The sequence below is a fragment of the Pezoporus wallicus genome, unplaced genomic scaffold (genome assembly GCF_028554395.1).
Source record: "Pezoporus wallicus isolate ANWC-B61680 ecotype Strahan unplaced genomic scaffold, APGP_CSIRO_Pwel_v1 contig_161, whole genome shotgun sequence".
NCBI classification, from domain to species: Eukaryota; Metazoa; Chordata; class Aves; order Psittaciformes; family Psittacidae; genus Pezoporus; species Pezoporus wallicus.
Genome location: NW_026642654.1, coordinates 2261785 through 2405963, shown reverse-complemented (window position 1 = coordinate 2405963; position 144179 = coordinate 2261785). Strand labels below are relative to the sequence as shown.

Below are 144179 nucleotides of genomic sequence, written 5' to 3'. Positions count from 1 at the left end.
ACTGGCCCAGATGCATTACTGTGGATTTTGTTGTAGTAGGAGTCTCAGAATAAGTCCTTTTCTATGATCCAGTCAAAATGTTGATCCCATCTGTTTGCTGGCAGAGCTGGAACATAGACTAAAACTAGCTCTTCCCAGATGTCAGCAGAGAGTTGCTATATATTTATGGATCTTATGCTTGAGAAATGTTATGCCAAGAACACCCCCACTTGGTCAAGGAAAGAAATGGAATCAGAGGAAGATTACCACATCTGAAACACATTGCACAATAAACTACTATTCTGTGCTTAGTTTTGGAAAGCTGCTGTCTGTGAAAGTCAGCATGAGTCAAATTCCACAGGTCATGGAGAGAGAAAATAAAGTTATAAATGACAACTTTTAGCATTTTGACATTGTCCGTTGAAAATTGTCACACAATCTGCATACTTCAGATTGCAGTGGAAATACTCAAGATAGCTTGCTTGGCACTATCAATATCAGCAGTAAGGTCTTTACAACATCAGCCTAAGTACAAACTAGCTTAATTTGTTGCTCCTGAGGAAAACCAGTTTTCTTGAACGATAATCACAGAGCTAAATAAATTCCTGTGCTCATAGGAACTATACCAAACTGTTCACACTTACTACTGAATTCTTTACATATAGCTGTTTATGTTGACATTTTTGAATTCACAATTAAATTTTATTGCAAGAATCTAACAAAAAGCACAATATCCATAAACTGTTTAAATCTCATCAAAATTCCCCCTAGATTTTCAGTGTTATTTGGTCAGATCCCATTGGGAAGTTAAAGCCAACAGCCTGTTATACAGTTCAAAGAACTGAAAAAGTAATGTAAATGGAGCATATGACCAGAACCACAATCTCATGAAGGGTCTTATAATGATTTTTCTACCACTCCTCTCAAAAGAACTTTTAACTTACAGCTGGGTAAAATAAGGGTGTTTCTACCCTGTCACCTGGGAAATGAGCCCAGGCACATTCACTGAAAGAATGTTGTGAATTTTGGTACATGCTTCGGTTTTGGAGGGTTTGGTTTTTCTTTTTTTTTGTTATTTTGGTTTGGTTTTGTTTCATTTTTTGCTCTGTTTTGGTTTGGTTTTGTTTTGTTTGGATTTTTTTTCTTTGTTTTGGGGGGGGGGGGGGTGTTAAATCTGTTTCATTTAGCAAGAAGATTTGTCCAGTGTTGAACACTCACAAAGCAGCCATGCACAAAATAATATCAACACAGACATTTTTCCTGCAGTCACTCAACTTCTCAAGAAGTGCAGGAAAGAAAATCAAGAAGGCCTATTTTATTTACTGTAGACAATCAACTTATAATCATCCCTAATTAGGCTTCCAACAAGATGTTTGGTTCCAGTCCAGAAGTTCTTCATTAGTCCATACAGCCATTGATTTCAAGGGGAGTTTTATCTGAGTCATGATTTTGAATGAGGTCATGAAGAGTGAGCCTGGAGGAAGAAAACAGCCTCACCCTTGTGCAGGTGTGTGGGTGAAGTTGCAAGGAGCTTCTCCAAGATCTGTAATCTTTTTCGGTCCCCTGTAGGGAAAAAGCTGGCTTTTTAGTGGGCTACTACAGGAATTTAGAAGCATTCAGATACTGATAAATGTGCTTCAGAAGAGGAGAAAGATCCCAGGAAAAGCAAAAAACAGTGTAGGGAAAAGGAATTCACAATAAAGCTCAGGAACAGAAAAGCTTCAGAAATACGAAATGAGAGTTTGAACTTGACACTGGCTTTCTGTGGAAAGTTAAAAACACTTGTGGCAGGAGACTGGAAGGAAAATGTGAGCAGGATGTGAAGAGTAGTGAGGCTCAAGGGGGAATCAGAGGTCAAACCAGCTGCCTGGGAGGGGGCTCTGGGAGGTCTCTGGCCAAACCTCCTGCTCGGACACAAAAAAGAAACTTGGCCTGAGAACTGGTGGGTCTGTAAAAGTGCAGACAATGAAATAAGAAGAAGGAATTACTTTACATAAAGAATGGGGTGACATGCCGTGCTGCTGTGGGACGATGAGGACTGAGGTGCTGTAAAAGGCATACAGTCCCCCTGCCAAATTTAAAGCCTTATAGTATGTGGGTAATTAGATTACTTAAAGTAAATCACCTCTGTAACATCAACAAAATCATATACTTTTCTTAAAACTGACGTATCAGTTTTCTGAAACGGGTGAGGAATTTTCGACAAAATTTTCCATGCACATGCACAGAATTCTACGTGAATGCTTGACTTAAAAATAACAGCCCAGAAAATAGGAAAAAAATTAAACAACTGAAAATAGATTCCTGTATGCAGCAATGACTTTAACCTTAATAAGATACAGATCTCCCTCTAAGACTTTAAAAAATATGAATTGAAAGATTTCACAGACTGTGCATGTAACAGTAGGTAGATGATGAAGTCCAGTAAATGCAATTGTAGTAATCAATAAGTATGCACTGGCTTTGTAATTACCTTCCTATTAAAGCCAAATTAGCTAAGGTTTATTTCAGGCATTTGTTATAATTTAAAAGGATTGCCAATAATTCATCTCTTATTGAAAAAAAAATTACTCCTTATTGGAAAGGCCATAAAGCAAACCTGAAAATCTTTATCCATGGAATTGGACTCACAGCACATAGTGTCATCAGTAAAACACCTCACGGACTGCTCAGTGCTGCTGTGCAGAACTGAGGACTATTAGAAGTAGTAGGTATTGATCATTTTCTGTCCTGACACACTCTAACACATGTTTTGATATTGGTATTGCTCTTGGATTGTGTCTCACCTCCTTTAGGACATGTCAGTTCAGCACCCAGCTGACCTATCTGACATTCCTGGAATACCTTCAGTCAAGCCCCATGAGCTGATATCCATAAAAAGCCACTTTAGCTGACAGAAAGGGTACAACACCCTGGGTTTAAATGCCTAGGTTTTAAAATTTGCTTGGTAAAACTTATTTTTGCCTGGGCCACCCAGCTCTGTTGTTCTTTCATCCTGCAAGGAGCAGCTTGCAACTTCCCCTCCAGGCATCACAAGTCTGGGGGGGGGAAGGTAGTGGTTGAATCTCTCACAAACCAAATGTTAACTCTCACAAACCACCGGTGGGGGAAGAGTCTGCTTTTGCACATATCCTTCTTACGTATTCTGTGCATGCTACAGTTTCTCTCCTGTGTAGCCCAGGCAGTTTTCTCAGGGCTATGTGATTTACATTCTGCATAGGTCTGTGTGGATCCACACCTCTCAGCAGGAATGATTTTTACAGATTTACTGTACCAGCCAGAGGCCATGGTGGGGTCTGAGGTTTTTTCTTACGTAGATTCACAACAGTATCAAGGACAGAATATCCCCCAGCTACGGCAGGCTTAAACTCCTGGGAAAATCACACCTTTCCAAGGTGGAAGGTACCCTGCAAGGCACAATCCCTGACAAAAATGTTTTAAAAGGATCTAAAGAAAACTGAGGGCTCTGCCACATGATCAAGTTATTGAATATTAATGAGTGACTATGCATCAGCTGAACCACAGAGCTCCTGCATACTTAATGGTAGCCCACTGGTACTGCCAAGGATAACATAGAAGTATTACCTTTTCACTGAGGTCTGGTGTGACTCAGTTTAACTACATTTGCTACAAACTAAAAGCACACACACAGAGCCAGCTGCCGCCACTCAGCTGACATATGGTAAGTTACGAATCTATGGTCACAGGGGATAGAGAGAAATCAGTAGTCAGGTTCATCAAAGTTGCTCATGCACTTCTGAAATGCCATGTCAAATGTCACTATGGTAGAAAAAGTACTAGCAAGTATCTCCTGATTCAGAAAAGACGTCTTTCAACTGTCAGGAGAAAAACTGCAGTGATACCCTGAGCACTACTTTGACTCTGCCTGTACAGTGGCTCTGCTCCTAAACCCTCCTTCCACCCTAAGAGTTTGCACCTCACCCAAAAGACCTTGTTTTTCACCAGAACAAATTTGCATGGCTACCATACTCTATATCAGAGGATGAAGAGATGGATTGCAGACCAGTGCAGATGCATCTCAGTAAGATGTCTCAATCTGATCTTCTCCTAGCCTGTATACAGCACAGCTTATCTTGTAAATAATACATTTTTAAGCTTATGCACACAAACAAGCCTTGTGTGTTACTGAGAAAAGTGGCCTTTCTGGATTATGGAGGTGTTTGGGTTTTGTTTTTTTTTTTTTTGTCTGTTTGTGGGTTTGGGGATTTTTTTGTTGCTGTTGGGTTTTTATTTCGCTGCTGCAGAAAATGCACATCCACAAGAAGTGTTTTTCTTTTAGATAATACCAGTCGATGGCAAGGCACTAAGAACACTAGTAGGCAGTTGGTATTTTAGACCATCTTGGGGCAGAAGCCACTGAACACTCTTAATATGATATTGCCAAGGAAGTCAAGTAAATATGCTATGCTATAGTGATCATCAAAAGTTTATGAACACAAAGGCTAGGTCAGGAGAGGTTTCTATGGGCCATCAGGTGTTGCAGAGTGAGACATGCTGAACTGTTGCTTGCAAAATTCCTTTTCTGAAATACATTCTTCAAGTGTGGCACTTCAACATGGCTTGCAGTTGTTTATATTTGTTCCTATTTTAATATGGTAGGGCTGATTTAATCAATTCGTCCTCAATATTCTAAGGGAATTAAGTATTCTTATTCTGCACCCAAGAGAGATAAAATCTCATCTTGAGCTTAATTCAAGCTAGCAGCATGCAAATACAACCATGTGGTGCATGTGTGTCTGTGATGACTGCACATCTAGACCTCCTGTGCACTAATCCCAAAAGGTTACTTGGTAGTGTTAGTCTACACTTAGATTGCAGTGTAGAAATCTCTTTGCAAGACCATTCTTCCCTACTTCTGTAAAACCTGAGGTAAAAGAAAAAAAAATCATATTCCTTTATTATACATGAATATGCACCAGTAGCATTCTGTCAACCTTGATGATGTTTTCCCGTTAAAATATGCATTTTCCAATGGCTTCTAAATGGACATTCTAAGGTGGGATTTCAAAAAGTATGTCATTAAGTGAATTTTGTACCAACCAAAGTCACTGGAAAAGCTCCATAAAGAGTAGAGTTTGGCAAAGATAGAAGATTTTCAGAACAACGACAAAAAAAATCAATCCAAAGAATCACTAAGCAAGAACTCCTTCACCATTGTTATTGCAACAGGCGCTCACTAAGCAAGACAGGACCACTCAGTTTTTACTGGTGAAGAAATAATATTGCGAGGCTGATGCTAATGCGAAAAAAAAACATTTGCTTCTTTTCATACCATTTGAATTGCAGTCCTGTTACCATAATGTATTGATGACATGCAGGAGTAATATCCATTGAAAACATGATTTTATTTCCAGAACTCTTAGTCCTCTGAGGACTTTCTGCCCTTCCATTTAAGATAGCTCAAGACCTTACATGAAGGCATGATTTTTGCAAATAGCGTTTGCTTTTTGTACATGCTTATACCAAAGGACCTTTTTTTCAGCCTCACTTTCTGTCCCCTGTTCATGTGTGTTTCTTGGAGCATACAAGAGCCCTGCAATTGCTGTGCAATGGTCACGCCTGACAAGCGTTTCACTGTTTTACTACCTTCATTGTGTAAAAACTCTTCCTTGTTTCAGATCTGAATTTTCCCTCCTTTAGTTTAAAACCATTACCCCTCGTCCTATCACTACATGCCCTACTAAAAGGTCTGTCCCCATCTTTCTTACAAGGCCCCTTTAAGTTTTGAAAGGCCTCAATAAGGTCTCCCTGGAGCCTTTTCTCCTCCAGGCTGAACAAGCCCAACTCTCTCAGCCTGTCTTCATAGGAGAGGTGTTCCAGCCCCTTGATCATCTTTCTAGCCTCCTCTGGACTCATTCAAATAGGTCCATGTCCTTCTTATATTGGGGGGTCCCAGAGCTGAATGCAGCACCACAGGTGGGGTCTCCTGAGACCAGAGTAGAGGGGCAAAATCACTTCCCTCAACCTCCTGGCTGTGCTCCTTTTGATGCAGACCAGGATGCAATTGGCTTTCTGTCCTGTGAGTGCATACTGCCAGCTCATATTCAGATTGTCATCCACCAGCATCCCCAAGTTCTCTTCTGCACGGCTGCTCTCAAACCCTTCATCCCCCAGTCTGCACTGATACTGGGGGCTGCCCTGAACAAGCTGTAGGACCTTGCACTTAGCCTTGTTGAACCTCATGAGGTTCAAATGGGCCCTCTTCTCAAGCTTGTCCATTTCCCTCTGGATGACATCCTGTTCCTCAGGTGTGTCAAATTCACCACTCAGCTTGGTGTCATCTGAAAACTTGCTGAGGATGCACTCAATCTGTCTATGTCATCAATCAAGATGCTAAACAGCAGTGGTCCCAGTACAGACAGCTGGGGGACACCACTTGTCACCACTCTTGGTGCTTCTTAAACAGGTTGCCTATGTACAAATCGCAGCTGGGAGAAGATGCTCTTGCAGAATCAAAGATGCCTCCAGCAGACTCAAGAGCTAACTGAACTTCAGTGTTCAGACACAGGTCCTGATGCTTCAGTAGTACATGCATAATAGATCATTTTCAATTTTATCATCTGCTTGACAGGTAAGAAAAAGCTAGTACATTGGTATGTATCTGTAATGTAGCTAATGGTAAAAATCTTCATCTGCTGAGAAGTTAAGAAGCAAGAAAAAGCCCTGAACTGGTTACCAAGACACAGGTTAGCATTTATGCAACTACAGCTTCTCCATAACACTGAGCTTTGATTCACCAAAGTTTGAGAGATTATTTCTATTCTTTAATTAAGATTCCCAAGATAAAGTTACCGAGCTCTTAAACATCAGGTAAGGAGGGAAATTGCAAGCCCTAGGAGAAAAAGATGCTGCGAGGCAGAGTGGGTTTTTCTTTTCTTAAATAAGCATGATAAGAGTGTTTAGTAAAAGTAATAAATGTAAAGAGGGAAATAAACATAAAGAGGGAAACTACATGGGTCATGTAGTAAGGCCATGACATTCATTTCTCAGCTATTCCTGCTAAGAAAGGGACCATTTGCTGTAGGTGTAGAGAGTTAAAAGCTGCCCCCTCCTAACCTTGCAGGAAGCCATATGCAGCTTTTCACAGCCCATAATTTCACCTACCCCACAGGAGGTGGGGGCTGTGGGCGCATGTGAGTGAGTCCCCAGAGCCCTGTTCCTGATGGGAAAAAGATTAGGGCGGCTTGCAAAGGGATGGAGCGACACGATAGGGAAGATAACTCAGTGAAGCGCTGCCCCAAAATGATTTCTTACTGAATTGCCGGCGCGTTGGCTTGACAGCCCCCCAGTTCACTGGGATTAACATCAAGGCTCCGGCGCGGGAGCGGTTCCAGACTGACCGGCGAGAGAGACAATAGACAAAGCTGAGCTCTTTCATCTCGGGGCCGCTGGAGCTGAGCCCTGACAGGTGATGGATGAGCAGAAACCGGCACGACTTCCCCGCGTCCTCCGCAACACTGCGCGGTTTAAGGCCCGGCACACTGCGGTCATTATCCCACCCCTCGGCCCCAGCCGGCCCTGAACCCCCTCTCCCCAGGGCCGCTGCGCCCTCAACCCGCTGTCCGCGACGGGGCCGGGGGGTGCGCGCTGGCCTGCTCGGCGCCGCTGCGCGATCGCGGCCGCCGGTGTTGCAGCACCACCTACGGCCCAAGCCGGGGGACGCGCTTATGGAGGGGACAGACGGACACCGACGGGGCGCTGCGTGGCGCTGCGAGCGGTCCGTGTTCATTACCCCGCCGCGCTTCGCTGCCATGCTCGGACCTCCATCACTTCAGGTGCTCTGTGCTTCATGATCGTCACTGCCACCCGACATGACCATGGAGTGTATCCCTTGGGGCTCCTGCAGGGAGACACTTACACAGGAACTAGAGCGTGAGCAGTGGATTCCTCCTGGACCACTGAATTCAGCCTTCCGCATGTCTTGCTTGCCTTTGCATGATTTTGGTCTGTGCCTATGACGCTTGTCCAAAACCACATAAACGATTCAACTTGGTTTTAGTCTAGTTGCTTCTACATGAGGAAATGCTCATCACATACCTTTTCATGAGCTTGTTTAGCTCTCCAGTGATACAAACATTCAACTCTATGATTCAACCGCTCCCCTCAATATCATCTAAATTCCAAGATGCTCTGAAATATCTAAACTCCTCTTGGATATGTGATTCAAACTTATCGTTTATAACATAGGGGAAAAACAAAAGCAGCTTTAATACTTCTGGTAGCACAACGGTGGTGCTACTTTGTAAGCTAAAACAAAAGATCTTTTACCAGAAAGAAGGAAATTCCCTGCAGATTCACACAGATTTTTTTTTTTCACTCACTTTCTATTTTATTTCAGATAAAGAGATGAGAAGGATCATGAAGGATTAAGTTCAAATATTATAAAAGAGATAATAATGTCATTAATTGGGCTTGGGGGGGGGATAAGGACTGGATGAAGAATGGGTGATCTTTAAAAAGAGATTAATTTAATGAAGGGTTATGTGTACAAAATTTAGAATGCTTACATTGCCATTAAAACTGGTGTAGACATACCACATCAATGGCCTTTTTCAAGCATCAGCATAAGGGTGTGTTTTCTCTGCAAATGCAGTTACTTAGCATAGCTAATTTAGGGGAGGAGAGTATGCTTCCAGGATAAATCACAGAGAGGACTAAACTTAATGCGCACATATGGTGGAGTCATTGCACCTGTAGATGATGATGCAGAGACAAAAAGAAGCTTGGGGAAGCAACAAAAAACTGCCTGAGCTTGCTCCTGATAGACTTTGATTGATGTGTATTCCCTACCTTACTAGTCAATACACAAAATCCAATACCTCAGTAAAACACAGCAAAACTGATTAATACAGAGGCCTCTGAGTTACAGTGTTACACAGCTGACAGGTTTATAAATTCAGACTTCAGGTAAGCAATGAAGAATGCATGCCAATAAGCTGAATAATAAAATGAATGAGAAAGCATTAATATAAATGACAGGAAGATGGACTGGAAAAGCAACAAGACAGAACTGTTGAGGTGAACTGCTGCAGCTTTCAAAGGTACAATGGTAACCTTGATTGTCAGCTTTTGGATTGTTTTGTTTCTTAAGAGTGTCAATTTCCTGACCTCACAAAACACACAGACTTGTTCTGACTAATTTCATGAAGCACTTCTATTGCTGATGAACAGATTTTCTTTAGATTTTGTCAGCACATAAACAGGTCATTTGAAAAGCAATGCAGTATAGCCATTTTAGGCAGTGACGCTTCTATTTTAAATTATGAAAATTTGGATTTGATACAAAGTTAGAGAGACCTTAAAAAAATTCAAGTCTGGTTGGCATCGCATACCAAATGTTACCCTTTGCATCAAACAATCTTGATGCAAGCCATATGAATTTCTCTAAAAAAAAAAAAAAAACAAAACCAAACAAAAAAAGACCAAACCCAATTCTTCTATTTCTATAACTTACAAAAGATGACAGCAGATTGCCAGTAAGGTTCGTGCCTGTTCCCAAACTATTTCTGGAATTTCCACCATGCTGTTTGATGAATTTGGTTGATGCAAATACTCTTTTCTGCTCAGTTTAAGACACAAACTGGTGGTATTTATGAAAATTTTCCTGAGATACTTTACAGAAAGTGAGAGTGGTTCTAATCTCAATGATAAATGGCTTAAGCAGTTTGTAATTTACTGCGATTAACAGATCGTTTTGAGACTCAGGCAAGGTTCCTTAACTGTTTCCCTACAGGTTCCCTCCCACACCTCCCTTTAGCTTGCTCACTTCCTTGCGCTGTGATTTCTGCATTCCTGAGACCAGCTTTAACAAGGGTGTAGGGCGGTGGAGCATAACTGTTTGCAAGCACATAAGGTTTGCTTTGAAATCACAGGTGATCTGCACATTTCTAGCAGGCAGAACCTCCACTTGTGTAGAGCTGCTGGATTCAGTGCAAAGAATTTGGCTTGGATGACTGAATACAGCTGAACAGAAGTCCTGGGAATACCTCTCTTCACCGTGACTCACAGAGGCACTGCTGGGCAGAGTCTAAATCTTACATTACAATTAAGAACCTGCTTGGTTTGTCATACATGATTTTTGATTAAATTTTATTTTTAAGCTTTTTCATTAAATTTGATTAAATTTTTGATTATTAGTCATACATGATTAAAATCATACCGTTCTGATGATTTTAATGAAACTATTCACATAGGGGAACTGTGCAACATTTATCCCTTTCCTAAGGAACATTACCGTATTATATAACATTGTGCCATTAATGTTTGCCTATTTGAATTGACAAGAATTAGCTGTGTCATAATATTTATTTAAAATTGCCCTGACAATATGTTTCCATAAATTACAGTATCTAATCTTTCTATATATAGTCCCTGTCCATGTGTTGAGGCTTCAACTTGTTTCCTACTGTTCTCACTAATGAAAAACATTGCTATGAGCAGTTTTCTATACACATATATTAATTTTGGATTACTGAGATTGCCTAATGAGATTATAATTCTCTGTTAATTATTTCTGATGGAGAATACACAGCACAGAATTTGGAAAACATCTTTATATTATGATGAAACCAATTTCCAGTAGGTTTTGTCAGAAATATTTCCAAGAAAGCCTTCACAGTTCTGCAAGACATTATCCTGCATAATACCGGTAAAGTGAATTAGTTCAGGTTGCTGCTGACAGCAAAAAACTTTCAATTGTTTCACCCTATCAGGCTCCCACACTTGGAAATTATTACAAGCAATAGCTAGGAACAAGAAAATGAACACAGGAAAAAGCAGAGAGAGAACTTTCTTTTCTCCAAATACTCTTGGCATCTTGAGATGATCATCTTATACTGGATCCTAACTCATTCATCTGGGTGAAATTGCTTCCAGTGGAGCATCTCTTAATGAAGTGGTAAAAATTTTCGATTAATTCCAATTTTTAGGGCACTTCTGGATTATGTTTTATTATGCAGCACTGGAACAATAGGGATTTAAAAGGGAAGGTGAGTTTTCTCCAACTATTTTTGAAATAAGATGTTGTATACCAGTGTGCTTTACTAACTGATGTTCACATGCAGGAGTTCAGCTGTTTGAAGGGAAGGTGGACTTTGCTAGATTTTGGTTTAATTTTCAATTTCATTTTCAGTGAGCCTCTTATTTTTGCTGGTTCCTGTTTGAGGTGCTGCAGCTCTGGTAAGCTTGATACAAATATTTTCTTAAGGTGAATATGGATGCAAGTTACATGTTCTTATAACTGCTAGGAAATCAGTGAAGATGCTGCACCTTTTACCACCAGCAGTGTTCTGCTGATTATGGTAAACAGTGTTCTGCTGATTATGGTAAACAGCAGTGCAATAAGGAAGTGTATACTAAAGCTCTGACTAGCATTAAATGAAAATAAATTTGGCCCTTTCCTACTCAATGTCTGCACTAAAAAGAGCCAAAGCATGAAGTCAAAAAATGTTAACTGATCATTCTTTGGTTATGTTAAACCCTTGGAACAGATGATCTCTCGAGATCCCTTCCCATCCTATCAATTCTGTGAAATTTAAGAAGTTGTGTGGCTCAAGAGGAATGGAGGACCTGAAGAGCTGCCATGATGTCCCTTGTATACGTATGTTGGAGGTTTTACTTAATGCCAGATCTGTTCGGGTGAGATGGACTGAAAACTCATTAGCAGCTAGAGCTCTGAAGTGAACTTCTGGAGCACATCTCCTGGTTTAGTATCAGGGGAAAGGAGATGCTTCATATGCTCCAAGACAGCTCCGCCACATGGGCAAGAGAGTTGCTTCAGAAACTCCATTCCTCTGATCTAAATTATAAAACTAATGCAGACACATCCAGATACATTGCTTAATTATTGCAAGAGGGCCTGCTGCATATGGAGGCAAACTCTGCCATGTCACTAACCCTCATCTTAGACCCAGCTGTGGGCTATTGTGTTTGCAGAAAAAGCCACAACCATCCTGCCCTTACCACACACACAGATCTCAGATGCAAGAGAAGAGGTAGTAAATGCAACTCACATTTCCTCAACCTAATCTGCAGACTGGGTATTAAGGAAGTGAAAAATACATGTCAGATGACCTCAGGTTATGCCTATGCTTGAAAACAACACTTGACAAAGATCATAGCTTGGCTCACACCCACATACCTCAGCTCTCTTCCCTCCAAAACCAGGGTCTCCTCAGGTAAATGCCTTGCATCGTGTAGTGAAGTTGCACATATTTCTTATCCATTTCCTGCCTTTTTTTGTTGCTGTTTTTTTTTTGGGGGGGGGGGTATGTTTTGGGGTGTTTGTTTTTTTTTTTTGTTTACTCTAATTTTTTTAATTTTAGAATTGAGTAAAAACTTCCATCAGAGAGAGGTAAATCCTCTCTCTTCAAAACAGTGGCACTATTACACTCCTACAGCTCTTTTTTATGGTAATCATGAAATCATGAAATGGTTTGGGACCTTAAAGATTATCTAGATCCAACCCCTCTGCCTTGAGCAGGGGGAATGACAAAACTATCTGAATTTGTTGTATGCCCTGACAAAGATGCTGAAATGATACTCTGTTTGGGAATTCAGTGCAGATTACCCATCACTTATTTTATCATTCTTACTCTGAGGACTAGACCTGAGAGCATGTAAGCACACCTCAAGACTTCAGCACCTAATACTTGGCCTCAGAGACTAATGCACCTAAAATCTTCCACACTTAGCACAAAACTAGTACAATTAAACCTCATACTGCAGATTCTGTATATCTGCAAATTGCTTTTTTTTCATGGCACTGAAGAAGATCCTGCTGATGCCAGGGATCCCAGTCATCAGTGCTTCTAGTGATGGCAGTTCTGTAGGTGCTGTGGCCTCACTGTTAGGCAAAAATTGCCTTCAGTTCTCAGCTTACACTGAAATCTTTCCTGTCTTCTACTATTTTTTCCTTCTTTTTTTTTTAAGTGTTACCACGCTGAAAATAGGAGCCTGTATTTCTACATAGACAATGTAGTTAAACACAGTTCAAAGTATAAACTGCCAGTATTTTGACTCAGAATGCAGTGATTGGAAGGCCACATCATCTTCTTGGATAAATTAGAGTTGCTCATTAAATAAAGATATTCTAATTTGTGTCAACTCAGGAGATGTTTTAACATGATGGGAAGAAGTTGTTCCTAAAAAATTAGACACAGAATCCTTGAAGATGGATGGAATAAATTCCTTGCATTTGGTTCAGACAATTTCTTAATTTAAAATCTCTACTTCTATGAAACTCTTGTCGATGGACAATCAAATGTTACACCCAGCACTTGTCCATATTAGGAGCATTAATTCCACATAGGAGTGAAATCTTAAGAACTACCTCTTTAGTCTAACACCTGGATGTTCAAGGGGAAGTATTTATTATAAATTCATTTGTCTATTAGAGACCTTACAGACTATCAACTTGTCATGAGCATGGCTGCATAGACAAACACACCTATAAAAATGAAAAAAAACCCCAAACCCTACAAAAAAAAACATCCACTACCTAAAACTCCAGGTTAATCCAAAATAATTCACTTCAATTAATCTCATAAAGGAAAAACATACTTACAGTCTACCTTTACAGACAGTACTAATGTGGGAAGGACTGAGAATGCAACAGAAAGCCTTGGGTACAGCTTGCTCGTGAAACATGGTCCCATTTTCCCCAGGCTATTCTTTCCCTCAGACACAATCATTGACATAGCAGTTGAAAATAATGTGACCAAAAAACCCCAAAGGATTAATTTTCAATGCATACTGTAGACTGTGAAGTGATATGACATGTGGCTCAGACCAAAGAACAGGGTGGAAATGCATGAACAGAGCTAGGGGCAGGTGGGGATGATGCCCTTTCAGCCACAGACATTGTAAAGGGACCATGCAATTGCACCCAATAATACACTGAAGGCCAGAAATGGCATTCAAAATAATCTTGGCAAATGGGAAATTCACTGAAAATAGGATTAAATAGGGTAGGAGTGAAGTACTGTACTTAAGTAATATAAATGGCCATTGCAGGTGTATTGCAAAATTGCAAGCTTATTTCTATGCTGACTCTTAGAGAGCACCATCTTGATCCTGTACCTCTATCCTACCTATGTGAATTTTGGGTTGCTGCTCCAGTTTGGTTATGACTAAGTGTCCTGGGTTCAGCAGTAGCAGTCATGTATCAGGGCAAACCAGAGAGATGGCTGTTCTACAAGTCAGGGAACCGATACTCAGCCTGCTGCAAACGCCTACTACAGATAACATCTGTAGTAATCCTTGTGTCCTACAACTGTTTCACCTACAGCCTCCGGTTTCTGCCTTTTCACACAAGGCAGGAGACAAAAAAAAAATCTGTCCTCACAAGTGTAAATCCCAACATACATAACATGGGTAGAAGGCATATGTCTCTCATGTTGCACAGCCACAGCTCAACCCAACACTGAGGTCCTTCCTCAGTCTTCAAATAATCCTTACTCAGGTGGCAACTTTATGGAAGGGCTCACCTCACCAGAGACCTCAGTTGCATTCCCTAGATAGCATTCTTTCTTATATCTCGGCTTCATATTAATTGGTTTTCACAGACAGGCACCACAAAGATGTACTGTGCTTTTCATACTCCAACAGGGTACAAGGCCTATAGGGTTTCCTATATTGCTCTTGTACCTTCCCACTATGAATGGAACAAGATTATGCAAAGCTAACATGTGAGATTTCTTTTCTTAGGCTTTTACGAGAGGGATAATTTCTTTTCCTAGCATTTAGATTAAAGGAAAGCTTTTTTTTTTTTTTTTTTTTTTCCCTAGAATTACCTTCTGATGTCATTTAAACTAATGGAATTACACTAGAATATAAACAATTTGCAAAAGAAGAGACTCAGGCTCCTAAGCCATGTTTACATAGGCGTCTGAGTGAGGAAAGAAACCCTTTTTCTGAGCTGCACACACATCATTCTCCATGGAGTGTGGTTTGTATAAAGCTGTTATTGTTTCCTCTTCCAACTCACTCAGAGGCCTTTTTGTGTTTTTGCTGCTTCCCCCTCCCCAGTCCAATACACAGCCTATTTTTATCTCTTTATTCTTACTGCTGCTGTGTCCTGCTTCCTTCTTTGGCCTCTTTCAGGATTTAGCAGAGTTCGGACTCAGCACAGGAACAGTATCTCTCTCTGAAACCAGCCTGCACTTTACAGGAACACAGTTAACATCAGCCCAGTTAGGGGCCAGGACCTTCTCTGAACAGATCCTGAGACCCTCGGCTTCTGGCAGCAAAGTGAACCGCAGGGTGGGGAAGTCCACGGCTCAGCATTTAGCCTATGTCAGCCATAAATCACACCCCCCTGGTTTTACTCTACAGGTATATATAAAAAACAAAAGAAGAAAGCACAAAATGTGTAATACTGGTTTAAGTTTGCTTCAAAACATCGTTCTGAAGAGCTTATGCTAAAAAGAGAGAAGGGTTTTTCTTTTGGCAGGTAAGATCAAGGAGTTATACAACTGACATAAAGAACCACTCACAAACTTCAGTTCTTGCTTGGCACCCATGGTTATTATATCCATCACAGTAACTATTTTTTCTTTTGTTCTTTTCTTACTTATTTTGACTATCTGCTGATAATAATTATATAGCAGGCATAAGTGAGTGAGAGTAACATTTTGCCCACATTCACTTATGCTACGCTTCACCTTTCTCAGATTATATTAATTATAATAAATGGCTTTAGCAAACCACTCTTACAGTCAAAGGAAGAAAAACAAATGCAATTTCTGACTCCAGTATTCTTATGCAAGCCCTGTTAACCCACTGATTAAATGATCTAGCCTTGCATAATTATTCCTGCTATAAGAACTGGCAAACAAAGGCAAAAACGTGGCTTTCCCAGTGAAAAAAACAGTGCCAGGATATCTTACCCACTAGTTTCTATCGAAGCTTTAAAAACATTATTGTTAGAATGTTAGTATTTTGCCTTAATGTTCACAAAATTCAACCAGGATAAATTCTTGTATATGAAATCAATTATGGTGTTTCAGCAGGGGATGAGAGATGATATGTAAATCCCTCATATTTTAGATTGCATGGCAGATTCTGCATTTCACCAGCTGGCTAGTTTTATATAATACCATTTAATAAAAAGGAATGGTGGCCTTCTATGATGGGGCTACAGAACTGATGGACACGGATAGAGCAGTTAATGTCATCTACCTGGACTTGTGCAAAGCATTCGACACTGTCCCACATGACATCCTTGTCTCTAAATTGGAGAGACATCAATTTGATGGATGGACCACTCGGTGGATAAAGAACTGGCTGGATGGCCGCACACAAAGAGTTGTGGTCAATGGCTCAATGTCCGGCTGCAGACCAGTAACGAGTGGTGTCCCTCAGGGATCGGTGTTGGGACCGGTCTTGTTTAACATCTTTGTTGCTGACATGGACAGTGGGATTGAGTGCGCCCTCAGCAAGTTTGCCAATGACACCAAGCTGTGCGGTTCAGCTGATACGCTGGAGGGAAGGAATGCCATCCAGAGGGACCTTGACATGCTTGTGAGGTGGGCTGATGCCAACCTCATGAAGTTTAACCATGCCAAGTGCAAGGTCCTACACCTGGGTCCGAACAATCCCAGGCACAGCTACAGGTTGGGCAGAGAAGAGATTCAGAGAAGCCCAAGGAGAAGGACTTGGGGGTATTGGTTGATAAGAAAATGAACATGGGCCGGCTTCAGTGTGCGCTTGCAGCCCAGAAAGCCAGCCGTATCCTGGGCTGCATCAAAAGGAGCATGACCAGCAGGTTGAAGGAGGTGATCCTGACCCTTTACTCTGCTCTTGTGAGACCTCACCTGGAGTATTGTGTGCAGTTCTGGTGTCCTCAACATAAAAAGGACATAGAACTATTGGAACAAGTCCAGAGAAGGGCCACGAGGTTGATCATGGGACTGGAGCACCTCCCATATGAAGACAGGCTGAGGAAGTTAGGGCTGTTCAGCCTGGAGAAGAGAAGGCTGCGTGGAGACCTCATAGCAGCCTTCCAGTATCTAAAGGGGGCCTATAGGGATGCTGGGGAGGGACTCTTCATTAGAGACTGTAGCGATAGGACAAGGGGTAATGGGTTCAAACTTAAACAGGGGAAGTTTAGATTGGATATATGGAGGAAATTTTTTCCTGTTAGGGTGGTGAGACACTGGAATAGGTTGCCCAGGGAGGCAATGATTCTATGATTCTATGTTTTCCTTAAAGCATATGAATATGTTCTGGTGTTTGTTTAAAGGACTAACTACACAAAAGGTATAATGGAATACAAACAAATTGACTGATGAACCATATTTTTTTCTCCACTCAACATCTCTGTCTTCTTGAACCACAGTTACCTGGATTACAATTCAAAGTGCCTACATAAAAATGTTGTAGCACTACTAATAAATTGAACTGGTCTAGTTTCTGGGCAGTGGGTTGACAGGTATGGTTTGGCTATACCCATATCCTTACTCTTTCTCTGTCTTCAGAACTGCATTGTTACACCTGACACAGCAAAGACCTGAGCTGTAGGTGGACCTTCTTGGGTACTGGGGTATGGGGTGCTACTGAAGCATGCCAGGCATCAAGAAACTCGGAACTCACACCCATGCTGTGGCCCCATACAGTTGCACAGTGTCTGTGTTCACGGAAGGGCTTTTATTCACCTTGTAACAGATTTATCTAGACCATATTTCTTTAGCTACTTATAGGCAATCTGTGCAATCTCCGTGGGGTAGTATTAGAAATGCATGGAGGAAAATTGCTGCTTCTCCCCTGCTACTTCTTCCACTGTATTAAGGAAACTATACTGCTTTGACATGGTCTGACATGTCCCGTTTTCTAACTGGGCTCTTACTTTTAATTCCTGAATTTTAAACTCAGGCACTTGTGTCACTTCTCCTACATGTAAGTACAGTCTGTGCTAAGCCAGCTCACCAAATACCTTATGATGAAGTTCATCAGGCCCAATCTACTCCAAACACTTAGCTAAGGCTGGGGCACTGAAGCACAAACTCAGTTATTTAAGGACATTACTTGCAGCACATCTACTACTTGCTATAGGGAAATAGTGAAAAAACACTAGCTGACAGACCAAGCAGCAAGTAACACTGCAAAGGTTTCAATTATGAGGGTTGTTTTCTTGTACCAGTATTATGTGCCATTGAAAGCCTTTCTTTTCCCCCACCATTTTAATGATTCCACAGATTCTTTCTCTAAAAGTATCTCCACTACTATCAATCTAGAGTAGAGTAACTCCACTAAGTCAGTGCAGTAGTACCTACAGGAGACAATTTCTGTTTTTAAGTGTTCCAAAGAGCTGAATTCCTTTGCAATACCTCTTGGTTTCACTGACAAGTTCTAGATCCTAAACATTGCCAGTCCTCCTGTCCCTAGTTGTTTGTATTCACCTCTGACGTTCTGATTTCACTGTTTAAAGGGCAAGGAAAGTTTACTGAATGGAAGGACCTTGGAGTCTACAATATCAAACAGCAAAGTGACCTCAAAGGAAAACATATTTCATTAATAAGAAAAAAAGAGTTTCCTTGCAAATCCAGCTTGTTTTACCCACCCAGATCTGTCTTTTTGCTGCCTCTGTGGTAACACATGTTTTATATGAATCTATATTAAGATGAATTTCAACCTACAAATAACTAGATACAGCAATGCAGTAGGAGGGAATTCCTACAAGATGATGTAAAGTTTTTTAAGCAGTAAAATTAAAAATAGCACATACAATCTGACCAGTAGATTTGGATCTGAACCAAGGCAACACATTTGGGAAACATTATCAAGTTTATCAGCGGTAACATATTAGAGAAAATCTGCTTCTGTTTATAAGCCATTTATTATTCATTTTTGACATTTCCCTTTTTTCTTCAACTTTTTTTACCCCTAAGCAAATACATGTTAGACTTAACTGAAACATGAGATAACAGACCGGTCTTTTATTTCCCTATAAGACAAAAGCAGATCTGACTGGAAGAAAAAAATAAATACTATGAAATACAAGTACAGAAAAAAAAAAAAAGTTTCCAAAGTACCACTGGTAATAAAGGAGAAATCCGCCTTGCAATGAAAACCAAGAAAAATTAAAATACCTAATAAGATTAAACTAAGGGCCAAATTCGGTCCTTCCCTATGCTGTCTTGCATTTCATGATGTATAAATAGCACATTACGGACTTGTGTCTCATGCAACATACCGTATCTGTGATAAAAAGCTATTTTTTACACCTAGGACACCTGTATTAATAGTGTTGCACCAGCAGAGACTTTTTTGCCCATGGTTGTCAGAATCTCTGCATGTCAGAACAGTTGAGAGTAACTAAGTCTAGCTCAGGGAAAAATATAAATAATTAAAGCAAATTCAGTCTTGGTAAATGACCCAGTCCTATAACTTCACTCAACAATTCTAACTCCTATAATCACAATAAGCTTTAAATGAAAAAGAGCCATAACTTTACTTGCTTTTAATCTGTCATTGAAATTAAGGTCATCATTAAAAGTCAGTTTAAACCTAGTCCAAAGTCAGCCAAGATTTATGCAGTCTTTACTGAATACAGTTCAAGTTAAAACTCAACAAATTTGAATTCTTTCATGTTAGCTGTTTGCCCATCAGTAGTTTGTAATTTTCTTCAGTGGATTCAAATCCAAAATATCAACATGTCTTTGAAAGCTGTTATTGAACAGTGGTTTGTTCTGATGCTGAAAGCTGTTATGGAACAGTGGTTTGTTCTGATGCTGAGACCTCCAGCTGAGGTGAAGGTTTATTACACTTTGCTTGGATGAGCAAAACTTTTGGAGTGGTTTCAAGAGCAGATTTTCCCTTTGTGCGTTCTAGAATCCACACTTGGACACCATCCTATCAGCAAACATTCTTCGTATCTATCTCAAAAGAAGGCAAACAATAACAGGCCTAAAACAGTGAAGACATTTATTTTATAAGGCAAGGAGACACTTAGAATATAATAAGCATATATTAGTGTTTATTATTTTACTAAATGCTGCAATTTTGTAAGCAAAATTTTTTAGGATCTTTGTGATAATACAGCTCTGGTTTTATCAGTTGTATATTGCTGCTGATGTAAATGCTTTGGAGTACCTATTGAATATTTCCAATTGAACAATTATTCATGGTAATAAAAAATAGCTTTGAAGATTCCTGTAATTACAACAGATTCACGCTCAGATATTACTATGGAAATTTAGTATAACTCTGCCGTGGCAGAGCACAAACCTCATGTTTGGTAAATGTAAGGTAACATGCTTTAAAACATGGTATTTAGAGGGCATTTATTCAAAGTGGATACAGATGGAAGAGACCAGAGAGAGCAAGTCAAAAGAGTTCCTAGTAACCCAGTAAGGTTGAACTGCTGAACCCTGTTGTGGAAATTAGCATCGCTAGTGATGCTGTCAGGTAGCTGAGTGCTACTAGACAGAAAAGATGATTTATTAGTGCACACGAAGGAAAAGTTACAACTTGTAGGACTGAAGGAGTTTTGTTTGGGGTTTTTTGTTTGTTGACAATTTGAAGGCTAATGTCTTGAACAGGCTTTGAATTTGATCTTCAGAGATAAACTACATGGAACAAAACCTGAGTCATTTATATTGCTGGATGTGTTGCCTCTATTGCTGTTGCAGAAATCCCAGTACAGGATAGCACAAGACATTGCTCAAAGCAAAAAAACCTGCAGGTGCTGGGAACACTTAGATTCTTAGTGATAGGTGTAAGAGTTGTCCAAGGTAATAACCCAGGATCTCCACCATGGAGAGACAGAGGCATTTTGGGGACTGATTCAGGCCCCCCTGACACAGAAGTTGAAGAAAGAATGAGGGTTTTTTTAGCAGTAGGTCTGTCTGTCTATACTCTCTGGAGGACTGCACATAGGACATATGGCTTTTTCAAGTGATGTCCCTTGAAATGTCAAGTGAAAATTAAGGTTAGAACACCTGCTACCTGTATTTTCTAGATGTCTGTGGTAGGCAGGACTTAAAAGTCTCTGATTTGCACAGTGTATTACGTCAATATCAACAAAGCTGTGAACAGAGAATTCATCTGCTTCAAGCAGAGGAAAAAATATATGTTCTGATTTTGAGGAGAAATGCTAAAAACAAATAAAAAATAATGCCATTTAAAGGAAGGGGAGAGAATGTCACTTTTGCAACTCTGATACCAGTACTCTGACCATGAATTTCTTTCTTTGTGCTTTCAAGATCAGTGAGGTAAATGACCCGTCAGTGCAAAGTCTTGAATGCATCCTTCATTTTTATGCTTCTTGACCCATGAAGTCAATAAAGGATGTCTCAGCAAGTTCTTTCAGCAGAAGCTTCTAATACAATTGTGATACAATTGAATGAATGCCCCAGGAGAAATGAACTTTCCAAATAGACACAAAATCCTAGACTGACTTTCCACTAGGCCAAATCCCTGCTATTTCAGGGCCTTTTGTTTTACACAGGAATGCCCCACTACTACCTGGCATGAAGATAACTGAATTAAATTGAAGCCTGTGCTTCTCAGAGCTAAAAACCACAAATGTTTGCTTGTTAGTCTTTACTAGATGATTTTTATTAAATATGGCATTTCAAATTGTTCTTGGGGTCAGAGAGGACAGACTTTTTACTTTCGGAAGTATGAAAGAACTGAAGAATTTCAAACTTTCCAACATGAACAGTGATCAGCAGCTTGGGTACCTGTGTCAAACTCCATCAAAACTGTTGTCTTCTCTCAGCTCAGTTACACCACACCTCTTGATTCAAAGTACTTGCATATTCAGGTAGCATCTGTAACAGTAAAACCCCAGTTCCTATTTAGGAAATATATATAATGAGGACTACTGATACTTGTTTGAAAAATAATCTCAGATGTAATACTTTTCAACAAAATAACTGAAACTAATTTTCAGATAGCATGTATTTGAGTACTTTTTCTGACTTCATTTAACCTACACTGGATTGTGTTATTTAAAAATCTGGCCAATTAGATCATGAATGACAAAAATAAAGAAAAAAAAAGAGGACCTATTTCCATATCACAAAGTAATTATAGTTTTGTAACATACAATTAGAATAGTGGGTCTCAACGTGAATATGAAACCACTGAACAAAAGGAATCTTCATTAGTTTTTTAAGCCTCCAAATTTAATACAGGAAATGCCACTTTGACAGACTGTGCAAAACAAATGTGACATTCATCCTGTAGTTTTAAAGCACAGCTGTAAATAATTGGCTAAGTCAGTGGTTACAAATAATCTTTCATTGTACAAACATCATATATGCTACTATGAACATATACCTGAGTATGTGGAATCCAAAATAGATCAGAATAAATATGTACATATCATCTGATCCACATTAACAAAACCCCCTGCAAAATCCTTTAATTAGGTTGGCTAGATAATACAACTGTTCTTCCTCCAAGTTTTCATAGAGATGCAATACCTGTTTCAGTCTTATACTGATATATTCAGTATCTCAGTAATGGGGACCATGTATACCTGTTTGGTGAAGTTCAATTAAGAAACCTAATTCAAGTCCAATGTAATTAATCTGGTTTGGGAAGGTTTCTATTAAAATGCTGCATGCTATTGAAGCCTGAGTTTAATAGTTAAAGTACCTATAATTAATCACACCCTTGTATGCAGTACAAAAAGAAAGCTATGAAATGGATTTTAACATTGTTTTTCCCAGACACCCTAAACTAAATCAAGCACAAAAAAATCATGGAACTAGCATATTTCACACTCAGACATTTCTTTATTATGAGTTTATTAAAGACACAAATATGAACTGCACAGAAAATTCTAATGGGAGAAAAAATCCAATAAAACTATACCATTCAATTTAGAAATATATCTGAAACTGTCAAATATTAATTACTGTTGAAAAATAATACCACTTTTTTTCAATAACCTTCTCAGAAATATAACCAAAATGAGGTTCAGTTCCCATCTCTCTGAATCTACTGGGAAGACTCCATTAACAAGAGGAGAAGGCAGACGGAGGCTGCATACAGGTGAGCCAAAGTAAGCCACCTTGCATTGTCTCACACCAAAGCACCAAAGAGCAGAGGTTACAGTCTGAGGTGGGCCCTCAGGCAGCAACACTGCACAGTGCTCTACTGCTGCCACAGAAAGGGAGGTAAGGAAGAGTCTTTAAGCTTCCTCCTACCATGGCATCCTAAGATTGGGTCTGTACAGAGACAGGGTTCTTCATTTTGGGCAATTTCCTGATCAAAGCACTTCAGAAGTTCCCTGTCTATCTAACATGATCTGACCTTCAGATATTGCCATGTCCCACACCCCACAGGACAGCGTAGTTTCTGAACTGCATGGTGACTGCACGTCATGTTTCCTGCTTTGTCCTCTTTTCATTATGATCTAAACGAGATGAGGTTGAGCACCTTCCACTGCCCTCTTTCAACTTCTTTTGTGTGTCCAGAGGGAACTGACAAACTCTTTCCCAATTTTCAAGCCAGTAAGAGAAAAGCTGTTTGACACACCACTAAAATCCATGGAAAATGTCTTTAAATCCTAGGATTTCACTAAAGTGGGTGCTGAATCAGAATGAGAACAATCATGAGCTGTAACAGCAATTTTGATCCAAGCCACATACAAATATTCTAACCTTTAAGTTTTGTTAGCAATTTTAAACTGTCAACACGTATGCCAAATTCTCACACCCAAGTCTACATATTTAATCATCAACAGCCGAAACATCCAAGACAAGGGAGTTACATTAATGCCAGCTGGATACCAAATTGAGATCTGTTGAAAAATCATGATATATCTGCCTTTTGAACTAGGGATTAGTGCTTGGTTGGCCTATTTAAGTATATACTTACTGATTTTCTAGAACACCTTCTTCACTGTTCAGTTTTAATTTCAAAGCAGTCAAGCAAAAGAGATCCCTGCAAGATCATCATATTATGTCATTGATCTGCACTAGCAGAAGACTCAATTTGCTCAGTAATAAGTAACCTAGGTCAAAGGCCATGACTGATAAAAGACAAAGGGTATCGTTTACACTCATGTCAATCAGAAACAGCTTCAGTGGAATAAACTGAACTAAATTCACTTCAAATCAGTGTGAAAGAATTTTGTGTTTGCAGAATTTGGATTATGTGGCAGTGAGGAATTCACCTTTATTAGTCTGTAGCAGGAAGCATTACAGACTACTAAATTAAAATACTAGATCTGCTATATTGGCTTTTTAACCAAAATGGGGATTATTCTCTTATTGGCAAATCAAATTCATGTCACGGTTTAAGTTCACTGGCTTCCACTGCACTATCTAATCTACTTCATGGTGTGAATTCATAGATTCTGTGATTTTGCATTAGATAAGAGAACGGTACTTAGTGTCCTACTTCTTAAAGAAAAAAAGACAAACCCAAACCCCCCAAATGCAACTATTTGCAACAATTAGCAAACTTTGGATATGCAAGATTTTTTATTTCTTGATTTTTGATGTTCGTAGTATCATGCACTTCTAATAGTCCTAAAACACGTGCAATTTTAAAAGCATATTCCTACCTACAAGATGCTATACAGGAATAATTTAATTTGGTAATTTAATTTGCCTTGTTTGGGGACCTGGTTGGAAGAATTGCATGGCATACAGCCCTAGAGAGAAGCCCAGGAGAGCTGTCTTATTTTCAAGGAGCATCTCCTCCGAGCTCAAGAAGAGTCCCTTCTGATAAGCACAAACCAAAGAAAGATGGCAAGAGGCCTGCATAGATGAAAACAGAGGTCCTGACTAAGCTTAAACAAAATGTTGCAATTCAGAAGGATCTCAGACCAAGAACTAAATGATTCTCTACTGGTTTTGGCCAAAACCAGATGCAGCATGAAAAAATTATGCAGTATTTCCCAAATGTGCATCCACTTAACTGGCACTGTATTTTTGTAGGAATATGCTGATTCCATTAAACTTCTCCAGAAGTAAATGAGGAGGGTGAAGAGAGATCACTTTGTATGAGGAATTTATGTCCTACTTTGTTTAATTCGGGGTAAATAAAAGAATGCAAACCATCTTATATACTACTTACACTTCAATTTAAATCTTCTTCTGTGAAATACAACACAAAAAGCAATACAGATGAGACTTTTTGTTGCTTTGTAAATTTTAGTAGACATGGAAAACATCAGATAGTTTATCTGAGTGATGTTACCAGTAAATATAATCTTAGTAACTATCCTTCGTGACAGCCACTTAGGAGCAGCAGAGAGTCATAAAATTATGTCATTAAGTCATAAATTATGTCTCAAACCCATTCATTTGTTTGCAGCAGCAAATTCTAGTCTTTCAATTTCATACCATACTGAAACAATATTTTCTTCCACCACGAAACAAGCAAATCTTTAGGTCTATTCTGACCCAAACTAGTCACAGCCATTTATGCACACTCTGAAATGCTGACATTAAGAGGTTTAAACATTGATCATATTACAAATATGTATTCTTACATAATGATGAGTCAAGAAGAAACACTAATAAAATGGAGATCAGTAACTTTGACCATTAGTCTATATAGCTCTTCTTCCTAGAGCAATTAATTTGCACTTATTTTGAAGGTTCAATGAATCATCCTCTGACAACCTTATTGATTATAAATACCTGAGATGGCCACTACAGCCTAGTATGACTGATATGAAGATATAAAAATCACAGAAGGGATTCATGGCCTCTACTCTGTAAAGAGCATCAACGATTTCCCCTGGTCAAGACGACAGACAAGTACAGAATCATCAGAAAAAAGCCAGGAATTACATGATGTGAGGTTATATTGTTGCGGCATAAACTGGATACATAAAGCTGAGCCTACTATATATCAGATCCAAAACTTTAAATGAAATATTTCTCAACCTGTTTATGTTGATTTTAAATATAGACAGCCTCAATACTTAATGTACCAAACTTTTTATTATTTCAAACAAACTTCTGTACAAAAACGTCGGAGCAGGCAAAGAAACTCAGTAACTTTGACTCAGTAACTTCGGCTAACAGCACATGATAACTCACAGAATGCTTTAAGATTTACATTTTTATTATACAAGTGACAAATGGCTTTCTTCTGGGCTACTTGAAGACTTCACTGTTTGACAAATAATTGCAGGTAAGCATGTATTAACTTCAGTTACCAAAGCTCAATAGAATGAACTGTCATCCACCTATATTTACCTAACTGTAAATGACTATGAACAAAGCAGGCTTCTCCCCAATATATATTTTTAAATGTCCCCCCATTAAAAATGGAGCTTGTAAACAGTGGATTTACTACCATGAAAAAGCAGTGTAACCACTGCTTCCAGACAAAACCCCCCAAAACCTGGTGTGATTTCTAATTCTGTTCCTGACAACAACATAGTGATCTGCTGCTACAGCTGCAGAAGTGACACGAATGTTGGAGTTGCAGTGCTGTTCAGTATCACAACACATATTAACATTGGCACCTAAGGGTTCTGATCAGGCTTGAGAAACCTCATAGTGGGACTTCTGCTCAGAAATAAACTCTAAGGTAATACTGTTTAAGGACTGAGTTCAATGACTCAATCTGTCACATCACAGACAAGTTTCAGCAGACCAAATGCATCTTCAAAGTTTTAAGGTAATGTTTTTAGAAGTGATATATGCATGGAAATTCCAGTGAGAGCACACAAACCCTGAACTACATACACAGGAATAAGCAAATAAACCTCTGAAACTGTGCACAAGCACTGGAGTTTTCACACATACATGCAAGCAAAGTACACAAAACCAAACACGTTTTCAGAACGTGACCTCTCCAAGAATATTTACAGCAATGGCAGACCACCCAGAAGACACACTGAACAGAGCATGAGCACTCTGCTGCTTTTGGCAAAGTATTTCTATTTCATTTATGGAAAAATTACTAAAAAGTAAGAACAAACAACTTGGCAAAGTAATTCAAATCCTTGAATTACCAATCACATCTAACTGAAAACCAATGGAGAGCTGTCAGCTGACAAATATTTCTGTGTTAACTCTGAATCATCTAATGAATAATACTATCAAGGAACTTGATGACGTTCCTTAGACCAGCTCAGCTCTTAAAACTTATTTATATCATCCCCATTCTAACACCAATTTGACTCCAGGGAAGTTTGCTGCTACAGAAGAGTATTCCGCTTTATACCAGTTTGTATCAGCAAAAGGATTACTTACTAAGTAGACCTGTTTGAGACATAATGTTCACCATTGTATATATACACTGATAAACCATTCCTAGTTAAGTCAAGGCATTAGTATTTTCTCTTTCATTTCTAAATCTAATACAATTATACAGAATTTGCAAAATTTAGGAACAGTCTTAGAACACTTCCTCTGTTTATTTATACTGAACCTGAAAAAGGATATTAATTTCTTCAATTATTGAAAGGTACAAGTTATACTTAATAAAAAAGGAAAAATGACCTCTTTGCAATATGTTTTTTGATGCCAGCCAGCATATAAGCCTTAAAATTAGGTGGATCTCCACTTTTTACAGGAAAGACAACGTATCTTATGAGAGTGATGAACATTTAGGTATTCTCCTATTCATAAACTGACTAAAAACCTGTGCACGTTCTTAAAACATACCCCATGAATTTTACTTTCCTTTACGTTAAATTTCTCTGTTTTTCAAGTTGATTTTCTGTGTTGTCTTTGACATTTCTCTTTATTTGATTTCCACTTTGTCTTCACTACTACTTACTTTGCTAATAGAGAGGTGTTTAAGGATTAAAATGCACAGATAAACTGTAGTAGTTGACGTATCTAAGTAAAAAAGTATTCTAAAAGTCAAAAATAAAGGCTAGCATAAAAACTTAGGCTGTGCTATATAAAGTCAGTCAGGTTATGAATAGATTCATATATTTTAGCAATGTGAAGGAAATGGTTATGTAAATACACACAAGTATTAACATCAAACTGTATTAAATTATGTAAACATACACATCTTCTGTGATCAATACAAACATCTACTTGTCTCAGGACACTACTGCAGCATAGCTCGAATTTGTTTTGAAGTAGATTCGTCATTCAGGTGTTTCGTAGTGAACCTAGAAATAACAAGTTAAAACATTTTATAAAATGAACAGGGATTAGAAAAGTCTGAAAACTTCAGTACCTATTTTTGAAATCAATGTATTTCAATTACACAAAAGAAAAACTTACATGTTCCTCTCATCACTGATCACTGGAATTAATAATGGTTAATAGTCTGGTGTTCTTTATCTTCTATATATCCCTTGCAGTAAATTATTCCCTGTTACTAGGTGGAGAACTGTGTCTAAATCCTGCCTAAATGCTGTTTTCCATCCATCTCTGACATTATCATCGTTCTGGGTTGAAATGATCTTTTTTTCCCTCCAGTTAGAAGTCTCAAAAGAAGTAAGATCATGGAAGTACATAAGAAATAGGGTAAATATGAAAGGATTTAGTAATCTAGACTGAATTTTGGCATAGTGTATAAACCTAATTTTAAGCAGCTTTCTTAAATGTCCTGGGAGGACTGGAAAGCTTTAGCGGGGGGGGGGTTATATTTAAGCCGAAGCATTCTCCACTGCTTATGTTTGTAGGCCGATTGATTACCACATAAGCTCAAAACACACCTGATACCTGCAGGATTTAACTCCACATCAATTTTAATTCAAAAACATAGTAAGCAAATATGAAGGTGCAGTTCTCACTCTATTCAAGAATTCAACAGCTAGAGAATTCAGCACAGCTCTGAAAAACCTGGAACTAAGACTTCTGTATCAGCTGAAGAAAAGTCACACCATTGCGTCTTCCTTCCCAAGATAGCACCTTAAACACCTAGCTACAGGATTGGGATTGCTTTTTTCTCTAATTTCAAAAAACAAACAAACAGGGTCATATTAAAAGGGAAAGAGAAAAGGGTATTATCAAGAATCTGAGAAATAAATTATATACTTCTAAAATGTTCTAGTTGCTTGGGTATTTTATATAACAAAGCATACTTACCTTTTTAGATAAGCTTCAGGCAATAAAGCAAGCTTTAAGTGTCTCTCAAGAAGGACATTATGAGTTCCGTTACTAATAGTGATTGCTTATCAAAGTGAAATGAAATAAACATATTTTCTTAATAAATCAAGCTTCTAAGGTGAAAAGTCTTAAATATAAAGAGATCTGGAAAAAAAGTAAATTGGAATATGCTATGGCTGAATCAAACAATTATTCCATACGTACCTGAGAGCATTCAGAAGCCCTTCCACAGTGTCGGGTGGCTGTTCCTTTAAAACTTTTATGCATCCCTTCATCTGGGAACAGAAGCATGCCACTATTGAACAATAATATATGAATAGCACTAGCTGAAAATAAAGAAACATTTCACCATACACAGGCAGGTTTTTTCACTATTGAATATTAATGCTGCTTTGTATGATACAATAAAATCATAGCTTACTAAAAATTAAGTTAAAATGCTAACTTTTGAGAAAACATAATCTACTTTAACGAGCATTTGTAGATAATAAACATATATTTTATCTTTAACATAATTTCTCCATTTCCAACTTAAATTATCAAGAACAGCTGATATAAGCTAAAAAAAAAAAAAGCAAGCAAGTTCCATGTCATTATTGTTGGCAACTATCAAAGAGATGTTTTAACTTTGACTTTTATATATACACTTGCACACAAGAAGGAATTTTCAGTATTCAGTTTTCAGCTGTAAACCTAACTGGTGATAACTTACGATTTTTTTCATAACTAATGGTTATGAATTTAATCTGAGATAAAAGTCCATGATGTTGATTTTAAACACCACATTGAATGAATATCTTTGTGGAGACTGTACAACAGGCTGAAACTTTGTCCAAATTTGTAGAAATGAAGCAGAAAAACAAGACGTAGAACTCCCTGTCTAGTCAATACAGAGAAATAAGAAATTCCTTTATCCTGTCCAGAATACACTTTCATATATAATGAGTCACACTCCAGAAGTACCTATTCTCTTTCCATTGCTAAGAAGATATCTAATAGCTAATGAGAAATTAGTCTAGATGAATTCCATCTTACTTAAAAGTCTCATTTTCCAAGTCACATTACAGTGCTAAATCTAAAAGCCAGTACGTTCTTTGCAGCTGAAGAGCAACTTGCCTTATAATGGAAGTGGATGATGAAATACATAACTGAAGTCAGGGACTGTTAATTTGCCAATAAAAATTACGTGGAAAATGCAGCTCAGCCTCCTGCACAATGGCCAGCCTAACAGTCCCTGATCCCTGTTCTGTTGGCTCATATCTACCTGGAAGACAAAACCAACTCTGCAACTAATGGAACAGATGAAATTCTCAGGTAGCAGCACATGTTTTGAAGATTTTTTCAAGACTATATTCACATCACTCGGAACAGGTTTACATGCCCCATCAGACCAGACCAACTCAAAGGGGGTAAAAATTCAAACCATTCTTTTCTGGTTTTGTTAGAATCAGAATCCCTAAAACAGTCAAAAAAGAGAAGTTTTAAATGGAGTCTCCAGTCCTGAAAGAGTAAGGAAAGGGCAATTTGTTCCACTGTTCCTGAAATTCACTTGAAACAGCCCCCAAGAAGTGACTAGTTTGGAGAAAAAAATTGTTTTTCACAATAAAACAAACTGATCAGCTAAAATATTAAAAGAATTTTTATTAGGAAAGAATCACTAAACTATTGAGGTGAATTAAGATTTCGAATCAGTAATCATTTTTAAAAACTGATTCATACATCTCCTGCCTTCCATCTGCACCTAGCTAACTTTCCTGTAAGGTTACAGGGTTTTAGGATAAATGTGAGAAACAAAGTACACACATTATATACTTGGTCCTATCAAAATTTTACTTGTGCTGTCCCTGTAGGCAAGAGATTGAATTAGCACTCAGGAAGTCTGCATTCAATTCCCAGGCTCTGTCTGCTGCATGACTGAGCAAATCAATTCACCTCTTTGTGACATATCTTTCCCTCTGTAAAACAGAGTCAAAGAGGAGATGCGGTAAAATACTGGTATCTTCAGATGAAAAATGGTAACAAAGACTGAATGTCATAACATAGGTATATAACTTATTTTCTTTTGAAGTAGGCTTTCTTGTAAAGGGAAAGAGTGCATCTTGTTTTTCATAACAGCTTATTTCTGCTAAAAGATGAGCTTTTGGTTTCTAAAAACACATAGCAAAGATCAGAATACTTTTTGTGTGTGCTTGCAATATCTGAAATTAAATAATAAGGTTGATTTCCCTGTGACTGCTTATGCCAAAGCTAAACCTGAAGGCTCATTATCAACATTACAACAGTAACATTTCAGTTCTCTTACTTCAGATTTCAGCCAAACAAAGACAATGTTGAGTATCTGCTTATTTACGGCAGAAATACTGTCACAGATGAGCATTTCAGCATAAATAAATTACGTAATTAATAAAAAATTATGACCGTAGCACTTACTCCAGGGTAGGTGTATAATACAAAATAATACACAATTATTTTAGTGTAACCATATAGCTGGCAGGAAAACAGAGATAACAGAAAAACAAGTATCTGTGTCTGGAAGAAAATAAAAATAAAAATAAAAAACAAAACAAAACCAAAAAAACCCTGATGTTTATTTTCATTTCAAACTAGCTGATATATATATATATATGCAGGTGAAGATAAATTCCAAATTTTGCTACTCAAAAGTAATTAAAATGATTTATACAAAGCCATAAGCTTGTGTTTAAGAAGAGCTGTAGACTAATTTTCTCACATCTACAGAGTATTACAGAAAAGTCATTCTTACATCGATCTTTGACGTCTTTGAGAAAGCTCCCACAGGATGAACGTGGTCATACAGAATAATAACTCCCACCATTACTCGCATGCAGAACATAAGGGTCTCTTCACTGGTGAATCTACTCCTGTACTCTCTGGAAAACAGAACATAAAAAAGAAATAGTCTTGACTTTGTACTGAACAATTCTACAAATTAAGACTATGAGCACAAGAAATCTGAACTAGAATTATATTTTAAGGTTGAAGATGCATCTTAGTAAGACTTTAAAAATCTCTGAATTGCGTAAATCCTAGTAAATCTAGAAGAATGGTTAGAAAGAAAGCAAATGAAGATATGTAAACCTCTTCCGATACCCCTTTCACAGTTCAGATCCTCACTTCACCAAGATGTCTGAGATGGCTTCACAGAAGATTTCCACAATTCATGACACATGATGGAGACTGATCGTACTTCTGTTTAACATCAGAAACACAACATACTGGGACCTTAAAGGAAAGCTACTCTTTTTGCTCAAAGTCCTACTTTGATGTGGTTTAGTGGGATCTTATTTCAGCAGCTAGCAAATTCAGGACTTCATCTTGGTGGATCATAGTCATTGATCTCTTTCTAAGTCTAAAAGCAGCTTCAACAATCCAGGTTCACTGAGAATCTGAAATGCAGAGGCCTATGAAACACAACTGTACTGAATTAATTCTAAGGAGTTTTCCTTTGACTTTTCAGTTCCAAAATAAGAATACAGATGGCTCACTGTTAAAAGACCCTTGTGGCTCTAATCCCTGAAACCACCATCAGGAAACAAAAACATTACGTACAGTAGAAAAAAACAGAAATCCTAAAACCCAGAAAATATGACACTTTTTCTAATGAATATTTAGAATATATAATACATAAATTTGTCTACTGTCATTCACTGATTTTCAATATAACACTTGATTGTTTCACTTAAATGTATCATTAAAATACTAAAATCTGTCCTGTACTACCTTTCAGTTTAGAATAACTTCAACTTTTATTCTTACACAGCATCATAACATGAAGAGATTTAAAGGCTACAGACATTTTGATATTGAAAATGCCTGACTAGCCCACAACTAGAACTGAATATCAGATAACCTTCTGGTACATGACTCACAACTTTGTTTCTCTACTTTTGCAAAAAAATGAGCTGACACATAAGGTTACTCTCCAGTTACTAGGATGTCCTGGGATTGAGAGATGAGTCCTACCACCTATATACACTTTTCCAGAACTTTCATAAACAAACACAGTAACCTCAGGAATTCTGTCCTTTATATGGCACCATGAACAAACAATTCAAAGACAAGATTACCTTGACTATCTCGTATGTGTTTTCTACTTAAGTAAACATCTAACCTAAAAAACACTTGACTAAATGCATAGCTAAACAATAGCAAGCCCACTGGTCCTACCTACACTATTAGACGCAAACACAATTGTACAGTTTCTATACAGATGAACTTCCTCATATCCAGAATAAGATGGCTGCATCCAAACAAATGATCTTTGAAATAGGCTATGTGTATCATTTGTAAAAGCACTACTTGAAAAAGCCAAAATCTTTCCCCTATGCATGCTAGTAAGTGAGCGGCATAGGCAAACAAGAAACAGCAGGCAGCCTAAGGCCCTGTTAGAGAAGACACAGACACTGAAGCCTATTACACAATTTTAGCCTTTTGTTGAAAGGCAGGCTGACCATGTTAAGCTCCCCCTGAGAAAACTGAATTCATTAAAATAATAATACATTAAAATTTATTAAAAATATTATAAGGAGGTTAAAATAGGAGGCAAGGCTTTCTAATACACTTTTATATACAAAGCTTTGCATATAAATGTATATACATGCTATACAATGCTTTGTATATAAAGTTGCTAGCAGCTTAAGGCATACATAAAGGAATTCATTTGGAAGAAACTGTGTTTATCCCAGATGGCTACGTAAAATACAATACAAAATTCTCTCACGCAAGAAGAATAAGATTTAATGTAAAACTTACGGTGTTTCCAACATGACTTTACAAACACTAGCCATAGTACTTAGACAGTCCGTCGTATTTTCAATTGGCAATGTTTTGTTCTAGAAGGGTAAAAACCAGCAAAAGTTCAATAAAAGGTCTTGTAAAATTAAAATCAAGCATGTCTGTGATAGACCTTTTCTACCCCATTACTTACTTCTGATACAAAATGTGTAGTTGCATTACTCAGTGTTTTCAGCATTGGTGTGGCTTCTGCATAAAACAGGGACATTCTATTGGCCATTTCATTGTTTACTTCATTCTCAATGTCTAGCTGGTGAAAAACATGAGAAAAAATAGTCAGCAAAACTCTTGATAGTAGCAGGAAAAAGACACAGTACATGCTCATGTCAGCAAGCAGATTGTTGCATGAATAGTTCAACTCGATTTGCTTCATGTGAACTGCTGATTAACTCTCAGTGTGAAGGACAGAACATGACATCTAGCAAATCAAAAGAAAGAATACTACCACAAACAGTATAAATGCACACTGACAAAATACCTCAGTGTGAGCAGCAGATCAGGTTTTATTTACTTACATGCATGTTGTTTATTCTGTTGCGACTTATTGTTCGTCTGTAGTAACTGAAGTCATTCTGAATTGCTGGGTTTCTCATCTTTGTGAAAGAAAAACAGGAAATAATCAGTTTCAGTCCAAAATACATAGAAAAAAACATCATGTATTACAAGATTTTATTAACCTTAAGTTCATCAAAACGAAGAGTAAAATGTAAGATTTCTGCAAACTCTTTCGCTAGAGCTTGTTCCCGTTCCAGGTGTTGAGTTGGAGTATAAGGTGGGCATGTCAACGACTCCAATAAGCTCTGCAGGGCTTTCTCTGAATAAAAATCAGAAGCACAAATTCTATTCAGTCCAGATTATGACACATTTTAAATATCTAAATATATGTTATTTGAAGGGAATGAACCCTCCAAACATGCAGAACCCTAATGGAAATGCTTTTTCTTACTATTCTGAGAAATATTAGTCAGATACCTGACTGTTCAGGCTCTCTGCCATTTCCTCTCCATTTTCTAGCAGTGAGCTCTTTTCTCCTTTTTATCACCCTTTATCTGGGTTCTCTATCAAAAATTCTAGAGAAAGAATTTTTACTGCATTCAGATAGTCAAATCTTTCATCTTTCCCAATTAGCCATCAACTCAGTATAGAGGTTATTCTGGCATCTCTGTTACTAAAAGTGTACTCTTAGGCACTGATAGCAATGTAATTCGGCTCCCGCAGCTATAATTACTAGCATAACTCAAAAAATGAAAGACTTAATAAGCAGAATGTTGTAGAAGAATTTCCTTGCACTGGGAGCTCTCCCACTTCATACATACATATTGCATACTGGTTCTCTTCCAGAGTCCTAATTTAAGGAGTAATTACACCATGTTTTGGGTTTGTAGGGATGAAAAAGTCAGTGTAAAACTTTGGGTTTTCACTGTGTGAGAGAGTTTATTAATACCCTTTCTCCCTGAGATAGTTACCCCATTATCCCTGGTTTTAAAATATCTCAAAGTATTATTGTTTTACATTCCTTTTAAAACTCTGAAGTACCCAAATTACAAAAAAATAAATTCCATCTGTACAGTATGGAACAGTGAAACACAGAGAGAGTGACATGCACCAGAGAAAAACCTGACACAATTTTATTGCATTCTTTGCTTGTACTGTAATTAGAGAATACAGACTTATTTTAAGTGTCAAACAAACAAACGACGGTAATTTTGAAATCAAATTAAGATTAAAAATATGCCTTGGTAAATTTAATTGCACTTAAATGTCTGTCCATATTAAACAAATAATAATAACTACCCTTTAAAAGGCTGTGGAAAAAGAAGCTTCCTATTTCTTTATATATAAAGCAACCTAATAGACATACTAAACCAGGACTCACCTAATCTGAGTGAAAACTCATAGAAGCGCTTCAGCCTTACAACCAGGGGACATACTGAATTCCATGCCTTTTCTTGCAACTGGATATCATTGGGGTTTTGTATTGCCTGAAATGAAAATATTACTGTTAAGAACTGTGGTATATAAATAACAAGCAAAAGGTGGTTTGGGATTTTTTAACCATATCATTTTAGAAAGTAAGCATTAAAAAACATAGAACAATGATAAGAAATTACACTGCACAGGAATAGGAAATTACTAAGTTCAACAATTACTATGCTTTCCATCTTTCCTTTTCCCCATAATGCACTGATTTAAGATTATTCATTCCAATACACCACTATATACAGAAATATGTTTTAACATATTCTTTTGGGAGCAAAACTACTGTAGAAGCATCAGGTAACACCTTTTGTCTGATTGCAGAAATAGCCTTTTGTCCTGGGTTCAGCAGTAGCAGTCATGTTTCTCCTTCGTGGTAGCTGGTGCAGTGCTGTGTTTTGACTTTCAGCCTGGGAACAGTGCTGGTGATACCGATGTTTTTGGTTGTTGCTAAGTGATGTTTACCCTGACCAAGGACTTTGTGAGACTCATGCTCTGCCAGGGAGGAGGGGAAGCTGTGCGGAAGCAGAGACGGGGCGCCTGACCCAGGCTAGCCAAAGAGGTATTCCATACCACAGCACGTCATGCCTGGGGTGGGGGGTAACTGGGAGTTACCCGGAAGGACACGGGCTTCTGGGTGGGACTTGTTTCTTGGCCGGTGGTATTGTATTCTCTTCCCTTGTTATTTTCTCTTATCATTGTTGTCGTTGGTAGTAGCGGTGGTGATCTGTGTTGTACATTGGTTGCTGAACTGTTCTTGTCTCAACCCATGGGAGTTGCACTCTTCTGATCCTCCCCTCCGTTCCTCTGGGAGCGGGGAAGGGGAGAGCCCCGGGGCGGGGGGAGGGGGGGGGGGGGGGGCGTTGATTGCTCTCAGCCCGGCACCACTCACTGGGAGTGAGTGAACAAGCTGTCCGGCTAGGGTTTAAACCATGAGTTCTTTTGGCGCCCAGCGTGGGGCACGAGGTGTTGAGATAACGACAGATCTGACCGGATTCATAGTCATTCGTCACAATGCTGATTTATTGGCTCTCAAGGTTGTTCCTCTTGATCTCACAGTTTCAGTATATCATATCTTACTTCCATTTGGTATTTGCTGTATTAGTGTTTTTCAAGTGTGGGGCTTGGGCTAAGGTTCTTGTCTCATTGTACTTTATGGTAATGACTTGTAATACAATAGAATCATTGATCATGAAACTGATCTGGCTTATGTTCCCAATGTGGTCACCACCTTTATACTTTGGGAGGAATATAATAGAAGTGCTTAGCAATTACACATCTTTTTTCTCCTTCTCAGGTGCTCAACCTGTGAAGGAGACATCCTTTTACCCTCCCAGTCGTCCCCCCAGACCATTTATATTTGAGAGTTTTGAAGTTTTTGAATGGCCTTTTAATGCTGTTGAGACTTGTTTGCTGATCGTGATGGGAATCACCATGCTAACACGCATACAGAGTGTGTTTTGCCTACGACTGATTTCAAGAGTTAAGCAGAGTCAGGTTTGGGTCTTGTCTGGGGTCAAGAGATGGACAAATCACGGCAATGTGCTGGAGCTTGGCCTATGCTTACAGGGCCTTGTTCAACACTATTCAGCACCTTCAAAAGGAAAAGAATGTCAGCGGATCTGAGGGCAAAGCAACAGTCAGCGCAGCTACCCCAGCTCCAGGCACAGCAGCTTCACCACCCCCAGCGACAAGTACAGTCGCTACTCAAACTTTGGCTGCAATGAACAGCGCAGCTACCCCAGTGGCAAGTACAGCAGCTGCTCAAACTTCAACTGCAACAGACAGCGCGGCTACCCCAGCTCCAAGCACAGCAGCTGCACCACCCCCAGCAACAAGTACAGCTTGCTACTCAAACCACAGTGATAATCACTGCAGCCAAACCAGAGGACCACTTTGTAGCAATATCGGTTGCCCCTGTACGCAAGAGAACAAGCAAAAGAGAGGCAAGAAGAGTGAAGCGAGATGAAGAAACAATGAATTCACCACCCGGTCCAGCACCTGATCAGGAGTCATCATCACATGATGAAGAAGAAGAGGTAACTTCTCGACCTCAGAACTCAACCGAGCTACGGAATATGCGAAAAGATTTTACCCGTCAACCAGGGGAGCACATCATCACCTGGTTACTCCGATGCTGGGACAATGGGGCTGATGGTCACGAACTAGAAGGTACAGAAGCCAAGCAGCTGGGATCACTTGCTAGAGAAGGGGGAATTGACAAAGCAATTGCAAGAGAGAAAAAGTCCCTCAGCCTTTGGAGGCGGCTCTTGGTAGCTGTGAAAGAAAGGTTTCCATACAAGGATGATGTTATGAGTCGTTCGGCCAAGTGGACTACTACAGACAAAAGCATCCAGTCTCTGAGGGAATCAGCCATCGTAGAGATGATCTATCACATCAAGCCGAATAACGGGGATACACGCATAGATCCAGATGAAGTCCAGTGTACAAGACGCATGTGGCGAAAACTTACACGGAATGCACCGTCATCATATGCCCATTCATTGGCAACAGTAACCTGGAATGACATAGTACCACCAACAGTGGATGAAATGGTTCATAAACTCCGAGAGTTCGAAGACAATCTCACCCCTTCCATCATCTCAGCTGCAGAAAAACTGTCCCAGGACCTCAAACAATTGAGGGACGATCTATCTGATTTATCCAGCTCCTCACATGTAACAACACACGTCTCAGCTATTAACAAAAGGTGTCCTATTGTTCGAGAGAGGAGATACAGGAGGTATACACCACGGGGTACCCTATGGTTTTACTGGCAGGATCACGGAGAAGACATGACAAAGTGGGATGGAAAACCTACTTCAGCTTTGGAGGAATGGGTGAGTGAACTGAAGAGGGGAGCAAGGGCCAAGACTGATCGTCCCATGAGAGCTACAGCTTCAGTCGCTGGTGAGCAGTTTCCCAGATGGAGTGGAAGAGCTGATTTTACTCCAGCTCCTGTGATAATGAATAATCCCTTTCACCACGACATAAGTGTCCAACGCTGTGATGACCATTAGAGGGGCCCTGCCTCCAGCCAGGTGGAGGTAGGGGACAATCGAATTTACTGGACTGTGTGGATCAGATGGCCTGGCACATCACTCCCACAGAAGTATAAGGCTCTAGTAGATACCGGTGCACAGTGTACCCTGATGCCATCAAGCTGTCAAGGGGTGGAACCCATCTGTATTTCTGGAGTGACAGGAGGATCCCAAGAGTTGACTGTGCTGGAGGCTGAAATCAGCCTGACTGGGAGGGAATGGCAAAAGCACCCTATTGTGACTGGTCCAGAAGGCTCCATGCATCCTTGGCATAGACTACCTCAAGAGAGGGTACTTCAAAGACCCAAAAGGGTACCGGTGGGCTTTTGGTATTGCTGCTTTGGAGACTGAGGAAATTGAGCAGCTGTTCACCTTGCCTGGTCTCTCAGAAGATCCCTCTGCTGTGGGGTTGCTGAAAGTTGAAGAACAACAAGTGCCAATTGCGACCACAACAGTGCACTGGCGGCAATATCGCACCAACCGAGACTCCCTGATTCCCATCCATCAGTTGATCCGTAGACTGGAGAGTCAGGGGGTGATCAGCAGGACCCGCTCACCCTTCAGTAGCCCCATATGGCCAGTGCGAAAGTCTAATGGAGAATGGAGACTAAGAGTAGACTATCGTGGCCTGAATGAAGTCACACCACCATTGAGTGCTGCCGTACCGGACATGCTAGAACTTCAGTATGAACTAGAGTCAAAGGCAGCCAAGTGGTATGCCACGATTGATATTGCCAATGTATTTTTCTCAATTCCTTTGGCAGCGGAGTGCAGGCCACAGTTTGCTTTTACTTGGAGGGGTGTCCAGTTCACTTGGAACCGACTGCCCCAGGGGTGGAAACATTTGCCATGGACTGATCCAGACTGCACTGGAACAGGGGCAAGCTCCAGAACACCTGCAATACATTGATGACATTATTGTGTGGGGCGATACAGCGGAAGAAGCCTTTGAGAAAGGGAGGAAAATAATCCAAATCCTGCTGAAAGCTGGTTTTGCCATAAAACGGAGTAAGGTCAAGGGACCTGCACAGGAGATTCAGTTTTGGGGAATAAAATGGCAAGATGGAGGTAGACAGATCCCCACAGATGTGATCAACAAGATAACAGCAACGTCTCCACCAACTAATAAGAAAGAAACGCAAGCTTTCTTGGGTGCTGTGGGGTTCTGGAGAATGCACATCCCAAATTACAGTTCGATTGTAAGCCCTCTCTATCATGTGACCCGGAAGAAGAATGATTTTAAATGGGGCCCTGAGCAGCAACAAGCCTTTGAGCAAATTAAATGCGAGATAGTTCACGCAGTAGCCCTTGGACCAGTCCGGACCGGGCCAGATGTAAAAAATGTACTGAACACTGCAGCTGGGGAGAACGGTCCTACCGGGAGCCTCTGGCAGAAAGCTCCAGGGGAGACTCGAGGTCGACTCCTCGGCTTTTGGAGTCGGGGATATAAAGGATCTGAGACCAGCTATATCCCAACTGAGAAAGAGATACTGGCAGCCTATGAAGGGGTTCGAGCTGCTTCGGAAGTGATTGGCACTGAAGCACAGCTCCTCCTGACACCCCGGTTGCCTGTGCTGGGCTGGATGTTCAAAGGCAGGGTCTCCTCTACACATCATGCAACTGATGCTACATGGAGTAAATGGGCTGCACTAATTACACAACGAACTCGAATAGGAAATCCCAGTCGTCCAGGCATTCTAGAAGTCATCATGGACTGGCCAGAGGGCAAAGATTTTGGAATGTCACCAGAGGAGGAGGTGGTGCGCGCTGAAGAGGCCCCACCATATAATAAACTGTCAGAAAGTGAAAAGCAGTATGCCTTGTTTACTGATGGCTCTTGCCGTATTGTGGGAAAGCATCGGAGATGGAAGGCAGCTGCATGGAGTCCTGGACGACAAGTTGCAGAAACTGCTGAAGGAGAGGGTGAATCGAGTCAATTTGCCGAGGTGAAAGCCATCCAGCTGGCCCTGGACATTGCTGAACGAGAAAAGTGGCCAGTACTTTACCTCTATACTGACTCATGGATGGTGGCAAATGCCCTGTGGGGGTGGTTGAAGCAATGGAAGCAGAGCAACTGGCAACGCAGAGGTAAACCCATCTGGGCTGCTGCACTGTGCAAAGATATCAGGGTGCAGAACCTGGTGGTGAAGGTACGTCATGTAGATGCCCATGTACCCAAGAGTCGGGCCACTGAGGAACACCAGAACAACCAACAAGTGGATAAAGCGGCTAAGACTGAAGTGGCTCAGATGGACTTAGATTGGCAACATAAAGGTGAATTATTTTTGGCCCGGTGGGCCCATGACACTTCAGGCCATCAGGGCAGAGATGCAACATATAGATGGGCTCGTGACCGAGGGGTGGACTTAACAATGGACACTATTGCCCAGGTTATTCATGAGTGTGAAACATGTGCTGCAATTAAACAAGCCAAGCGGTTGAAGCCTCTTTGGTATGGAGGACGATGGTTGAAGTATAAATATGGGGAGGCCTGGCAGATTGACTATATCACACTGCCACCAACCCGCCAAGGCAAGCGCCATGTGCTTACCATGGTGGAAGCAACCACCGGGTGGCTGGAAACATACGCTGTGCCCCATGCCACTGCCCGGAACACTATCCTGGGCCTTGAGAAACAGATTTTGTGGCGACACAGCACCCCAGAGAGAATTTAGTCAGAAAATGGGACTCGTTTCTGGAATAACCTTATAGATATTTGGGCCAAAGACCATGGCGTTGAGTGGGTATATCACATCCCCTACCATGCACCAGCCTCTGGGAAAATCGAACAGTACAATGGGCTGTAAAAACTACACTGAGAGCAATGGGTGGGGGAACTTTCAAGCACTGGGACACACACTTACCAAAGGCCACCTGGCTGGTCAACACCAGAGCATCTGCCAACAGGGCTGGCCCAGACCAGTCAGAACTTTTACATATTGTAGAGGGGGACAAAGTTCCCTTGGTGCATATGAAGAATTTGCTGGGGAAGACAGTCTGAGTTATTCCTGCTTCAGGTAAAGGCAAACCCACTCGTGGGATTGCTTTTGCTCAGGGACCTGGATATACTTGGTGGGTAATGTGGGAAGATGGGGAAGTCCGATGTATACCTCAAGGGGATTTGATTTTAGGGGAAAACAGCCAGTGAACTTAATTGTATGCTGTTGCCTGCTGTGTAATACTTTTATAGCTCATCAGCTAGACGTCTCCAGGTCACCAGCGACTAGCCCTGACTTCCCTCCAACTATCATCCCAACAGAGAATGAACTTTGATAGAACCGGATGAGTTCCACAGTAAAGGAACGACCAGCATCAGCAGGCAACAATCCAATACTGCACACAGCCTTTCCTGCCCTGAAAGATTGTTACAAGAGGTGGAACCTGACATCATGGATCGAATGGACTCAGCAGCATTATAGGGATTGGTCCATGCACTAAGAAAATGATCTTTTTCTCTTGGTCTGTGTGTATATGGATGTATATATGTGGGAGAGCGATGGTGTACTGAAAATGTGGGATCTGAGCATGACGTGAATGGTATGGAATAAGGGGTGGATAATGTCCTGGGTTCAGCAGTAGCAGTCATGTTTCTCCTTTGTGGTAGCTGGTGCAGTGCTGTGTTTTGACTTCCAGCCTGGGAACAGTGCTGGTGATACCGATGTTTTTGGTTGTTGCTAAGTGATGTTTACCCTGACCAAGGACTTTGTGGGGCTCATGCTCTGCCAGGGAGGAGGGGAGGCTGTGAGGAAGCAAGAGATGGGGCGCCTGACCCAGGCTAGCCAAAGAGGTATTCCATACCACAGCACGTCATGCCCAGGGTGGGGGGTAACTGGGAGTTACCCAGAAGGACACGGGCTTCCGGGTGGGACTTGTTTCTTGGCCGGTGTTATTTTCTCTTATCATTGTTGTCGTTGGTAGTAGCGGTGGTGATTTGTGTTGTACATTGGTTGCTGGACTGTTCTTGTCTCAACCCGTAGGAGTTGCACTGGGAGTGAGTGAACAAGCTGTCTGGCTAGGGTTTAAACCATGACAGTTCTTTTATAAAGGGTTTTATGCTTTTGAAATCTTCAACACATTCAGGTTCTCAAGCAACCAACACGTTAACAGTAACTGTGAAGCTGATGCAGAAAAATGTTTGGTTAGCTGAGAAAAAACATAGAATCATAGAGCAGTCTGGGTTAAAAGGGACCTTAAAGAACATCTGGCTCCAAGACCAGGATGCTCAAAGCCTCACCCAACATGGCCTTGAATATTTAAAATTTAAGTTAAAAGTTCAAAATTGTACTTTTGGACCAGTTTCACAGAGTAAGATGCCTGTAAAGTGTATGTAAGGTTATAATTTACTGTGGTTCATTATTTCACTTACACAGAATACTATTTTCAACTGCTTCTATAGTGTATTTGACATCTGAATATTTTCTTCCACGTCCTCAACTCTGACTTCTACCATGAGATATATGAAATGAGGCATATGAAACAGTGCTATTAAAAGTGGAAAATTATAGTAATTACTAACAGTAAGCTTAAGAAGCAAAAAGAAGTAAAAAAATAAAAAAATAATTAGGTCTTTGTATTCAATGGTACACATAACCTATATTTTCTGAGTTTTCAGATAGACTTGAGAGACGGGCCCATGTGAAGCTCATGAAGTTCAACAAGGAGGTGATTCCCTCCATCTACTCTGCTCTCCTGAGACTACACCTGCAGTACTGCATTCAGCTCTGGGGCCCAAAAGAGGGATGTGGACCTGTTTAAGTGGGTCAAGAGTAGACCACGAAGACGATCAGAGGTTGGAGCACCTCTCCTGTGAAGAAAGGCTGAGACAGTTGGGGTTGTTCAGCCTAGAGAAGAGAAGGTTCCAGCGAGATCTTAGAGCAGCCTTCAAGCACCACAAGGGGCCAACAAGAAAGTGGAGAGGGAGTTTTTATGAGTGCATGTATTGATAGAACAAAGGCTACTGCCTATAGGTTGTAAGAGGGTGGATTTAGCTTAGATATAAGAAGGCAATTCTTCACTAGGAGGGTGGTGAGGCATAGGAACAGGATCTGCTGGGAAGCTGTGGTTGACCCATCCCTGGCAGTGTTACAGGCCAGGTTGGAAGAAGCTTTGAGAAACTTCTGCTAGTGAAAGGTGTCCCTGCCGATGGCAGGGGACTGGAACTAGATGAGCTTTAATGTCCTCTCCAACCTAAACCATTCTATGATTCTAAATCATAACATTTCATAGAACGTGCTTGGGGATTTTTCGCTTGATTTTGCTTCCAAAGAACTGTCATTAACAAACATACATCTCTAATTTCTTGTCCAGCTCCTTTGTACGCCTGAAGGTCTGCAAGCATACTTTCCGAGTCCTGTAAAACTGCACTGATCTGATTCCATACCTCCCTTTCTCCATCCGTGGGCTGTGCATCTAAGAAATAGAAAAGCAAAATGTACAAAGTCAAAAGGTAGCTTCAATGCAAATGGCAAGATTACTCAGTTCCACTTAACATTATACCCAGCTTGACTATGTGTAACTCCATTTTGATGTGTTTTTATAAACGATACAATTATACTGCACTGCTAGTCTGCTAACTTTCAAGTTTCTGCTTTCTACGGTTTTTGTATACTCTGCTTCATAATGACTCTTCTCAAAACGCAGCATTTTAAAGTGAGGCAGTATCATAAAGCAATGTTACTTGGAAATAGATAATGCATCAATCCTTTAGTAAAAACGTTCTTCTTTCATGAGCTCTACAGCTCAATTACAAAGAGTTGTTCACTTCTCTTGCAGCTTGGGGATAAAATCAGCTTTTCAGAGGATAGAGCAGGGGGATATTATGCCACTTTGACTTTCCTCCAGGCTTCCTTAACAACAGTAATTTATTTCTCCTTTTGTATAACACAGATACAGTATTGTTAAAAATAAACATTTTTCTTATGTCAGAGATCATTCCTGTTACAAAAATAAATCCAGCTCTGTCAATGATCAGTTTTCAGGGAGGGAGTGACCTACAGACCTTTATTGTTCAGAGAAATGACATTTGGAAGTAGATCAATTTTCCCATTCAAATCCCATCCAATGGGATTTCCACAGCAGTGTCACACCAGAGAGTGATGTTGTCCCTAGAACATCAACATGCTAGACATCTTTTACCTTCTCTTGCTTTAAAACATCAAGACAACTGGCACTGACTGAAGACTGGATGACCTACATATAGACCTGTAATCAGTATTTGTAGAAACAATCGTTGTCCTGGAAGATTACTATAAAGACACTTTTTTTTCTTTCCCTTTAAATGTGTATTTGCATGTAAAAGATAGAACTTTAATTATTATGGAAGAAAAAAGTACTTTGAAGGTGCATCTTAGGACTTAAGGGCTACTTGTCTGAATTAAAGGCAATGAAATACCTTCAGTGCTAAACACACCGATTAAGGGCTACTGTATACATCTCAACATTAAAAGACAAGAAATTTTAGAAGTACTTTTTCTATTTAATCTTCTCACTGTCATCAAGAAATAAGACACAATTTTCCACCCACCTATCATAACTGTGTTCATTTACCCACCCCCCCTTAGAAAGAAATAAATCACTTCACTTTTGAGTGTATGGAAAGAGCAGCTTTCTCTCCATGACATTTCAGGTTAGAATAATTTGTTTAAATGTCTCAAGTTATCTAGGGACCTTGCATGAATGAGACATACGGGTGAGATTTACATGTCCATGGCTCTGAAGAAACTAACACTTAAAATCTTTCTTATATTCCTACGTCACAGTGAGTCCCATGAGATTGGGCACACAAAACAATCTGATTTCACTTTTGTTTCACTATGGAAGTTTTCTCTAATCTTGTTTAAAAGACAGAACAAGTGAAAGCAAAAGTAAGCCAAGCTTACTCAGCTGGGTTTTACATCCAAAATACTTTACATAACTACAAAAAACAAAAGGCAAGGGAAAGTAGCACCAAAGGGAAAAACTGTCCCTAACAGGAAAATCCCAGCTGGGACACAGCTGTTGAACCAACCTATTAGCCAGTTTAAGTTTACAGTGTTACTGACTGGTTCTTTCCCCAAGCTGCAAGAAATCTCATTCGTACACAGTAAGGGATCTGTCACCTTGTGATAAACAAAACAGTAAATACTTCTGAATTTAATGGAGAAAGCAATCTTGCTAAGCAGTTACACGCCATTCAACAACAGAGTGAGGGAAGCCAGGTGTCACCTATAAATCAGTATCTGTATTTTAATAGTTAAATATAAGTTAAATAAAGTAACATTTTCAGTGAATATTAAGACATAAAAGAGTAAGTTACTTATCAGTACAGTTCATAAGTGTAAAATTTGCATTTACATCACCTGAAGCAGGGGTTGGTTAACAAGGTGCTTCTAAGGCACTTTTTACAATTTATTTACTTTAAAAAATGTTAGCCTCTAACAAAAAATTTAACACTATAGCCAGCTCAGCATTTTGGAACTTAAAAATTACTTTTATTAACACCCCTATTGTTAGTCTTTTTAAAAATTTCCCAGTTCTATAAGTTGGGGAAGGTTGAGAATTTGAAACCCACTAAGCTTTCTGTAGGATCTCAGCACGTGGGGAAGTACGAGTAGGAGGAAGGTAGGTGGGTGGAAAAGGGAAAAAAAAGGAAGGGAGAGGAAGAGGGTTGCAAAAGCTACAGAGCAACAGGCTTAGCTTGCACTTGCAGAAGCAGTTTATATTAATGCTGAAAGTGCTGAAAGTGTTTAGCTTACAAATAAGGATTGGGAGGATGATTCAGGCTTTTAAAAAAAACCCATGCATCTTACTTATGAAATATATGTTATGCAAACAGATGTTCTGATAAGATCACGGCCGTGTTTCAAAAGGGATATATACAAAGATCTCGCCAGAAATGGTCAGCTAAAATACCTGTAATCAATCACTTTGAAAAAGATCTCATTTTGCTGTCAACAACAATAATAGTAATTGCAGCAACAACAACTAAAAAGAATATAGATTTCTTCATGACAGCTTTTGGCTTTTAAAACTGGTTTTCTATTCCAAAAATACGAAAACCTGTTCTGAGTAAAAAAATGCCATTCGTGAATCACAGCATGGAATCAGTGCTTGGCTGTGCCCTCCTCTTACCCCATACCCCATAGAACCAGCATGCATTTAGGCAATTTGAGCCAATTTATAAATAAAACCACAGGCACTGACTAATCCACATTGAATGCAAGCCCTCTCAATAATAAGTTATCAAAATCACCAGACTTACTGCATTTCATGAGCTTTGAGTACTAATGATTAGCATTCAGAGTACACTGTCTTTAATAAGACAAATGGGAAACCCTTTCACCTTTGCCTAAATCTTTCTAAAGCAAATCCTAAACCTGACAACTAAATGAATCCTCTATCAAATTAATTCAAGAGTCAGACCGTGCTTGACTCCACCATATACATTACATATACATTCTACCAGGAAATTTTCACTTAGAAAGCAAAAATTTTATCTCTGGGGAGGAATGCAATTTCATTGGCTCCATCGGAAATAATCAGGATATGACAATTCATCCATTCCATGAACAAATGCTCTCTTTCCTCTTATGGTCTATTCCATGTTTTGGATGGGGTTTCAGACTTTCATTAAAAGAAGGTGGAACGTTGGACCCGTCACAATCCATTTCTGGATGCATTAAGTATTTCAGGTGTCTGGTGGGGTATGAATGTGCAATCATCGATCCTGTTTAGACAAATACCTGTACTTTGTTTTGTTTTCTCCCCTTCAAAAAAAAAAAAACAACAAACCCTAATAGTTTTCTGAACAGTTTTGAGTTTTCGTTCTTCACCAAATGAAGAATTCAAAGAAACAGAAACTGCAATGAAGGTAATACATTAATACTCACAGGACAAGATTAAATATAAGAAGCATATGAAGCTTTTATCAATGCAAAATCAAGTATAATATCCAAATAATTAATGTGTATGAAAAGGTAAGACAGTGCTAAAAATCGCATCTAATCTACACACCCTTTCTGCATCTGAAATGCAGACCAGATGCATAGAATGTTTTTCTCCCCTCAGGCAAACTGTGCAGATTAGGATTCCCATGGAAGCTGGTTAGTGCTTTCATTTCTGTGAATGTGGAATCATATTTGTCAAAAAAACATCATACCCTCCTGGCCTCGACAGCCTAGCAGAGGAAGAATGAATAAAACAAGATGCTTTCCAGGCTCCACTTTCAGCTCTTCTTCTATCCACTGCTGAAGGTGGCTAATAATTCCACTAGTCACTGACTAGTTATGAGAGCAGTAAGTCTCTTTTATCATATAATGCTAAAGTCTTATTTCAGGTTTGTCACCATGGCAGTGGTTTTTCCTATTCCAATCTGGGAAAAACTAGACAAAAAAGCTAGTTTATGTCCTCAGAAAAGACGAAAGTGACTACAACTACACTGAATAATGCCTTTTAGAGGATATCAGAACCTGCTACACTCCATACATTAAAGAAGAATAGTATTAGGTAGAAACAGTACCCTACAATGGATTTTTGAATCTAAACTTTCTAAACTAGCTGTAACAAAATGAAGCTCCCTAAATTGTTAATACTTGCTACAGGCATGGTGCTGTGCAAGGGATATAAGTGCTAGGCTTCAGCTGTGTGACAAAGTGGACAAGCCTCTCTCTCTGACTGAGCCATTGCCTCTTGCTTAGGGTACTCCCTACAGCACAGGAGACAAGAGTTTAATCTCCAGCTGGCTGGAAACAGAATCCATCTCTATCCTTGCACCTACAGAGGGAGGGTATTAATACCCTATTATGCAAAAACTGGGCAGTTGCTCTCCTGCCAGACATGTTCTAATAATAAGAACTTTTAACCATACATGAACGATAACTGAAAAATTCATTAATAATTCTCGGGATGGGAAATCCTAGAAAATAAGTGTCCTTGATTGTTGGGAGTATAAGGGGGATTAAATCAGGATCAGGTAACAAGCCCCCTAATATTTAGGAAAAAAGGGAACTGCTCAGTTTAAGGTTAGAGAGTTTGGTCTTACAAAAGCTGTTTATTATCTGAGGAAAGGACAGTACTGAAGGTGTCATTTGAGAACACCTTCTCCCATAATCTGTAAGCTTTAGTATCCTAAGCTAAAAAATAAATTAAAAAAAAAATAATTTCACCTCAACCATCAAAGTATTTCCAAGAATTCATGTGGAATTATTTATTTTGCCTGAAATAGGCTCTCTATGGGCAAAAGTAATTTGACAGTAGATTTTCTGCAAAAAAAAGAACACTTGACAACTAGTGTGGAAAGAGCTTCAAATATCCAAAATTAATTTACTTGTGAGTGTTTTAAACAAGGTTGAAATCAAAAGAACAAAATGGTTCTTGAACTGACAAAATCCATTTCAAGAGAATTTGTCCTATGGGCTCATGAAATGCTGGCATGCAGAGACTCTCAAGACTTGCCATCCACTCACTCTTCCTAACATTATTTTTTAGTTGAGAACTAAGAAGGTATTAAGCAAAATAAGAGGCATATAATCAATCCAGTATGTAGTGTTTCGATTAACAATGCCTGTACTAAGATACAAGTCTAAAATAGCAATACAGTCCACTTTCTGGGAATTAAGAGATCCTTTTTCTTTACATTAACCTTTCAGTAGACCCTAAAAAAAAAAAAAAAAAAAAGTAATTTGGTTGAGTGCAGATAATCTGTATTCACCTCAAGGAAAATGCTTTTTCACCTGCATAGGAAAAACTATTCTCCATGTCACTCTCTGAAGTTACCACTGTTCCAATTTGTCACTGTTAGCCTTCAAGGCTGGACTAAATGGATCTTTAAAGTGCGTCTCTTTGCACAGATCCAGAGTAACTGCTTAACTCTGAAATGATTACTGGTGATCATACAGAACTGCTTCTGCTATACTGCATTAACTGAAACTAATGCTGGGTTCAAGCTTTTTCAAGTATGACTATGGAGTTACGAAACATGGTTCCCCATCTGGAATGAAGAATGCTAGCAAAAGATGTCATAAGAATTACAACTAATGTTATAGACAGCTGCAGGAAATGGGGAGAAAAGGAGATAATTGTAAACATTATCTTTTTGGTAGCCTAAACTTTTCGAGGGAAAAATTAAAATAGCTATTAAAAACCCCCCAACAACTGGAAGGTGAAATTTGAAACTTACTTCTTTTTCATGACTTTTGCTCATCCTCAACTATAGCACATTGAAAGTTTTTGAAGAAAAAAACCCACAACTTTGAATTAGTTAAGAGAACTTACTTTTCTAAGTTCTGTTTGTACCTTCCCATTTTTCAAGACCTCAAGATTTGCATAGAAGAAATATATTGAAAGGACTAAGGCTAAATATAAAAAACCTCAGGCTGGTGAAAAATATTTAAGGGAAAAGTGAGCATGCAAACAAAGAAAAGCAACTTGTAATTAAGTATATTTTAAAACAAACACAAAAGCCAATAATGGCATTTTTCAAAAGATGCAGTGCCAGTGTCCTCCTGGAGAACAATAACTCACAATAATTTTTGTTGCAAAGAACAACTCACAACAATTGCCTATGACGTGTGTTAGTTAAGGGTAATAAGGGAAAGCAACTGAATAAAAACCTACTACACTAACCTTACTGTGTAGCTTCAGGACTGACCTAAAATATGTAAATCTGTACAAATGTTTGCTATCCTCTCCTGCATTTCTGTTTCCATCCATGTGCCATTGCTGGGGCTCTTCCAACCATGCCATCATCCACATCACCCTGATCTGACTGGAAGAGTATTTAGTAAGTGGGGGAGAGAATGTTAAGCTTGGGAGGGGGCGGGGGTGTCTGTTTAATAGCTAGTTCTTAGTACATTCATTTTCCCATGCAGCTAACAGTCACAATGGGTGCAATTGTGTGGCTCTACATTTCAATTCTAGCATAAAGGTGTGAGACTATGTGGTAAATCATCACCCATGGGATATCCCCTTTGGAGCAGCACAGAGTAAATCAACTGTTAAATGGAGTTAACACCGTGATGTTTTTCCACTTTCTTTCTATAAACACTTGTATCACTTTTGACCAACACCAACCCACAAAGATTCTGATTTTTGAGGCATGGAAACAGGTTCTATCTTGTCTACTCCTGCAAATGAGGAAAAAGGCTGTGTTTTTAAGCAGTATTTGTGTGGCACATTGTACGCACGGCAGGAAGAAGTATGTTATACACCCTCCTTTTAGGTAGAATACATACCAAATGAAGAGCACAAAAAACCCCCAGCAAAACAGGGCAGGAGTATCCAAAACCTCTGTAAACATCTCAGAAGTAGTAGTGACATATTTGAGATTTCAACTTATGGCTAATGAAAAAGTGCGCAAAAATTAGAAAACACTATGCCAATGCAAGTAACAAAACAGACTAAACAATCAACTCCACATACCCCTTTATGCTCTGAATGGCCAACTGTAGTCACCATTTTCATTCATGAACTCAAACTGAAAACTCAGGCCACAGAAAGTCACTCACATCCAGGAAGCATGCAAGCAGGCTCTTATCTATGTCCACTAACTAAAAGCATCCATTCTTTTACACTGTATGATGGCTAATTAAAGGAGATAAAAGCACAAAACTACAGACGTCTTCAGTCACATCCCTTCAACACAATACAGATTTCATGCCTTAAAAACCTCCAGAACTTTATTTCACAAGTAAAACATTTTAACCTTTCACTCGCATCAAACTCACTGAAATTTGGAGATGAGTTTTGTTCCTCTCTAGGCAGACATACCTGACTATGTCATGCCCATGTTGCACTAACTACTGGTCACCTCCAGTGGGAGAGGGTGCTTGACCCCATTCAGCTCTTGGCAATGCACTTTCAGGAAATAAACCAAACAACCTCTGCTGCCAAGGCAATAAACAAGATATTTTCCCCTCTCACTGCCACCTCCATGCCATAAAGGCTTCCCATTGCCAGACCTCTTGTTCCTGCCAAGTCTGCAGCCTGGGTCAGCAGCATATTCTTACCATCCAGGACATGACGGAGCTCATTAAACCTAGAAGCTCAGAGCAGCTGAAAACCTTAATAATAGCTTGGCAAAGCTACAGAGCACTACCAAAGCCTCCAAATGTTTGAGAGGAAAAAAAAAAAAAAAAGATGTGGTGATTTGGATAAAGGTTTGACACTCTGGGTTTACAATAAAATTCTCAAATGATACAGAAAGAAAAAGGAATACATGGCTCACAGTACCTTCTCTTAAACCCAAACCAACTTATCAAAATTTTTTTTTCGTTCTTCATAATGAGGTAAATAATATCTAAATGAGAAGATTAAAATATGTGCAAAGTTATAGTCATACACTCCAGCTCTCATCCAAGAAAGCATGTCTGAACAACTTCATGAAGTATGTGTTTAAATGACTTCTTGAATCAGTGCTTCAGTGTATATACACACAATCTCGCATCATGTCAGTAATTTTCAGAAAAATAATTCAGGAATAAGTGATTCAAGAAAACTTTCAAGGTGATAAAATAGGTGTCTATAATCACCTGAAATTGTCTCTTAAACCATACTTCAAAACAAAGTTATTTTAAAAACACTGGCTTCTCACAACATTTTTTGTTGATTTTTTTTTCCTAGAATGAAGCTATTAAGAGACAAAACATCACACACTGTTAGCATTTTAAATAAAAATCATTTCATAGCAGTGGTGAAGTAAGATTGAACCCATATTTAAGGATTTGATAACCAGTTTCCAAGACAATATCTGAAGTACATGCAAGGAAACTGCAACCAGCAAAAGTGAAATAGCTGTGAATCAGATATAGATGTGACAAGGGAATTAGAATGTGGAACACTGTTTCGCAAACTGATAACCATGCAATTAAGAGAGATGCAATCAAGCACATACACTTTGACCATTTCCCTTCGTTTCAGAAACTATAATAATCCCACTTAAATCATCGCTGAACCAGGCAAAAGTTGTGCCACCTCCACTGCTTATATGTTTTCAGCTTTTTATTTCCAACACATATTTCCATTCAAGGAAGCAACTTAAAGAATTTTTCTTTTTAAACTGATTTGCTAAAGAAAGCTGAAGTCAAGATCATTCATATGTAAATTTAACAATGGCTCGGGTTTTGAAATTAATTCAAGGTAAGATTTTACTTTCATATCTATCTTTCTGTCCCTTCTCAGAATGAATTAAAAGTAATTTTGTATGGTTTATAAATATCAAAAAGCACTTTTCAGTTGAAGTGTAATTTGATTTGTTTGCAAATCCCTTTTGAATTGCTTTATGATGCGTAAGCACATGCAGTTTATTAGGAAATAATAAGCAAAAAAGGCAAGCCAGGCAAGAAGCTTTGCTCACTTTCAAAGTCAAGGAAAAAATTTGGCCCCTGATCAAGCTCTGTGCAAGTGAGAACTTTTAAAAGATTTCCCATTTGGTTCCTGAAAAATAGAAAAGGAAGAGAAAAGGAGTCCTGAGTGAACAAATGGTTTTAAAGACAAGGAACTGGACAGATTGGTTTTGCTGGAAAATACACACTGCAAGCAATCAGGTTTTAAAAGTTTTTCCTCAGTTTGCTGTTAAGTCAGAGAAAAGATTCTCTCATGGTCTTGTAATTGTTTGAACTTACTTTCAAAATCCAGGAAAAAATGTGGATAGTTTTCAATTTCCCTGGTAAGGACCTTAAGAAGATTACCCATCCCAGCAAACCTAGTAAATGCAACAAAATCGTCAACAGTTATATATGTAAACTCAGAATACTACAACTAATTACAACTAAGGGCTTGACATGGTCTGCATTGTATATTAAACATTTTGGCAAGTTCTGGACTGTGAGATATATTTTGATGGTTAATTCTGTAATATTTATGCAAGGGGACAGAGAGACTAAGAACTCAGACAAACAAGAGAAATAATTTCTTTAATCAAATTGGAAAGGAAATGTATCGGTATAACAACACAGAGAACAAACAGATATTTATGAGTTTATTAGCCAGAAGAACAAACTCAGAACAATATCTGTATCTGTAAATACTATGAATTGCTGGATTCAAGATTACTGAATACCATTCCAGAGTAAAAAATGAGGTCTTAATCCTCTGTTTGTGTTCTTTAGCAGAAATATATGTTATTTCATGAAAGTAATTCAATTTAAGGGGGAGAAAAATCTGTTTCTAATCAATATGGTTTTATAAAATATTACTGTAAAGATGTATCAGAAATAAAAGCTAAAAAGTTTGTTCTAACTTGTAATAATGTGCTTATGCATTTTTGGAGGAAAAATAAACAAACAAACAAAACAGAAAAAGGTTCATCCGCTATCTTTTTCATCTTTTTTTGTGTGTTATTCCTATCTTTTATCATCTTGGAACCCTTTGCATTTGAAGTTATGAAAAACTGACAAAAGGAAAAGTGATCAGTTCTTGAAAAGGCAAGTCTCTATGCAAGACAAGAAAGAAGGAGATTTGAAGTTTTTTTACCAGTACAGTCCTTAGGAAGATACATTATTCTGAAACTATGTAAAAGTATATTTTCCTAGGGCAAACTTTTTCTCAGAAGGAAGAAAAATTAAATCATGAAAAGCACATATAAGGATGAAGAGGTCTGCCTGGAGGGATGGAGAAAAATGTAATTTTAGATTTAAAACTCCGACTGAAAACTGATTTTTGCCTCAAAGATAAATATTCTCAGCACTCTTAAACTATGGCTCTTGGGGTTCACATCTGATGCTCATCTATTTTTCAGTTAAACTTTCTTCTCACTTCCGAAGTCAGACCACAGAAAATTATTCTAAGCATGTATATGGCTGATACTCTGTATGAGGAGACTAACGTTTTTTCAAATTCTCCCCCAAGTATGACAAACGTATCATCAACCCTAATGTCTATATGCATGTAAAGGATATATTTCTACAGCAGGAAAACCTAGGAAGGTAATGTAAGTCTTAGAGATTTCAAAGCAGCTCTATTCAGTCCATAAAATGATATAAATTTAATCAATAATCTGTTCGGAGCATGTAGCTTCAGGTAAAACAGTTTTTTGTTAGACAAATGGCTTTTTTTTTTTTTGCATTAAATGCTTCTTCAAAATTTTCTGTCCAGAACAAATCCAGTGAGCAGCCTGTCAAGCCCTTTACAATTAGCAACATCTTGCATATACAATATTGAAACATAAAGAAACATTCTCCATTAGTCATAAAGTTACATCCATTCACACAAAGGAAAAAAAATTTGCACTTTTACTTTCAGAACAAGATCTGCACTGTATGAGCTGCGTCTGACTTTCTGATTAGCCTACAAAGGGAGAAAACATACAAAAGAGCATCGATTTTATACAGCATTAAAACTTCTATCTTCAGTAATTTGAACACTTTCATCACACCGGTATAATACATTTTATCAGCATCAAGTAAGACAGATAAGATACTGTCTTACAGTATACATTTATTTTCATTTTCATAACCCCGGAAGAAACAATTTATATTATTATGAAATACAATCACAAGCTAAATTACTGAGTCAGTTTGGATTCTTCACTTACAACTTGTTTTAAGCCATATCTTACCTCATTGCCTTCAATCTTCAGAGAGTATCCAACCATTTCTTCTACTGCCAAAGTTAGCACTGCATCCAAAGACTGGTTTAGTTGACAGTATGCTTCAAACAGTGAGGAAGCCTTTTTGCAAAAAACTGAGGATATGCTCCCTCATTTGCATCAAGTAGCTTGAGGTTATGCGCCCAAACTCTAGTTTCTGATCCTTCTTACAGAAGTACAGCACATCAGTGCTCTGGAGATTTCTGAGTGCAAGTATTTTTCTTGAACTTTTAGTCTATATTTTAACCTGATTTTATGCCCTTCTCTTTCAATCCCCATGCAGAAACTGATTCAGCCATTTAAGTTACAAGTATAAAACAAGAACCCTGCCACAAACTTTATACACTCTCATGGTCAGCCTGAATTTTCCAATGATCTTGAAGGTACTGGTTTGATATCATCCATTTCCAATATACACCACCCCAAAACCCAGTGATACTCAACATCGACATCTAGAAGATATGGTTCAGGTAGCTGCTAAGCACGCTTTACTTCCTTATGATATGAAATAATTTCTTTAGGCTTCCTGAACACCAAAACTAAAAGCAGGATCTAGTTCCAAGAAACTTTCTCTTTAAACTATAACTCATCATTCAATGCTAAGGTTTTAACCCCATATTAAAAGGCCAACCTTCACTTTAATGGAAATGTTTATAAACGTAATTCCTTGCCCCAAACTGAATTATTTTATTACGTTTAGCTTGCTGCTTCCCAGTACTGGGACCTTCCAAACCGTCTTGCCCTGCAAACTCTAATGATGTATTCCAAATTTCAAGAACTGCAAGTCACTTCCAGGATAATTTTTAATGAGATTTCAAAGTAACTAATGATATAAATTCTGAGCAGATCAGCATATATACTGTGGCTGCAACAAAAATACAATGAAGCAGCTGATGCACAGAAGCAAACCAGAAAGCCTTCATTTAAGAGCATAAAATTCCATTTCATTAAACCTTGAAAGCATTTTACTTACTGTAAAATCAGTTTAAATGTGGAAATGAGACTCAATGAATATAGAAAAAAAAAATATTGCTGCTACAGCACTCTGAAATGATAGCAGCTTCTCTTTAGAGTCCAAATCCCTTAGAATTCCAACTTTTAACAGTATGCTTTAAAAATTACATGCTGACATGACAATGACGTTTGTGTTTTCACGTTTTCCAAACCATTAAAGCTTATCCTAGGATATTCCATAAGCATACAGAAGAAACTTTCTAAACTACTGTTGACAGTTCACTGTTGACAGATAGGAGAACAAATTCCTTCTCCCCCACTAAACCAAACTGCTTACTCTCGAATTGTGATAAATACTACCCCCCCAAAAACAAACCCAAATCAGCCATAGATTTTATATATATATAATCAAAATATACTGAAGTGCGTATTTATCAGATACTGAAAACCAGTTTTGAAAGTTTGGTAAATGTTCAGAAACTAGGTATTACCAACTAAACATTGCATGCCCAAAGCTAAGCATCACGTTAGTTAACTCTTTGTTTACAAACTGTTTTAAGTAATTACATAGTTTTGAAATGTGGTGCTTTGTACTACTTTTAAATTATAGCTATATTGCTACATAAATTGCTAGAGAAATACTAATTTATTTCTTATTCCTTTACGGACTAATTTAATCAGTACCAACTGAAACTCATCACCAGCACTGTAGCTACGCTGAAGGTATAACAGACAACCTCGTGCTGGTGAAAAAAGACACATTCACCAGCTCAACCCTTTGCTGCTCATCAGTGCTCCTTTACCAGAAACTATTTCCTAACTCTGCCTGCTTACATAAACAGTCTAAAACGCTTTTGTCAAAATGAGCTGGATCAGCAAATACCTACTGCTTAAACTCATCTAGACCATACTAAAAATATGGGGATGGGAGGATTCTCATGAGCAGCTCCATTTGGTGTTTCAGGGGAAACAGAGGCTCCCAAGTTCAGAGGTGGCAGTGAATGATTAAGAATGGTAACTTCCATAAAAGTTATCATTCTTAGGAGTGATAACAGCAAAGGAATAATAACTTCTAGGAATAATAATGGCACGCCTATGCGGGTAGGGACAGGAATCCAGTCCACAGTCTGAGGAACTGTACTGTACTAAGTGTATTAGCATCTTTAAAGCAGTGGAACTGATCTTACTGCACAAATAATTAGCTGTGGTTTCAAAAAAATACCAACATCTGAATTTAAGATCTCTCAGATCAAAAGCATGACACCGAATTGTTGTGATATTCACCCACAAAGTTTGTTAAGATGCTTGTAAGGAGATATTAGAAGTCCAATATTCAGAAACTGCTTTTGTTCTATTACAGAACAAACCCAAAATGAATGAAGAAATCCTGATTAAAAAACACAGAAATCTCTTAACAACGATAATCCACTTTTTCTGAAGAAAACTTGAATCACCCATTGTTTTTTGCTTGGGAGAGAAAGGAAAATAATTTTTAACTGGATTTGCCAACACCATTACCAACATTTTTTCTTTTTTTTCCTTCTTTGAAATAAACATATTAAAACAACCTAACCTCTATTTCTGCAAGACTAGCTCCAAGGAAACTGGAATGCTGCAGTGCTCAGAGTCATCCACAGAGCAAAGGTACAAGCATAGACAGCAGCACCTTCCCATAGGTGCCCCCCACACACCTCCCCTACTTCTCACTCATATCATCAGCATGTGAATGGAGTTCTGCAGAGGTCAGGCAACAGAACAGGTTTTATCACTGGTAAGAAACTGGGAATATTATCAACCCTGCCCATGGCAGGAGGGCTGGAACTAGATGATCTTTAAGGTTTCTTCCAATCCTAACCATTCCATGATTACAGCTGTGAAAAGCAGAGTACTGGAGTCAGGAATAGTCAGGGAAGCACTCTGATGTGTTCACAGCAATGCCATAAAATCACTGGAGTTAGGGGTGGGGTTATCTAGACCCCAAAGCAGGAACAGCAGCAGCTCTGTCATTCTGCACAGATGCTTGTCTAAAGTATTCTTAAAGCTCTTCAGAAAGTAATTTAAGCTCAATCACAATAGCTCATGTTTTATTATACCTGATCAGTCTCACTGTCCTTGTAAATCTCTTCAAAGGGTCCAAATTCCAGTGGGCCACTCAACTCTAGGTACAGTGCTCCAATTATATCCAAGTATGATGCCAGATTATAATGAAGGAATCACATCTTGCAGAAAACTGTGTTTTACACATCCCTCACATACCATTTCCCTAAGTTTTATTTTACCCATAATTTTTTTTTTGCATTTTGGCATTTCATTAGTCCCGCTTCTATACAGTACTTTATACTGGAGCAGATCATATTGAGTGCCATCACACAGCACATACAGGAGAACCAGATTATCAGGCCTAATCAGCATGACTCTGTGAAAGGCAGGTCCTGCTTGATTAACCTCATCTCCTTCTATGACAAGGTGACCTGCTTAGTGGCCGAGGGAAAAGCTGTGGACGTTGTCTAACTAGACGTTATTAAAGCCTTTGACACCATTTCCTACAGCATTCTCCTGGAGAAACTGGCTGCTCATGGCTTGGATGGGGGTAGTCTTCACTGGATACAAAACCTGACTGGATTTCTGGGCCCAAAAAGTGGTGGTGAAAGGATTAAATCCAGTTGGTGGCTGGTCACAAGTGGTGCTCCTCACAGCTCAGTAGTGGGGCCAGTTGTGTTTAATATCTTTATCAATGACCTGGATGAGGGGATTGGGTGCACCCTCAGTAAATTTGCAGACACCACCAAGTTGGCTGGGAGTGCTGATCTGGTAAAGGACCTGCAGGCTCTGCAGAGGGATCTGGACAGGCTGCACCAATGGGCTGTAGCTAATAGTATGAGGTTCAATGAGACAAAGGGCCAAATCCTGCACTTGGGCCACAACAACCCTATCTAATGCTACAGGCTTTGGGAAGAGTGGCACCAAGAATCAACCTACGCTCAAGTGAAAAAAAAAAAAGCGCCATACATGTCTTATGCAGGTGAAGCATAAACAGACAAAAAAACAAACCGAAACCAACAAAACTTAAACCCCAAAACAGATGTAAAGAACTGAAAAGTGGAAGACGAGAAGAAAGTTGTTCAAGGTGAAATTAACCCAAGATAAAAGAATCATACCTGCTTTGAACAATTATTACAATTACTAGAAAAGCAACACTTCGAGCCATTTTGCTGTTAACTGATATACAGATTGCAGGACACATAACCTACAAAAAAGATGAATCAAGTCAAAGGGAATTAACAAATAGTTTGTAATGACAAATACATTTTTCACTAATCAAAAAATGCTAAAAGAACTGGCCAACAATATTAGTACCAGTAGCCCCAAGGATTAAAGAGCTTGGCTCATGGTTTCACTAAAATCAAAAGGTAAATAAACCCCAAAGGGTTACCTTAGGTGAACTTACAATTTACACACAGGGGAATTTTTCTATATGCCAAGCCTCAAATCTGAACATACTTTGAACAGAACTCTTACATATTTTCAAAATGCGTAACTCAGAAAAGCCATCATGAAAGGATGAAAACCAGGCAAACAAAATATCTGGATTCCAATTCATAGGTCATAATAAATTAAAAATGCCTACAAAAAAATGTAGAATGGAAGCCAATTAAGTAATTACAATATAATTATATTTGAAATTGAGAAAACACTGCTGCACTTTGATCCTTCCACCCAAGTGCACAGTAATGTTGACTGAATATGGCATTGCATGCACAAATGCTTGTACACAAAACAGGGACACAACTTCCCTATACACAGTGCATGAGCATCTATCAATCGATGCTGTTAGGTAACCAAAGCAGGATACTCATGTTTACCAAACTGATACAGAGGAGACAGATATACATTTAACAGGAACAGAACAGGCCTGGCTAGTTTAAGTGCTTCTTCCTTCAAACCAGAAACATTGTTTGTTTTGGGTTTAGTTGTTTTTTTTTTTTTTCAGGTGGAGTTTGACCCAGTTCTTCTGAACTCTTCTATGAGAAGAGCAGCCACATCATCATCTTCCTCTTGAAGTTTCCTCATCCTTATCTTCTCTCACCAAAAATCACAGTGAAAAAGGAGATTAACTCCGTTTTTCAAAAACTAAGCTTTTTGGCATTTGAGAAGGTACCTGGTTTCAACGTTTGTGAATATAATGAGTGAAAAATCTTATTCTAGATCATAAACATTCTCAGATACAGAATCAGAAATGGGGCTCTCAGTTGAAAAATCAGAAACAGGGAAAAATATTGCTGGTTCATTCTGCCTATTAATCACTGCCAATTATTCAGCCTTCTGACTACGCTACACAGAATATTTTGTACTATACTCCCAGAAAAGCCAGTGCAAGTGTCCAAGAAGCCAAGATGAAAACTATCATGTTCTAGTTCTTTGTGCAACTATGGGGAAGATATTCCTCCAAGTGAATTTATTTTCAAGTTATTTCTTGTGCCATTTGATAACAGGAATAAGTCTTTGCATGTTAACTTTGTTCTTTATCTATTTTACTTCTCTTTTTAATATATAAATGGTAAAACAGTACATCTAATATCAGACAAGCCAGACAAGTCCTACAGTGACTGGATTTTTTATTGCATATTTGCTAGTGATCTGATCTGAATGTGTCAGTATGTAGGACACAACGCATTCTGCCGTCTAGATCTGATTTTCTGGTTTAAATGGTAATAATCTATAAAATATGGACCTGAAGCAGTCTTTACAAGTATTCTTTTCTGGAAAAGGGGAGAGAAATCAAACAATAATTTACAATACTTAGGAGACAATTCTGATCAAAGAAACATACTGACATTACTAGAATTAACATAGCTGTGGCTGACTATGTATCAACAGCTCAAGATTTGAGGAAGATGAAATGGGGGCCTTTTTCAGGGATTAGTTGCTATCAGTTTAAAGCACTTTCATTTGTATGATAATGGTCTTTGCTTACCTCATTACACAGAATATTAAAACTGCTGACCACTTTGTGTTACAATGTTGTTTATGGAAACAGCAAGAGTTTCACATGAAAAAAAAATATTCTGAAAACCACTGTGAACAGACAGGAGGAGAGTTTTGTTTTCTTAGGTGTTTATTTAAAATTTCAGGAAAAGGAAAAACTTCCTATGTGTCTCTGGGTGAGGGTACATGATGAAAGAACAGGTACCACCCCAAGACAGCAATTTGAGAGACCGCCTAATCCCAAGAACATGGTAAAAAAGGTGGAGCCATCTCAGTAACAATTGCGCAAGAAGCTTCAGGAGGGCTATTTAACCATGTATCTGCACAAGCTCCTGGACAAATGTTCTTTCTAGAACACAGAAGTAGAGGAAAGCTATTTTAGACTTGTCTGATATGGGAAGAACTGAGTATGATGATGAAAATACAGGAAAAAATAATTACAACCCGCTTAAGTTACTAAACAAGGAGAAACCAGCACACTAAAAGACCATGACTTCCAAAAAGCAATTCCAGTAATCTCAGGTATCTGAAAGAAAAGGTCTTTTAGAAAGTTGCTTTAAGGGATAAGGGAGCACAGGAAACTCAAAAGTTAAGAAAATACACAGCATGCTATTCAAATGGACAAAATAGAGACTTAGAAATCAATATGCCTGTATAAGCATAGAAGAATTGAAGGAAGAAATATATAAAGATGGAAAACTTGTCAATCTGCTGGAAATAAGAAAAGAGGAAATGTTATTTAATACCATAAATTTCCTGCTGCACTGAAAATCTGAAAGTTATCAGCACTTTCATGGCAAAAAAAAAGAGCATGTATTTTCAAACAGTATCTGGTATCTGGGGTATAGATCTGATTTTGTTCAATACTTTTAAAATGTATTTTCTTCTTCTCTGTCACTAATTGAAATACGCACCAAGATAGAAGGGAAATAAATATTCTGGAAAACAAGATCATAACGCAAAATCACTTTGGTGTACTAGAAATGCTATCCAGAAGAAATTCAGTAAATACAAATGTGAAATAGTCCACTCAAGGAACAAAACAAATCAATCCAGTAATGCAGATGGACTGGTAAGCAGAAAGACTGAGAGAAGAAAAAAATTTAATCATTACAGTGGACAGTAATTTACCACAAGGCAGGTCAGAAAGTTGCTGAACTCCAGAATCTTTCAAAGATTGCTCTCACAGTTAAAGTGATGAGGGAACTGAATAATGAGCAAAACCAGATTTTCTCCAAAACACTAATCTGTAATTATGCAGGAGTTACCGAAAGTGTAAATTCTAATGAAACCCCTCCTTTTTTCTTAATTAGCTTTTTGTCATTTTTTAAATCCCTTCTGGTATTGTTTTATTAATTCCTATTCTTTCACATTAAACACTGAATTTATTAACATGTACAGGGGCAGACTTGGTCCATGGCATTTTTCAGCATAATAGCCTGTCCTGAAAATTGCATTTGGTTGACAGACAAGCCCATTAGCCCTCTTAATGATGTAAACAAGGAGATTCTTCGTTTTTGCAGCGTGCCTAACACTATAAGAAGCACATTCTCTAGTAAATCTATTTACAAACAACGTGGTGTACTTACACAGAATGCCAAACAAGCTTTTGTGCCCTGAGATGAGCTGCTAAAAACCACTCCGACTTTTTTTGGCGGGGGTGTATTAACAAGTCTGCTATTTGCAGACCAATAGGACAAATAAGGAAGGAGCACTGCTGATAGTGCTGAATTTAAACTGTCATTGTCATTAAAAATTCGATTTCTTGTAGGTGTAACCGAAGATAACAGTAACACGCTGACCCTGCCGGGCTCCGCAGTAATTAATGGCTCCTGGAAGCCAGTCCTCCTATTGCAGTGCCCTGTGCAGAGCCTGCGTGTGCTCTGCTGCCCCCTGCTGCTCCGGCCCCGCACCGCGCCCCAGAGACCACTCCAGGGGTTCTGACTCCACGCACGGAAAACTCAACGCTTCACATAGAAACACCTTACTACCCGTGTGCCCAAGTAAAAGGCCACGGCTAGATCCAGTCATTAGTTCAGACTACCAGTCGTTCATCAGTTCTAACCTATGCCTGCAGGCGAATTTTTGCATTCAGACTGAATTTTTGCAGGGGCTGCAGCTCTGATGTCAGGGGATGACTCCACACTTTTAAAACTAAAGCCAAACTAATCTAGGTAGTATTTTAATAGGCACATTTCAGAACAAGTACCAACATTAAAGAAGTTACACTGCTTTCTCTTTCCTCCTACTGAAACTCAGAATTTATCATACAATCACAGAATGGCTTGGGTTGGAAGGGATGTTAAAGTGCACCTAGTTCCAACACACCCCTACCACAGTCAGGGACACCTTCCACTTGACCACACTGCTCAAAGCCCCATCCAGCCTGGCCTTGAACACTGCCAGGATGGTGGGGCCACAACTTCTCTGGGCAACCTGTGCCAATACCTCACCACCCTTAAAGAATTTCTTCCTAATATCTAATATAAATCTACTCTTTAACACCCCCCCCCCCCCCTTTGTCCTATTCCTACAGACCCTTGTAAAAGGTCCCCCTCCAGATTTCTTGTACCCCTCTGGAAGCTGCTCTAAGGTCTCCCTGGAGCCTTCTCTTCTCCAGGCATAACTGTCTGCATCTAAAATTAGGCAAATTGTCATTTCTAACAGAATGCTGAACAGCACGTGGGTGACCAGGCTTAGCAGAGTGAACAACCAGAGCTGGTGAGTGTTCTTATCAGGGCATCCAGCCCAGTGTCAAACACATGCTGCACCAGGCCCTGGCAACAGTCCCATGTTCTCCCTCTGAACAGAAATGCCATGTGTATTTACACTTATTCAAGAAGTTTTGACTAGCATTATTTCTTTTGAGTTAAGAAGAGTAAGATGATAAAAAAAATCTGGTTTTTCTTTTATAGTCTCTCACTAAAAACCAGGTTAACATGGGATGAGAGAAGCTAACTTTAACATGCCAGCGATCTGTAATCAAAAATGGAGCTGATTATATCTGCTGGATATAAAAATTAAAATGGAGGTAGTTCTATCCAAGATTTTCTTATTGCATTTGTTGAATACTCCTGATTTGAAAGGCAAATCGTATCTTGTAGAACTAGAAACTACAGAAAAGACACTATACCTAGGTTTAGAGCAAAATTTAGTTAAGTTTTATTTTTGCAAAAAATGATCTAAGAACCCTGTTTTAACTGTAACTAATTAATTGCATTTTAAGTGCAACTAATTCTCCATCCACACTTTCAGGTGGTCTTAAGTCACCTGTAAAGAAAATACAGCCTTGTAAAGGCAACATTCAATAGTTTCTAATAAAATTTCTCAACTAAATAGTTAATTAAAAAATGTTTCAGAACCTTGTTGAAAAACTGGATTTGTATTAAAAAAATACACATGCTAACACATAAATATACATATGTACAAACACATGCATACATAGAGTTGCAAATGAGCATGTTTAAGCAAAAACTGATAACTAGTTGCTTGTTACAGGAAAAACAAAAAAGATCAAGACTAAAACTTTAACAAAATCCAGATTTAAATAATCTACTTAACCAAAGCTTTCTGTTTGCCAACTCAAAGCCATCTCTTCTAGCTATCCAGAGACATAAGCAGTTGCAAAACAGCACAGCATACAGAAAGGAAGAATGCCTCTGTGATTTTGATTTCAGCACTAACAACAGCTGTAAAACACAGGTTCCTCTTAGCTCATGACTTAAATGATGCGAGTTCCCTGGAGGATGGGATAATCCTCAATTATTCACAATTCCACGTCAAACAAATGGAAGATAAAGACTATCTGAAAAATATTGTTACTTAAGCCAATAAATGTCTTTGTATTGTCTTTCAGTCTTCATCATTAATACAATCAGCCTGTAATTCTGCACTGAGACAGGCCTGGAAATTGAATTACATCTTCCTTCTCCTCTGAGCCAATCATTACTTTAATTGCAATTTATTCAACTGACTTTACTAACAAAAATAGCGTAACTGAAAACTTCGGAAAAGCCTGAGAGATTAAGAAAAAAAATGCTTAGTGACTGAAGATTATGAGGGTTGATAGGGCATAATGGGAAGTTACTTAGGGGGGAAAAAGTTCAAAGAACACAGTTTAAAGCTTGAAAAGGAATGTAAAGACCTAAATCAATATATGTCTCAACAGTGCAGAAAACCTCTTCCATAGAAAAGCAAGTAAACTGCGGATGACAGTATTCTCTTATGACAGAATGGATTTTTTTTTAATACAGTGATATTAGAAAAAATACATACATGTACATATCTAAAGAACATATATGTAGATTTATGGTCTCGGGCAAAAAGTTTGAATTTTTATATAGATAAATTTGGTATCAAATACTAACATCCAAAGTACCTAGCAAACAAGAAACTTTATAAATAGAATATATTCAGGAAGTAATAACTGTAAATAAAAGTGGTGGAATAGATACCTGGTGTCTATCTCACCTCTCTGATTTTCCAAAGCAGAACTATGCGAAGCCTACAAAGTCCAACTAAAGAAGGACCCAGGCCAGTCCTATAATCCCATTTTGTATATGCCCTTCACACTGCCATGCAAAAAAAGGCAGTAACTACTTTCAATCAGGTCCTCTTCAATTCCTGAAGAATCAGCTTGTTCTAGTTCAGAGTTTGCCCAGTCACCAATCTTCCAACTATAAGGGCTAAACCAAAGCATTGCCTCAACACCAAAATTATCACCTTCCTACGAATTAAATTTCATTAACCTAAAGAACCAGTGCAAGAGGACCAAAATGGTTAACTTTTCCTATCAAATTAAATACAAGCTCCCTGTTTTCCTATAAGAAGTTTAAAATTCTGTAATAAATGATTCCTACATTTTAATACACTTCATCCAGAAACTGAACTGGCTATCATAAGATTCCTTTTTAGGAATCTTCTAGCCAGGAGGCCATATTCTAGCCAAGAGGAAAACTCCAATATAAATCAAGATAGCTGTCTGCTACCTGATCTCGTTCTGCAAAAAGGCTGCAGTTAATTCTGTTATCCACTAAGTGGCATTATCAACTCAAACACCTACATCTGACAAAAAGTAATCACAGTACAGTGCATTTTGCCTCCTACAGGCAATTCATTTTATTCAAGTTTGTCATAAATTTAGACATCATTCCAAACAGTCAAATATATTAGTAAATCAGCACTACCAATTTACTTTTCACATCAAGACATTCGCATTCAGCATGATGGTCAGGTTAGAAATAAAACTATTATGACAGACCTACTGAACAAAGCAATCAAAATATTGCAGTAATATGAGCTCAAATCAGACACAGAAAAGTATAATATGGTATTCTGAAAGTAGCTGGGGTTTCAGAAGTGCTGTACATCAACAATTCCAGTATTTCCTGTTGTCAAGTATGAAAGTACAAAAGTCACACCAGATGCCTACTTTACTTCAGATACAGCACTTCAATAAAAGTAATTCTAATAGATTAGGTAACTTGATGCTACTGATTGCTAGAGGGTATTTTTAAAAATACAATAATTGGGAAAGTAAGTACTATGTTTCACTAATTATTTAAGGATTAGTTTTCAAAATATTACTTAAGGATTAATAACTGTAAATATAGTTTTTTGAGAAATGTTTACTGGGGGAAAAAAAGCATTTAGGGACAGTATAAATACAAGAAAAAAGTATTAGAACAGAATTCTGATTTTAAAGTACTTTACTCCCCCAACATTCCTATTGCTTTCTCTGGTCATTTATCACTGTCAATTTGTTCATACTACTGAAAATGAAGCAGAAAAAGACAATTATCAGTATTACTGTATACAAAAATACAGAAAAATGAAATGAGCAACTACTTCTGTTTCTCTGTCTCATCAAATCATGTATTATAAGCTTGTGAAATGTCCTATAAAGCACTCAAAATTCTGAGCATGCTTTAATGCTACAACAATCAAGGCATTCCTGGCTTTTTTTCTTCAGTGATTTTTTTTTTTTTTTTTTTTTTCCCCTTCCTGGCCACAGGGGAATTGCATCAGGACATAGCCCTTTTTCCCTACATCCACCTACGACAAACATTTGCTGCAAGTCAGCGACTCCAAAAACAAATTGTTTACAATTAACTCAAAAAAAGCTATTAAAAAAAAATTGCTTCTTTGTTCCAGTTGGAAAGAGAGACAGCCAGATGTGTGGCTTGTTGATGCTGCTCTTCTCTGACCTCTGAATGTAGGAAGAACTGCAGCTGAGGAAGGAAGTCAGCAAGTTCTGTTAATGAAGGTGAACTTTGTTAAAAAAAAAAAAAAGAAAATTTCATGACACAAAAATATCTTTTAAAGTGTTTTTTTTTATTTAAAAAATAGTGACATCATTTAGTGGTGGATTTGGCAGTCCTTGAACAAAGGCTGGACATGATGATCTTAAATCAACATAGTTGATTCTATGGTTCTATTCTATGTAAATATAACAGAAAACCCTACTTTTTACTATTGGTGGAAAATTAGAACTATGTTTCAGGAGAAGACAACAGAATCTCATCTTTTGCTACCTCTGGAAAACTATACTCTTAATTTCAAGAACTCCAGTAAGTTTCACTGCCTTAAATTAGCAATGTCTCCTCAACACCTGCCGGGAAACCATCCTCCTTTGAGAATGCAAAATTCAGGAAAAGCATTTTCATTTTAGGCTCTGAGTCACAGTCTACCACTACAGACCAAAATCAAGCCTGAAGCTGAATTCCAGAATGAGTGTGCCCAGTTCTTTGGAAAACACATCTGGCCAACAATGCAAGGCAACCAACTACAGTTACTATAGTATCTTTCTGCACATTTCTCCCTGAAATATAAATCTGTACAATACCTAGCAATGAATTAACTAGTAACCTGTATTGAAAACTCCTCATTACATGGTATTCCTCATGACAGTAAAGAACACATCTGTATAAGATATTCTCTGAACATAAAAAAAAGAACATTTTTCAAAGTCTGCACAGTAACAGATATGAAACATTACATCTTGTGAACTTCCAAATATTTTCTAAAAAAATGTCTGAAATGCATTCTGAAGTTCCACAACCACAGTGCTCCTCAATTTATCAAGGTAGACAAGAAGTAGTAGAAGTTAATAGTAGTTAGATATCATGGTCTGCAGTGATATTAAAGGACACAGCGTGGGAAGTGCAAATTCACTCTATAGATTCAGGTTTAGATATTAATTCTGGCACCTAAGCATCAATCCAGGAATGCAACTTAATTTTGTGAATTAGGCTTAATCTTCAGTGTTTCTGCACTGCTAACTTCATCTTTGCAGCTCACACTGGCTTTAGTAGAAAATTATGCCCAATACTTGTCATCCAGCTACTATTTAAAAAAAAATGCTTGCCACCCAAAGACCTGAAAAGTATCATCACAGTTCATCTTTCAATTTCTGCTATCATATTATTTCATTAAGAATCTTTCCTATGTATTCTCAGAAAACAGGGAATTGAAAACGAAAACTAGTTTACTCTCTCTGTTCTCCTGACCCCTAAGGTCATTTAAAAAACAACATTAATAGAACAGCATAGACATGCATATGTACACACAAACCATTTCTGTGAACAGTTATACATATATTTAACCTAATAAGAAAATTCAAATTATGGAGAATTAAAATAACATTTCATGTCATACTATTCAAAACAGTTGTAAAGGATACTGGTCATTTTAAACACAGCCTATGAGAGTTAATCTTTCTCTTTCCATCAACAGAAATGAAAAACCTCATCATGTAAGACTTTCAACACAGTTCAAACAGCTCACAGCTAAGAGCACAAAGAATTTCTTCTGCTGCGTTAGTATTTAGAAATTATTGGCCTGTCACTGCCACATTAAGGTTTGATTTCCAGAACCTTTTCTTCCAGAAATAAAACCCCTGTTTAGATGCTTCTACAGTCCCCATTTTGTCATAGTCTTCTGAAAGAGTCAAACTTTAAGGTCATTAAAGGCATAACTAAGAGTTTAATTTTGAAAAAAACAATTTGTCTTAGTATCAGTCAAAGGTCTCCAACAGCAAACACTTCAGACTTCAAAAATTTAACAAGAAAAAGAATGCTAAAAAAATTTCCCACCAGTGTTAGCTCCCACCAGTTAATTACTTCCTACGAACTGAATTAATGAAAGCAGTGAACAACACTATGGTAATATTAACTTTGTATAGGTTAAATTTAAAGGAATCCACAATTAATAAATCTTTATTTCCTCCGTTCATACTCAATTTCTTATAATTTCCTGTTTCTCTGACATGTTAGAATATCCACTCCTACCATTTTTAACTTTCATTCTTTCCACTCTACTTGTCCTATCTCCACAATCATCCTTCAGTTCATCTTTCTCCCCCCTACAAGAGTGGATATGCCCATGAAGAGCACACATTTTTGAGATCCTCTTCTCTCCAGTTCAGAAAGATCACTCCTCATTTAAGAAGTAGAATGGGCCTTAAACTTTAGTAGAAATGCTATCTTTATATAATAGGTGTCATATATATAATTCCTATTTTAAATTCCTTATGATTGTAACAAAATAGAAGGTTGGAAGGCCTTTTAAAAGAGAAAAATATAAAATAAAAATAAAATACACAAAGCAGCTTCACTGGTTAAGTATACAGTCCCTACAAGTATCACTCCATTATTTTACAAGGTAAAACAGAATAATGTATACTGCAGAAACTGAAGGCTTTAGCCTTTCATCTTAGTAAGTCTTTCCTTCCACCCCTCACATCCACCTCCTCTCTTGGACTTGGGTTTGTTTGCTCATCCAGTGAAATGAAAAACAGGAATATCACCGTCTTTCAACTATGTTGGTTCCACATTCACCAGAAACCCTTATGGTCTTAAATTAATGAATCTCTGCACCTTCCAAACGCCTCCCCAGGCAGTTTTATTTCTTCTGAACAAGCATCCACATGATTAGCAAACACCTTTACTTTGACAGACTGCCACTGAGATCCCTGGGCTCACTTGGCTACTGCAAACCTGCTTTGACAGTTGGCCTGCTGTCATGCTGGGCTTGGTTTTACCTGCAAAAAAATTAAGTTTTTGTGGTCATTTGCCACAGCACCACTGGTTGGAGGCTTCTCATGGCAGCTGAATTAATAACAGCACTCACTGTTACTGCCCCATCCCCGGAAGTGTTCAAGGCCAGGCTGGATGGGGCTTTGAGCAACTTGGTCTAGTAAAAGGTGTCCCTGACTGTGACAGGGGGTTGGCACTAGATGATCCTTAAAGTCCCTTCCAACTCTAACCATTCTATGATTCTATGACAAAGTAGAGTTAGCTTAAGGAGTCCTCTCCATACTCGATGGCTCCCTTCTCTATGAGAAACCACTGGATGGAAGCTACCATTTTGCATAGCCTTACTTCCAACAGTAAAGTAAGATATCGTTACTTTTCAGATTTTAAGCGTTCCATGCTGCACCCACCCAGCTCAAATGTCATGTCTGCTTCACATTTCCCAGCAGGCCAGAAAGTGCTGGCAAACAGCAGCAGGTTTGGGTCAGAACCAGCAGAACTAGTGTCTGCAAGTTGTAGCCCCGGAGCCCCAGCACAGTGCTTACCATGATTTGGCTACGTGTGAACTGTGACAATGAGATCCCCCTTCTGTTCCCTATAGTCTATGCAGTAAACAGAAGTAGCCAAAATAGCATGACCTCTAGTATTTCACTAAGAAAGTGGTAATCTTCAGTGATTATGCCTACAGATCAATACCTTTTAGCACATCTCTATCACCCTCTGCTTCCTTCTCAGATACTGAAGTCTGCAGCTGTTCACAACCCTTTCATAGTCTTCCTCACGTATGAGACCTTTTCTCGGGGCAGAGAGAAGCAAGAAGTTTAAAGCCACTAAAACAATTTGTTGCTGCAAGTACTGTCACTGATTTTCTTGCATAGACACCAGTACATGTTTGAGTCCACAGTGGCTGATGCAGAGGTCTAAACTGTCATAAATTTATTCCTCTGAGAAGTCTTTGCAATCCCATAGATTTTCAGCAGCAAAATACCTAAACCAGCACACTCTGAAGGATGGTGATGCAAGAGAAGGAGCAGACAGAACCGAACTGCCACTCTGGCACTGCACTAATCAAGCAACTACACACCTGATGATAAAATTAAATCAAAAACACAAAGAGACAAAGCAGACTTGCTGTTGTGGTTTCCCTGTGGGACTATAAAAATTTAGGACAATTAAACTGTTACTATTTAAAAGCTCAAATAACACTGGATTCATTCCACAAACAGATAAATATTCTGTACAAAGTAAGGTCCAGCATACTGCACTCTAGCTTTCTCACAATTCATATATAAAAGAAAGGGGGTACTTAAAAAGACCACTTGGTTATGTCTTACCTAGAAATACAGCTGTTCCAATTCACATTCAAAAATCCAAAGAAGTAATGATGCTAAACATTCAACGTCCGTCTGTCATGAAAAATATTAAAGATTACACTTGGAATAACTGTGTTTTCCCCTTCTCCCTATTTTCAGATGAGACTTTCTCTTAAAAAGGAAATATTCATGGAAATCAGAAATTACTCTTTTCAAACTGAAATTTGTAACATCCAAAAAATTTTTGCAGCAGTACCACTCAAAAATGCTGCTGGGTTGAAATGATCAGGTCCTTAAACTAATTTTTGTCCTATAGAATTCTGCAGAACATATTCAATTTAATTTGGGTTTTATAGTGAGCTGTTACCAGCACTGGTACTGCATACTGGCACTGGTATGCATATACTGAGAATTAAAAGAAGTAATAATGAAAGGTCAAAAATAAGAATACAACTCCAAAGCATTTAGCATTTTACTGCAAAAGCTGTATTTATTCCAAACAATATTTACGTTGAAATAGATCAGGTTAAAGTGGTTTGAAGAAATGAATTTTCCAATCTTGAAACTACTGAAATAAAGAATGCAGTTTAAATAGTGACAATTTTTTTTTCTGCAAGTGTTGGTAGAGGGAGAGGCTAAGAGGAAAACAAGGGGACCACAAGTCCTTCATAAGGATCTACAGGGACAGCTATTCTTACTACTTTTTCAACTCTTAAATAAAAAAAAAAACTTAGAGATGCAAATTTGCTCTCAGAACAAATGTGGAATCAGTTTAAGACATTCACTACAGAAAAGCTCACAAGTGCACTTCCATTTCAACCATAGCCTCAATGCTACTGTAACTCCAAAAACACTCTTCCCAAAAACTCTGGGGTTTACTATCCTCACAACTACAACAAAGCAGAGGTCAAGCCATCAGATCTATAAATCAGCTGAATTAAGCTTTGGCTTTGGAAAACATGTTGATTGTGTTTGTGCAGGTATATTTATAGTTATGAACAAAACCTGTCTCTAATCTAACAATGGATTTTTATTCATTTAATTTCAAAATAGCAAGGGTGCTTGATCACTGTCTAACAATTAGTTTTTGAAACTCATAAGTGGGGCAGTGCAGGATTTTTTTTAACCTCCTAAAAATAAATTCCTTGCTGCAAATTGTAAGAATTCATTATAAAAGCATATTAAATTAAATCAGAATGTAACACTAATTTCCCAAGTAGAGCACCCACATAGGGAACTAATTAGGAATAGCTCCTCTGGGTAAACAAACCTTTGTACAAATTAATAGCTGGTCAAGTCAGGGAACTCCCTTTCTCTAGAAGAAAAATGTCTATTTTCAGCCTTGTTTTAGTTCGCTGCTAGCTGCAAATTCTCTCCACTTTTGCAACAACAGAGGACGCTTAGAACTTATATTCAGAGAGTTTAATGGGAATCTGGTCAAGATTTGGAAAAGGGAAAAAAAAAAAAAAGGCTGTAGAAGGTCTAAGAAAACCCAAACAACCAAACCAAAAGAAAAGAAAACAAAAAAAAACTAACCACAGATTAGGACTACAAAAGGCATTAGAACAAGTCCCATTCTCTGCCTAGGCCAATTCTGTCCCAAGGGTTTACACAGACCAGAACGATAACAGTAAAATGATTTAAAACAAACAGTGGAGTAAATGAAAAAAAGTAAATGGCAAGAATAATTCTCAGTTGTTGTTCTATAATAACAAAAGCAAACAAATAAAAACCTCAAAATGAGACTATAATGCCCAGATTGCATTTTGAAAGGACCAGTTAGCTGCAACAGTAAAGCTACATAACAGGATGCTGTTCAAGGGAGTCTGAGTATTCATTTATCATTTATGACATTCAAATCTGCTAGACAGCTGTTCTGTGAGAGACAGAAAAGTACAGAGTTGACTCTAACCTGGCTGAAGATTATCCAGATCCTTCCCGATACTTAGAGAGAGGCTGCAATCTGTGGATTTTAAAAATTGAAAGAATCATTATTAATGAAACTCAATTACGAGTCACAAAAATTACTTAAATATCTTCAAAACACAGTAATTTCTTTTTTTTTTTTTTAAAGCAACAAGTACTGCTGCAAGGTATCTTCTTCCATGTGTTTCACCCAAACCAAACGTACACAGTACAACAGTACAATACACAGGCTGGCAAACTCATAGGACAACACATCAGGATAGTGAGCTACTGTCAGCATGTTTGGAACACTTAGATTCCAGAGAGTGATGCAGCTTACATGGGAAAGAAGCTGGGAAGGGAGCATCAGAGAACACGCAAAGCAGGAACACCTTAGGACAGAGAAAGGACTGGAAGCACCTCATGGAACTCAGAAAACCACCATTTACTACAGAGTGGTGATGTGGTAAGAGTCAACTTCTGACCCTCCAGCCCTGCCAGGTTGCAAAAACCAGCTCTACATACCACTGTTTTCTACAACATTTACTGAAGACATATGAAAACATGACCCTTTCCCTCTTGACACAACAAAAATGATAAGCTTGAGACTTGAGAACACCAGCACTAATTAAATGAGCATCCCTGAAAAAGTTTCAAAGAGGGCATCCCACTTACCAGACCGTGTTAACTCCCAAGCTACTAAGCATTAGGTATTTTCCAAGCTTTGTGTATTAAAAGTGAACTGGAAAGAGTGGTTATGCAAAACCACAAGATTCATGTTAAACAGAAACCAAAGCAGATTTACTAGCAGGAATGAAAGTGAAGGTGGTAGAAGAGAATGGATGAAAATTCTGAGGAAGGATTACAGGTGGGAAGAAGAAACTGAAAGAACAGAAACAGAAACATTCAAGCAAAGAAAGAGGACTGTGAAATTTAGATGATTGTCAGAAATAAAAATGGTGGAATTTAGCTTTGAAAGGGCAAGTCTAGCACAGACTATGCTGACATAACATCAGCTGGCTTTGGAATGTCACAACATGAAGAAAGACCCTGCGTCAGTTTGAGAAAGGGGAGGAAACTATTTGTTAGCTAAATACCTTAAATATATTAATCAATTAAATACCTCTTACCAAAGCAGATACCTGTGGAACTGTATTTATTTGACCCATGACCTGATCCATTTATTTGATCCACCCCAGAAGGAGTTCAACAATGCGAAAGGTTTTAGTCACTGAAGACACAGGCAACTCAGTCTGAATTCATAACCCGTTACCACAAAAAAGAAAATAGAAGTAAAAAGACCTTAGTGACGGAAAAAAGGTACTAAATGTCTGCTTCTTTCTGTAAGTATTAAATGGAAATATGCACAAAACTCATAATTTGAGAGTGAACAACTATTTCGTTCCCTTCAAATTCATCTACAGAAGTATTTGAACAGAAATGTTTTTCAGGAAAATTAATTAATTATAAAACATGACTTAAAAGTTTAATTATGGTAAAAAATTGCCAGAAACCTTTAAACTGATCAAGTGGGACAGAAAAAAACAAACCTCTATGGAATAAAAAATTGCTGTAAGAAGTGAAATAACATAAAAGAACTGTATGTTCATCAGAGCTAAACCTAGTGAGCTGATTAAAAATCTTGAGAACACAAACCAAAGGAAAGGTAAATGAGAGTTTTCTTGAGCTATATTTATAATTTCCATATTTTAATGTTAGACCAGTTTGTTCTGTTATATAACTTGGCTTATTTCAAGAAAATTAAGAGTGCTGGCGACAATAAGTGCTCTCACATGACACAGGTACAAAATATACTCACAAAAAGCTTACAGACTGAAAAGCAGACTACAGCACAGTTAATTCAGAAGTCAAAACACATTTTTATAGAGGAAAACTACATTTTGGAAACAAGAAACCAGCAACTATCAAGGAGTTATCTCCTGTTCATGGAATTACAAAAACTTTGCGAATTATACAGAATAGCTGTCCTAAGCACAACTTAAGTATTAGCTAGCATGAAATTCAATTTTTAACAAAATACGCATTACATCCTGGAAGTCTGCTTTTTAACCTTTTTTTACAATTTACCCGAGATATCCAAATTTCTTTCAGTCTAGAACAAAATCGATCTTAAATGGAATGTTGTCATGGTTTAACCCCAGCCAGCAACTAAGTACCATACAGCCATTCACTCACTCCCGCTGCGGTGGGATGGGGAGGAGAATCAAAAAAAATGTCAGTCCAATTCATAGAGTTACTACGATGAATAGGTGTGACATGGCATTAAAAAAGACAACTATGGACAGCTGCCAGGAAGCAGTACTTGTGCTTCCTTCTTGTGCTTGTGAAGTTATTGCTTCAAGCAATAACTGGGTGGAACAAGCTGCAAAGTTCACTGAGGTAAGACATTTGGACTGAGATAAATTCTGTCAAGTAGGAAAGCAACTGCCATGGGAGAGAAAGCATAAACCACTCTGACTGAAAAAGCTTCAAATTTCCAGTTCTAGGTCTTTAAAACAGAACTGTTCCCTTACAGGTTGACATAAGCAGTCCAAGATTGATATAGCCAGAGGGAATGAAGAAGGACAACATTTTACTATGTTTATAAAACACCTAAATACTGATATTATGATATATCATATATATTATATGATATAAATAATGATATAATGATAATATTCTGACCTAAACATGGGGTAAGAAACATGGTTATTAACAGCTGCTGTCCTCCTTAGGAGAATTTACAAGCGATCATTTCTTAAACACCAGTATGATAAAAACAGACAGAAATAAACAGACACTCTGAAAATCTTAGCAAAAAGCTTGACGCTGCTCTGAGGCAAGGATGTCAACAAGGAAGACAACCACCACATGTTAATGCAAAAGAGAAAATTCTCTTTTACTGTTTTGGCAGCATCCCGTAAAGGAAACTTATCCCTAGTTAAAATGCATTTATAGAATGAAACACAGAGTCAGTTGGGTACCCTTGGCGTAGTAGTCTGGGGGACCTGCTGGGAGTAAAGCTTATTATCCACCCCGGGATTTAAGCAGTCATAGTCCACAACCAATTTGAGTTGAGGCAAAAGACAGCTGCTACTTTGAAAGTTTCCTGCTGTGTAAGAAATAATTAAGGCTATATGATCAGTGTTCAACAAAGCATAAATAGCAAAGATGCTACATTAATTCTACTTGCAAATCAAGAGTTAAGTGAAGTCACATTACAGAATGGACTACATAATATTGCAGTACAAAGGCGAAACAGAAGAGTTAAGTATGATGAAATGTGTGTCAGAAGCAAGACTCTGAATCCTAATCCTAGGCAACAACATTATTTCATGTTTTAGAAGTACTTCACCCAAAAAGTAGAAAGTATATATTCCAAAATGAAATCTGTATTTTCAGTATTAAAAATAAAAAAGGAGCAGCAGCAGAACACAACATTGTATGTTCTGAAAAAGCACAGACTCACTGAAGCCTTTGCTACCAAGCTGGTACTATTTAAATATTATGCAGAAAGATGAAAGAGATGTCAATGGCAGGTAATTCAGGGCAGTTCATCCTTAAAGCATCCCAATCAGAACTTCAGTTCTCTCCTCTCACACCACAAACCACAACACGAATTTGCAGCCCAGGAATGGCATTTGGCCCATCACTGTCCGCACAGGGACCAGGAACTAAATTTCTGATTGCCAGACCGCTTTCAGGTGTGGGGATACATGGCCAGTTCACCAGGCAACCTACACCATCCTCATCTACAGAAGAGAGGTGAGAGACAAATGGAAGCACTCCATGGACTGGAGTCAACTCATGACTTGTCTGTTAGAACCACACTGCTAAATCATTAAAATTCAATGGCTTTAACCCTGCTTAAAAAAAAAAAAAAGGAAAAACCCCACACAACTGCCCTCCATACCCTATAGTTTTAACTAAATATAAAACCAGACTTGCACCTTCTTCACAGGAAGCAATCAGACAATTAGAAGAGGGTGAAACATCTTCTTGAGACAGGGATTCCCCAGGGAAAACCTAAATATAATGCCAACTCAGGTCTGCACTAGCAGGTTGCTACTGCTCCTGTAGTTAACAGAAGGTAAAGCTTAGGACAGGGATAGGTTTTACACTACCTCCAGGATATATATCCTCTGGTTGAAGACACTGCAGATGCCATCTGCTTACATTTAATTTATTCATTTTGATTCAAAATGACAGCCGGTAATTCTTTATAAATATTTTTTAAAAAACTAGTACTTTCAAAATGGCTAATTACACCTGTATATTTCCTGAGGCTTTTCTTACGAAAACAATATGAAACTCAATTATTCTATCATTTCAAGCTGCTCTGGTTTATTTTTCCAGCTTTCCAGACACAGCTTCTCCTTTCAGGTTGGACATAATTTTTTCTCCTAGCCTTCTACGCACATGAAGACACTCCTACCACCAGAGAAGCTGCTGAAACCCAGCTTCCTGGAAAGCAGAACCTGAGGCCACATGTATGTCAGAAAATAAACCAGACCAGGGCACACAGCCATTCTCTGGGCTTGGAAGCAGCAAGCACGGTACAGCTCGTGGCTGGACACCTAAAATCCCTCTGAAAAAGCCTGGCCAGATCCAAGCAGCCTTTTGGAAATGGTCCATCGTCTCTCCTAACCCCAGAACTATGCTTGGGCATTATCTGGGAAAGTGTTAGCTGGGAAAGTGTTAGCTGGCACAGGCCAAAACTGTTGTCACGAACAGTACTAAAAACGTAACAGTACAGTCGCATACTGTATCTATTCCTTATTTAGTTCCTACTATGAACATGCATAACGACTGTAAGTACGAAGTTGCTTCTGGATAACATAATTTTCAGAAGTCAATTCTGTAAGTAGCAATGCATGTCAGAATTAACAGGTCACCTTTTTCAGGCATGATAGCTTCTTCTGGGTTTAGTATCACATCCTCACTTACGTGGCTGTTGCTTTCAGCCCAAGAGAACAGAACCAAGTAAATGAGTAACAGTTGAGTATTTGTGTTTCCACATATATACGCATGCATACGTATAATATGCAGCACAGGTGAAAAAGTGCACTCTTTACATTTTGGAGTTTTTTAATGTGTTCAGGCAGACTGAAGATGAGCACCTGACTTCCTGATTTCAGCAAGCCTGCACTGCTGTCAGTAGGACACTGGTCCTGACAGTCAGCTGGTATAAAGGGGCATCTCTCTATGGACAGTGTCCCAATGCACAGCAGCTGAGACTCTGCTTCTCCACACTTTACTCACATCAGGGTGGTAGGAAAAGGAGAAATTCACTTTAAAAGTGAAGTAACAAATTTATTAAATCCCAGCAATGATAACACCGCTAGCATGAGACAGACATCTGTTTCTCACAGAATTTCGCCTACAACCTAGTTCTGATGTGGACAAAAATTAACAAACCTGCTTGAAAGAAACAGCGACTTTATATCCAGAATTAAAATGGTCCTTTTGTTCTGTTCCCAGGATACCTACAGTGACACTAGATAACAATGATGCTGGGAAATGACTGTGCATTACTAAGACCTTAATTTATTTTCCATCTCCATTTGGACTCCTTCACAAAATGTTTCATTTCATAAGAAAGTCAAAGTAAATGTTTGAGTCAAAGATCCCCACTCTTCACAGTTGTCAGAGAGAAAAAGAAGTCTCATTGCTATAGGTAGGTCCATTCTGCTGTGATTTCCAAAACATCTTGTGTTGGACTGTGCAAGAAGAGACACAGCTAATTTATATGCCCCCATGACAAACTGCTTCACAGCATCAGTAAGTAAAAGGAACATACAAGGCTAAATGTAAGCTGATCAATACTGTGAATCGTTAACTCCGAGTTGCTTTGAAACACACGTGCAGGATATCAGCAGGCAACATGCTAGAAGATGACAGCTCAAGATCATCCTGGTGTGGGCTGCACACTCTGATGCTGAATCAGGAGCCCATGGAATACCACCTATTAGCCCATGGCAGAAGCTGGGTGGAACTTACTTAGAGCTGTTAATTGCTTTCGCTCTACAGAGAAAATATGACCATCATCAGAGGGTGGGCTATGTTTTTTGCCAGAATATGTCAAATGAAGTCAGGCAACTCATGCTTTACTGTACACTGGAAGTCACTTAAGACTGCGCATCAAACAGGCTTGGAGATTTCTCTGGTTACAGAAAGGCACCGAGATCTCCTTGTGATTTCTGAGCAAGTTTTCAGGGCATCACCTCAACAGTCTATTTTCTGGAAAACTGGAGATGAAACTTTTTAATACTGCAAAATTAAGAAATAACCTTAGGCATGCCTAACTACAGTGACGGGAAAATACCACATGCAGCCATTCTTTAACCACCAGCACAGAAGTGTCAGCAAGTTTGGTGGACAGCCTAATCCCCGAGAACTGGGATTTTTGCCTTCTTTCTAAAATAATTTATATCCAACTTCCCTTCAATCTCTCTACATCAATCTCATACAAACAAAGAAAACAAGTTACTAGAAAATGAAAGGGTTTACTCCAGTGTCAGCAGAAGGAAACACCTTCTTTTGCCAGCAGGATCACATTAAACACACATAGCAGAATGTCTTGCGCTGCGTACAAAAACACAGCTACCTGAACAACCTCCCCCTCTGCCTCGTCTCGTGATCCTCCCTAAAGCGAGTCGTATGGCAGCACTTTTCTCCTTTTATGGGCAAAAAAAAAAAGAGAAAGGAAGTCAGCACCAAGCGACCGAGAGGAGCTGAGCTGCCACACGCGTCCAGAGGCGCCGGGCTGCGCTGCCCTGAGCTCATCCATCCTGAGCGCATTAAGAATACAAACCCTGCGAGAGGGGTACCATGAATCAACTGCCATTTACTTAATTCACACTTAATTACATGTCACCAAGTGTTTCACGCTGAACTCGTCACTACTGAACGTATTAAAAAGTAAAGGATGGAGGGCATGTAATGTATTTGCATGTGCTTATCTACCACCGCCCTTTGTTTGAATGTCCTGTGAATAGCATGCGAGGCTCTTCTTTGGGAAACAGCTGTAGGGATAGCATGATGCAGAGCAGCAATTAAAATTATAGTACTTCATGCCGCACGAATTTCCATACGTGTCCTCACTGCCCCAGTGCCCACCACCCACACCCAGCTCAGTCCACCTTCCTGTTCTCCAGCAGCTCTACAAGATGGAGTCAGGAGAAGTTAATCAATGATCTGATTTACCAAATTTGGCTTTTTTTGAGACAGCTGTGGAAATTTCAGTAGCTCAGTGCTAGAGAAAGGTAAATGACATGTAGAATTCTTTATATATCAGGCAAAAAAGGAATAAAAGTCTTGCTGTTCTTCTATCAACAGAAATAAATCACTGCTCCTCCCTCAATAACTGATACTAGAGTTAAAAGCCTAAATCATGAAGACTCCTACCCAATAGCTAAAGAACTTATAAATTACAAGGAAGCCCATCTCCTTTCCATGCACAGGTGATGGGATAAAAAATTTCTAAGAACTGTCATCTCCCCTCCGAGCACAGCGACAGGGTACATCACCCAGAGCCCATAGTGTGCATGCAGCCAGCCACAGGACCCCTCCGTGCATCTTCCAAGGAGCCAGGGAATGTATTTGTCAGCATTACAGGTACCCATCATTAATTCAGAACTACCCTTCTTTCCCTTAGCTGTTTATGTGCAGTCACTCTTAGTTCCACTTGAATACTGTGACTCAGGATTTGACTGCTTTGTTTGGGAGATCCTGCAAACCACTGAATTCAGTTACATGAGTTATGCTGCTGGGTCACAGCCCATGCATCAGAATTGAAATACAGATAAGTATTTCCAGGGTCAGAGTCTCTGTCCTTAAAACATTAATTTATTTATTTTTTTTTTTAAGGAAGGAAACAGTCTCCCTGGTTCTCAGATCATTATCAGCTCAGCTCAGATGGCCAAAACAGCAAAGTTCAGTAGGGAGTTTAAAATAATCCCCATTTTTTTGAAGTCCAATGTTGCTCTTACACCGAAAATAAAATTTGTTAGATAGCTACAAATATTTCTTCTTGTTAAAGATTGCCATTTGCTCCTTGGAAGCTTTGACATTTTAACAATGTATATTTAATTCTCTTTTGTCAAATTTTATTTCAGTATAAACATGGAATACTTCTTTAAAAAGTAGTATTATAACCTGTAGATGTCCCTTTGTCTTATGAATAAATTAGAAGACACTGAATAACAGCAACCGCAAAGTACAAACACTTTATTACGATTGTGGTGACTCAGACTGCTAGGATTTGGCAGCCCACAGTGTTCCTCAGCAGCAGAACAAAAGGGGATTTTTTTTTTGGCTGATTTAGTTCAGTAAAGGACAACATGATACTGTCTGTGCCATAATGAATCAAAACCTCACTAAAACAAAGGCGTAAGTAGTCAGACCCTAATCAATTTTTGTCTCACAGTATAAAAATGGACAAGCAGATTATCTATGCTTCTAAGGCCTCTAATATATGTACTCTCTTCCTGTCTTTTAGGAAAAAAAATGAAAGCAGTAAGATGATTTAGTTGCAGAGACACATCTCCCAGAATACTGCAAGATCATGAATTATTTTCTTTGCACTTTCCTCTTGAAAACAAGAGATGTTAATATTAAGTAATAAATGGATTTTATAACACCTTTTCTAATTAAAAGCATAAAGCCCTTAGACTTAAGTATTGCACTCTTAACAAAATCTCTCAAGCATTCAGAGCATGAAACACATTTTGAGAGAGACTCATTTTCCAGCATCCCCATCGTGATCTCATTTGGAACAGTAAACCGTCCCTGCAGTAATTGGTATTACAGAGCTCTGCTGCGGCACAGCCTTGTGAGAGGGTGAGGAAGTGTTCCGGTTCTACAGGGCATTTATGCTTTAATAATAAAAACATAGGAAAAACAGTTACAGAATATCATCTCCCATTTCCTCTGCGACCATCAGTTATTAGGGAGATGATTATAGACTTATTTCCAGAAGCTTCTAAAGATGTAAACTTCTGTCATGAAATCTTTTATCTGAAGGAGTCACCAAAAAGTCTACAGATGATCCTTGAAGCAAAACACTCTGCAATTACAAAGCACTACAGTACAAGGAGTCAGACGGTATATATGTGGGTGGGAGAAAGTGTAACTAAGACAAAATTAGACCCTTCCTGGAAATAAAACATAACAAATTTAACAATGTAGCCTTCTAAAATCTAAACAGGTCTGAGCAACATTTGCAGCAACTCCTCAATAATATTAAGGAATATTATTAGAAATTTTTCCCCTCACCATTGCGTCTCACACCCAATTTTCACAGCATTAAACAAGCACCCTCTGAAAAAAAATTAGGACCAGCAAATCACCTGCAGCAAATAAATACCACTGAACATCTCTCATGAAGGCTATTTAAACACAATTCTGGAACCAATTTACTGGAGACAGGATCATATGGATCAGTTACCACGGAGAACCTTCCTCCTCCAAAATCAATTCAGCTCCGTAAGTGGCACCATCAGGCAGCACTTGTGTACCAGCAAACAACCATGAGTAATGATTTTTTGCCCCATAGTTCCACACCACTATTAATATGCATGAGAGAAACCAGAAGACAAACTTTCTCCCCATGTTCTCAGAAAGCCATTAACTCAACCTAACCTTCCAGACTTAATCTGGGGCAGCTGCAAAATGAAAATTATAATGATCAGGCTAGGTACCAAATACAGTCACAATAACAAAACAAAAACAGAAAGCAGGCTTTCTTTGAAATGTCTTTGAAAAACAAGAGAACAATCCCTTCCTCACGCTTCTCAGTCTAACCACATTCACTCTAGACAACAATAGTCGTAGGACACTGCTGGGCTTGGCTCAGTTGTCAAAGTATCAGCATATGATGATGGATAACTGAATCAAACAAGGCTCAAACTGTATTCTAACCCCAAAATGAAAACTTTCTCGAGAAGGGAACCTCAGTCTTGCCAAACTATGGCCTTCATCCTCCAAAAGAGCTACACTTAGATTAGTCCATATGAGGCTAGAAGTACAAAATGGACTCACAGAAGAATTTTGAGCATGGCTACAATAAATTTGCATATATAATGGCATTTAAGACAGCTGGGATGGTAAGCAGGATGCCATCTAAGGTAATAGGAAACAAAATTGTGAAAGCTGTAGCTTAAACATCACCTATCCTGGAAGCTCAAGAGGTACCTATGTTATTAAAAAGGGCTGAAAAACCCTCAGGCCTCCCCAGGAGCAAGATACAAAGTCATCCCTTTCACAAGCCGATGAGGAAAGGAGTCATGCAATTTTAAAGTTTCGGATGGCAAGGCATGAGCATGCCCCCAAGCACCATCAAGCAATTTTAAAACATCAGGAAAGTAACCACAGAGGAAGTAAAAGTGGGTGGTAGGCTCTTTCCAGGTTGCATGGCTGGCTCACAACCACACCTATGTCAGGGCAGTGCCCTAACCCACAGACTATAGCCTGTCCTGGACTATCCTGCTGAGCTATGAAATGGAAAAATATTTACTGGATGAAAGAATGAAACATCCACAGAAACCAGATTCCCCACACCTGAATGCCTTCATCACAGAGCAGAAGTCACTTTCCCTCTGGCATAATTAATTAATTTTTTCAGAGTGGCACAGTTGCAGGTGAAATAAAGGACAGTGTATGCCACGCTGCTTGTTGCAGTCACTTGGGGAGAGGGAAATGTGAGCCCAAGTTACTTCATGCTGAAAAGGGGACAGAGAACTTCATGAGTAAAGGATGTAACTAATGTACCATCAACTGTAAAGAGAAGAGTCACTGCAAATGCTTCTGCTTCTTGTTTGAGTAAATAGCTTGCACTTACTTATTTTCTTAGCAAAACAAGCTTTTCAAATCCCAAGAGAACACTCCCATCTCATGATGCCAAAGGCAGTTATACAGGAGAGTGATGCCACTCTCCAGAAGTCACAGCAGTAACAGCTCTGGAGGGATTCAGAAATGAAGCTCTGTGTGTCTGATTTTCTTCACAGTAAAGAATACAAACAACAGTGTGCTTTCAGACGTGAGTTTTAAGAACATCAACCTTAGCTTTGGGGCATCTAATTGTAAAATAGGCCACTCAAATAATTTATGAATTCAGGCTGTAATACAACAGGGAGGAGTCCTCCCCCTGCCAAATCCCATAAATTATATATAAAAAAAACTTCTAACAACTACTTAAAATTTAAGTTAAACCTGTGTGTATCAGAGAGATACAGGAGAGTACAGAATGGCTCTTACTTAAAATGTAAGGAAGTCTACACATCAACTTAAAAACACCAAACCACCTCCACAGTGCTACTATATTTTGCAAACTCCAGTGCCCAGAGATGACTCAGCAACCCAGAGCTCACCACAGGGGACCAAAATCAAGTTCCCAGTATGCTCTATGTGACAACTCCCATGTTGGACCAGTGCTCTTCAAGTGGTCTGAGGGGCATATATATTCATGAAACACGTTTATTAACTCAAGATTTTAACCGAATCAGACAGCACTTGGGACAGGCATAAGTTGCACAACACCATGAGTTGCACTGCTACTGAAAAATTCAAAATGACCTTTTCACACTTCACAAGCTTCACAACCTCCTTACACAGATTTAATCAAAAACAAGCATGCAACTTACACTTTAGCTTCACCTTTTGCACTGCCAGTCATCCAAAGCATGATGTAAAAAGTCAACCTGTCCACTGCCACTATGAACAGCCCTACAAAATTACAGTCACAGACAGGAAGTAACCATTCCACAATTAATGTGAGACTGACTCATATTCATGTCAACATGGAGAGATCAACCATGAAATCATTTCTTACATTTAAAATCCACAATACTAAATAAAAATCCGTGTCTCAGTGCTGCACTGGGTCATGTATGTCCTAAAATGCACCTGTCCTAGACCTATTACTGTATTTTTTCTTGTAGAAGTAACTACTACTACAAGTTTAACCAAGAACTAGTAGCAAGCAGTATATAAAGACAGAAAATAAAACACATTTTTCATTTTAACTGGAAGCGTAAAATGGAATTCTGTGAAAATAGAAGAAGAATTAGGACCTGCACATCTCACATCATTCAGATTGCTCTCATCATCATTCACATGAGTGCATAGCAGCTTCTATTACAATTTTAATTTAAACTACAAAATTCAAATTTATGACTGCATTTTTGCAACTCTCAAGCTGCCCCATATATTAAAGATTTTAATTCATGCTTTCTCTGATTTAATGTAACTGTTTTGCATTCCTAGATAACACAAGTAGAAAGCAGTGCAAAAAGAATGATTGATAATACTGAAACAAATCCAAATACATACTGAATTCAGTACAGAAGAAACACCAAGAGGTTCTGGCTCCTTCAAATCAACATGTATTACTGGTATGCATATTCTGTCCACTGATGTTATAGGTCACATTGACATACTCAGTTAGTCTCCAGAGATTTAATAGGAGACCTAATGATGTCTGGATTGCATACAGGTTTTGGACATAGAATAATATTTTTCTGTTTTGTATAAAATGTGAACTGAATGATCAAGTTCATGTGCTATGCCATGCATTATAGTACTAAAGAATGCCAGTGATTGCACAAAACTCTTTTACAGTTGCTCTAAAAACATTAATTAAGGAATATTTTGTGTCACTACAAAAACAACACAGGAGGGTAGTGAAAAAATACAGAGCAGGATACAGTAAAATACTGGGTAGTCACTAAGAAACCCAGAGAGCCTCACTTACACTTGCCATAATTCACATTTAACTGAAACCTTAAAGACCAGACAGAAACTGAAGTTCAAGAATTTTATTCTCAGTTGCTACTTTATGCTTTTTATTAATGTAAGTCAAACCCTTCATGCTATTCCCTTAATTTGTAATGTCATTACAACTTCTCTTTAAAGCCTACTCTAGGAAAGTTAAATTCATGAGTAGTAGGGCTTTATCATTAGTTTTTAACTCAGGCCTTGGGGAGGGGTTGTGGGGGAAGGAGAATTACAGGAGAGTACAAACACAAGAACTTACAAATTCTATTCCTTAAAAGCATAAAGAAGTGTGTTGCTGATGTGTAAGTCTTCCTTATGTATTATAACATTATGAAAGTTAGCATAACAGAAAAAAGGAAGTACCAGCTTGGTTCTTCCTTGTGTAATATGAGTTGGAGTATTTCTGTAGAGCAGCACTGAGCACATGAAATTCTTTGCCCACAAAGCAACCTCATGTCACAACAGCATTTCATTCCAGATCTCCCCACCTAAGAGTTCACTAAGTCGTTTTCATTTTTTCCTGACCTTGCAAATGGTGAGAACAGAAGCACCAATGCAAAAACATCTCTGTCCCCCTTAACACACCCTTTCCCCATGCACATGTAAACTGCGTTTAGGAGCTGGTTGACAAAAAAAAGAGCAAAAAGATGGGCTGTACAGCAATCAAAGATTACCAGTGTCCTAGGTTCAGCAGTAGCAGTCATTTTTTTCCTTCTTCGTAGCCAGTGCAGTGCTGTGTTTTGACTTTCGGCCTGATGTTTTGGTTTGGCCAAGGACTTTGTGAGCCTCATGCTCTGCCAGGGAGGAGGGGAAACCAGGAGGAAGCAGAGACAGGACACCTGACCCAAACTGACCAAAGAGGTATTCCATACCACAGCACGTCATGCCCAGGATGTAACTGAGAGCTACCCAGAAGGGCTGGGACAGTGGGGTTGGAGGAGGTATCAGTCAGAGCTTGGTCGGGCTGGGGGGGGGGGGGGGCGAGTTATTGATTGGCTGGTGGTGAGATGTTGTATTCTCTTCCCTTGTTATTTCCTTTATCATTGTTATTATTGGTGGTAGCAGTAGTGATTTGTGTTATACCTTAGTTACTAAACTGTTCTTATCTCAACCCGTGGGAGTTGCATTATTTTCAGTTCTCCTCTCTGTCCCTCCGGGAGCAGGGGGAGGGAAAGAAGGGAGGGAAGTGAGTGAATGAGTTGCCTGACTGGGTTTAAGCCACCACAGCCAGGAACAGGCTGGAGACCAACCCACATCACCACCCTTGGCAAGTTACTAGCAATGCCACTGAAAGCATGTGAAGTTAGAGCCTTGCTCTGCTACCAGTGAATTAGGGAGCGCTCGACAGTGACGTCATGTATTACCAAGACCTTAGCATAACAAAACCCAGATAAACAAAATCAAAGCTCAACGGTCATGAAATTAAATTAGGGGGAAGAAAAATAGGAAGAATAGATGTAAGCATGGTATCTGTTCACTGTAACACACCTCTACATGGACAGTGAGTGATTCACATGAGATGAATGCAGTATAGCAGATCTTGTTTCTTGGCTTATGCCTATGTACATCCCTCTGGAAATACCGCATTTATAACTCCCTGCATCCAACAACGACCGGCAGCTGGAATAGAAAGTTTTCGGCATAATTCAAGTTGTGAGCTTAACCACCCCCCCCCCCCCCTCCCCCCCGCTATCTCCTCCCATACAGCCCAGGCATACTTACTCCAATAAGGCACTAGGACGTGCAGTTTGGCTGCTATCCCCGGCCAGGGCCGGAGTTCAGCCGGGCTTCTGGGCCGGGAGCAGGCAGGGATAGGTCCCTGTACCGGCGCTATGCAACCCTGCAGCCGCGGCGGCTTCGGCACTCACCGGCCGCCAACGAAGACCCAGCAACATCCACCCCTGTGGATGGGCTGAGGGCCTGTGCCCGGGGGAAGCTCCTCCCGGCTGGGGAAAGGCCAACCGGGGAACCTCCTCTGGCGCTCGCCCCGCAACCGATGCCTACCCCAAACGCAGCCGGCAGCCGAGGCAAAGCGAGCGCACCCAGCGCCCGCCGCCCCTATGCTACACGAGCTGGCAGCAGCCTGCGGCTGGCGCCTTCCCGGGCAACAGTTGGCTGCCTCCCCCGGACACCCCCTTCCCGCCGCCCTGCGGGGCTCAGGGGCAGTCGCGCCGCCTGCGGCACCGGCGGGGGCGCGATGACCCTGGAGCAAGCGGCGGAGAGGGCAGGGGGCGAGGGGAACCTTCCGGACGGAGAAGGCGCAGGGTCCGCAGAGCTCCGTCCCCGCCCCGCTGCCTGCGGGGCTGATGCGGGGGGCGCTGCGGGAACGAGCGGCAGAAGCGGCTCAGCCCGCTCGCCACTGCGCAGTCCCGGGCAGGCGGCAGCAGCCAGCCCCACTGCCTCCCTTTCCTCTGCCCTTCCTGCTTACCTGAACCGCCCGTCGCCGCTCGCTGCTGCAGCGACTCTCGTCCATCCCCCGCACCTCAGAGTCAGCCGGCGACGCGCCCCTGCCCTGCCCGGCCCAGCCCAGCCCAGCGCAACGCTCCCGGGCCCGCCCCACGGTGGCTGCGTGCGGCTCCCTCGGACCCGCCTCCAGCCGCCGCGGGCTGGGGTGGGGATGGGGCACTCTGCGGGGCCCAGAGCAGGAGGAGGGGTCCCCGGTGTGGCTGCGGACAGGGAGAAGGCCGGGCGGCTGTGAACGACGGGAACGAGAGACGGGGAGTCCGTCCGCTCCGCAGATGCAGAGGGGAAAGGGGAGCTTGGGCGTCTGCTTGGAGATAAAGGCAGGGAAAGGAGCGGCCATCACCCGTGCTGTCCCCCCGCGCCCGGGGCTATCGGTACTGACCCAAATCCGCCCAGATCTGCAGAGATCCCATCCCCTCTCCTCCCAGCTGGTCGGCTCTTATTTTTGGGGAAGGGGGAGAGCCGGACTGCGTGTGTGTCAGTGTTTGAGATCAGTAGGACTGTGCATACATTTTTCGCATTTTTGGCTTTGCAGAAGGCAGCACTTCCTCAAGACGTCAAAAACAGATCTGAGCCCGTTCACAGCTCGTGAAAATACTTTGTACTTCCTCTTGCTGTTTTGAGGGTTAAATAAGGTTAGAAGTTGCAAGAGTGGTGGAGCAGCGCTTGGTCTCCCCCTTCCCTAAAAGACAAGTATGTGAGTCATTTACAGAAAGAAACAAACAAAAAGCCTACAAGTTACAGTATTGGAAGCACGGCATAAAAATATCTAGATATTTGTTCATACCAGGGGTTTGCTTGGCGAGCTCTTTAAATGTGAGAAGCCATGATGCTGACCGCAAAGCCAGCAAGTACAGCTCTGTGCCAGTGAACCAGAGAGCTCACAGCTGCGTTCTGCCTGGGGCGAACGCCTCGAAGGAAGGGTCTGGGTGCACTGAGAGGTGTGATTCTCATGAATAAGGCAAGCTGTGAAGCGCTGGGAAGCCGAGCGGTTTGGTAGAGCTGTGAGCACGTAGGATTTGCTGCCGGCTTGACCCTCTGCCCTTTCACACCCTCTGAGCAAGCATCCCAGAGTAGCATCACTGACATGCTTTTAACTTCTTGCCTTTACCCAGGCTGTATCCAGATGTCCTTGAATTGTTCTTTGGTCTGAAAATTCCAAATTTTCTAGTTAGAAAATAATTTGAGTGACATACTTAGTCTATTAAAAGCCTTGGTATCTGTTACTGAAGCACATATTTAATATAGGAACCCTTGCAGCACCCAGCTTAGTAGAACACTAAGCTGCTGGCTTGCATTTTTTATCCTCAAGTCTCAAAGTACCTTTTAAAAGAAATAAATCACATTGCTCCACTTTCAAACAGGAAGAACAGTCACATGGAAAACTGGAACCAGGAGAGAGAACTGAACCTCAGATTCTCAGCAGCTTAATGTTCTCTTATTTTTCTGGGGCATGCCTTCTGACTGCTGTGTAATGGGCATGTCTTTAGCTGGATGCTTTTATAAAAGAAGAGGCAGCTGTCACCGATCATCTGGAAATATTCTGACTCCATTAGTGCATGTTATGTGTATGCACTCAGATTGTCTGCACTGAATGCATCAAGGACAGAAGAATATTTTGATTCTTGATACAGATAGTAATTAGGAGCTAGAAAAGTCCAACTTTTAAATCCTGCAAAACAAAGGGACCGTTATATATTGATGAAATGAACTGTAGAACATCTACATAGCTTTAGCATCACATACTGCGCTGAAGACTGAAGTTGAACAGGCTGTAGTGGCATGGCAGGCAAGTGACACATTTCAGATTCTCAGCTTTGCACAATCATGTTAGAGACCAGGAAATAATTGTTTAACTGGCTACTTTTATATTATCCAAGACAACAGTAGCTATCTGTGCTAAACTGTTATGCTAGTGGTGGCATGAGACAAATCAATTTTGAGGCACATCGGTAGGTTTCAGATTCCTCAATGAAGTCACCTCTTACTCCTTGGACTTTGTGAGGGATCTCATATAGTGCCCAAGTTTTGTCTTTGAAGAAGTGCAGGACTCCCATTAAAATTCTGTCTCATGGCTACCAGCCCCATCCCAGTGTTTCAAACACCTTAAGCTTTCTCAGATGAAAGAATGCGCTTGCATTTACACATGTGAATTGTGCCTCTAAATGTAGGTATACAAACACCTGCATGTTATTAGATGTTAATTAGGTATCTGTTCTCCCATTAGTCAGGAGTAGGGTCCAGGCCTGATGCTTTCATACACTTGTCTTGCATATCATGAGAAACAGGTAGGTGCCTACGGTCAGTTCCCTGGTGAGCCACACAATGGACCATCCACAAAGAGGCTGTGTTATCACAGATCAAAGCTACCCAGGCTCTGTTGACACAGGTCCTGTTCCACAGGTAGGGTAAGCAGATGTATTCAGGGCTTCTTAAGGTGCACTTGGGTATCATGCCTTGTTTTCTACTGCTCTTCAAAAGCATCAGATCTCTTGTAGGTCCTTGTGACCTATCTCAGGTAACTCAGAATGCCCATTGCTATGCAAATGAATGTGTCTTAACTACAGTAGAACCTTAGACACCTAGCTGAAGACACCTTCATACAGACATCTAAAATTTAAGAGCCTGAATCCCACACTGAATCTCATCCAAACCAGTCTGCAATCTCAAATGTCAGGCAAATTGAACACTTTTTTTTTTTTTTTTTTTAAGATTCTGCCCTTATAACATCTGCTGTATTTTGAATGCTGTCACAGTTTTGAGTTTTTTTGGTGTTGTTTTGTTTTTTTTTTTGTGGGTTGGTTGATTGGTTTTTTTTTGGTTGTATTTTTATCAGGAATGATTCATCAAGTCACTTACAATGTTGGCAGATACTTGAATTTTTGTCTACCTGGAAGAGAATTGTTTAGTCTTTTGTAGAGGTTGGTGCCTTGCAAGTCTTGAAATTCATGGCTTTGTGCAAAATTGCACTAACAGTCATCTGGATGCAAACAGAGGTCTCAGAACAGATGGGAATATGAGCTTTCAGCTTTTGATGTTGAGCTTTCAGCTTTTGATGTTTAGCTTGCTAAGCAGAACTAATGTATTTATCTAGCAGTTTTCTTAAGCATTGCATGTAGGAATCAATTTGTGAATAAAAGGACATCTTTCTTAATGCTCATTTTAGCTTTGTGCAGACTGAAATGAAGGTTAGTATGAAGAGCATTCCTTGGAAAAAGAAAGATTTAAACCTCAGTTCAGAGGTTACCAAATTCAAGGGGAAGTGTCTTCTATTTCAGTGGCCATTGAATCAGGCCCTTAATCATATCCTCAGTTTGGAAGTACTTTATTTTTGTGGTTAACTCAGAAAAAAAGGATAATGCTAATATATTCTATGAAGTAAACTGTATGAATATTCAGTAGGATCCTGTCATCACTTGCATAATTCATGGTACCAGTGATATTGTTTGGAATTGTAGCTGTTCATCACTTGTGAAGATGAACTCCAGTGCTATTTTGGAATTTAGGGACAGAATTTTCTTCTCTGAAATTTTCTGCTGAAAATTAGCAATAAAGCCTTTTGAGACAAACAGAGGGAGCAGAGAAGGGAGTTAATCTATTATTTTACGACTCTGAATTGTGTCTGAAATTGTTTCTTATGACAGAATTATGCGGCTGTGGTTTTGTCAGTATCTTTCTTCTTGGGACAATCATTAGTAAGGGAGCAGAGATATCTTCTTCATCTCAATTGTTGTAGATATAGTCAGCTTGAAGAGCTTGCTTTCTCAGCATAACATTGAGCCTTTACTACAGTAAGCCCTCCGGTTTATTTCTTGTATCAACTGAAGCATGGGCAGCCTGATCTTTGCTGACAAGGGACCAACCATGGCAGATTAGAGCAGCTACGCCGCTCACTGAAAATACAGGAGTCTCAGCTGGAAATCTGACCTGTATTTATCTACCTGTTTGGAAGTCAGTATATAGAAAATAAAATCCCCTTTAAAAGACACATATACATTAAGTGATGGGACTTTGGCTATGTAACTGTATAGGAATGTGATTAGACCCTAGGACTTTTTTTGTATATGGTTCTTAGTTGTAACTACCTTATTCACATAAACATGGACAAAGCGTAATAATAGTGTTCGTATACACTGAGACATGCTTCTTGTTAATGCTGTAGCACTGAAAATCATAAAAACAATTAGCAGGAAAGTTACCTTTTTAATTCAAAAGTTTATTGAGAAGCAAACACAGAAAATTTATTCATTCTGTGTGCTGCTTCTACAATGAAACTGCAGAGTATTTCAGTGTAATTACATTGTAAAAAATTAGCTCAGATTTGCTTGAAATAATATTCCTACTGCAAAACAAATAGTAATAATTTCAGTAGCTCACTGGATATGTAATGTTTCATTTATCACTATTAATAAGAAAATGTCTAAGTACCGAACTATTTTAAGCTGGTCAGCACAAACCCATTTTCATTTGCATCTAGCAAGATGTATCCTGGCAACCGTATATTTTTGGATTCGTAACAATTTATTCTATTCATTTTATTCAAATGAGGTAACCAATACTGCAAAAATCACGAGAATTTGAGATGGATAACTTCTATTATTCAGAGCTATAGATAGAAGACTAGGAATCCATGTGAGGAATTTTTTTTTTTTTAATAACCTATTAAACATTTCCTTCAGTCTGTCTACCCAACTAAAATGTTTATCTGACATGGTTCACATACTTTTACTCCAAAATGGAAAGCAGCAGCAACCCAAGCTGTGTCCTGGGAAGTAATGCTTATCCCACACCACAGGCCTCATCCTGCTGTGTTATTTTCTGAGTTGAAAATATTGCAATTTTCCCCAGACTCACATAGAACTTACAGGGGGAAGAGGAAGAGCAGAGGCTCCAAACATTGACCACATCTGACTTGACTGCATGCTGACTTGAAAATTTGATAATACAGTCCCTACAGCAAACACTAGGTTTAAGTGATATGTATGAGTTTTTTATCATATTGTGTGTGAATGTCACTGAAAGGACATTTTTCAGGGAAGCCTATCTTCTGGTTTTGGTGGATATGTGTGAATTGTTTGCATTTGCTATAGAAGAGGTTTTGCAGAAACCTGTATATCTTCAGTATATTCTTTTATTATCAAAACAGTTTCTTTGAGAAGATTTAAGGAGTTCTGCTGGGACAAAGCTCTGTTTACAGAAACATTTGATATAATACCTTCATAAGAGCCAAATGTCTATAAAAAGAATTTCTTTCTTTTTTTCCACTTGTGGTGTTCAAGAGCTTTCAGTTTGGATCAGAATCACTGAACCTGCATACTCTTAACAAGCCAGGCCTATATAGTTCCTTCTAAAACAACAATGAAAAATGAAACTTTCTGTAGCAACATAGCTGGTACATTGAACCAGAATCCCGCCAGCTAGTCATCAACGTACATGATGGCTACTGTTGTTCCACTCTAAGACAATAATCTGGATACACCAGTGTATATCCAGACTCAGTTATACCCAGAATAAATTCAAATTCGACAACTGAAATAAATAGTCCTCGGTCACTTTTCCTGTCCTTGTAGCAGAGCTAAGTGTACGTACAGCAAGAATGGGTCAACAGTTTATGAAGCAACTCCTGAGTCCCTGAAGTATGCAGGTGCCTTAGGACCCATCCATACATGGTAGTGACCAACACAGTATTCAGAATGTGCTTCATGAGATAACCAGTAGAGCCTTCCTTGAGTACAACTGGCTCTGTCAAAACAGAGGAGTACATAGCTGATGAAAATGGAAATTTCAGCCATCTCAGTTTGCCCCATTGCTACATGGCAGTCAGTGAACTTAAGTTTGACTGGAATCTTTGTTAGAGAGTTGAAAGGTCAGAACTCCATTTGATGATGTATGAAGTGATGAGCAGTTGCTACAGGAAATTACGCAAGCGTGTTTAAAGTAACAGTTGGGTTGCTTTTGTAATAGGAAAAGCGAGGGTTTGAATTGCCCATACAATCTCAGTGTGGATCCCAATACATATACATTATGATATTTTTGCTAACTCCATATACATGAATGCCTTATGTTTATAAACAAACACACATAGCCTCTGACTCAGCCAGAAAGGGGGGGGGGGCCCAGCTGGACTACAGGAAAAGTATATTCAGCTCTTGATTCTGGTATATCCTAATTCTTAACTCTGCAGCTTTAAATACTGTAATACTCTGTCTTCCACTCACTATTTGGAAATGATCTGCAGGATCCAGGCTCTCCTTTGAAAGAGCATTAAGTTGTGAATGGATATTATCTTCTCAGTTTTACTGTAATGCAAAGGACATGACTGCTCACAGCTGTTTGTCAACTTCTTGCCTGTGTTTATTGTCTCCAAAGATTTGCTGGGATGATTTGCTAATTGACTATATTAGACAGGTTAGATTAAACAGTTTTACTTCTAGGTCTTTCCTGGGTCATCTCATTTCAACTGAACCATGTAATGATATGCTTACCCTGTCAACTCTGCAGGAAGACATGAGTAAATGTGACAACTTCCAGTGGAGAGAGAGATGGGCAGGTTGTTCTTGGAGTGCACATCTGCTTAAGCATCCAGCAAACTTAAGGCATTCAAAACTGGGTTCCCTATTCTACAATTATTTGGCTCCTCTGATATAGCAAAATATTTAAAGCACATGCTATAAATTTCATTAAGTCACTTGGGTTTATCTGTACCTGTTTATTGGGTTTGATGTACCCAAAATAAATCTGAGGATATATAAAAATCACTAGGTGTAAATCTTTTTTTTTTTTTTCCTGAAGGTTGCTTTTTTCCCTTTACCTGTGTTTCACAAATTGGAGGGGACCTATACTACATGCAAAGCAGTAGAAGACTGACTCCTCTCTCTTTTCTGTTTTTATTTGAGATCAAGGATGATAAATAAGTTTAAAATTGTCTTACATATTTTATTCATCTGACAAAAGCCCCCACATTCCATTTTTTTTTTCTCTAAAATCTGAAGAGTCAAGAATGGCACCTCTTTAAAAAGGAGTGCTTCTTAGTCAAAAGTTCAAAGAAAATTTAAGTGTAACAGCACTCAATTTTGACGTGGTGCCAACATGAAAAAAGTTTAAGTCCTCTACAAATCTAGGCATTCCAAGCTTAGGCTATCATTCATCTAGTTTGTAATACAAACAGCCCAGCCATAGAAGTGTTAGGAACATTGAGATAACGCTTTTTTCACTTCCAAAAGTGCATTATCATCTTATAAAAGATATAATAATTGTAGCCCACATACTATCCTCCTGATAGATGATGTTAAAACTACTTACAAAAGGTAAATGTCCTCATTAATAGTAAACTATCTCAGCCTTTTCTGATATCTAGACTGGGAAAGCTAAACACATTCTCCTGAGTTTAACCTTGCATCTCTTCATGCAAGCATTGAGTTTATATGTAAATGAAATCAAATATTACTTATCTGAAAGATAAATACAGTGGTAATTATATAACCTGGTTTCGGTGATACTTAGTTGCCATCTGGGGTTAAACCACAACATTATGAAAAGTCAATAGTCAGCAGTCAAGCAGATGTGTATAATGAACAATAATTAATGCTGAGTCAATTATAAGGATAAATGGAAAGTTCATTTATATGGGTAGAAAAAAGACTTGTTTCCACAGTAAGTTGAACAGTCATAGGATCACAGGATCATAAAATAATTCACGTTGGAAGGGACCTCAGGCAGTTTCTAGTCCAATGTCCAGCTCAGAGCAGGATCAGCTGTGAGAACAGACCATGTTACTCTGGTCTTTATCCATTTGGGTTTTGAAACCCGCCAGGAACGGAAACTGTGCAGCCTCTCTGGGAAAGCTGTTGTGTTCTTGACTGTCCTTGTGCTGAAAAGACTTCCTTAAATCCAGTCTGAATCTTACTTTTTTGCAGCATACATGCATTGTATCTCCTGCTCCTGCCAGACATCATGCTGAAGATCCTGGCCCTGTCTTCTTGATAACTTTCTCATGGGCATGGGAAAGTTACTGTTAGTCGCCTCTAATAGTCACATACAATAGCAAATCTTTGCTTCATTTTTCCTATCAGTTGCTATGAATAGGAAATAAATATCTTACACCATCTCACTTTCTTCTGTTTACCCAATAATGTCACCTCTCTTAATCACCTGTTACCCTCCTTTCTGTCTTTTGGGATTCATTCACCCCAAAGCCATCTTACATCATGACGTTGCCTTGAGCGTATACTCTAGGGAGAGAAGCTCCTCACTTGCCACCAGCGACAAAAAGTTTCTAGGGGTTAGAGAGAGTGTCTTGTTGCATTGGCATTGCTTTCTTCAATAGCTCTGGTTAGATACTCTGCAGTTCTACCTTGTACAGTTATTTCAGCTTTGTCACTGTGATGCAAACAAAGTGTATCTCTAACAACATAGTATGCAGAGTCTTTTCTAGCTCGTTAATAGGTGGCAGCAGAGAGCTATTTCTTCTGTGGCAAAAATTATGTTCATTCAGTTATTAGAAGGAAAAACTGAACACTGAATTTTATAACGATTAATTTTGCATAAAATAAATGAAAGTCATAAAAAAGCTTTTCATCAGCTCCTTACAGATCTCATAACTGGAGTGGAGCATGTTCTCTCCTTTAAGTCTTTCAGTGCATTTTCTACATTTCTTTGCTTATGAGAGATGGCTTACTGCTACTGGTGTCACTTTTAAAATGAGCTGTAGGACTGAATTGAGAGCTGTGTTTCAGTGCAGCCTTAACAAGAAAATGTCTAACTGCATCACAGCTTCTGTCAGGATGAAAACAGAAGAAAACCATAGATGAATATCGAAAACGCATTAAGAAAGCTCCTGGATAAGGCATTCTCTATGTCTCAAAGATGGCAGATGAGAAAACAACTAAAATACCTTTTCTTGCCATCATCACTAGACCAAATCATAAGCAGATCTATCTCCATTACAGAGTTTGAAATTCAGTTAAAATGTGGGAAAAAAAAAGTGATTTAGGTGGATGCTGCTCTGCCTTTTGCTGAGGTTCAAGATGAGAGAATAAATTTCCTTTCTGTGTGCTTTATTTGTGCGACTAGTGATTACTGATGATATTTTCTTTATCCTGAAAGTTCATCAGTAATAGGGAAATGCATGCAATGTGCAACACATAATGTGCCATTAAGAGTTTTTCCTTCCCAAGCATTAGTTTGTGTCACATTTTGTACTGAACTGTAATAACTTCTTCCAACCAAGTAAAGCACAGTACAAAGAGGAGGCTTAATGCAAGAGTCAGTGAGGCAATTAGTGTTTTATTCAGACAAGCAGGTTCAATTCATGCGGTACCAAATAAGCACTTCCAGCTCTGCTTCCCTGATAATCTTTACTAGTAATTGGGCACATGTAGCTTGCAGTTTGCTGAATAGCACAAAGATGACGACATGGGCCATGCTGCTGTTTGCAGTCCATTGATTACCCTACAGCAAATGGGGAAAAAAGGGAGAAGGTTAAAAGTTGTATTTTAACCTCTTAACAGCTATGAAACCTGCTGACTTTAGGGTCTGGTTCAGGGTTTCAGTGTCTGGCAGAGAGCAACTTTCAGTTCTCTGAAGGGTTCCTCTCTCTCCGAGGGTAACTGCCATGTGAAGCTCATCAAGAAGAAGCACAGATATGCATATTCAGTTCTGGGTACAATAGCTCCATTCTCACTGTCAGGTCAGCAGTCAAGTTCAGTGTAACTCCTCCTTCTGTTTCTGAATCGGGACTTTATGGAAATGCTGGGGATTTTTTAATAAAGTAGCTCTGCTGTGAAACCAGTCTGCTCTTCATGACAGCTCTTCGCTAAGCAGCACCAGTGCAGAGCTTATTAACTCAAAATTTTAAAGTTCAAAGGCAGCATCAGGTTTCAGTAGGCGTCTCTCCTCATCTGCTCTTCACAGCAATATGATTTGTTACCACCCATATTTTTATTACACAAGTAAGATCTACATGCTCTTGCTGTTGTAACACTTGGTCTGTTTTAGTAGCTAATGAACAATTCACACATTCTATTTCTCAAAAGCTAGAGCTTCAGATCTTTAAACTGATTCTCAGCCTTTTTGTACCTAAATTCAGTTGCACTTTATGATTTCTAATCAGCACCAACCTCTTCCATAACCCTGGAAATGGTCATTTTCAGTGATCCATATCGTTATGCAAACTTAAATTCATGCATCAGAGAGCAAAGAAGAATATTATTCCATGACTCTCAGTAATTCATATGAGCTGACTTATGGTCAAATCTTGCTTCACAGAATATAATTTCTCATGTCCTTTTAAGTTTTAGTGTAACAGCCTTTGCAAAAGAACTGCTGCTGGTGATTATAATCTTGAGTGAAATCAGCATCCAGAATATTTAATTTTTAAACCAAAAATGCAAAGTGTGCCATTTCTGGCAAGATTCAGATAAACAGATTTCCCCCCATGATTGTTATAGAGACCCTAAAAAAAAAAAACAAACAAAAAAAACTTAAAAAAAAATTTTTGCACCAGTTAATGGGAATTTCTCCTTGTTTTATATAATTTCATTGCTCTGAGTTGCAGTCACATGGAGCCCAGCTTTTAAGTGCTGAGGGCTTATGATAGTGTTAAGTGCATGGAAAATGATTTCCTTTAAATGACTCATTCTTGTGGTTGCCGCCTGCTGACAGAGTATCAGCTCTTCAGTTCACCCATCATTGTGAATCCAGCCACTGGCTTGACTATGCTATGAATTTGGTGACTGGGTCTCTGGATCGGTGTTTTGAGGGTTTATGATTGCAAATTTACTGCTTTCCTTCTTCATCCCATAGTAATCCTATAGATAGCTGCTGAGGATCATAGTCCAGTCTCCCCAGGTGATTTTCTATTGACTGGGAATCCTTTCTCAGCAACTGTGAGAAGAATTAAGCTTTACTCATAATTAAAAGGGTTTGGAAAACAGTTTTGAGGACAGCCAGGCCTCTCAATAAGCAGAATTCAGTGGGTTAAAAAAAAAAATAAAAGGTTATTTTTTTAATATTTTTTTATTAAATGAAATAATTCGGTATAATTTTCTGGGATCAATTTCACATGTGGCGAGTGGAGTCAATGGGAGCTGCATGGGTGTATCTGAGGAACACATCTAACTGATACATTTTTTCCAGGGTAAACTCAGCTTCTGGAGTTTTTTTTGTTTGTTTGTTGTTTTTTTTTTTTTTTTTGTCATTGTTATTGTTATTATTTTTTGTCAAAGTTTCCATTTTCTGTGCAGGAAGTTTTCACCAAAAGAACTTGAGTGTCTGAAATGGTATGTGGCATATCATGCGAGGTGCCTATTAACGAAAGTGAATTTCCTTCTACGCAGTCATTATTTTTGTCATGCTAACTTTCTATATCCTGTAAATATGAACCTCATCTCGAGCAGGAAACACATGTGCACACGTTCTTGTCATTGAAAAAAAATGATAGAAGTCAAAGTTAACTGGCAATGAACTTTTAGACTGCAGTGTTTGTGAAAAGTCACAAACACACCACAAGTTTTATCAAGAAAACATGAAGCATTAAGTTGTAAAGTAAGAGCTGAAAATGAACAATAATATTTATTAGATTTTCTTAAATAAACCTGAGCATTCTGTTTTCCTTCAGGCTAAAGCCTTTTTGTACATATAATAGAACCCCAAAACCCTTCTAATAATAAGAATTCAATTTTGAAGTCTTAAAACTTTTATAATACTGTGTTTGCACAGTCCTATAGCTGTCAAGGGCCAGTTTTATGTTACCATGAGTTTATATAGCTCAAATTGCTTGTGAAGTACTTGCATGTGTAAAGTAACCTATGTACATACAGAAAAATCAGGATTATTTTACAGTGCAACAAAAACTCATCACTTCACAAGCAATTGTTCTTGAGGGAGACATTGTATACCTTGCATAGAAAAACATTGCACAGATTGAGTTTTAATGAAGTCTGGGAGTGGAACTTCAGGGACCCAAGAGAGAATCTGATGAAGAATATTTCTAATAGCTTTAGTTACAGAAAGACTACTTTCACCCGTTAAGGAAAAATGTGATTCCTTCTCCCCGTTTTCCATTCACAGCTGGGCACATTAGGACTGTGCTGCGTTCTGTGCACTTCTGTGCGGCATAATGGCCATGGTGGCCTGAATAAATTGTTGAGAGCAGCAGTAATGGGTCAGGAATATCAGCATAGATACATGTTATAAAGGAAAAAGAAAGAAGAAATCTTACAATGCATTTGAGAAAAATGTAACATTTCTGCAGCAGCTGTCATCTTAAAAAAACATATAGGTGATACTTGTGCTGATGAATGCAAGTTGTGGTAATTGGGGATGAGGCTGGAATTTGATGGCTTAATCTGGAAAGCAGTTCTCAAAATCCCCACTATTTCACAGATACCTCAGCATTTCATTGGTAATGTTTGCTATGGCCTTGATTTGAGGCTTTGCTTAAAACTGCTGCCATTTCAGAGCAAGTATCTACACCCTTATTTTACAAGTTAAGCCCATTCTAGGAAGCAGAAATAGGTATTTTGCTTCAGCTGTGTGAGGGCACAAACTGCCAACACATTCCTGATGCACACAGAGAGCAAGGCACCTCTACCTGACAGCTTGGCTGCTCCTTGTGATTGAAGCTGGGCCATATCCTTGCAGGTCCTGTGCAAAGGATATGGAGTATGGAGCTTCTCCCATTCGTTTTCTGCAGAAGACGTCTTGGGAAGAGCTGGGATTTTCTGCATTTCAAATGACATGTCAGGGAGAAGCAGGGTTCTTGGCCACATCAGGTGTGTGGAAAATTGAGGATGCCCTCACTCCGCAGGCTCAACTCCCTAGTGCCAGAGCCCAGGATGGAGGACCGGGGTCAGCCACAACCCCTGCCATGATGCAGCAGGGCCAAGACCTGCAAAATTCATTCTTGTTATAATTATTCTGTAAATCTATGTCTGTAAGAAATATGATTTTTAGTAGAAACCAGGATAATCTAGGCTTGAGCAAAGAGTTTTCTAAGAAAAGCAAAGTTTCTAAATTTTGTCTTCTCGCTGATTGTGTCAAAAAATAGTAATAATTTTTCTTCATAGCTATTTAAAAATCCAGTGATCCTTTTTAGGACAGATCTGTTCCAAATCTTCATCAGTGGCTGTTGTTCCTGGCAGCCCTGAAATATCTGTTGGGTCATTTAATCATTTTTTGCCTCAAAGGCCTGTATGTGGCACTTACAGACATTCAGATGTAACATGGGATCTGTCACAAGTCAAATGTTAGTAGACATTTGTAAACATACACATCAGTTCTTGATCAAGCTTGTATGGCTTTTCTTCTTTGTAGGTATATACTTTCAGTTAACTTCTGTTTATACTGCTGAAAGAAATGTAACAAAGTGTAGGGCTGGTGACCCAACTGCCACCAGAGAGGTCACTACAGAGAAGGCTTCACTGTACAAAGAACTGGTAAATATGGGTTGTGGCAGCTTCTATTTAACCAGTTCTAAAAAGCCCTTGCAAAAGTTCTACTGAAATTGGATCTTCTTTAAAAATAAATAAATAAATAGCTGCACATCCTAAAATGCTGACTGTAGGAAGGGACATTAAGAACATGACATGTCTGTGTCATAGTCAGTGAGTATAGCCCTCAAGAGTCGTTGCACATCTTTAAAATTTCACTGCCGTTCTGGGTTTTGGGGGTTTTTAATTTTGGGTTGTGTTGGTTGTGTTTTTTTCTATATTGGGTCACCTTGTAACAAAATCAGACCAGTTACTGTAGAAGGCTTGGGTTGCAGGAGGTATTCATTCCAACTATGACAATATTTGGAATAGAACATTCCTGGGAGGTCTACTGGCTTATTTCAAGATGTTCTTTTTTATCGAGACTGTCTTTCATTTGAATTCTTGCTTAAATTTTGTTGTGTTCCCTTGTTTTTTCTGTGGAAAATCTAAGGTGCAAAATTCACTATGGTAAAACCACTGAAATATAGCTTTTCCAGAGATAGAATAGTTATAGGTGATACAGAATGCAGGGAGGTACAATAAAAAAGTCATGTTAAAATAATCACTAATGTGCTTTAAAAATAGAGCTAAAAAAATTCTAAACCGCATAAAATCACATAAAGATTCACACCTCCTTGAACACAGGTTATTTTCTATATCTCATTTCCTTTACTTTCTTTTCTGTCTGTCTTTGTTTTCAATTCCTGTGAAGTAGCAAAGAGTTAAACACAGCTAAACTTTGGTCAGTATGATGTCAAACTGTTGCAAGTTCCAGGCTCAGGGAATGGGGAGCAGAACCAGGTCACCCAACTGAGAGCTTCAAAGAGATTAGTCTTCTCATTATGAAGGCATTTGAGCAAAGATAAACAATACTTCCATAAAGGCTTGTAAAACACAGTTTTAATGTAAATATAGGAACACATGTATTTATGTAATGTTTAGATTCTAAAGGTTTCTCTCATCCTTCATCTGACTAACTTGTAGCTGCTTCACAGTCCTCTGGCTAAGGATATGTACGTACCTCCTTCAATATTAAATCTTCAGGCTGTGAAAGAGCTGGTATTTACCTGAACTTCAGGATAGTTCTTTAGAACTGTCTTTGAAGGATATTCAATGATTATTCAGTCCTACATGTCTTTTCCTTCTTTATGGGTTTCTTGGTCCTCAGTTCCATCAGGAAGGTGTTTTGACTTTCCTGTCATTATGCAACTGTTCAAGCCACTTGAGTTTTAGAAACATGGTGTGCTTTTGTCATGGACATATGCAGTTATTACTGCCTAGTAGCAAACGTGGCATTTTCTTGACACTGAAGCAGTCAGTTTGACAGTGAAGCCTACTCATCCTCCTCATTCCTGCTTTCTACTCCTTCTTCTCCTCTTATTTGCTGGACTTTCAGATTATGCCAGTTATTTTTATCTCCCATAATTTCACTGAACTGCTTACAAGGAATTGTATTTGCATAACTGAACATTTGATGAATTGGGGGAAAAGAGAAGGGGATTCTTCCATGCTGAACAAAAACATTTAGTAAAATATTCACCCCAGCAAGGCCTTATTCACATTTCAGTCTTTGTTTAGAGAATGCAGTAAATTTAGGTTTAGGACTCCTAGCACCAGATGAAAATAAAATGAATACATGATAACTATTCTTGTATAAACCAGCTGTGTTAAGTTCTTTTAATGATTAATTTATGTGAGGCATGGACATTGCAATAATAGGTTTTGTGCATAGCAAGTCATTGTCTATCTGATCCACTGTATGTTGTGTCAAATGCTTGCCATTCTCCCATATTCAGCATAGAGATGGTCAGAAAGACATAAAGCCAACATAAATTTTGTGTCATATGTTCAAGACTAACTCTGCAAAAACATGATTATATGCCTGGTTTTAATCCAAACTAGTTTAAAATTCTTGGGTGATCAAAAAATGCTCAGTCAAGTATTGATAACAGTATACCAGTTTTCTGAGTGTGAAACTTTATTTGAGACTTATAAATAATTACATGTGAAATGACAATCACCCTTTATACAAATATGTAAGTAGAATTAATCTTTCTGACTTCTGACAGCCCCAGACACTGTGGTAACAAGTCACTTGAGAAGGAATGTAACTCCTCCCTCCAACTCTGTCCTTGAGGCATATTGCATTACATGATTCATCTGACCTAACTTTGGATGTGTGCACCTGAGCTAGCCACACTTTATAGACAATGAGGAGAAATTGGCAAATTGGCATGTGATTCGTCTGACCTGTTTTAGCCACATACTTTAGGATGAGTTAATTGCAGTCTAGAAGTATGTTGTAGTCTCCTTGACTATAAAACTAGTCTATAAGACCTGATCAGATGAAGATGTCTAAAATAGGACAAATGAATACTATTTAAACTTATCTGAAAGCAGAGACCAGACTATGTAAAGCATTCCACAAAGGAAGCAGGGGATGGAGAATGGGGGGTGGAGAATGAAATGGTGGAGGGGAAAGGATTGTATCTTAAAGCTACACAGTGCCAGGAAAAATTATAGGTGTTAGGTGCTTGCTGAGTAAAGGGATTCATAAATACCAGATATCCTCTACTCACTTGCTCAAACATAGGTATCCACTGCTTTTCAAGATGCCGTGGTTATTTGAAAGAGTTGCAGAAGTTTGTCAAATATGACATCAGTGATCCAGGCCATTCTGGAGTGGCAGTGAGGGACTGGGTCAAACACTAAGATGTATCGAACAATCCTACATTTCAATGTGCGTGCAACAAGATCAGTTTCCTACTATCTTTGTAAAAACATATCTAGGGTGGGATTCAGCTCCAGATAGAGACATCTATGCTTAGGTTTCTACCTGTAGGAGTCTGTACATGTACTTGGTGTCTAAAAATCTTGTTACAGTCAACAAAACTTGATTTGCCCCTGCATATAGGTAGATAAAGGTCTATGAGATGCCCCAGAGGATTGTACCTTGCCCCCAACAGCTGCTATAGAAACACAAGTCTTCCAAAAGTCCTGTAATTTCTTAAATAGCAACAGATGGTAATTTTTGCAATGACTGAATTATGCTCAGGATGTCCAAATCTGGATTTGAATCCCATTCCTACTGTGCTACTCAGTAACTGAAAGGAAGAAATCATATTTTATAAAGTCTAAACAATTATCTGATTTTTTTTTTTTTATTATTATTCAAGACTATATACTTCAGAGAAGACTGTCAATGAAAGAGACTTAAGTAAGGTAAATGCACTGAACCTTCTTCAAGTTCCTGTCCAACATAACTAAGTTGTATCATTCTGCATATAAATTTATATATCAATTTGCATCACTTGCACATTGACCTCAAATGTTACCCTGTAGGAATGTTGTTGCTATACGTCTGCTTTGGCATGTTTAATGAATAAATGAATCTCCCACATCTTCAATAGCATCAACTATAACAGCCAAATTTAGACATTTTAAATGTGGCATTTGACCCATTACTAACCTCTCTTTATTGTTTGTGTTATAGAATGTTTTTTTTCTGTGCTGTAAAATTTGATAATCTATATTTTGAAATGCTTCTAATGACCCTAAAGCAGAGTAAAAAACAATGCAAAAAAGCCCACTTTTCCTGTCCCATAAATATTCTTTTGTTTCTAATCTCCAAAACATTAATTTTCCTTTTAAAATCATACCTTATGTCGCCTGTATGTTTTTGAATGCATGTCATGAATTGCGAGAAAGATTTATATCTAATTTGTGGCATGTTTTATAACATCTTGAGTTCAGGTAATATATTCATTTTGCATGTGGCAATTCCATTCTAATGCAGTGGCCAAAGGTTTTTTTGTTGTTTTTTTTTTCCATAATTCAACCCAAATTATTTCTAGATTTAGTTTATGTTCAAGAGACATGTATTGTTTACTGTTTTATTAATAACCTTTAGTGTCATACCGATAACAAGCACTGGAAAAAATGCATGTTTTACATAGAAATATAATGCAACTGAATCAAGAGATTTCTACATCCTGTCATCACTGACCCTTGAAAAAATACCGAAAGGTGATTATTACAGGTGAAGACCTTGGCCACACAACATTTTTGAACATAGTCAGAATTCTGAATATAAATAATCCTTAGATATTATTCTCATATGAATACTGAAAAATAATAAACTTTATGAGCGTCTTAAACCTATTACAATATTTATTCCTCTACTTACTGTGATAATAATTCAATCACTAAATAAAGATTCAAATCTGGTTTAAAATTTATGCATGTTTGAGGCAATTTACTCTGTGTTAGTGCAAGTGCATATTACATATCTTGTTGCTTAGAGACATGACAAGACTGGACTGTCTACAGATCATGTGTACAAACATGTATTTCAGGGTCCTGAGCCAATCTTCTAAACACTATGTCTGTTCCCCCCTCCCATCTCTCCTTCCTTCCCAGCAAAAAGATACAAGCTGAGAAACCCTTTGCCAAGATTCACCTTTATTATTAATTTCCTGATTTGATAAAGTACCCCAACTCCTTCATCCTACTCCTTTTTTTCTGCTTTTAGGAGGATAAAATAATGGCTGCAAAGTTTTTTCGTGTAGTTGGGTGAATGGACATTCGATCAATGGTGTCACAGGTTTTTAAGACTGACTATCACTGTGGTTTTCACAGAGTGGGTGATTATGTGGGTGTCAATCTCTTTTTTTCCAAGTAAGAAGAGATAGGACAAGAAAAAGCAGCCTCAGGTTGCTCCAGGGGAGGTTGAGGTCGGATATTAGGAAAAATTTCTTCACTGAAAGCATTGTCAAGCATTGGAATAGGCTGCCCAGGGATATGGTTTAGTTACCATCCCTGGAGGTATTTAAAATGTGTGGTGGCACTGACATGGTTTAATAGTGGACTTGGCAGCGCTGGGTTAATGCTTGGGATTGATGATCTTAAAGGTCTTTTCCAATCTAAACAATTCTATGATTCTATTAAGAAGAGGATGGGAAACATTTTAAATGAAGAAATCACTAGTTTTTTAGAAAGGCTTCTTGCCGTGCTTATCAAGTTTGATCTTTCTTTGTCAAGAAATGCATATGTACACTTTATATCAAAACATTTTCTTTTTGTGCATGTTCCAAATACATAATATAAATAGAAAAATAATGGTAATATTTAAAGAATCCAAAAGGGATGGATTTCCAAGATTCCTTGAAATTCATCAGGGACATTCCTGTTATCTTTGGCTTTATGTGAAAACAAAGATCTACTTGTGGTGAGTGGCAACTCAAAACTTGAAGAACAACTGTCCTAGGCCTGTGTTTCAAAGATATACTAAAAAAAAAATCTTAGCTAGACGTTTTCCCACAAGTAAGAAAGTTTCCTGTTACCTGTATTGACATAAAGTCGGGCCATATATTAAATGTGGGACAGACTCCTCAGCAGGACTTCTATGTTGAACTTATGATTTCTAATCAGGCCAGAATTGAATGGCTTACATTTTCCCAGTGAAGTCAGTGAGAATGAATACCTTCCTCTGTATGCCCTTGATAACAACATGTTCCCTGAGGAATGCAGTGAAATTGTAGGACATACCCTCCCTCATTCAGGAATGTGGAGAAGAAAGCTACCTGAGCTTTATGGAGCAACCCACCAACAGAAGAGCCAAAATTTTCTAGGTCTGAATAAGCATCTACTGTCTTAAGTTTCAACCACCAATGCCAAGCTGAGTGTATTGGGTGTGCCTGAGAAGCTCTTTTGATCCTCCTTTCTCCCAACACAAAACAAATTCCTGTTTGCCAGGATCAAAACATGGTACTTTGTGTCATGTTCTGGGAAGCTTGGGTAAAATTACTTTTAGGCTCTCACAAATGTGTAAGTGTCCATACTATAGAACTCCTTCCTCTTGCAAAATATTTTTTTCTGACCATAACAAATAGTGCAGATGAATTTTCAAAGAAAAGAAAAAGGTTGAGAAATGCTGTGAGGACAATTAAGTATTATTTCCTGAACCTGAAGACCTATAACAAAAGTTTAAATACCTGGCAATTGTACTAATGGGTTCTTGCTTATTCTGAACCAGACCAGCTGTCTTTCTTTACTTCCAGTCCCTGACTGCCTCCTGGTAACATCAGTGCAGATATGTCATTGCTCAATGTACTCTGTTTCTACTGAATCAGTTATTTATCTAACTTTTTAATATTTTCTGATAATTTGTTACTATTATTTTTTATTTTTATAAGCCTGTATATGCATCTTTTACTTTTTTTATAAAAAAACCTATTTGGTTTTTAGGACGCATAGAGTAGATCAGGTTGCATAAAACAGTGCCATCTTGTGGCAGTCATCAGTCGTATAGCAATTTCCTGATTTTTCAGTTACATTATAATTCACGGTCAACATTTTCAAGAGTGTTAATTTTTGTTATGAGGTAACAAGCACCCTTAATTTTAAGGTCTTCAAGTTTATTCTTGAAATATTGCCCCCAAAACCACCTAAATAAATTTCCCCATTCACCCAGGAACATTTTTGAGAACTTTTATTTCACTTTGGACAAAATTTTTCATACTGTTAAGTAAAAAGAAAAAAACCTTGCCCCTTCTAAAAGACTTTACAGGATTTGAAATTAAGTAAACTGCCTAATCCTACTATGGAAATATGCGGTTAAAAGGGAAACTTAAGAGGTTGCACTGATAAAAATGAGGTTCATGGAAAATTATCTTACTGAAATGGGTGAAGAATGTCCTGGGCACTGACATACTGTAGACAAAGCACTGAATATCTAAATTACTGAAATAGTTTGCACAATAATATCTACTACTGCATCCATCTATCTAGCTGGCTATGTTCCCCCTCATCCCTGAGCTGCCCAATTAACCAATTTTCCCCCTTTTCACTCTGTGTTGCTCCTAATGGGAATGTTAGTACCTGGGGAGAAGGAATCTGATTCACTGTTTATAATATGCACTCAAAATAAATTACAGGATTAGAAGGCAGGCCTTCTCTTGACTTCTGTTCTCTTCTTGACCTTGAGTTAGAAAAGGTAGTGTGAGATTTTCAAAAGCACTTGGCCTTGACCTAGTTGTCCTCTAATTAAATCATTCCTAAACTCCCACTCAGTATGAGGTCATTTAGGCCATCACTGCAGACTTTAAAATTAATTCTGTTGCTTATTTATGCTTCAGTTACTCCCCCTCTGCAAAATGGATGTAATAATTACCTGCTCTGTAGGAGTTCTACAAAGCTTCATAAGTATTGGATAAAACTAACTGAGTGCAAAGTGGTATGTATTTCTACTGCAGTTGCGTTTGCTGTGTATCTGCCCACATGATATTTTGCTGTACAACGCATAGGAGGGATTCTCCAGCTTATAGAATTTCATTGATATTATCTTAAGAATAAATAACATGGTTTCCATGATATGATTATTTGTTAAATAGTAACTGCAGTTAACTACAGTTTTTATCTGGAAATTCAATCCAACACAGAGACATTACAATTATATTATAGAAACAAAGTGCCCACCGGTGTTCAGTTTATATGCAACTGACTTGTGTGTATTGTGCAACTGATTTGTCTGTATTGCAGTGAAGCCTGAGAGCATACTGGACTGTATTAGTAAGACCACAGCCATCAGGAAGAGGGACATGATTACTGCTGTCTGTTCAGTGTAGTACTTAACAAAACTGCATCTTTAATAGTAATGGCTTTAAACTGAAAGATGGTAGATTTAGAAAAGATCCTTTACTGTGAGGGTGGTGAGGCACTGGCACAGGTTGCCCAGAGAAGCTGTGGATGCCCATCCCTGGAAATGATCAAGGACAGGCTGGATGGGGCTTGGAGCAACCTGGTCTAGTGGACTGTATCCCTGCCTGTGGCACAACGGCTGGAACTAGATGATCTTTAAGGTCGCTTCCAACACAAACCATGTTACGATTCTATGATCTAAAGTACTGTGTTCTATTTTGTGCTCCCAAGCACAAATAAGACAGCAATTAATTGAATCGAGTATAGCAGAATGCCATCAACATAATGGGGGGGCTGATAGACATGGCATGAAGATAGATGTAGAGAGATGGGTTCGTGCAGCCTGGAGAAGAGAAAGCAGATTGCTTTTTCAACTGTTTAGTGGGCATTTGTAGAGAAGATGGAGCCAGATTCCACTTGGAGGTGTACAGCCTTCAGTGCTAGAGGTAATGGGCACAGGCTGCAGACTGTTAAAATTCCAATTAAATAGCAGAACAAAACTAATTACTCTGACAAGGGTGGTGAAACACTGGAATGGGTTGGCCAGAGATGCTGTGAGATCTCCATCCATGGATACAAAATTTGACTTGGCAAAGCCCTCATAGTTTTAAAGTTGGATTCAGCTTTGTAATTGGCTCTACTTTGAGTGAGGAGTTGGACCATATGACTTCCAAAGATCCATTTCAATCTATATTATGCCATGACTTCTTAATTCTATCTCAGTAAATGTGTTTTAGTATTAACATGAGTTAGAAGAACATTTTTCTCTGGCAGTGAGAGCATTGGATCCTTCCATCTTTCCATAAGTCTTATTTTTGTTTCCACTTCTATAGGAACACAGTGGTAATAACACTGTGCAATCTGGAAAACAATAATGCTAGTGCTGTTGATTTCATTTTTTGAGTATCAATAGCTTAAAATGATTTTCCACTTTTTTATTCTGTCCCCCAGCAATCTATTTCTTTATTTCTAAAATCCTTAATATTATCATTTGGAATGGCAGTAAGAAAAAAAAAAAGTAGAAGGTATTTATTTACTGTAAGCACTGTAAACTGTACGTTCTACTTGGTCTGCATATCCCATGCTACCAAAGGAAAAATAAAACCTGGAGATTTTCGTGAGGTGATTTGTTTGTCACGTGTCTTTCTTGAAGTAAATGGCTTGAATTTTGGGGCATGTGGATAGAAATGTGGTCTTCTGTGGTTTTCTTTTTTTTTTTTTTCCTGTGGTTTTCTTTTCTCCCTCCCTCTGAACAATTTAGTCTTGCCTTTGCCTTCGCCTTCAGCAACACCTCCATTTTGCTTCAATTTACAGGTAGGAATCAGCATATTTGTGACAAATCCCCCCTGCAATTCTAGAAGAGAGGCTTCCTTCTTTATCATATTTCCTCTTCAAGGTGTAGCTCAGACAAGGCTACTTTTGTATTAAAAATAATTCATACAGTTCTCTTTATAACTGTACTCAGCTCCACACTGATAATAATTGTATGTTAGTGACAGCACAGATAATAAAAATATATTGCTATTTTTTCCCAGTGATTTTCATGAAACTCCTGTCTTAAAACTAATCTTCACAAAATTAATGTAAAAAAAGAAAAAGAAACAGCTAATAAAGACCAGAGTTGGCACTTTAATGTGGAGTTTACATGCATGCAATTGGTAAGACATCTAAAGTAGGTGTCTTGGGGTTTAGAAGATGAGATTGTGTTTTCCTCATACATGCCTAATAGTCTGTAATGGGGAAGTATTGGAGTCAGTGAAAACAGACCTTTTGGAGAAATTTGGTTGGAATTTGTTAAGGAGCAAATATGCCAGAGTATGGCTGTTACATTACAAGGCAGGGTTATAAGCCTAAAACAAATGTGGAAGGTTAAAACCCTATTTTTACATCTATATCTTCTAACAGCACGTAAACATGAGGGCTGATAATTAGGATTAGAGTTTGCCGTTTCACCGGCATGTTCTGGACAGTGCTTGCTTGGTGGTAAGAGCAAATTAGTGCCTGATACACAAGTATGCAACTGTAACACTGACCACTGATTTATTTTAGCACTTCAACCACAGCACAAAATCCGTTGACATACTGAGCATCTCTCCAGTGTTTAGGAATAAATGATAAAACATACATCAGTCGCCTACATTTATGAGGACTGGGAGGATACTTCTATAAAATGCGTTGTCTTTGTATGTGGGGGCAAGATCTGCTTCACTCAGCAATTCTGCCTGGGGATGGGTATTAGTGTGAGCTGGCACCATCCAGCAGATGGAGCTCAGCACCACAGAAAGAAATTTTAAAAAGAAAAGGAAGGCAGAAAAGCTTTTTTTTTTTGTGTGTGTGTGTTTTGTTTACGTTTTCTTGTGCTTTACAGATATTTTGGTGTCTCTTTCGTGATCACCCTGCAGCTAATACTTCAATGTCGTTGGTAAACAGTCATAATGAGTTTTAGCTGGTGAATAGGTGAGGTGTTGATAAGCTGTTGACAGGTCTTCTGCAAGCTCCTTAATGGCATCCTGGGGGATTCAGACTGCTTTGAGATTCCTATAAACCAGACTCCCTCATAATGTGAGTAGAAATGACAGTTAATTGCTGCGGAAAAGCACCAGAATTTTTAAGAGAAATTCTGCACATTCTGTTGAGATTTAGTCCTAGTACAAACTATTCACTATACTACATTAAATATTTGGCATAAGAATCAGATATTTTAATGCTTGAAGTCACTATTAACAAAAATCCTTAGAATATTCCTTGGGATATTGATTAGAAATAAAACTAAAAATAAGTCAAACATTGTCCATATTTACAAGTTACTTGCTTCCCAGTAAAATCAGATATTATAAATGAAAGACAGATACATCTCAGATATTTGTTTTGTCCTTGTATAAGAAAAAAAGAGCATTGGGGTCTGTTGTCAATGGGATCTGACAATGACTTTGAAAGTGCTGAGCAGATTTTTAGGAGGCTGGACCTGTTACATCTCCATGCGGAGGGGACAATGCAGTGCTGTGGAGTCTATGTAGAGGACACAGACTGGCATTTCATTATCTCTAAAAAAAACCGTGTTGAATGCTGTGCCCTTGCTGGTAAACACAGTGAAAACTACTTGCCGTTTGTCTGGTGTAGAAATACCAGGATACTTCCTCAGGGATGGTCATTCCCTTTTTAGTGCACTGCTCTGCTCTCCCATGAAGGATGTAACTTCATGTTTCATTTTGACCTTTTAAAGACATCGCTGTGTTGACATTTGCTCCTCTTTTTCTTTTCCTCCTCCATTAACACAGAAAAAAACCATGTTATAATCCCAGGCCCAGCAGAGAGATCAAAGGCAGATGCCTGAAGTTACTGGTAATAAAAGAGAAGCCACTGAATTCTCTCCCTTCAGAAATCAGGTTAATCTCAGCTCTCACTACATTTAAAATGTAAGAGGTCATTATTCTGGTCTAGCATCCTAACTCAAAGTTTGATATGTAAATAGCACAAACAGAATATGAAGTGATAAAGTGTAGATTTAAAAAGCAATTTCTTTTTCTTTCTTTTGCTAAATAAAAATCTTCTGAAGTTAGAGACAGCTATATTGCTCCTCCTGCCTTGTATAGGGCTAAGAGTGAGTGCAGAATCCTTGTGACAGCTTCTTGCTTTAAATAAGGTTTTCTAGGACCTAAGTGCCAGGTACAGTAGATAAATTGCTGTGTTCCAAAGTAATCCATAAGGTAAATTAACCTGTGTAAACCCCCAAAATCTAATTCCAGCAAATGCACTGTTGGCATATAAAACCTGATAGAAAAATATACCAACATAAGACCCTGTAGAAAATTGGGATTTTGACAAGTTTGTAGTTAAAAATATGCTTTTATTTGCTTGTAATATATGTATACATATAGAAACGTACTTTTCAAACAAAAAGAAATGTTACATTTTCAGTAATGACATCTACAATTTATATAATATTGCACTGAGGTAATTTACTCTTAAAGGTGTCTTAAATGCCAGGTCTAAGAAGTGTTTCACTGGCAGGAGTGGATAATAATATTTTTATTTTTTTGGGGGGGAATGATAGTGAAGGAGTAGGAATAAAAAGTAAATTAAACTCCTTTATTTAACAAAATCCTGACCTAGCTCCCTCTATGACGGGCTGCCCACAACCATATAGCAATGACTAGGCTATGCGTTCACATTTGATCTGAGGGGCAGAGAGAACCTAATTTGAGGTAGAGTTAATTATACTGGAATAAACTAAGGAATAAACTACCGCCAAGCTTATCCTAGGATTTGTCTTGGGTAGATGTTGTTGGAGATTTCAATAAAGAAGCAGGGAAATGAACAGTGATGCAATGTGGAAAATAGGTCTCAGTGCTTAGCATCCCTCCCAGGGCATGTGTCATTCTCCCAGCTCAACCCTCCAGACTCCATCCCTAGTCAATGGAATGATTTAGGGACCCTTATGTTAGTGGCTTAAAGTGACCAGAGGTGCAATGAATAGATGAAACAAAACTAATTCCATTCCATTCCAGTCTAGTCTAGCCTGGTCTGGTTTGGTCTGGCCTATTCTTCATTTAATTATAGTTTCAGCATCAAGCATAATCTCATTTCGTAAGGATGAGTATTAATAGCAATAGACTTTAAGAGTAAAGTTATAAAGCTACTTTGGGTTAAGGTAGAGACTGAATCTAATCTGTGGTTGTTATTCCTGAATATCAATGTATTTAGAAACCCTCATTAGAATATTTTATTCAAATTAGTCCACAAATCAGATAAACCTAAAAGTGAATAAGAATCTTTTACTCTTACAGTGGAAGGTGTCCCTGCACGTGGCAGGGGGTTGGAAGCAGATGATCTTTAAGGTCCTGTCCAACTCTAACCATTCTATGATTCTGTGATTTCAAAACAGGAATATCCGGAGGAGTTGCTGAATTAATTGTTCGTGTAGACAAACCTTCAAGCAGCCAGTAAAATACCGAAGAGTGTCAAACAGTGTGCTGAAAGGAGGGGAAGAAAACATTAAATAGAAATACAAATGGAATCTGACAAGAGGTTGAATCTATTTATAGCTGACAGGGTGTTAATATCTTACGCAAAAGAAAACACAAAGCTGTTTTCTTTTTCTAGATATTGTGCAGAAACAAGTTTAATAGAAGCGCATTCTATCTACAGTGCTGTGTTCCTTCTCCAGCTAAACTGGAACAGTCTTAATAAGTGAAGTCCAGACCATCTTTATTATCTTGCATAATTCCTCAGGGGAATAAGGGAAGGCTGGTGAGCGTAATTCTAGAGAAAATGCCTGCAACAGCATGCAACAGCATGCTTTGTGTCCTTCTAGTGCTGACTTCTGCTGGCCTCTAGTCAAAAAACAGTGGACCTTTTTATTAACAAAGATGAATCTTTCAAATAATGCCTGAAGGGTTAATGCTTTATAACCCACAGGTGCAGGTAGAATTTCACAGCAGCTTGGCAGTAAAAAGGCAGGATGTTAATACGTGAAAGTGTGTGGCCAGTTACTAATGGATCAAGCAAACCACCCCATAAGCAAATTTTTTTTGTGTCCTTGCAACATAAAACTAGGCTTTGCATGTTGTGATAAACCTCTTAGAAATTAAAAGTGCCTAGTGTGAGTCCTTCTGGTTTATTATGTTCTTTATGTCATGAAACAGGCTGTAGGCTTATGCTCAGCTGTTGCGCTGATTCACACAATGGTTTTAAATGGGATGGAGAAAGTCATCCTCTCTTTTCATCAGTCCTCCTTCTCTCTGATGGCAATTTATGGCAACCACTAGTACAGCTCTTGGATCTGAGTTGCTCAAAAAATGATTGCCACAGTTTTTTGATGTGAATTCATGATCCAGATAATCAGAAATTGGTTTGATCCTGAACTATACTTTGGAAAACACATCAGATTTGTCCTGCTAATACCATACAGATATTTTTTCAAACTATCCTGTAGAGATTTTCACTTTCTTTAACTCTAAGGTGGGCATCCTTTTAATGCAAAATATGGTTGCTACAGCTTTTCAGCATGCTTGTATCCCATATGATTAAGTACATGAAAGCATACTGTAGCATTTCTAAATGACGACTCTCATTTATCTAGAAACAGTTTATCTGGCTTGCAGATTGGACACTGGTACTTTCTCTGCTTGGACTATTAATTATGAGTCAAAGCATAGTAGCATGTAAATGCATTTATATTGCTTCCAAAGCTAGCAGCATAACCACTTAGCAAAGCCGAAGACAACTGCATGTAGGTAACAGACCTGTTACCATAGCAGTAAACTGTGTTCCCGGAAGCTGGAGCTCTCGAGGTTACAAGGAAAAGACACATGGCTCTATTCCATGTCAGCTCCTGTCCAGAAAAATTTATTCATTTTGCCTGAACACAAGCTCTGCAGGAGATGTGCTTGCTCCTGCAGATCCTCTTGTGGGTGTTATTTCTAGGGAAAAAAGAATTACAGAGAATTCATTTCTCGCTTCTATAGCACACATGGAGTTAGAAGTACAGAAACAAAGAAAAACAGTCTGTATTTTTCATACTGAACAAAATTATGTTTTCTTACAAAGTACTTAGCCTTAAAACCAAAATCCTTTCAATGAACAAGGTTTCAAGACTCATACATTCACTCTTTTATACCATTCAGTGTCAGCATTCTCAGAAACACTTTGTCTTCCAGAAGGGAATATTATTTTCCATTTACTCCTACATCTCTTATTAAACTGTATTTTTGCTACAGTTCCAGCATTAGCGGGTAGATAAATTGCAGTTTTCTATAAACACTGTGGCATGACAGTTTCTTAGAATATCACCATTATCAAAGTATGCTGACCAATATATGTATCAAATATATATGTAATTGCTGCCCACCAAGCCCTGCATCTTTGAGTAATCATGTGATTACAGGAATTATGCGGCTTTTATAAAAATGTTAGCTCTGAGCTCTCTTGTTATTGGAAAACAGGCCTAAAAATATGCACCTAAAGGGTGCAAAACGGAGACTAAGTAAAATGACAAATGTTCACACCTCATTTTATGGAGAGTATTACCAACATACACAAACTGTGTCATTTTAAGCTGCTTTTTATGTTGGGGTCATTAGGTTTGTACTTAAGGTTGTATGTTTAAGAACATGCTTTACCCAAGTATAATTTTAGGACCAAGACAGAAGGACTTGAGTCCTTGAAAAGTTTGTGGTAAGAAGCTTGCAGCCAATCTCATACGGCAAAGTGTGAAGCCTGGAGCTGAAGTAAGTTAACAGCCTCTATACAGTTTGAGCCTTTGGGGTTTATTAAAGTGAAGTTCATAGAATTAGTCCTCTAAAACTGCTGTTTCCTTTAGCTGATTTCTTTCTCCAACTTACTCTTTTGTTCACAGAGCAGTCTCATGATTATTTGATAATTCTGTTCACAGAGCAATCTCATGAAGCATGCAAGAAACGTGTATAATAAAGCTGTCTTGAACAGTTGCTTGGTAACTCTATGTATTAAAATGCTTCTAATATTCAAGCAAAACATGGATTACAGTAATAAAAATACAGGGATACAGCAGGGAATCGCTAACAGCTGTTAGGGATTTAACACCCCCATCCAGATGCTTGAAGAATACATGTTGTACCAATAAGCAATGGATTATTAGCTGTTTGAGTAATTGCTTTGGATTCAGCATAATGATGAGTTTTCAAAAAGTTTTGCAATTTTTTTCATGATTTTTCCTTATTATAAATATCTAATAACATATTATAAAATTTAAGGTAACATTTTAAAATTTTCTCCCATAGAAAAGTTTGAAAATCTAGATACAATAAAGAAATAACAGGTATTCCTACAGAATTTACACATCCTATTCAGACCGATTGTTTTGTGTTTGATTTTCCATACAAAGATCATAGCAAATATCTGCTCAAGGATGGTTAAGGGGGGGAAATGTCTTGAAAAGTTGCAGTACTTCTGTGAGTGTGTGTGCTGTTTTAAAAATGCGTTTTGTACTGAAACAAACTTTCTTTAGGAGCATGAAACAGGATTTGTAGGATTTCATACTCACAGACAGACTCATCCTTGCAAAACCAGCAAAAAGGGTATTAGGGTTCCTCTTTTACTACCTAAAAGATGAATTATTATAGCATTTGCCTGCAATGACTGTACTGAAGCCTTGCCTTGCTCTGGAGCAGCTGTGAAAGCTTGCCACAGCCCGAGATGGAGCATCAGACTGGCTCTGGAGGTTGGAGGTTAGGACAATCCCACAAAAGTCAAACATCAGCTTTCTAATCCATGCTCCAAAGATTATTAAAGCGTGTTTATACAAATTTTTAAAAAAGTTCTAAACTACAGGTAGAAATTAAACTGTAGTTAATTTTCTAACTTTTGAGTTGCTATAGTAAGAAAAGGGGAGGAAAAGTGTCACTACATTAATTGGGTGAACACTGTAATTGGAATTCAGTTACTTACACAGTTACCTAGTACCATTTCAGATGACTAGGGCATCCAAGGTCTGTGGCTGCAATTCTAGAAGGAAAGGCATGTGCCTTTTACAGGTCCTGTTTCATATCTATTAGCCCCTTGTAGATGCCTTGTGGTCAATAATGGCCTCATAATGAAACAAGTTTCAGGACTTTGGCATATTATGTTGTGTTCCGCAAGAAAGGAACACATCAAAGGTGTTTAGGTGATTTCAAGAAGGATGAAAGCTTTAAGTAATACTTATTTTCTGGGACTTCAGTGCCACAGTGTCTCAAGCAAAATATCTTTTTGTATACATTATTAATATATTTGCAAAATTATCCAGTAGAGGTTTCTTCCCCAAAGTGCATTATCTTCTACTATTACCAGTTAGCATATCTGGTAATAGTGATAGCAACACAAGAAGTATTCCTGCCATCTTTTTGAAGACTATCCCATAGGTGATGAGCCATGGTTCCTAATTTTTCTCCAACAGCTTTTTCCCAGTTAAAGATTCAAGTTTTACAATGGGAAGATGTCCTTAATCTCTGTTGGCACTTTTAGAGAAAGTGAGCAGTGGAGAGGCTTCTAGTTTGGGTTCAGTTTTCAGTTTTTCTGTATTATGAAACATTACTGTAGCAACATTTTTTCCATTTTTGTCTGTTATGACGAACACATATATAGCGACAAGCATAAGCACAGAAGTGAACCGAATGAAGTCCCTAGACTCCTTCTACTGAATGCAAAGAAAGGGTACATTCTTTCAATGTGTTTCATAGTTGTGAGTTATGTGCCTCAAACAAATGGGATGATTTATATTCTGAACACATGTACATGTGTGGTCTCACTCAGATGACTAAACACAGGATGTCTAGCATCATTTGGGAAGTCCTACTCTGTCCAAACATCTGCATGACCAACACAACACATGACTTGGCAAGACTTGCAACCTCCTGTAGCAGCAGCTGGAGGCTTCTCTAGGCTATCTCAAATGGACACGAATATGTGCATTCAGACAACTGAATTAAGTCTGTTGTCTCCCTGTTTTGGGCAGACAGCAAGAGACTCAAGTCAGGTAAAATAAATATGACCAAAATCACACAGAATCAAATGGAAATGATGTGATGGATAGCGATGTTGTGCAGGTGTAAAAGTTTCATAACATAGACAAGAACACTTCATTCTGTCCTGTATTCTTTTTGCAAAACTAATAATCTGATTACTTTGGGGTAATAGCATGTCCTAAGAAATTGTGATAGCACTGCAACCAGTGAATACTGTGAAGTGTAGTATTTTGAATTTCCTTCATAGACATATAATGTCAGTAATACTGGAAATGTAGAATGCTTTCTAAATTTCACCTGTTCCCCCTTCTAACATTTATTAATGATCCTTTCCATTTTCACTATTATCCTCTGCTAATAAATAGTATAATTGCAATGTCATCAGCATTAGACCTCCCATAATGCTGAATAGGATGTAAAATAGTAGACAACAAGAAATAGAGACCAAGATGCTATAGCTGAAGGGTAAAAGAAAGAAAAGACAGAAATGTAAACAGTATTTAACTATCGCTTGTAGTCACCCTTTTAGAGGAGAGGTGCTGTGTATACACAGAATGCTACAGCAATAGGAAGTCACCTTAGCGTTCTGAACTGTTATAAAGATTAGAATTTAATTATTCAAGTGAATACAAAAATCAAGACTTAGTGTGCCTTTACAGAGATACAAAAATAAAACTTTTATAATATTCTTCTGCATATTAACTGTTAAAATATTCTACTGCTCCACATTCTTGCTTTTTGCAATGAAGTCTAATGATGTTATGTATACTAGAAGTTACAGAGCAGATGATGAGACTACATAGAAGAGAATATAATATTTGTTATAACACTACTGAATTTCTATCCAGGGCTGCTAGCGTTCAAAGCACGAATATCACACCACATAGTGAAAGTTGTTTTATGTCTCAAATGACGAGAAACGCATCCTTGCACAACTCATTTTACAAAATAGCTAGCTAAGATTATACTACAGGGAATTGGATGCCACAGATATTGCTTTTATTTGCTGGACAAAACTAATTCTTATATTTTATACATCATAGCCATAAGATCAATTGTAATAAAAAATAACTATTTTATACTTTAAAAGTTATTAGCAAATAACAAGATTTCCTTTGGTAAATTTAGCGGCCTATTAGAATCAAGGAATTAATATTTTTCTAGCAATTACCATGGGTGGTTTAACCTTAATAAAATACTTTGAATATGAAATAATAGTCATACAATGGTTTGGGTTGGAAGAGACTTTAAAGATCATATAGTTCCAACCCCCCTGCCATAGGCAGGGGCACCTTCCACTAGACCAGGTTGCTCAAAGCCCCATACAACCTGTTCTTGAACACTTCCAGAGATGGGGCATCCACAGCTTCTTAGGGCAACCTGTTCTAGTGCTTCACCACTTGGCCTTGTTGAACTTCATGATGTTGGCACTGATCCACCTCTTGAGCATGTCAAAGTCCCTCTGGATGGCATCCATTCCCTCCAGAGTGTCAACTGCACCACAAGGTTTAGTGTCATTGGCAAACTTGCTGGAGCTGCAACTTATAAAATTATTTTCATTACATGATTACAGAAAATACAGGTACTATTTATCAATTTTATTATCAATTTTACTTAGGAATTTGTTCTCCTTGTGATTGTTTTTCATTGTCATATTTACAAAGCGTTGTTTGAGTCTAGACTTTCATCAGTATGCCATGTACAGTCATCAGATAAATGATGGTTTGGCTATCTGCTATCAATGTAAATCAAGGTATTTATACTCATATATTGAATCTGACACAGAAAGGAGATTTAATTAACAGTTCATGAATCATATCAAGTTGCCAATCTGGTATATCTATACAAGAATGCTTTGATCTAATCTGAATTTCTGTGTGCACCAACCCTAACTTCCTCTTTTTGCCACTAATCACCAATTGCTTTGGTACTATGACAGATGAAATAAATCATATATTTGTAGTAAAAGGCACTGAGTAACTTGATTGTTATTTGCACCTTCACAGTTTGACACCTTGATTTTATTCTCGAATTGTTGACAAATTTCACAAAAAAGCTTTGTTGCAAATGGCAGTTGGGTGATGCTTGTCTGCAACCCAAACTGTATATGCATCAACAGCAACATGGATAAACCTAAACCTAGTTTGTGCAGAATACTTTATTTGGTACACTTCTTATGGTTGCAGACAGACAAAAAAAACCACAAAACATAACCACAAACACTGGAATATTCAGTGTTGTTTGTAAGTCATGCATGATGTTATTTTTACTTCTGAAGTAGAAGCCAAAGAGTTAATTTAGCATTAATTATTTCTAATAAATATCTCTTCTTCACTAAAATCCCTATTCATACTCTCTTCAATACTCAGCCTGGCTGGGGTCTAACTAAGCTTAAGAAACCTTGAGCATTGCTTTAAACAGAACAGAAAATTCTCTATCCAACCTATACGATTAACTTTGGTCTTCCTAGTCCTCATTATGTACATTAATCAGAACATCATCATTATTCTTATCAGCACTTTCTTAGAATTAGCTATGTCTGAAAGCTAGTCTTAGCATTCTGGAATATTTGACCCCTCCATTATGACTCTTTGCTGTGGGAACTGCTGGGTAATATGCTGCAGCTCTGCAAGAAACATTTCATCTATGGAGGAAACAGAAATCATAAATCCTTCTTCATCTATGCCAAGGAAAAGAATTGCTTTTTGTTTTTTGCCTTTTTTTTTTTTTTTTAATTTCTTCTACCATGGTCTGTATACAATCTGTGATACCTGACATTGAAGCTATAAGTCATTTATTAAAGACAGAGAGAATTATAGGAAAGGAAGCAGGACAACATTCCAGCTTTAGAGTGCTAATGGATAGATGCTTTTGTAGTTTGTGTCAAATTTACTGAATAATAAGAGAAATACTTCTTGTTTTCTTGGTAACAAATTTCTGTACTTACAGCATTAGAATCTGGAAGTCAAGCACATGTAAAAACATACAGTTTAATAAATAGTCCAGGCTGAATTTCTGAATTTCCTTCTAGAACAGAGTGGAATAAATTTCTGCGTTGAATCCCAGTCAGTGAGATTCTCATTCTTCACAAATCAGAGGTCTAAGCATTTTCATGAAGATTAAGGTATGAGAATACAGAAATGGAACTGCCAAGGTTTTCTGCCTTTTTGGATGATCTGTATGTTTTCAGATGTTCTTTCCTTGAGATGTACGAGTCAATACTGTTCCCAGTGGGTCCAACTTGTAATACATTTGTTCCAATGTGAACTTTAATCAACTTCTTGCTGTATGTCGTGGTTTAAACCCAGTCAGGTAACTCGTTCGCTCACTTCCCCCCTTCTTTCCCTCCCCCTGCTCCGGAGGGACGGAGAGGAGAATCAAAAAGAATGCAACTCCCACGAGTTGAGATAAAAACAGTTTAGTAACTAAGGTATAACACAAATCACTACTGCTACTACCAATAATAACAATGATAATGGAAATAACAAGGGAAGAGAATACAACACCTCACCACCAACCAACCGATAACTCGGCCCCCAGCCCCCGACCAAGCACCGACCCATACCTCCTCCAACCCTGCAGTCTCCCAGCCCTTCCGGCTAACTCCCAGTTACATCCTGGGCATGACGTGCTGTGGTATGGAATACCTCTTTGGTCAGTTTGGGTCAGGTGTCCTGTCTCTGCTTCCTCCTGGCTTCCCCTCCTCCCTGGCAGAGCATGAGGCTCACAAAGTCCTTGGTCAAACCAAAACATCCTTGTTATCAGCTCTGTTTCTGAGCTGAAAGTCAAAACACTGCACTGCACCAGCTACCAAGAAGGAGAAAAATGACTGCTACTGCTGAACCCAGGACATTATCCACCCCTTATTCCATACCATTCATGTCATGCTCAGATCCCACATTTTCAATATACCATCACTCTTATCTCAGTGCACTCTTATCTTAGTGCATGGACCAGTCCCTATAAAGCTGCTGAGTCCATCTGGTCCCTGATGTCAGGCTCCATCTCTTGTAACAGTCTTCCAGAGCAGGAGAGACTGTGTGCAGTGTTTACACTCGTGAATAACCTGGGCAATAGTGTCCATTGCTAGGTCCACCCCTCGATCATGAGTCCATCTCTGTGTTGCATCTCTGCTCTGATGGCCTGAAGTGCCATGGGCCCACCAGGCTCAAAATAATTCACTGTCCCCTTAAGCAGTTTCTGCAGCTTGTTGCTGGGGACTCCATACAGCTGCCTTCCATCTCCGACGCTTCCAAAGCACTGGAGGGGCCCAGTGGACTAGATACTTGCCCATACTGTCCCACACACCCTGCCACTCATGACTCTCCAGCCTTGGGGAAAACCTCTTGGTCCCCCTGCATCGTCGTCTAACCCCAGACAAGACCCAAACCTGACTCTGCTTAACTTTTGAGATCAGACAAAACGGTTGTGGGTAAAACACAGTCTGTGTGTGTGCCAACATGCTGATCCCCATCACAATCAGCAGGCAGGTCCCAAGGATACCCAAAGGCCATTCAGAACCTTCAGAACTCTCAGTTGATGCTGCTGTACTTGTCACTGGGGCTGGTGTAGCTGCTGCGCTTGCCGGCTCTCCCACCGCCAGCTTCTCTTTTCCTGAGTCCAGCTCTTCCTCCTCTGCCTTGCGGGGAAATGCTGCGTGGTCTCCTGCGTCCTCCTGGGGCTCGGCGGGCGGCTTCCGGGGAATGGTCTCTGCCGTCGCGGGGCTCTGCTCGGCCGCGGGGCTGGGCTCGGCCGCGGGGCTCGGCTCCTCCGCCGCCTTCTCCCGCTGCTCGGCAGCCGCCTCCTTCCTCTCCTCGACCGCCCCGACCTCCTCCACCGGCAGCCGTCCCCGCACGGCCTCCGGCCCCGCTCCCGCCGCCGCTTGGTCCCCGGGGCCGCTCTCCCGGGCCGCTTCGGCTGCCGCCAGCTCCCGGGGCCGCTCCCCCTCGGCTCCCCGCAGCCTCACGAAGATGGAGAGTAGGGTGAGGGCCAGGACGGTGAAGAGCAGCCGGACGGCCAGGTACAAGTCCACGGCCACGTCCGTCCCGCCCTGCTGCTGGAGCCCGCCCGTATTACAAGCCATTGCCATAAAGCACAGTGAGACGAGAACCTTAGCCCAGGCCCCACACTTGATAAACACTAACACAGCAAATACCGGCTCTACGTAAGTTACAACATTCTGAAGCTGTGAGATCAAGAGAAACAACTCTGAGAGCCAATAAATCGTCATTGTGATGAGTGACTATTAATCTGGTCAGATCTGTCGTTATCTCAACCCTTCGTGCCCCACGTCCTTGCCTTGGACAACCAGAGAGTTTTGGTGTGATCAAGGAAATACATAGTCAAATTAGGTAAAAAAACCTTGTAGATTATCGAGAAGTCCCACCTGAAGTGTCCAGAAGACTGTGAGCACCAACAATAGTGACACAAATCATAAACCAATAGGAAATCAAAAACCAAATGATCTGATCGTCAGTGAGGTATTCTTTAGTCAGTCCTGCAGCTAAGGACACTGAAGAGTACTGGGATAAATTAAAATGGCTGAAAAATTACTCCAAGGGGGGAAACCAAACAACCCTGCACCAGGACTATGAATAGGACAGCAAGAACCAGTACACTCACTACCAAGCCTCCCCGCAGGACTGCACCATCTCTCACATGGAACAAGGAAGTCATGTAGGAGCCTCTTAACACCCAGCTGGCTCCTTTCTCTCACCACCATCTCCGCCACAGCATAGGGAAGTCGTGTAGTAAATAACGCTGCATATATCTGTGATTTAAGTGCCTTAGTATGCAAATCTATTTACCCTCCACAATGTAATTTGATTTTATATATGACATATTGGGTTCAGCTGCAACAGTCATTTTTCTCCTTAGTAGCTGGTGCAGTGTGGTGTTTTCAACTTTAGCCTGAGAACAATGCTGATAACAGAAAATGTTTCTAGTTGTTGCTAAGTAATATTTACTCCAATCAAGGACTTTTCAGTCTTTCACGCTCTGCCAGTGAGGAGGGGCACAAGAAGCCAGCAGGAAGCAGAGACAGGACACCTGACCCAAACTAGCCAAAGGGGTATTCTATATCGCAGCGCATCATGCCCAGTATATAAACTGGGGAGTTACCTGGAAGGCCCAAATTGCTGCTCAAGTCAGTCTGGGTATCAGTTGGCTGGTGGTGAGCAATTGTATTGTGCATCACTTGTGTTTATTGTTTTCTTTACCTTTTCCCCTTTTAGTTTTATATTCTTTCGCCTCATTATTTCCCTAATCATTATTATTGTTGGTGGTCGCAGTAGTGGTTTTGTGTGATACCTTAGTTACTGGACTGTTCTTATCTCAACCCGTGGGAGTTGCATTCTCTTGATACTCATCTCCATCCCTCCAGGAGCAAGGGGGAGAAAAGGGGGGGAAAGTGAGAGAGCGGCTGCATGGTTCTGAGTTACCAGCTTGGCTTAAACCATGGCATATATGTAGTCTGGAGTTACTGGGCCAAAGGCATGGGAAGCAGATCTTATACAATAGCAACCTTGAATAACTTGCAAAAGGAAATAGAAGGTGATGCACTACTTTGGTAATTTTTTGGAGCTGAATGCTAATGAACAGCAGTATGATCTGAGTAAGGAATCAAGTAAAATGTGCTGACATTCTGACTGCTTGCTCTTTGAGAGGAAGACAATTTAAAGACATCTTTTCACTGTTGTTACTTGCATTAGCATGATCTGTTCAATACAAACTAAAATTTTTCCAGTGTTTTGCATAGAAATGATTTTAATTACTTTTTATTTAGATGCAAAAAAGTTAATGAAAAAGTTTATCAGATTCTGGTTTATGTAGATGAAGTATATAATTAAGCAAGGACAAAATGCCAAATGAAATAGAAATTATCAGTGTGATGGAAAACAATCTTCCTTTCAGTTATCTAGGCTGATCCTTACATGTTGGCTGCAGAGTGCTGAGTATTATTTCTGAGCCCTCCGTATCTTATTGGCATTTGTAACCTTGTGCATAGAGCTATAATTTGCAGTAAATCTCAAACAGGGTTATATTCAGAATGAATTCTTATCTGTAGAGAGCAGTGAATAATGATGATAATATACTGAGCTTTCATGCTAGCCAGAAAGAAACATAAGTTATTGCATAACTTCCCTCCAAAAGATAAAGGGGAAATCAATAGGTAGGAGAAAGCAAATAATAAATATAACTGGGATTAGCATGGAGAAAGATCTAAAAGAAAAAAAACCCAACACAAAACCCCACAACTCAAGAGATAATTAGATAATTACCTGAAACACAACGTCTTTTTGTTCGATTCCCACTTTTTTCTTACCTATTTGATGTGACGAATCAATCCTGTAACAGTACACATACCCCTTACACAATTCTGGGTGTTTGCCTTCACATACACCCAGAAGAACAAACATCTTCTTCAGATCCCACTAGAAATTAGCTTGAATATTCTTCAGTCCCATCAGGCCCCAGCGAGGGAATGTGGCATGAGAGCAGAAGCTGCTGTAGTGCTATTCAGTTTCATCTTATAAAAATTAGACTGCTGTTAGTGAAATACTTGCAAGTCTTAAAACAGAAGTAAAATTTTTGTCTGGTGAACATTATTCTTCTATGGAGACATTTCCAAGAGTAGGTCTTCCCTCTCTTCTTGTTTGCTCTATCTGTGCAAATAAAATAGGTCAGTCACATTCTTGAACATGCAGCAGTCTGTGTCCTTACAGCTGATCTTCCTTATTCCCATAGAACAGAGCGTTCAAAACAAAATGCTGTTATTGTTCATGCTGCTGGTATGTGCTAACCCTGAAGTATGCTCAGGCTTTGTCTGAGGGAGCATTAGTAAGCTGGAGTCAAAGGCGTGCATAGACCGTAGCAATTTAAGTGGATGGATGGTTACATGGCAGATGTTCATGTCAGAACAAAACTAGAATGATTTACATTGCCTGCTCTCTGTAGAAAATATAACCAAAATAGAAATGTTCATGCAAAAGCTCCCATTCTTAATTGGAAAATGATTTGGCTAAATTTTTATTAACCCTTTTAAGAACTCTTCATCAGTATTTTCCTCCATGGTTCCATTATGTTTGTTAAGAGGAAAGGACGTGTCGTCCAGCAAATGGGGGTGATATTTAAAGTAATTATTGAATGCTTCTATCTGAAGATGTCAGAATTGCTTCATTTCAGATAATTTTTTGATTTGGAGGAAGGAGTACCAACTTCTTTTTGTGTGTGTGTGTTGGAAATGCATCACATTTCAAACACATAGTGTCTTTCCTGATGTCAGCTTGTCTGCTGGCATGATCTTAAAACCATTTCACAGAAAAACTTTGCTTATGGTGCACTGGAATAAGGAATCACAGAACATTTTAACCTGCTCTTAGATACTGACTTTAGATGCAGCAAGAGATCTGACATAGCCTCCAGCTGCCACAGAAGTCCATCCTGCATCTGTACACCCTGACATATTGGTCAGTGTGGTTTTTTTGACATCAAAATAAATCCTGCTTCTACTAATTACTAATTTACAGGTATATATCTAGTCTCCAGAAACAACATTCATTAAACAAAAACCGTGAAGATATGAACAATCCAAACACTGTTAAACACAGATCAGGTTAGTTAATGGCTAGAAATAAAATGGCTAGAAAGGCTAGAAAAAAAAAGGTTCTTAAGATAAAGCAATGATACTATAAAACAGTTATAAAAGCAAAAATTAATACAGATATTTAAAATAATACTTTTTTATTCTGATATATCACTTAATCTTACTTTTCTTTCATTTTCTTATTAGCTTTTATACTAAGAGGCCTAAATTTAATGTTATTTCAATCAGGAAGTCTGGTACTAATGATACCTTCAAAAACACAATTTTGCCAGTGTAAGCTGTGACTACACTTCAAGCTATATTGTGCTTTTAAAGGAAATCTGGTGTAAGGGAAATCACTTCCTGCAGACCAATATTCTTGACATCTTTTTTTCTGCAAACATGTGAAAATACAGGGTGTAATCTTGGCTTCTCTAAAAGTAGCAAGTATTTTACCCTTCAGATTCACACAGCCAAAAATCCACCTGCAATTTTGTAAGTGTTGGAGTGAACTTCTGCCATGTGATGAACATGTTCTGTAGCACACGAAATTACGATTAGTCTTGATAGAATCACAGACAAATTTAGTGGAGCTATATTTAGGACTGCAGAGTTTATTAATTTCCCTCCACTCATGGCACAGCAAAACTAAGTTGATTTGGGTTGCAAATGTCTCTGCTGAATGCAGAGATTCCCCCCCACACTCCATGTATTTTAAGAGTAGCCCTACTTACTAAAGTAGAGCTAAGAAAGACTTTATTTAGTGCACATCTACAGTTACTTGCATGAATGTATCATATCACATATTTGGCCTAAGCCCGTATGTTACATATAACTGTCATTAATTATGCATGTAATATTAAGTGTATTCCATTGCTAACATGTCAAAATAGAATCACAGCATTTACTAAGAAGTAGAAAACAAAGAAAAGACAAGATATGCAAATGAACCTGTTCAAAATCCAACTTTATACATGGCAAATACTGGATGGGTTTTACAGATATAGTAAAATAATAATTACCCTCTTATTTAATTTGAAATTCAGCGTTGTATCCACCTACTCCTGCAGTTCTGCAATGCCACAGTTATATGATTTTATAGGCAATTTAAATTTCTACATTTTACTGACTACTGTCTATGGGTAGAGTGACAAATGAGAGGAAGATTTGTGTCATAACTATATTACAAGGTGAAAATATCCAGCCAGATAAAGTCATTTCCATTCACTGCTATATTGGAAAATTATGAGGAAATTAATATTTGGAAACTCCTTCAAATTCAAAGCACAGCCTTCTGGTGCTATGTGCTGTAACAGAAAGGTATTTCCAGAATCATACACTCCTGACAGGGAAATACTTTAGAGTTGTTCTGTCTTAAAAATAAATATATAATAAAAGCTCAGGGCAACAACTGGTGATACTGTATTGTGTTTATATTATATTCAGGAAAGCTTTGCATTGCAGGTTAGATTAGAAATTGCAGAGGCTCCTGTAAATGACTGTCTGAAATGAATTTATGAAACTCTTCAGTAGGAAAAAGCCTAATTGGATTGGAAATGCTTGGGAATTTAGGTGTTAATTTTGAGGTGTTCAGTATTTATAGCTGCTACTACGGTGAATTATAGTATCTCCTCCTCCACATTGTCACACTTGTTATGGCTGAGGTGCGCTTGCAAGACAACTTAGAAATGATACTACAGGAAAATAACCAACTCACTCTTTCTAGGGAATGCTGTTGATGGTGAGTTGCCTTCTCTATCATCTGTGATTTCCATTATTATTTTTTATTCAAATTTTTCATAATTCAGACCTGTTTGTTTTTTTTTTTTTGTTTTGTTTTTTCTTTTTTTTTAATCTACTCTGCTTGAAGAGATCCTTAAAACATGTTATTGGATGGCTATTTAATATTTCTTAGAGTTCATAAGTAAGGGGTCCTTGAGGTTTAAAAACCCTTCAGCTCCCATTCTACCCCATCACTTTTCTTTCCCTCTCCAACTTACAGCAAGAATATTCATGTCACTGAGATATTGTAAGATAAATTATAGCAGAGAGATACTTAAACTATATATCTTTTTCTTGCACATTGGAGGATATTTAAGTTAACATCTGGCAGAGAGAATTACTTGGAAGGATATCACGTCTTGAACACAGACTGGGTAAGATACAGATGATGTTGGCTGACAGTAGAGAGCATTTTGAGGAATTTGAATAAGGGAATATGTTCCTTTCTCACTGAAGAGGTATATTTTAACAAAGCCACCCACTGTAAATACAGGCAAAGGAAAACAGAAGTGAATTCTCTCACCTTTTAGTTGCCAGAAGATATTTTTTACCACAGATGCAACCTTCCTTGTGGTTAATTTTGCCTATTCTATTCTAAATTTCAACAGCTAACAAATTGTTCCAAAATGAGTGATAAATGCTGCCATTTCATTACAATAATTTTAGGATTTAGTTACTGTTTTCTGAGTGAGAAAACATGATGAAACCATACTGAAAGTCATACTCTATGCCTTAAAATAGCTGCATCTTCATTTCCAGGTAAAGTCAAAAGTTATTAAAATATACAAAATATTGCATGCCTTAAGTTATTATTGGGCAGAAATACATTGGCTGTTTCTCCCTTGCACAGATGAAATATGTGTAACTCAGAAGCAAGGTTGTTTCAGCAGTAGCCCCTTACATGGATACAAATGTAATGAGCATATTATAACTGTGTGGCAATAAATGTAAAATCATAGAATCAGAGAGGTTTGGGTTAGAAGGGACCTTAAAGCTCATCCAGTTTCAATCCCCCTGCCATAGGCAGGGACACCTTCCACTAGACCAGGTTGCTCAAAGCCCTGTTCAACCTGGCCTTGAGCACTTCCGAGGATGGGGCATCCACAGCTTTTCTGGGCAACCTGTTCCAGTGCTTCACCACCCTCATAACGAAGATTTTTTTCCTAATATCTAATCTAAATCTCTGCTCTTTCCATTTCAAACCATTCCTCCTTGTCCTATCACTACATGCCCTTGTAAAAGGTCCCTCTCCAGCTTTCCTGTAGGCCTCCTTTAGTTATTGGGAGCTGCTCTAAGGTCTCCTCAGAGCCTTCTCTTCTCCAGGCTGAACAAGCCCAGCTCTTTCATCCTTCACAGGAGAGGTGCTCCAACTCTTTGATCATCTTCCTGGCCTTCCTCTGGACCCATTCAGACAGGTTCACGAGAATGATGTTTCATTCCTTATAAGCTCCCAGGTATTGTGTAGGGCTATGCACACCTTTAATGCGTTTCTTCTTTTTATAAAAGCATTGTTCTTTACAGATACAAATAAAATACAGTGTATACATTCCTAATTTCAGGACCAGATTGACTGTTCAGTTGATTTCCCCATGTAAAATTAATTGCCTTTTCATAACAGCATGCTTCATGTACTTATAATGCATTGCCCTTCAGAAAAAAAAAACAACACCCAACTTCACAAAGGTTTATAATCTAAACAACTTCAAGGTAATGTGCTGGTAAGTACAGAATAGCAAAATATTTAGTTATTGACAGCAGTTCTTGTCCTTGAAATCTCAGCTTTTGAGGCTTATTCAATGTAGGAGCCAGAGGAAATTGTCAAGTAGTTATTGTTCTTTGTTCAGTTTCCATAGCAGCAATAAGAACAAGGTGAGGATTACTTTTTATTTTTTCATCTTTACAAACCTCCCTTTTCCCTTCACAATACTGGAAATTTCTGGAGATCATAACTCATCTGCCCCCAGTGATACAATTGCTTTGTTCCTACCTAAGAAGAGCTGTGTTGCAACAGATATTGCTTGAATGCATGTATATGCTTTAGAATTTGTCATTGCATTTATTGATCTTATGTTGTGACATTGTGACGTTTACCTTTAATGAAACTATGATGATGCGAACATACTTCTCCTAGGTGCTAACTAATGTTCTAGTATCCTTTTCTCCCCCAGTAAGGAAGAAGCATTGATGTCAATGTTGTATCACAGAAGAAAGTTTAATGAGACTATGCAGCTTTACAGACATCTCCAAAATGCTATTTGCTAAATCTTAAATAATGGCAGCAGTGCTCTCAGTCTGACTTCCACAGAGCACGGCTAGTACTGATCAGCATCCATCCAGCTCCACATGGAGGTCTGAGGTGAGTCACATCCTACACCCTGAATGTTACCTGAATGTTATGAAAGAAAAAAAAAATAATCAGGAGCCAATTCATTGTCAATGAGTTTGTTAATTTACAGCAAGAACTGCTGAGGCAAATAGTGATGTCTACTTTCATAGTAAATTTAATTTGTAAGGCAAAATCAGTGGCATCTTTGCCGGGATAAGCACCCAAGCTAAGGAAACACATGGGAAAAAACCCTTCATTCTATGGGAGAACTTTGTCATTTATTTAATTGATGCCATAGTCCATGAACAACTCGTCATGAGACACTGTGGTTTTGATATGTGTATAGTTTTAATGATATATGAATACTGCAACATCACAACACCTTCTTACCAGGCAAGCTTCTGTCAGGCAAGCTTCTCCCCAGGAGCTGGGGAGAGGAAGGGGGGGAAGTGAGCAAGTGGCTGTGTGGTTCTGGGTCACCGGCTGGGCTTAAACTGCAACAGCTTCACTTTTCTTTTCTCAGATTGTCCTCGGTTCAGCAGTAGCAGTCATGTTTTTTCCTTTGTGTTAACTGGTGCAGTGCTGTGTTTTGACTTCTAGTTTTAGAACAGTGTTGGTGAAGCCGATGTTGTCGGTTGTTGCTAAGTGATGTTTACCCTGACCAAGGACTCTGTGAGGCTCATGCTCTGCCAGGGAGGAGGGGAAGCTGTGAGGAAGCAGAGACGGGGCGCCTGACCCGGGCTAGCCGGGGAGGTATTCCATACCACAGCACGTCATGCCCGGGGTGGGGGGTAACGGGGAGTTACCCGGAAGGACAGCAGCTTCCGGGGGGAACTCGTTTTCTTGGCCGGTGGTATCGTATTCTCTTCCCTTGTTATTTTCCCTTATCATTGTTTTAGCTGATAGTAGCGGTGGTGATTTGTTGCTGGACTGTTCTTGTCTCAATCCGTAGGAGTTGCACTCTCTCGATCCTCCTCCCCGTTCCTCCGGGAGCGGGGAAGGGGAGAGCCCCGGTGCAGGGAGGGGGGAGACGGACACGGACCTTGATTGTTGTCAGCTCGGCACCACTCACTGGGAGTGAGTGAACAAGTTACCTGACTGGGTTTAAACCACGACAGTTCTTTTTTGGCGCCCAACGTGGGGCACGAGGGGTTGAGATAAGAACAGATCTGACTGGATTGATAGTCACTCGTCACAATGCTGATTTATTGGCTCTCAAGGTTTTTCCTCTTGATCTCACAGTTTCAGTATACCATATCTTACGTCCATCCGGTATTGGCTGTATTAGTGTTTTTCAAGTGTGGGGCTTGGGCTAAGGTTTTTATCCCATTGTACTTTATGGTAATGACTTGTAATACAATAGAATCATTGATCATGAAACTGATCTGGTTTATGTTCCCAGTGTGGTCACCAACTTTATACTCTGGGAGGTATATGATGGAGGTGCTTAGCAATTACACATCTTTTTTCTCCTTCTCAGGTGCTCAACCTGTGAAGGAGACATCCTTTTACCCTCCTAGTCGTCCCCCCAGACCATTTACATTTGAGAGTTTTGAATTTTTTAAATGGCCTTTTAATGCCCTTGAGACTTGTTTGCTGATGGTGATGGGAATCACCATGCTAACACGCATACAGAGTGTGTTTTGCCCACTACTGATTTCAAGAGTTAAGCAGATTCAGGTTTGGGTCTTGTCTGGGGTCAAACAACGATGTAGGAGGACCGAGAGATTTTCCCAGAGGCTGGACAGCCATGAGTGGCAGGGTGTGTGGGATAGTATGGGCAAGTATCTAGGTCAGTGGGCCCCTCCAGTATTTTGGAATTTCACTACCGAACAACTGCAAAATCCAGAAGAATTAGTAAAACACTTAAATGAGGTGTGTGGTCATTCTGGCCATACCAGAGATGGACAAATCACGGCAACGTGCTGGGGCTTGGCCTATGCTTACAGGGCCTTGTTCAACACTATCCAGCACCTTCAAAAGGAAAAGAATATCGGCGGATTTGAGGGCAAAGCGACAGTCGCTACTCAAACTTTGGCTGCAATGAACTGCGCAGCTACCCCAGTGGCAAGTACAGCAGGTGCTCAAACTTCAACTGCAACAGACAGCGCGGTTACCCCAGCTCCAACCACGGTAGCTACACCACCCCCAGCAACAAGTACAGTCGCTACTCAAACCACAGTGATAATCACTGCAGCCAAACCAGAGGACCAATTCATACCAATATCAGTTGCCCCTGTACGCAAGAGAACAAGCAAAAAGGAGGCAAAAAGGGTGAAGCGAGATGAAGAACCAATGAATTCACCACCCGGTCCAGAATCTGATCAGGAGTCATCATCACATGATGAAGAAGAAGAAGAAGAGGTAACTTCTCGACCGCGGACCTCAACCGAGCTGCGGAATATGCGAAAAGATTTTACCCGTCAACCAGGGGAGCACATCATCACCTGGTTACTCCGATGCTGGGACATATGGCCGATGGTCACGAACTAGAAGGTACAGAAGCCAAGCAGCTGGGATCACTTGCTAGAGAAGGGGGAATTGACAAAGCAATCGCAAGAGAGAAAAAGTCCCTCAGCCTTTGGAGGCGGCTCTTGGCAGCTGTGAAAGAAAGGTTTCCGTACAAGGACGATGTTACGAGTCGTTCGGCCAAGTGGACTACTATAGACAAAGGCATCCAGTCTCTGAGGGAATCGGCCATCGTAGAGATGATCTATCACATCAAGCCGAATAACGGGGATACACCTATAGATCCAGATGAAGTTGAATGTACACGACCCATGTGGCGAAAACTTACACGGAATGCACCATCATCATATGCCCATTCATTGGCAACAGTGACCTGGAATGACATAGTACCACTAACAGTGGATGAAATGGTTCATAAACTCCGAGAGTTCGAAGACAATCTCACTCCTTCCATCATCTCAGCTGTGAAAAAACTGTCCCAGGACCTCGACAAATTGAGGGACGATGTATCTGATTTATCCAGCTCCTCACGTGTACCAACACACGCCTCAGCTATTAACAAAAGACGTCCTATTATTCAAGAGAGGAGATACAGAAGGTATACGCCACGGGGTACCCTATGGTTTTACCTGCTGGATCACGGAGAAGACATGACAAAGTGGGATGGAAAACCTAGTTCAGCTTTGGAGGGACGGGTGAGTGAACTGAAGAGGGGAGCAAGGGCCAAGACTGATCGTCCCATGAGAGCTACGGCTTCAGTCTCTGGTGAGCAGTTTCCCAGATGGAGTGGAAGAGCTGATTTTACTCCAGCTCCTGTGATAACGAAGAATAATCCCTTTCAACACAATTTAAGTGTCCAATGCTGTGACGACCATTAGAGGGGCCCTGCCTCCAGCCAGGTGGAGGTAGGGGACAATCGGATTTACTGGACTGTGTGGATCAGATGGCCTGGCACATCAGTCCCACAGAAGTATAAGGCTCTAGTAGATACCGGTGCACAGTGTACCCTGATGCCATCAAGCTGTCAAGGGGTGGAACCCATCTATATTTCTGGAGTAACAGGAGGATCCCAAGAGTTGACTGTGCTGGAGGCTGAAATCAGCCTGACTGGGAGGGAGTGGCAAAAGCACCCTATTGTGACTGGTCCAGAGGCTCCATGCATCCTCGGCATAGACTACCTCAAGAGAGGGTACTTCAAAGACCCAAAAGGGTACCGGTGGGCTTTTGGTATTGCTGCTTTGGAGACTGAGGAAATTGAGCAGCTGTCCACCTTGCCTGGTCTCTCAGAAGATCCCTCTGCTGTGGGGTTGCTGAAAGTTGAAGAACAACAAGTGCCAATTGCGACCACAACAGTGCACCGGCGGCAATATCGCACCAACCGAGACTCCCTGATTCCCATCCATCAGCTGATCCGTAGACTGGAGAGTCAGGGGGTGATCAGCAGGACCCGCTCACCCTTCAATAGCCCCATATGGCCAGTGCGAAAGTCTAATGGAGAATGGAGACTATGAGTAGACTATCGTGGCCTGAATGAAGTCACACCACCATTGAGTGCTGCCGTACCGGACATGCTAGAACTTCAGTATGAACTAGAGTCAAAGGCAGCCAAGTGGTATGCCACGATTGATATTGCCAATGCATTTTTCTCCATTCCTTTGGCAGCAGAGTGCAGGCCACAGTTTGCTTTTACTTGGAGAGGTGTCCAGTTCACTTGGAACCGACTGCCCCAGGGGTGGAAACACAGCCCTACCATTTGCCATGGACTGATCCAGACTGCACTGGAACAGGGGCAAGCTCCAGAACACCTGCAATACATTGATGACATTATTGTGTGGGGCGATACAGCGGAAGAAGTCTTTGAGAAAGGGAGGAAAATAATCCAAATCCTGCTGAAAGCCGGTTTTGCCATAAAACGGAGTAAGGTCAAGGGACCTGCACAGGAGATTCAATTTTTGGGAATAAAATGGCAAGATGGACGTAGACAGATCCCCACAGATGTGATCAACAAGATAACAGCAATGTCTCCACCAACTAATAAGAAAGAAACGCAAGCTTTCTTGGGTGCAGTGGGGTTCTGGAGAATGCACATCCCAAATTACAGTTCGATTGTAAGCCCTCTCTATCATGTGACCCGGAAGAAGAATGATTTTAAATGGGGCCCTGAGCAGCAACAAGCCTTTGAGCAAATTAAACGTGAGATAGTTCATGCAGTAGCCCTTGGACCAGTCCGGACCGGGCCAGATGTAAAAAATGTGCTGTACACTGCAGCTGGGGAGAACGGTCCTACCTGGAGCCTCTGGCAGAAAGCTCCAGGGGAGACTCGAGGTCGACCCCTCGGCTTTTGGAGTCGGGGATACAAAGGATCTGAGGCCAGCTATACCCCAACTGAGAAAGAGATACTGGCAGCCTATGAAGGGGTTCGAGCTGCTTCGGAAGTGATTGGCACTGAAGCACAGCTCCTCCTGGCACCCCGGCTGCCCGTGCTGGGCTGGATGTTCAAAGGCAGGGTCTCCTCTACACATCATGCAACTGATGCTACATGGAGTAAATGGGCTGCACTAATTACACAACGAACTCGAATAGGAAATCCCAGTCGTCCAGGCATTCTAGAAGTCATCATGGACTGGCCAGAGGGCAAAGATTTCGGAATGTCACCAGAGGAGGAGGTGGTGCGTGCTGAAGAGGTCCCACCATATAATAAACTGTCAGAAAGTGAAAAGCAGTATGCCTTGTTTACAGATGGCTCTTGCCGTATTGTGGGAAAGCATCGGAGATGGAAGGCAGCTGTATGGAGTCCTGGACGACAAGTTGCAGAAACTGCTGAAGGAGAGGGTGAATCGAGTCAATTTGCCGAGGTGAAAGCCATCCAGCTGGCCCTGGACATTGCTGAACAAGAAAAGTGGCCAGTACTTTATCTCTATACTGACTCATGGATGGTGGCAAATGCCCTGTGGGGGTGGCTGAAGCAATGTAAGCAGAGCAACTGGCAACGCAGAGGTAAACCCATCTGGGCTGCTGCACTGTGGAAAGATATTGCTGCCCGGGTGCAGAACCTGGTGGTGAAGGTACGTCATGTACCCAAGAGTCGGGCCACTGAGGAACACCAGAACAACCAACAAGTGGATAAAGCGGCTAAGATTGAAGTGGCTCAGATGGACTTAGATTGGCAACATAAAGGTGAATTATTTTTGGCCCGGTGGGCCCATGACACTTCAGGCCATCAGGGCAGAGATGCAACATATAGATGGGCCCGTGACCGAGGGGTGGACTTAACAATGGACACTATTGCCCAGGTTATTCATGAGTGTGAAACGTGTGCTGCAATTAAACAAGCCAAGCGGTTAAAGCCTCTTTGGTATGGAGGACGATGGTTGAAGTATAAATATGGGGAGGCCTGGCAGATTGACTATATCACACTGCCACCAACCCGCCAAGGCAAGCGCCATGTGCTTACCATGGTGGAAGCAACCACCGGGTGGCTGGAAACATACGCTGTGCCCCATGCCACTGCCCGGAACACTATCCTGGGCCTTGAGAAACAGATTTTGTGGCGACACGGCACCCCAGAGAGAATTGAGTCAGACAATGGGACTCATTTCCGGAATAACCTTATAGATATTTGGGCCAAAGAGCATGGCATTGAGTGGGTATATCACATCCCCTACCATGCACCAGCCTCTGGGAAAATCGAACGGTACAATGGGCTGTTAAAAACTACACTGAGAGCGATGGGTGGGGGAACTTTCAAGCATTGGGATACACATTTACCAAAGGCCACCTGGTTGGTCAACACCAGAGGATCTGCCAACAGGGCTGGCCCAGCCCAGTCAGAACTTTTACATATTGTAGAGGGGGACAAAGTTCCCGTGGTGCATATGAAGAATTTGCTGGGGAAGACAGTCTGGGTTATTCCTGCTTCAGGTAAAGGCAAACCCACTCGTGGGATTGCTTTTGCTCAGGGACCTGGATATACTTGGTGGGTAATGCGGGAAGATGGGGAAGTCCGATGTATACCTCAAGGGGATTTGATTTTAGGGGAAAACAGCCAGTGAACTCAATTGTATGCCGTTGCCTGCTGTGTAATGCTTTTATAGCCCATCAACTAGATGTCTCCAGGTCACCAGCGACTGGCCCTGACTTCCCTCCAGCCATCATCCCAACAGAGAATGAACTTGGAACATCATGGACCGAATGGACTCGGCAGCATTATAGGGATTGGTCCATGCACTAAGAAAATGATTTTTTCCTCTTGGTCTGTATGTATATGGATGTATATATGTGGGAGAGCGATGGTGTATTGAAAATGTGGGATCTGAGCACGACGTGAATGGTATGGAATAAGGGGTGGATAATGTCCTGGGTTCAGCAGTGGCAGTCTTGTTTTTTCCTTTGTGTTAACTGGTGCAGTGCTGTGTTTTGACTTCTAGTTTTAGAACAGTGTTGGTGAAGCCGATGTTGTCGGTTGTTGCTAAGTGATGTTTACCCTGACCAAGGACTCTGTGAGGCTCATGCTCTGCCAGGGAGGAGGGGAAGCTGTGAGGAAGCAGAGACGGGGCGCCTGACCCGGGCTAGCCGGGGAGGTATTCCATACCACAGCACGTCATGCCCGGGGTGGGGGGTAACGGGGAGTTACCCGGAAGGACAACAGCTTCCGGGTGGAACTCGTTTTCTTGGCCGGTGGTATCGTATTCTCTTCCCTTGTTATTTTCCCTTATCATTGTTTTAGCTGATAGTAGCGGTGGTGATTTGTTGCTGGACTGTTCTTGTCTCAACCCGTAGGAGTTGGACTCTCTCGATCCTCCTCCCCGTTCCTCCGGGAGCGGGGAAGGGGAGAGCCCCGGTGCAGGGAGGGGGGAGACGGACACGGACCTTGATTGTTGTCAGCTCGGCACCACTCACTGGGAGTGAGTGAACAAGTTACCTGACTGGGTTTAAACCACGACACAGAAATTAGCCCAAAGTCTGAGGAAGAACCAGTTAGCTAGCTCTGCTGTGTTAGCTGACAGGCAAAAGAGCATCAGCAGTGTCCTTAGCAACCTTCTGTCCAATTTTTAATGAGGAACTGAAGACTGTTTTGTCTTGCTAGGACGAAAATATTCTTTTAAAAAAATCTCTTCAATCACTGAAAATTTCTAAAAATGAACTTTGGTAAACGTGATGTGCTTCTCCTTCACTTTACTGTGAACTTGGTGAGACAATTTTGGAGGTGCAAACAAATCATTCTTGTCACCCTCCTCAGAGCGATTTGGAATCTCAGGAGTCAGAATGTGTTGCACATCAATCTTCAACAATTTACTTGAGGATACAGAGTTAATATCAGTGCACAAAGTGAAGTCTCCTTTTTGGCTAAACTTCTTCATGTTTTACAAATTTCATATAGAAACTGTTCTGACATATTGCAAAATCTAGGAGTCTGAAATAACTTACGTTCCATGATAGGAAGACCTGTAAGTTAATCTATAAATAAACAAACCAAAGCTGATGAAGAGAATAGAATAGGCCTCTGGCTCTAAATCTCTTTTCACTTGCAAGTAAGACAAGTAAAGATTTTATCCTTTTCTCCAAAACCATCAGACTTAAATTTGTGAACTTCTACTGACTAGCACTTCATAATGTTAAAGAAATTAATGAAATCAGCTACATGTGTACCAAAGGCAAGGACTGTTCTGCATAGTTGTAGGAGCACAGTCTGTAACCATAAAAAAAATTTTGAATTTGGTATATGTTCAAAACTTAAACCATGCTAATAACTATAGATAACTTACTGATACCCAGTGTGTACTTTTTCAAAGTAGCCCTGCAGCTTTGAAGTATTTAAAAACACAAGTTTAATATGTAGAGCTTAGGGACTAGTGAGTATCAGGAGGGCTCTTTCAGTGAAAGACAAGCTGCTCATATCTTCCCTTTGAAAAACTCAGTGGAATCCAAAACACATCCAGCTTCAGTGAGTAATTCCCCTGAAGCTAATGGCTTCATTGACAATTGCAACTCCATCAATTCTCCTGGCTTATTTGAAATGGCTCATATAAGCCCAATGTAACACGTACACTTAAATTGAAAATGTCCCAGTTGTGTAATAGCTTAGGCAAATACTCATGTACCCAGTAGCCATATTTTAAACAGGCAACAGGAGAAGGCATTCAGCATCACTAGTTTCAAAGGATTATGCTCTGAGCAAAATCCATGTAAGAGTTGAATGCTTGTGGAAAGAAGGAAAAGTGAGGCTTAAGTCAAATCTCAAGCACTGTTATTAAAAACTGGCAACAGGTAACTCAGGGTGTTTCCTGTTCATTTGGATATGAACTTTCACAAAAGTAAGAAGTCACTGATGTAAGAGTTCAACAGACTGACCTTTCTCTATTTTCACATCACTCTGTACTGTGGAAAATAAGTGAAGCTCTCCCATTATTCAGTCAGGCCTATACAACACGTTAACTCAGAGGTCTTCCTAACTTGCTATTATTCTTTCAAATTCATTTTTTGCTTTCTTTCTGACATATTTTGCTATCTGCTAGGAGTAGATTTGTTATCATGGGTCATAATGTTGATATAAAAAAAATCTGCAGTGAAAAAATCCTCTTTAAACTATCAGAGTTCAGCACACATGGAAGTAACTAAATTCAGAAAATGACTGGTCAGATTCCACCAGCTTCCTCCAGTCACTTGTATGCATCAATCTAAAGACCAAATCCCAGTTTAGAATCTCTGACATTCCAGCTCAGGGCTGTGAATTGAGAATTCATCTCAGAGCCCTGACAGTGAAGCTGGGCTCTTGCAAAGTACCACAGATTTGGAAGATATTGGAAGATACATGACTGTGTTGAGTAACGTTTGTGAATCTCTTGCTGGGAAAAATGAGAAATGGCATGCATAAGCTGTTAAATAAGCAGCTCAATCTTGAAGGAAATGTGTGTGTGTAAATAAAAAATAATTACCTAGTGCTCAGTCATCTGTTCTTAGATCAAATTTTAATATATAAAAACAACAAAAAAAAGCAAAGACTGGCACAAACCCCAAATTTTTCCAAAATTTCCTCACAAACTACATTTCCTAATGTCTACAGCTCCAGTTTTCCATGTTTTTTTTCCCCTTTCATTAGCTGACTGGAATATTTATTTATATATCATAAACATTGAGGAAAAAATAGTAGAAGAATGAACAGTTATTTGCATACATAAACTAGAGACAATTTCACAAGAAATAAGAGGAATGTCAAAAAGGCTGGCGGATTGTTCTGGAGAAGGAAGTGCTGGGTAAAAAGAAAGGACTAACAGAAGCTGAGAAATGGAGAATGAGAAGGAGAGAGAAGGAAAAAACACCCAAACCTACCCCTCCAAAAAAAAAACAATACTCCTCACCATGAACCTGAATGGAGATATATGTTACTCTTGCTTAGTAACACTCCTGATGAGAAATGTAGACACTTAATAATAGGAATCACAAGATAAAGAAGCAAGCTTCCAAACAGCAACATCAGTTACATAAGGTCTGGGACTCTGTCCATCACAATCTTTCATTAACATTACACTGGCATCCTCTACTTTTAGGACATTTCTAACTGTACATTCACTCTCCCTAGTCCAGAAGCCTCTGGGAATTTGCATTTCATATCACCCAAAGTAAGCGAGCATGCAAAATTTGGTGCTGGATCCTGGATCTGGAATCCACTTTAGCAGTTTTTACACATCCAAATGTGAAAACAGCTATTGTGCCACTCACATAAACAGAGATCATGCACAATTTCAAGACATGCAGCCAGAAGTGTTGTGAGAGGCTGTAGCCACGTCAGTTTTTCTTTCTAACTTCTAGTTTTCCAAAAAAAAAAAAAAAAGCATAACGGCAAAGCCAAGTGAGCAAATTAAGGCATCAGGGATGCTGTGAGAAAGTGAAAGATGGAAGAATCTTGTCTTACAGAGAGAATATCTGTAAATCCCATGCTGCTCTCCCTTCTGAGAATCACACCCTAATTCCTTTTTAACCATACTGGAAATCATCCGGTCTATCTTGGGCAAATATTCTCATTGCTCTTCCTCAATTTTTGTCCCCCTTTTTTTTGTTGTTGGTGGGGTTTTTTTTTTGGTTGGTTGGTTGGGTTTTTTGTTTGTTTGTTTGTTTGGTTTTGTTTTTATTTTAATCTAAACACAACTGAGACTAATGTTCAGGATTTTTTATTTTTTTTCCCCCAGGGAGATTTCCATTCGAGAAAACAAAACCAGCAACCGCTAGGCTATTACTGAGCCAGTCAGCTAACATGCAGCTCTTGAATAAATGTGAAGTCTATTTTAAGAAAGATAAATATTTAAATCTGAAGTTTCTTTTGAAATTTATATTTTGTATCAAATATTCCAAAATTTATGCATCAGAGAACTTCCATCAAAGCTGGAAGTGTTTAATCAGCTTTGTTGGAAAGACAAATTAGGTAAGTTCATGTAGCTTTTTATTTTTACATCATTAATCTCAAAATATTTGGCAAGATTTCATCAAAAATCAATTAAAGGCTTATAAGAGTCTCCCCAGTTTTAGAAGTGAAGAGAAAGAAATACTTTGTTACAGATTAAGGTATACACATAGAGTAAGTCATAGCTAGGATCTGAACTCAGAAAACTTGATCCTATTTCCCCATTTTTTCCATTGCTGCCTATGGAACTTTACAATATTTGCAGGTTGGTTTTGGCTAAATATTAAATGAGTCCTTGAGTGATGACACCTGTACGTAAAGAGAACAATTTTTTTTTTAACTAGATCACAAAGAAGAGGGACTTTTCTCTGTAAACTACATAACGTTCTGTCAGAATCACCTTTTCCTTGAGAAAAATCCTTTTTTCAAATACTGAATGGGTGAAATGAAATGTCAAGCTCATCTACTCTTCAATATGTATCCTTGTGCTACAGCAACGTGAGCAAAAAGCTGAAGGCTTACTGACAGCAATATAATCTCCTTAATACTGAGACTGATCTAGTCTGCAGAGAAAGGGATGGCTGTGGTGCATACAAATGAAGCAGCAGTGCATCTGGAAAGGTTGCAGTGAGTCTGATCTGTCTGTCAGCAAAGGAGTGAGATTGTTCACCAAATATCACAGCCTTCAGCTTAAGAAACCATGTACAAGAGGCAGAAAGAAGATAACATGAAGGATGTTATCCTTCAAGGATGCCAGAGAGACACTCTTCATCAGGGACTGTAGTGATAGGATAAGGGGTAACAGGTTTAAAATTAAATGGAGGATGTTCAGGCTGGATATAAGGAAGAAGTTCTTTACTGTGAGGTGGTGAGGCACTGGAATGGGTTGCCCAAAGAAGTGGTAAATGCTCCATCCATGGCACTGTTCAAGCCCAGGTTTGACAGAGCCTTGGGTGACAAGGTCTAGTGTGAGGTGTCCCTGCCCATGGCAGGGAGGTTGAAACTAGATGATCTTAAGGTTCTTTCCAACCCTAACCATTCTATGATTCTATGATTCTAAGAGTGAAGAATCAGCTATGCTCTCCATGCATGCCCTGCTTAAAGCGCAATAGGAAACCACTCAAAGTTCAATGAATAGACAAGACAGTCA

The 144179-nt window shown here is 39.3% G+C and overlaps 1 protein-coding gene across 11 annotated transcripts; it reads right to left on the bottom strand.

The window, feature by feature from the left end:
- Positions 1-27648: 27648 nt before the first annotated feature.
- CYRIA (CYFIP related Rac1 interactor A) lies at positions 27649-88879 on the bottom strand. 11 transcript variants are annotated; one of them, XM_057431793.1, is made up of 14 exons: positions 88784-88879; positions 73589-73639; positions 71698-71769; positions 53428-53507; positions 53160-53239; positions 44118-44239; positions 35689-35794; positions 34490-34626; positions 34328-34405; positions 33946-34062; positions 33771-33850; positions 31762-31888; positions 29202-29272; positions 27649-28051 (listed from the first exon to the last, which is right to left on the bottom strand). In XM_057431793.1, the coding sequence occupies exons 5-14, from the start codon at positions 53230-53232 to the stop codon at positions 27988-27990; spliced, it is 975 nt and encodes a 324-aa protein (XP_057287776.1). In that variant the 5' UTR covers positions 53233-53239; positions 53428-53507; positions 71698-71769; positions 73589-73639; positions 88784-88879; the 3' UTR covers positions 27649-27987. The 11 variants fall into 11 exon arrangements, with proteins under 11 accessions (XP_057287776.1, XP_057287785.1, XP_057287780.1 ...); XM_057431802.1 differs by lacking the exons at positions 53160-53239; positions 53428-53507 and adding an exon at positions 71060-71154; XM_057431797.1 differs by lacking the exon at positions 53160-53239.
- Between the last annotated feature and the right edge of the window lie 55300 nt (positions 88880-144179).

Bases quoted from the DNA above. Each gene is read 5' to 3' on its own strand.
- CYRIA (XM_057431793.1), bottom strand. From the start codon at position 53,232: ATGGGAAATCTTTTAAAAGTTCTCACTTGCACAGAGCTTGATCAGGGG. The intron at 34,627-35,688 runs GTGAGTCCTGGT...ATTTTTATTCAG, and splicing joins TGAGTTTTCACTCAGATTAG to AGAAAGCCCTGCAGAGCTTA. The intron at 34,406-34,489 runs GTTAATAAAATC...TCTTTCACAAAG, and splicing joins TTCGTTTTGATGAACTTAAG to ATGAGAAACCCAGCAATTCA.